Raw genomic sequence first — 142,854 nt, 5'->3', positions numbered from 1 at the left:
CCCTGAGCAAAGAAGCCTTACAGACTTGGCCCAGCACAAGGGCCTCAGGAACCCAATCCTTCACCCCAAATGAGATTGGAGAAGAGCCCAGCCTGGCCATGTCACCAGCCCCCGGCAGCCCTTCCTCACACTCAGGGCCTGCAGGCTCCTCAGAGGCCCGAGCGGGCGGCTGTGCAGGAGGGTCTGGGAGGACCAGCTGGGCACGGGCCTTGGCTGCTGGGAGAGGATGTCAGACCTGGAGCAGAGGACCAGCCCGTGCACCTCCCCCACAGGACAGCCCCTTGCAGTCCCCAGCATGTCTGCCCAGCCCCTGAGGAAGAACGGGCTTCTTCAACCCTGGCACTCCTGGAGACCTCGGGGGGACTGGTCCTCCTGACCCTGGGCCCTGACCAGTGCCAGGACCCTTGCACTCTTCCACCAGCTTCTCTGCACCCAGCCCTGCTCTCTTGCTGCTTCTGCACACAAGTCCTCCTCCCGTCCCACCCCTGCCCTTCCTGACCCAGGGCCCCGGATGCCAGAGGAGACCCCCCCACAGCCTTGTGCTGTGCTGTGATGCCACCATGTGCCTCCTGAAGGGGACATCTCTCCCAGCTGCTGCCTGCAGCCGGGACCTTTGGCCCAGTCCCCTCCCCATTCCTAGGTCACAGGGCTAGTTCACTCTGCTCCAAGAAGGGGCCAGGAGGACACACCGTGCCTGACCGGGGGCAGGGCAGGAGAGTTAGCTGGGAGCATCCTGGACAGGAAGCTTGGCAGGTCCCCTGGCGTCAGGTGGTGCAGAAGGGCTCGGGCTGGTCACTCTCAGAGCGTGGGACGATGGGAACTTTGTCTTCTGGGTGCCAGCCATGGACGTGAGCTCTAACCACAGGATTTTACAGGAGCTGAAGAGAGTGACTAAGAAGAGACCCTGTTCGCTCCATGCCGTAAGAAGGACCCCAGCTGTGTCCACACTCCTATGCACACCCCCGAGGACACATACATAGACAGTCACCCCTGGGCAGCCTCACCTATATGTGCCCCTCGTACACTCCACGCTCTGCTCACACACATGCACACAATCTCTGGATCCTAGGAGGCAGCGGGGTTTGTTTTGCGAGTGAGTAGGATTATGTGGAATTCATCTTTGGTGCCCACTGGTCCCAGCTCCCCTCTCACATGGAACCTCCTCCTTCCCTCTGGCTCCAGAGCTCCCACAGACATGTGTCCTCAGAGAGAAAGGCAATTCTACCCATGGAGGCTTAGTCAAAAGAGGTCAGAGTCAGAAGGCCTCCCCTCAAGCTCCTCCCTGATGAGCATCTCCGCCGGTTCCTTCCCTTAGTATTTAAGCGGGATAACAGCCGCCTCAGTCCTGCCTCACTGGCCTCCTGAGGATCCAGAGATCAGGGAAGTAGACACATCTTAGACTTGAGTGCCACCCGTGGGCCAGGCATGGTTGGGACACTGGGCTCTGCTCCCTGATGATGCCTATTGAAACCGTTTCTTCAACTGTGCAGAGAAAGGTCTGTCCAGGGCCAGGACAGAGGGGAAAGTGGGTGGCATGGGGGACACTCTGGCTGAGGCCTCGGCATTCCAGCCTCTGGGAGCAAGGAGGTCTGAGTCTTGACAGGGCTTTGCAGGAGTGAACATGTGGCCCATGGCCCAACTTCCAAGGCTGTGAGCTTCTTCCCAGAGGGGAAGCATCAATAGCAGGAAGGATGTGTCTCCAGATGGTCAATCCCCAGGGTAACATAACGACAACCCCAAGTCCCAGGGCCAGAAGTTCTCTCTCTTGCCCCTCCCCCCAGTGTCCAGTGCCCTCCCTTCCACACCTGTCTAGTTCCTGGATTGGAGCGCACTAATGGCCTTAGACTTGAACTCTAGAGGTGTATATGACCCCAGCCATCAGGCAGCTACCGCAGGGACTACTGGGGAAGGAGTGCTAATTCCCCATGCGGTCCCAGCCTGAGTCCCTCTCCAAAAGTCCTCCTTTGCACCTTCATACCTCACCCTGCCTCAGGGCCTGATTCAGGCACCATCTCTTCCCAGAAGCTGCCCTCTGAGGCCACTCTGCCACCTTCCCCAGCAAAAATCCACATGCCCAGTGCACCAGATGACTGTGACACAGACACTGATGATAGCAGGAGTGCCACACAGACCAGTCTCAGGAGGGGCAGAAGATACACCCATGAAACCATAGTCCATACACCTTGACCTCACCAGTGGTTACCAGGGATAAAAAATTCATTGTCTTGGGACTTCCCTGGTGGCGCGGTGGTTAAGAATCCACCTGCCAATGCAGGGGACATGGTTTGAGCCTTGGTCTGGGAGGATCCCACATGCCACGGAGCAACTAAGCCCATGCACCACAACTACTGAGCCTGTGCTCTAGAGCCCACGAGCCACAGCTACTGAGCCTGCGTGCCACAACTACAGAAGCCTGCGTGCCTAGAGCCTATGCTCTGCAACAAGAAAAGCCACTGCAATGAGAAGCCCTCACACCATGACGAAGTGTAGCCCCCGCTCCTCGCAACTAGGGAAAGCCCGCGCACAGCAGCAGACTCAATGCAGCCAAAAATAAATAAATTTTTTAAAAAAATTCATTGTCTTGTGTATTTTTGGTTTAAGCAATTTTTCCTTATGTGTGTTATATTCCAAAAACATACACACAAAGTTAAACAAAGAAACAGATCTCAGTGAAGGGGCAGGCCCAAAAGCCATCCATCTATCAGGTGGAATGGGTGAGTGCCTGGTCATAACCACCAATCCCAAGGCACAGCTTCCGCTGTGAACGCTGTGTAAACTTTAGAAAGATGGACAATTACGGGAGATGAATGCAGAGTCTAGAAGCAAGTAGGTGTTCACTACATGTTTGCCGAATGAATGCGTGAGCTCTGGAACACATGCATAGTAAGCATTTATAGACACACATGTTTACATGGCACTGCCCTCGAGGTGACTGTCTACGCAGGTGCCTATTCCCCTCTAATCCACAAGCCTGCGGAAGACAAGGGAACACAGCTACTCTACAAACCAGCTTGGAGACGGCAGCACCCAGGGAGAGGCCACAGCCTGGGCTGGCTGGGGCCCTACTCTCAGAGCCGGGGCCCAGCGGCTTCAGGTGGAGGTGGATGCCATTCTTGGAGCACAGGGTATCTGGATGGGTGGCCTTGAGGGGTCCAGGGCAAACTCAAAACAGAGCAAGCAGAGGGCTGTGACCACATTCATCTTGTTCATGGCAAACTGCTGTGCGAGGCAGTTCCTGCAATGAGCAGCACAAAATGACATCAGGCGACGGGGTGTCCAGAGTGATGGAAACCAGTGCTCTAAGTGACCAGCAGAAATCAGTAACTCTTTTTGGATGATTGATTGACCTGGGCTTAAGAAACAGATCCTGGGAGTATGGTGAGGGTCCCAGACCCGGTAGGTTCACATTGTGGGTTGTGGCTTAGGGGATCTCTCTTGGAATGACTCACCCACCCCACCTGCCAAGGACAAGACTATGCTAATGGTAGGAGGAAGGTCCCTGGAACTTCCCCTGCATCAGGGTCACCACACACCCAGTATGGTCCCCCTCATCCCAGAGTTCCCCCAAAGGATGCCTCCCCAACGACATCCTCCATCCTCACCTCCCTGGTCCAGAGGACCAGGGATGTTAGGCTCTCCTTACCTGGGCCCAGCAGAGAAGAGAATGAAGGCAAGAATCCAACCACATTCTCAGGGGAAAAGGGCAGGGTGTCGAAGACCTGAGGGGACAGGCCTTGCTTAAATACCTGCCAGGTCCTAGGGCAGGCTGACCCCATAGCCACCCAGCCCATCTGACCTCTGGGCCCTGGGATGGCGTACCTCAGGGTCGAACCACACTGCACTATTCTTATGGTGGGCATAGATGTGCAGAGAAATCAGGCTACCTGTGGACAGAGCAGAGGCCTGGTGACCAGATGGTCCTGAGGCAGCCAGGCCCACCTCCTCACAGGGCCAGAATCCCCTAGCGTCCCCCTAACTGGGTACCAGCCCCTCCCTGAGCACTGCCAGTGACAGAGAGTCCGTGACCACCCTCAACACATCAAAGTGCTTCTGATCATCGTCACACCTACTTCCTGTCGCCCCCTCACTGAGCACAACACTTGACACAGACATTTGTGGAAAGGAAAAGGAAAAAAGGACTGATGCACCCCGCCACGAGGTAGGACAGGCAAGGACTATCACACACTTTCTGCTTTCCATTAACTGACTCTCAAGGGAAGTACTTGTCCATGATATTATGCTATCAGCAGTAACAGCTACCATTCACTGGTGCTTACTATGTGTCAGATCCAGCATTAAACACTCCTTACAAAGCTACCACACACGGTTATACAGGTTGTACATTGCACAGCATCATACCCTAAGTGAATGATGCCTCCTGAAGTTGTTCAGGGCCCAACCTGCATGGTGGTACATGACAGCCCTGACGAATATTGTCTCTTTACTCCTGACAACAACCCAGTAAGGCAGGGACCCTTCTCATCCCCAGTTACAGAAGAGAGAGCAGAGGCTTAGAGGTACAGGGATTTACCCCTACCTTATGGAGCTAGGACTTGGACGCAAGCCAAACACAAAGCCTGGGTGCTTCCCCACTGGTGCGAGGGTACAGAGAGCACCCGCAAGGACTCCGGTTCCACCCCGAATCCACCCCATCCCACCTGCAGGTAGAGAGCGACCATCCACAAAGTGACGGGCTTGCTGAGCTGGCGGTACACCTGGGGCACGGCGGGGTAGAGGCGGAAGCTCTCCTTGAGGCACGTGGTCGGGTAGGTCATCTTCCTCAGATCATCGCTGCCAGCAACACAGCCAGGCCTTTCCGGGCTGTGAGCAACACGGTCCTGCGGGAAGGTGGGCCCAGCCCCAGCTCCTCCCTTCACCACCATCACACACCCGAGAGTCAGAGGGACACGAGTGCTGCAAGTGTCCAGGCCAGGCTGGACATAGGCTGGCCACTCGGACCCAGGGGTCTAGCTTCACTTTTCTCCATCCCTCCCTCACCTGCACTGCTAGGAAGGGAAAGCACAGGACCCTAGGGGTGTATGTGCTCCTGGCCATCAAAGACAAGGTCACTCCTGTGTCTCTCAGGACCCCACAGAAACCCCACAAGGGACAGTTCTTTAGGTTCTGCTTGGTTTCCCTGGGGAGCTGGAATGGAGAGAAACAGGAGCTGATATACACTGGTCAAATGAAGCAAGAAATGTATAAACAGTGACAAGCTCAGAGGGGGGTGAGTAATTTTCTATATATAGGAATAGATTGCCACTGGGAAGCTCAGACCCAAATGTGGTCCAAGTATAACTACTGTGCAACACCTTGTTACAGAGCCCCAACTCTAGGGTTTACCCCCTGGTCCTCATTGTTCATGTGTGTTCTACATCTCATTGAATAGGTGGCCTTTAAGTTGCTTCAAGTTTGAAATGGAATGAAATGAAAATTAAATAAATGTTTCAACTCCCTGCCCCCAGGCTGTGTTCACATTGTTCCCCGACCTGGAGGGCCCAGCTCTCCCCCTTTGCCTATCTGAGTTGCACGCCTCCTTAGGAAGCCAACTCAGGCCCACCCCTTTTGATTCCTCTGCTCTCAACACGGGGCCACTCAGTCTTACCCCATTCTGTGGTTTTCTCTAGCTTTTTGGTTCTGTGAGTCTGTCTTTCTGAAAACTCTCCGAGGGCAGTATCTTGGCTCCTCCCCCCCTCACCCACACCCCGGGGAGCGCCTGGCACACGGCCGGACACCCTGGGAGGTTTCCAGCGTCCGACCAATAAAACCACACATCCTTCACCCGGATCCTGGAGTTCTCAGTCAGTCTCCCTCAGTGAATCTAAAGTGTCTCCCCTCCACTGAGCATTTTCGGAGCCCCTGCTGTATGCCTAGCCCTGTGAGAAAGAGAGAAAGGTGACAGGACTCAAAGCCCTGAGGGGAGGAAGGGAGGGGGGCAGAGGGCACAGATGGGAGAGGGGCCCGTGGGAGATCGCCAAAGCTCATTCTGCACGAGAGGTCAGCGTCAACCAGTGTCGTGTCAGTGAGCTCAAGCTTGAACCAAGAAACGGAAAACAGTTGCAAGTTTTAAGTGATGGAGTTTGGAAAAAGCCTTTTCTCCTTCATCAGAGGAGTCTAGAGGCTGCACACGGCCCTCCAAAGGCAGGTGGGAGGGAATCCGCTCCCCCGGCTACCCCAGCTGTGTGCATCCTCCGTTTCCAAACCTTTCTCTCCCCGTGCTCCCTGCTCTGTCCAGGAACCCAGAAGGGTACTCAGCTTCTGCCAGCAGAGGGAGCCGGAACACAGGTCAGCCTCCTGTTGACCACCTTCTCTCCACGACTCCCATCTGAAAAGGGTCCGCTGTGAGAGAAAGGGCTCAGGGCTGTGTCCACGCATAGCTCCCCCCAAAAGCCACAGCACTGAAGGGGAAAAGGACAAGGGCTACCTGCCGTCACCTGGTTTCCAGGGTGGCCCTTTAAGCACAGCTCTTCCCTGGGACCGGGAAGCAGGACAGACGAGGCTCACCCACAGCCTCACTCACCCCTGGATGGAGTCCCGGTCCCCAAGAATCTCTCGCACCTCCTCCCGGCAATGATGCTGGCGCTCGGGGTACAGGGCCATGCAGTAGAGAAACCAGGACATGCCACTGGTGGTGGTGTCATGGCCTTTAGACATGAACGTGTCCACCTCGGCCCAGAGGTCTGCATCTGACAGCTCGATCCCATCTTCATCCTGGGTCAGAAATGCACAATGGGACCGCCCAAGGCATCTGAGGTAGGTTCCAACAAGACCTCATAACAGTAGCTGTCAAATGAAGGTCTGGGGGAGGGAGGGAAAGCTCCTTTTCAGACTGGGAGTGAGGACCTTCCCCTAGATTCCTATCTGTTCTCCCAAGCACAGCTTGGATGCTTCCTACTCCAGGAAGCCTTCTTTGACTTGACCCCTCTGGCCAAGTGACCTGTGACTTCACCAGTCCTGTCATCTTGGCTCACTTGACACACAGAATACCACCCGGAGGAGGAAGAGGTCTGTCAATGTCCACCTCCTGTCTCCTGCACTAGACTGTCAGCATCTGGAGGCCAAAGCCAGGGCTTTCTCAGCATCTCCATCCCTAGCACGGACACTAAGCCAGGGTAGGGCTCAGTGAGTTTGTGTAGTGAGTGAATAAAGGACCAACTGAATGAGTGAATGAATGAATAAGTAATGTATAAAGCCTAAGCTTGTAAGATTCGCGGGTGCTAAGATTCTTCAGAGTCTTAGAAGTCTGGAATGGAACTTCAGGCATGTGACCCAGCGTCCCTGCCACTACATCTCTCCCCAGTGCCACAGCCAGCCCCTTCCCACCTCTGAGCCTTTGCTGATATGTATCATGGGACAAGAAGCAGGTCGTATGTGCTGGGGAAAGAGGAAGAAAATGCTTAGCCCCTGCTGCTGTCCAGTGAACCCTGTCCCAGGAGGACAGTTTGAAGACCCGTGTGGGACAAGTTCTCAGGTCGGGGCGGGCGACTGTGCACTCACCCGGGCCCCCAGGAGAACGTCCAGGAAGTCCAGGTGCCTCCAGCTCTGGATCTTCTCCCACTCTTTCTTGTCCTGCAAGGCTGCCTTCCGTTCCCTGATGACCTGGTCTGGGCCGGGAGCACAGGGTGTCACTGCCTGGGGACCCGCCCTCTACCTGAAGGGGGACGGATGTCCTGCACTGGGACGGGTCTCCCAGGGGCCGGGAGGAGCTAGACTAGACCCTGGGCTTCCCGTGGGTGGGCCGTGCAGGAAGGTCCCACTGTGTGGTCGTGGGCCACCTGGCAGGCCTGCAGGAAGTGGCGGCCCTGCGGGGCCAGTAGATGGAGTCCTTGTGGTACTGGAAGGACTCGAAGCGCTGCTGCATCAGCAGCGAGAGATCGCTGACCGCCAGGCGGTAGCTCCTGTCCCTGCACAGCGGAGGGAGGGAGGGATGCTCAGACACTGACCCCCAGCGGAGCCCCCGAGCGGCTCCATTCCACAATCCAGCCCCAGCCGCTGCGCTCTCTGCCCGTCCTCTCCCTGCCATTAGCCTCCCACCAGAGCCATGGGAAAGGCCTGGCTCCACCTGAGCTCAGCTCCGTAGGGCAGGACCCTATCTCCTCTCAGACCAGAGCCCAGGAGTCCTGCCACGTCGCCCCGCCAAGCCAGCCTGGGTGGAGACTGGGCTGAGCCCCGAGGGCGCCCTGACCTGTGGCCCAGGCTGCTCTTTCCTCTGCCAAAGGTGCACTTCATGAGCGAGTCCAGCACCATGTGGCCCACATTGCAGAAGATGTCAAAGCTCTTATGCTCACGAGAGTTTTCCTCCCACTTGTCCTAGAACCCAGAGCTGGAAGGTGATGAGGGAGAGAGGCCAGCCAGGCTGCGTGCCCGACACCTGCCCTCCAGGACCCTCTGCTGTCCTCCCCCCACACACTCCTGGTCCCTGGCCTGGCCTCCATCCTGCTGTTATGGGGGTGGTGGAGGGGAGAGGCTTCAGGCTCAGAGGGCAGAACCAGGAGGCAGCCTCGCCCAGCGCACACAGACACTTCCTCCCAGCCAGGCAGCTGTGTGTAAGGGGAGAGCAGGGCCGAGGGGGGGAGAGCAGGGCCGAGGGGTGGAGAGCTCGCCAGCACAGCCTGTGTGTAAGTCAGGCCTGCAGTGATACCGGGGAGGAGCCTCCTGCAAAGGGAAAGACCAGCCTGGGTAACGTCTGGGGTTATCCAGCCCTGAGACTCTGAGCTGGACCCCTGACACCCGGCATCCATTTTGTTTTATTTTATTTTATTTATTTTATTTTATTTTATTTTATTTTATTTATTTATTTTTTAAATTTTATTTATGTTTTAGGCCACGCCATGCGGCATGTGGGATCTTAGTTCCCCGACCAGGGATCAAACCCGTGCCCCCTGCATTGGGAGCACGGAGTCATAACCACTGGACCGCCAGGGACGTCCCCTGGCATCCATTTTAGAGGTGAGTTTCTCTTGACGTTATTTCAGGCAGTTGTGCTAGGCCGAGAATGAGGACACACTTTTTAGATATGGAAGGTCTTCCTAATATTCTCAAGTACAGGCAGCCCTCAAATCTGCTACAGTAGGAGCTTTACTGGGGTCTCACAGAGGCCCTTTGATCTGGGAAGAGGGAGGACTGGGTCTCCTGGTGGAGACAAGGGCCGGGGCTGCCTGGCCACTTGGAGCCTCAGCACCTGGTCAGCACCCGGCCCGCAGCAGGTGTCAGGCAGGGCAAGGCTCGCACAGCTACTGCACACAGAAACGGGACTCAGGGCCTCAGCAATTCTCCTCGCTGCCCTCCCCCAGGGAAAACTGGCCCTGCAGCACAGCCTCCAGGAGCCTGTCACGGGGAGATCACAGCATGGCATGTGTGAACTCTGTGAACACGGCCAGGTAGGGCTTCAGCAGGTCATAAGGGAAGCCAGGTGTGAGCAGCTTGTGATGCTGAAACCACTTGGGCCCCTGGAGGACCAGCAAGCCTCTCCCTGGGGAAGGGATGGGAGAGGGCGGGCCGGTCAGGTCACACAATCCTGCCACACCCCTGGCAGCCCCGGGGCCAAGCACAGCCAACTCACCCAACCCCACCCCCGTCCTCCCTGCCCAGCCTTGCATCCCAACCCAGCTCTGCCTTCCAGCCACCCAGCCTCGCAGCCTCTGGTGACACCAGCCTGGGTCCTGCCACCACTCCTTTCCTCAGGCCCTGGCCCCAGCCAGCGCCACCAATAAAATCTCCTGGATCACCTCTAGTGCCACCTCCTCCAGGAAGCTTTTCCTCACAGGAACGCATTGTCCAGAGCCTTTGCACTGCCTCTCTAGGAGAGAGACACTCTGGCGGGAGAAGGTGCCTGAGACCCACCTCCCTGGCAGCCTGGACCTCTCCTGCTTCTTCCTGCATTTCCTACTGAGCAGCTGAGCTTAGCATAGGCAGTTGGGGGCCGGGTGGTCCAGTGGATTGAATAACTACCAGAGTGGGCACTGGGCAGGGAGGTCCGGACAGGGAAGGCGCCTGCTCACCCAGCACCAAGGGCAGAAAAGGCAGGTGCCCACTCACCAATCCACTGGAGGAAGAAGTCAAACACATCTGGGGCCTTAGACTCTGCAGGACAAAGAGAAGCTTGGGTCAAGCAGGAACTGGGGATTTCCAGAGGATGCTTGGTGATAAATAGGGTGGGGACCTCAGCTGCCTAGACTTAGGGCACAGGCCCAGGACCCCTCCCCACATGGTTCCTTTGCTCTCAGGAAGCTCCACCTTCTCCCAGGAGCCCTCACCTCCTCGACTGTACACAGCTTTGGTGTAGTCAGGATCATAGATGTTCAGGAACTGAACAGTTCAAGGTACTGTCCCAACCAGACTGGGTGGGCGTAGGATCACCACCGTGTCCAGACTTCCCATCTGCCAGATCTGAAATGGCAACAGAAGGCCAGGCCACTCGGGAACCCAGCATCAGCAGCCAGGCCAGCGGGGAAGAGAGGAGGCTGCCCAGGAAGGCCCAGGGAGCGCCCACTCCCTCCTCCTGCACCCCCTCTCCCACCCAGTCACCCCATCCTACACATCTTTGGGCTCAGTCCCCTCTCCAGCCCCATAGCCACTGCTCTAAGTCCAAGCTACCCTCTTATTGCCCCTGGGTGAGCTCGACCAACCTACTTCCATCTGGTGCCTGCCACCAACCCCCTATCTCCACTGCAGCCAAAAGGAGATTTCTTTTCAGCATCAAAGTTTTTCATTAGAAAGAGAATTCCAGCTTCTTGTTCAATACAGAAACCACCTCGATTCCACCCCTGTTAAGTTATGCAACACATTTTTTACTGAGGACCTGCTATGGGCAGAGCACTGTCTCAGGGAAATGAGTTAAACATGATCCTGCCCTTTCATTCTATGGGGGAAAGACTGATAATAAACAAGTAAACAACGAAGTAAAATGATTGCAGGAAGTAGCGAGTACTAAGAAGGAAATAAACACAGCGCTGGGAGAGAGACTAACAAGGAGGCCCTGCTTAGGTAGGGTGACCCAGGACGGGCTCTTGCTGGAGAGGACATTCAAGGTCAAACCGGAAGGATGATAAGGAGCTGACCGTGTGAAGAGTAAGGGAAGAGCATTCCAGGTAGAGGGAACAGCAAGCACAGAGTCTGGAGTAGGAAAAAGTATGGTGTCTCCCAGGAGCTGCCACTAGGGGGACAGTGGCCTGTAATGTGGTTGGAGAGATCGTCCAGATGGTGGTGTGTGCTCTTTGGAGGTTTTTCTAGCCACATCTACTCACCTAAAGGTGTTTTATGTAAATGGGGTATATGACAAATACTTTTCCAAAACCTGCCTTTTTAAATTTAACATATTTTGTCCTTCTTTCCAAACTAGTGCATTTAACTGTCCCTCAGTATTTCTAACACCTGCCTAGTATTCCACTGCTGGGATGTACCATTATATATTTATCCATTTTTCCCTGTGTGGAGGGAACCTTTTAGAGATATACTTAAAACCCTTCAGTGGGGCTTCCCTGGTGGCACAGTGGTTAAGAATCTGCCTGCCTATGGACATATATACACTACCAAATGTAAAATAGAAAGCTAGTGGGAAGCAGCCACATAGCACAGGGAGATCAGCTCCGTGCTTTGTGGCCACCCAGAGGGGTGGGATAGGGAGGGTGGGACGGAGGGAGACGCAACAGTGAAGAGATATGGGGGTATAGGTATATGTATAACTGATTCACTTTGTTATAAAGCAGAAACTAACACACCATTGTAAAGCAATTATACTCCAATAAAGATGTTAAAAAAAAAATAAAAAAAAAAAGAATCTGCCTGCCAATGCAGGGGACACGGATTCGAGCCCTGGCCCGGGAAGATCCCACATGCTGTGGAGCAACTAAGCCCATGCGCCACAACTACTGAGTCTGCGCTCTAGAGCCCGCGAGCCACAACTACTGAGCCCACATGCCACAACTACCTAAGCCCACGCACCTAGAGCTTGTGCTCCGCAACAAGAGAAGCCACCGCAATGAGAAGCCCGCGCACCGCAACAAAGAGTAGGCCCCGCTCGCCGCAACTAGAGAAAGCCCTCACACAGTAATGAGGACCCAACACAGCCAAAAATTAAAAAATTTAAAAAAACATTGGCCAGAGATAGTCCCATGAGGAACCAGCCCAAAGTCTCACTCAATCTGGGGAGTCAAATAAAGGCCACCACCAGCACTTCCTGTATGATAAACAGCATTGCAGATTTCTTTTTGTTTTTCCCAGATGGCCCTAGCCTGCCTGCTCTGGCTAATGTCCAGAATCACTGCTCCTTTCCACATTCTTTCTCTTGACATAGGGAATGGAAGGGGACAGATGTGTATTGAGTATCTCCTATATGTCAGGTGCTATGTGAAGGAATTCATAGATTGTTTCATGTACCTAATACAGAGCAGACAATTACTCTCATTTTACAGATGAGAAAACTGAGGCTCAGAGATGTGAACTGACTTGCCCATTGCTTGTAGGTTAGTAGTGCTCTAATTCAGGTTAGAGGGCCACATTCTCTTCCGCATATTGAAGCCTGCCAGGGTTGCTGTGTTCAGCTGTATAAACTGTGCACTGCACAATCCTAGGGTGTGCCTTTCATGATGAGGTCTGTGCAAGTGCTGGCCCAGCTTTTCCTCCCTGTAAAGTTCCCTTTCATAGCCTCACCCACTCGATTAATCCATATTCTATCTTCCAGGAAACAACCTTGAAGAAGGACACAGGACATCTGAAAATTTAGCCCTGGGAATCCTTGTCTAGCCCAAGCCACTTCTCCCAAGGTCCCTGGGCCTGGACTTGGCTACTTTGGTCTCCAGCCACCCATTTGTGGCTTCTCTGGGATTCCTCTCCTTCCAGGTGTTCTGTAGAGTCCAGTGGAATGTCCCCATAGAGCCCTTCCCTCTCTGCCTCTGAACTCATTATCCTGAGTTCAACCCAGCAGTGTTGTAAGAATTTCATTGCCCTTGTGCACACAATGTCCAAAAGGTTACAAGTGATAAACATAATCTCTGCCCATCAGTAAAAGGGAAACTTCCTCCTGGTGTCCCTAACCCCTTTCCTGTTTCCTTCTTGTTTGGTGTCCCTGGAAGTACCCCCTTCCCCTTGTGTCTCTCTTATTTTTCCATCTGCCCTCCTGGGTCTTCCTTGCCAACTTTCTGATCACCACGGCTGTGCCCCTTCTCTCCATCCCTCTCAGGTCCAGGGAGCCCAACTGACAGGGGACAAGGAGAGGCTTAAGTCACAAAGCAGCCTGACTCACAGGATCTCAGGGTTGGAAGGAACCCTTGGCTGATCAGTTTCATCGAGCCTCATTCTCCTTCTCCTCAGCCATGAGTGTGTCCCCTGCCTGCAGCATCCCCACCCAGGACAGGAGACCCTGACCTCAGGCTGACACGTTCCCAGCCTGAGCTAGCCCTGCCTCCCCATGCCCAGCTTTCTCCTCCATGCCCTTGATCGCCCCAGGAACCTAGCAGGAGTGAGGATAGCTCTCGGCACCTGGCCCCACTAGTGGAGCTGCAGCTCCGTCAAAAGGACTGGGGCATCCTCTCTCTAGGGGCATATGGCTGCCTGGGTAGCTTCTCTGGGTTACACAACTGGATGTCTCAGACCCATCCTCAGATGCCCCAAGCTGGGACATCTACAGGGCTCTGAGGTCTAGGCCAGCTTGTCTTTCTCCAGAAGGAAGGAAGCAGGAAAAGAGCAAGTCATGGAGATAATTCACTGGCCCTGGCTCCACAGCCGCATGGCCCTCATCCTCACATTTGCACTCCTTGTAGACCTCGCCAAGAATAAACAACGGAAGGGAATGGGAAGAGCAAGCATAGACCCCACTCTCCTCTGGTCCCCAGAACCGGAGGAAGTTTTGCTCGGAGGAGTAGGTCTGAAAGAGACCTCAACATTGCCAAACCTCACCCAATCTTTATAGGTGGGAACAGGACATCCCAAAGACAAAGAGAACTGTTCCACATGAGTCAGGCCAACTGGGATCCTGACTGAGGCCCTTTCTGCTGCCCCTCCTGTTAGTAAGCCTGCCCAAGCCGTCAGCTGGTTGAGCTGAAGCTCAGTGGGCAAGTGTTCAAGAAACAAGATACCTGCTAAGCCAATCTGCTGCAGCCACAGCTCTCCCTCCCTCAGGGAGCAAATAAATCTGCCCACACAATGGGGATAGCAGTTCAGAAAAACAAACTGATAGGGAGGGAAGGGGGTAAGCTATCTTCTTCCTCAGCATGTCGGGGCTTCCTTGAGGCAGGTCATGCTGATCTCCAATTCCCAGGACACGGAGTTGCCTGACCCAACTCCTTCACCCTGTGGGAATCCCCGCCCTAAGAGCTCGAACATCTCTAGTGACAAGAAACTTACTACTTTTCAAAATGGCCTAATCATCTTTGGACTGTCTTAATACAGCCACTATGGAGAACAGTATGGAGGTTCCTTAAAAAACTAAAAATAGAACTACCATATGACCCAGCAATCCCACTACTGGGCATATATCCTGAGAAAACCATAATTCAAAAAGATACATGCACCACAGTGTTCACTGCAGCACTATTTACAATAGCCAGGATATGGAAACAACCTAAATGTCCAACGACAGATGAATGGATAAAGAAGATGTGGTACATATATACAATGGAATAGTACTCAGCCATAAAAAGGAATGAAACTGGGTCATTTGTAGAGATGTGGATGGACCTAGAGTCAGTCATACAGAGTGAAGTAAGCCAGAAAGAGAAAAACAAATATTATGTGTTAACACATATATGTGGAATCTAGAAAAATGGTACAGATGAACTTATTTGCAGGGCAGGAATAGAGACGTAGACGTAGAGAACAGACATGTGGACATGGGGGGGAAGAGGAGGGTGGGACGAATTGGGAGATTAGGTTTGACATAAATACACTGCCATGTGTAAAATAGATAGCTAGTGGGAACCTGCTGTATAGCACAGGGAGCTCAGCTCAGTGCTCTGTGACAACCTAGATGGGTGGGATTGGGGGCGTGGGGATAGGAAGGGGGTCCAAGAGGGAGGAGATATAAATACATATAGCTGATTCACTTCATTGTACAGCAGAAACTAACACAACATTGTAAAGCAGTTATACTCCAATTTTTAAAAAAAGACAGTCACCAAACTGAAAGCTGCCTGCCTGTGACCTTCCCCATGGGTCTCCGGTCTGCTCTCTGGGGCCACATAGGCTCTCACTGCCCATTGGGAGTTGGGGGTCAGATCCTCCCGGGTCCGATTTCCTCCAGGATGGACATCTCTAGGTGCCCTTGGGTGCTCTCCTCTCAGTCTCCCCCACCCCGTGGGCACTGCCTCCACACACACCAGATTGGTTGGCATTCGGTGTGTGCATGAGCCCCAGACAGTGTCAAGGACAGCAAATCAGTGTAATCAAAGCTAAAGGGTTAGGAGTGCCTGCCAAGAAGAACCAACAAAAACTGAGATGAGGCAGCATCTCTGAAATAACCATAAAAATTAGTGGGAAAAAAATGGACTCAGTTTACACAAGCTCTTTGGAGATTCAACTATGAGGTTGAGCAGAGAACCATGGGGAGCCTGGAGGAAGGCGATCCATGAATAATGTCCCAAGAAGCAGAGAAATGATTTCCCCCCAACTCTAGTGACAAATAGGTGACTTCATCCTCCATCTTCCCTTTCAGAGACAAGTGTACCAATACACACGTGTATGAGAACATAAGTTAATGCACAACACACAGAAGCAACCCCTGGCTCAACAGAAGGAGCCCTAGAAACTTTGGGTGAGATTGACATGGGCCACCACGACTCTTCTAGCCACCATATATTGGCTGGGAAATATGGTGGGCCTTGCCCAATGTCATACAACTTTCAAGTCCAAGTTTTTCAGTTCCAAAGCCTGTGTATACTCTGCCCCCAACACCTCCCTGTCTTCAGCACCGAAGATGAACTTCAGCACCAGGAATAACCAGATTGGAGGGGAGTACAGGGAAGTATCCAAACACCCAGGAAGACAGAAGGGCAGGGGCCCAAGAAGCGCCCAAGAGTCCAGGGGGATGCAGAGATCAGTCCTCACTCTGTGTGAGTGGCTTTACTGCCCTGAGTTGGGTCCCCCAGGGATTCATTCACACATTCAACAAATGGGCATGGAGCACCCACTCTCAATGCCAGGCATGGTGCTTGTTCCTGGGGACACAGTGTGAACAGGACAAAGCCGTGCCCTCCCCAAACTTACATTCCAAGTGGGGAGAAAGGAAATAAACGAGAATCAAATACATCAGTCATACAATTTCAGGTAGTGATAACTCGAGGAAGAAAAATAAAGCAGAATAAGGGTCAGGGCTGCTACTACAGACAGGAGGTTGGGAGATGAGGGAAGCCCTCTCTCTCTCTTTTTTTTTTTTTTTTTGCTGTTTATACAATGAATTTTATTTTTTATTTTATTTTTTTAACATCTTTATTGGAGTATAATTGCTTTACAATGGTGTGTTAGTTTCTGCTTTATAACAAAGTGAATCAGCTATACATATACATATATCCCTATATCTCCTCCCTCTTGCGTCTCCCTCCCACCCTCCCTATCCCACCCCTCTAGGTGGCCACAAAGCACCGAGCTGATCTCCCTGTGCTATGCAGCTGCTTCCCACTAGCTATTTATTTTACATTTGGTAGTATATATAGGGAAGCCCTCTCTTAGGTGACATTTGAGCAGAGATTGGCAGAAACACCTTCTAGAAAACCCCATACCGTTGGCCACTATCTGCTCCTCAAAAAATTCTGTTTCCTCAACTGTCCCCTCCACCCCTCTGCTCCTTGCACCCGGCAAATCAGTCTTGCTCTACTTCACAGAGAAAATAGAAGCTATCAGACAAGAGATCCCTTAAAGTCAGCCACCAGACCTGAAGAACCACCTGCCTCCTCCCAGCCTCCCCACCTTCCCTCCTGTTCCAGTAGAGGAGGCGTCCAGGGCTTGTCCAAGGCCAATCCCTTTAGATTCCAACCCTCCCATCAGGCACCTCACCCATCAATTAGCACCTCTCTCTCCTAACACAGACCCCAGCCTCTCTACCAGCTCCTTCTGATCTGCACTTAAAACATGCCCAAGTCTCTCACACTTCAAAAACCAAACAAAACCTCCTTTGGTTCTGCTTCCTCCTCTAGCTAACACCCCATTGCCCTCCTCCCTCCACAACCTAACTTTTCAAAAGAGCTGCCTCCCTATTACCACTTGCTCCTGCCTCGGCCCCCACCTCTCCAACTCTGCTGGGACACAGTCAACTCCTCCCTCTTTCTGGAACTGTCTCCTGGATGTCTTCCCACCTCTCCTGATGCCCCCTCTCAGCAGCTCCTCACCTGTCATTTGTTAATCAAAGACTGAGGCTCCCCCAAATCCAGCCCCTGGCCTCCTCCCACGCTGCACCTTCTTCCTGCAGGCTCTCACCTACTCCCGGGGCTTCCTTTGCCATCTACCTGACACTGGTTCCTAAATGGACTGCTCGTCCCAGCTTACCTTTCTCTGAGCTCCAGAAACATGACCAACCACCCCCTGGACATCTCTGCATGACTTCCTCCAGGCCCCTCAAACCCAGCATTTCCGAACCTGAATACAGCATGTTTGCCCCCCAAATCTGCCCCTCCTCCCCTACCTGGGGATGGAAACACCATCCATACTGATACCAGCCAGAAACACGAAATGACGGTTTCCCCAAGATTTATACTAATACTAATGGGGATGCTCTGTGGAAGCTGCCCCTCTCCCCTGCAGATCCACCAAGTGACTTTTACATTGGAATCAGCAAATGGGAACTAAAGAGAGCCGAATGTAGCAGTTCCCAGGGGCGTGGGTCCTGCCATGAAACACTCCAAATCCAGAATCCAAGGCTCCCGTGCCCAGACACTGACAGGTGCTGCCAGCCCCAGAGCCTCCTCTTCCTGGCTCTCAGATCCCCACATTTTTACCCCTAGACATAAAAATTGATTCCTACAGGTTACAACCCAGTCTTGACACTCAAGGGGTACTTTTCTCTCTTTAAGTGACTTTGCCAAATTCTGCTCTGATCCAGCTATGTTGATGTCACAGTCTAACAAAGCTCCCAGAGCAATCCTATGCCCCCCTTTTCCTAGTGCATGAAGCGGGGCCTCACTGATACCCTCACATGTGGCTACGATGGAGGCCTTAATACCTCCACTCCCACACACACCCACGACACCAAGACAACCTGCTCTGCCTCTCACTTCCCTCCGTCTCACTGGCTCACTCCATCAGCATCTGCCTAGATCGTTGCCTCAGCCTCCACCCTGCTCTCCCTGCCTCCGATTTAGTCTCTGCCAATCTAGTCTTCACCCCAAAGTCAAAGTGATCTTTCTACCACACAAATCTGAGCTTGTCACTCCCTTGCGTGAATCCCATCCCTGGTTCCCTGTTGTGCTCAGGATAAAGTAAAGCCTTTGACCTTGCCTACGAGGTCCCATGTGATCTGCCCCTCCTACTTCTGCTTTACCCTCTCCACTCTGCCCTCCCTCTCACCCCTCCAGAAGCGCAGAGCTACTAACACAGGCACATACTAGACCTTGAGAAACAAATATCTGTTGAACAAATTAATTTCTTAAACACCCAACACTCTTTCCAGTCTCTCCCTTTGCACAGGTATCATCTTCCTCCCTTCCTTCTGCACTTCCGCAGGCTGCTACATCCAGATCTTCTAGAACTCACCTCAGCAACGCTTCCCTGGGCCCAAGGATCTGGAACACTGTGCTATCTGTCTCTACCAGACAGGGTTCCTCTAGGGCCCGCTCTAGTCTTATTTCTTCCTCCTCTGGCCTCAACATAGGGCCAGACCCAGAGTAATTGATCAGACAACTGTGCACTGTACAATCCTAGGGTGTGCCCCTCCACTTGTCTTCTCCATCACTGTCTCCTCTATCGGTACCCCGCCCTACTCTCTGGCTTTCACTGTCTGTTCATCCAGTGATGCCTACTCTGGGCAGGCTCTCTGCTGGACCCTGAGGGGACAGGGAAGAATCAGACTGGATCTCCATCCTCCAGGGGTCATGGTCAAGTGGGGAAAATGAACAAGTAAACAGAAGAGGACAACCCTATGGGACAAGTGCTGAGATACCAAGCCTGGGGCTGATGCAAAATGCTGGTGAGGCAGCCCATCAGCCTGGGGGCAAGGAAGGCTCTGGTGTCTGTTTTCCCCCCTAGACAGTAAGCTCCTTGAGAGCAGAGCCTGGGTCTGATTCATCTCCCAGACCCATCCTGTCCTTTTCAGGGTGTCTCCAGGATGCAGGTAGATTACTAGGCCATCCTGAGAGGGCAGTTATTTGTATGGGCAAAAATAAGCCTGGGTAGTCCTCACCCAGCGGTAAAGCTCACCACTAGTGTCAATCATGGAGGAAAGGCAATTCTCTAGACTGCTTGTGGGAAAAGTGTACTCAGGAGGTAGTAGAAGTCATTATTCCTCTCTCTGAGCCTTCATCTCTAGCAGCTATACCTGAGTTCCCAACCCTGGCTGCAGATCAAAACACTTGGGGGTGTTTTTTAATTCAGACTCCTACTTCCAATATGTTAATTAGGGTCTTCAGAGCTTGGGGGCCAAGGAATCTGCTTCTCACAGTTGATTCCAATGCAGCTGTCCCTTGCCCTGTGTTCAGAAAACTCTGGTCTACATCCCCATGAAGGTAGGAAACTAAGAGCTGTTCCTGACAATGTGTGCTAAAGTGGTCCCCACTGCCCTGAGATAACTGGGAAGTACGAGTCAGAATCTGATCCCAGGAAGATGCCTGGCTCCCGACCCAGTCCATAGGCATGGCAGGGGGGACACCACCTCTGGGGTCACCAACTGTTTAAATGGTCCGGAGGTCTCTCAGGTGAGACCACTCGTCCCTGCCTTCACTTCCATTTTCTGCCCTAAAAAAAGGAATCTTTATACTGCACAGAACAAAGAGAACACTGATTAAGCTCTAAACAAGATTGCCTAGTTGTATCAGACTACCCAGGGGTATTTTTCCCATGTTATCCCCGAGTCCTTAGCAGAGCTCTGTCTGAACCTTGAGCCTCAGAATGATGGGACAGAATAATGGCCCGCTTGGGTCCCAGCTTTTAAGTGTCCCCATCCTCCACCCCTGCCTGATGCCAGCTTGGAATACAAGAGCGAGGGGGAGACCCAGTGGGAAAGATGAATGGGAACCATGGCTCCAAGGACCCCATTCCTCTGCCCAAGCATAGGGCCTCCCTCCATAGCCCCCAGGGGGTTAGGCCAGATTCCCTGAAGGTAAGGAGGCTGTTTTCTTCCTCCTTCCTCCTCCTGGTCGCTTACGTCGAGGGCATGCCCGAAGAGCCAGTGGGTGGGAGGCCCTGGGAAGCTGTCCATAGCCCTGGCCAGCATCTGCCTCCCCAGCAGCAGACGAATGAGCTTGAGGAAGCCTAAGACCAAGATGAGTCCAAAAGCCCACAGGCTCAGCTGGGAGAGGCTCGGGGAGAGCAAAACAGGCACCGTGGCTTGAGTCACAGCCACCCAGGTTCCCACCTGCCTCCTGATGCCCTCAAGTTCCCTTATACCGTGAACCCAGGCACCCTGCCAGCTCCCACTCCAACCACGCCCTGCTGTCGGCAGCAGCCCAGGCTAGTCTGAGCTCCACAGGGCAGAGACAACAGCCCTCAAATTCACAGACAACAGAGGAGACAGCCTGGCTGATTTCTACCAAAACTCAACAGAAGAAAAACTAGATGGTGGGCTTCAAAGAAATGAGGCAATGAGTTTCCCTATTTGGTTCCTTAGAGGAGCAACCGGAAGGCAATTCTTGGTGTAATCATCAGCATAATAATGACTACCTTTTCATATAAGCTACCTTGGATGTTTCAGGCACTCTCTACACACTATCTCATTTAACCCCAACAAGGAGGTCATAGGTACTCACTCTTTAAACTCATTTTCCAGATAATGAAACTGAGGCTCAACTTGCCTGTGCTTTCTTGCAAGAGAGCTTCCACTGTCCCCTTCAACATGGACCGCTGGGAGAGCTTGCATTTATGCCAGGCTCATGATGCTTAAGTCTTTTTTTGTGAGGCACCTTCAGGGGCAAGATTCTAGCCCCAGAAGGGAGAGCTTGTGTCAGAAAAATGCCAACCCCACTCCCAAGATCATAGTACAAACTTGAACTTGGGAACATTATTTTCAGGGTGATGAGGAGAGATCATCAAGCTCAATGACCCCTGGACTGATGGAGTGAGGCACTTGGTCCCAGAGAGGGGCAGGGAATTGTCCAAAGGCTCATAGCAAGGCAGCAGCAGCTTTTACTTCCCCAAGCCAGGGCTCATGAAGGAATTACAAGTGAGGTGAGCTTGGGCAGAGCTCCATAAGAGGGAACAAGAAACAATCTGATTATGGTGAAGGGCGTGGCTTGGAGGAGAAGAAAACATCAGGGGTATTGTGAAGCCGAAACCACAAAGAGGAGCATGTTGGGAAACCGGAATGTCAAGTGTTAACATGGAGCCTTGGACAGAGGAGAAAGTGGACTGAACTTTGTGTTCTGTGCTCCAAGCCACAGAGTGGGTGAGGAGAAAGGGTGGTTGGAGGTGTGTTCCAGGAAGATCTCCCCCTCCGTGTGTGTGCAGTGGCTCTGAGCCGGCCTGGCATGGAAGGGGCCTGCAGCCCGGGTGGGCAATCAGGAGGAGGAAATCAGAGGGAGGACCAGCAGGGTGGATGTTGATTATGGCCTTAGAGGTGCTGCATACCTTCTCCTGCTAGAAGCACGACCCAGCACTCATGGTCTATTTGTCACACACCCTGCTGTCCACTCGCTGGCTGAAATCTGGCGGCCACCCACACTTCTAGAGCCAAAGAGAGGTCACCATGTTGCCAGAATCAGAGACTGGACAGCAGTCAATTCCCAAGCCCTGCTCCTACCAGCTACCCCTCAGGCTACCTTGGCAGTGTGATTCTTGGAAGACAAAATGTGCCTCCGTGGAGCTCCCACTGGCTCTGTCCTCAAGGGCCCAGTAGAAAATGTCAACTGTAAAGAAAAGCTTGGAGATCACCCCCTATCCAATAGTATGTGTGTTAAGGGGATGGAGACATTGAGCCTCTGCCTTTATCCAAATGTTTTACAATAGCTCTTCTCCTCCAGAAAGCATTCCTCCACACCCTTCCTCCACTTCAGAAACACAAATGAGAGCCAGTCTTCTTACTGAGTCTGCAGCTCTTCTTGGATTTGTTCACTTTTTCCCTTGCAGCAGTTGTCTTGTTTTATCAAGAATGCTTGCCTTAGCCTCAGATCTACGCATTCTGCTGCAAGCCAGAGACTGAGCTGGTCTTTTCCCTTGTTTGCATGGCTGAGCAGAGGCAGACAAGACCCAAGCACTCAGTGAACCCATGCTCAGGTGGATGAGTGAAAGGATGGATACCCTGCAGGGTTCTGCAGGCACCGAGTTTTGCTGGAGTTAGGAGAATATTGGCAACGTGCACCCACCTCACTGCCCCACTCTTACACATAGCTCTGTAAATCTTCAAGGGAGGCTCTGTATCAGGCTCTTCCCCAGCACCCAGCATACGGTAGGCACTTAATAAATAATTGTTTGTTGAATGGACTTTGAAGGGATTGGCTATTATTGTAGGGGATGTGGGGAAGAGAAAGGGGGAAAAGGTTGATTGACCAAAGGCAAAATATATTGGAAATGCCATACAGGTGCCCCTCTGGACGGTGAATTTGGCCCCTCTTGTGGCTGGGTCCCAGTGGCCTCTGCCTAGTGGGGAGCCCAGAGCTCACCCCATCCTCAGCCTGACACTTACCTCAGTTTCCCGGGGATGTCAGGCAAATAGAGTGAGTGGTAAGTGTGAATTCGTGACAGGGGAGAGGAGGGATCAGATTACGTTCATGGGAAGAAAAGTTGTCCCTAGAATCATAGTTCTCCATCTTGGCTGCACGCTGGAATCACCAAGTAAGTTTCAGAAACATCTGATGTCCTCGACGCATCCCTTCCTCTGAGCTCACCCACCTCTGTCTCCTGTTCACATGGCCCTCTTCATGGGGTGGTGATAGGGTTCCTGAGAGCATGGCAATGCTCTGTGCACGTTGCCGGTTTTCACTGCTACTCACTTTGGACTACAGTCAGTGCCCAAAGTGAGTTGGGGGAGGCAGGGGAGATGGTTCCTCACCCTGGCATCCGGGGCTTCCTGATCTTTGTCAGCCCCGCTCCTTCCACCTGGGCTGTATTTGCTCACAGTCCTTTGGCTGAGTATCTTGGTACTGAAAGTGTGAGAAGTAGGGGAGGGAAGTATGGAGTGTGTAGATGGGGAGGGCAGGAGGAATGCGAAGGCGCTAGGCTGGACTGAAGTTGGTTATTCTGCAGGCTCTGACCAGAGAGAGGAGGGGTCTTCTTCCAAGGTGTTCTGATCCACCCTAAGGATGGCTTTGCCACAGGGACAGCTAAGGATGCAGCATAATGGAGGAGGACTTGTCTTAGAATCCCTGATCTTCCAAGGACGCCAGACCCCAGCCCTTCCACCTGGGATGGTGTGGTACTTTAGGTTCTGGGTAAAACAGCGAGCTGTGTAACACTCTGAAAGAAATGAGTAAGAGACGCATCCCTCGGAAATATGAGTATAGTCTTGGCAAATTGGAGGAGAAAAAGAGGTGAGGGAGCAGAACAGATAAAACCCAGCAGACCTAAGTTACATACAGCAAGTGAACAAAGATCTGTCAGTGCCTGAGAAGATAAACATCAAAGAGGAGATCTGTGTACATGAGAAGAGGAGCCAGCACTGGTGCCAATTTTCTCCTATCAGTCATCAAACTGATTCATTCATTCACCAACATGTATGTATTGAGCACCTACTATGTGCCGGATATTTCACTGGGTACTTGAAATAAAATGATAAACAAGACAGACAAGGAGCTCACATTCTAACATTGTTCTGCCCCCGCCCCAAAAAAAGACTTCTCCCAGTATTCCCAGGAGTCTGGGTCCAGAACTCAGGCACTCCCCTGCCTGCCAGGTGACCCTGTTCCTGGGAAGATCATTTCTGTGTAAGCCCAGTAGACTGAAGACCCTTGGGTGAGAGTCAGGAAATGTGGGTTCTGGTTTCAATTCTGTGGTTCACTGGGTGACCTCAGATGAAACCCTGCTGCCCTTGGTGCCTCCGTTTGTCCCCTGTCAGTGAATCAGATGGTGTCACGGGGCTTTGGTGAGGATCCTGAGATCATGGCAATGCTCTGTGCTCTCCAGGGAGCACATGATGGTACCTCGGCTCCAGCAGCATTTATGCCCCATCTCACTGCCTCTCTGCCCGCCTTTGTGCTCTGACCATTTCTATAGCAGCCAGTTGCACACAGGTGTAGCCTGTTGGCACCTCACCTCTCTCATATCTCTCAGTTTTCTGCCCTAGGACGTCCCTGCAGCTGCCATGTGGGACACCCGGAGGGGTGTGCACAGCCACGCCAGCACAGGTGCACACACCTGGTTGGACCAGACAGCTGACACCTCTGAGGCAACATTGACTGTCGGAGGGGAATTTCCCCGCCTACCCATCTTGAGTTCTTGTGGCTAGACTAATAATAAAATTGATGCAAGACTGATTAACAAGAGAAAAAGAAACAAATATGATTCGTGCGTGCATACAGAGGTCTCATAGAAATAGGGCCTGAGAAGTGGCCAAAGCAAGCCAAAGCTTTTATGCTTTTTAGACAAAGAGACAGTGAACTTGAGAGGAATTGACAGGACAAAGAAACTTAGGTTTGGGTGCTTTATTAGCAAAGGATTTAAGCCAAGTTTGGGCTTGGGTAGCAAATCAGTAAAGAGGTGAACGCTCAGCCCTGAATTCCCTATCTCTGGGGAAAAGGGCATCCTTCTACCTCCTCGTACAGGGAGGGCAAGTTTCACATGGGAGATTTATTTCCCGCTCTCAGGGAAACAGAGAGGAGAGTCAAAGTGGTCCCCTTACATACGGACTGTTTCTTAAATAACTTCAATTCAAAATAATCAATATGCCACTGAGGCATGTTCTGGGGTGGGCTGCCCTGGACCCCAACATGACCAATGAAGAACAGGAGCTAGTGGATAAACAAATACCCTCCCCTCCCATGCCCCAGGCAAGCAATACGGAGGTGTAAACAGTCCCTCAGAGGGTCCCCGGCAGGGCTGAGCCCTTTGCCCCAGGGGTAACCAGCTCAATAATATACCTCCGATTGGCTTTGCCTCCTCCCCTGGTCACTCTTCCCAGCCACCCACCACTCCTATTTTCTGGGGGGAGTCATCTGCTCTGCATTCTGGGGGGACCCAAGCTAAGACCTAGGGCTCTGTGCCTCCTGGTTATGTAACTGAGTGCGTGGGCAGGGCTGAGATGACAGGGGTCAGAAGGCAGGGGGTGGGGCCTACATGTTAATTCTACATCCCTGGTGGCGCAGTGGTTAAGAATCCGCCTGCCGGAGAGTGGTGGGGGCGTTCGTAGCCCTCCCTCCTCCACCTCCGCCACCCCCGCCCCACAGAGAGAGTCGGGCTCACGCCATCTTGTCCCCCCGTCCGCGCCCAGCCACCCTTTCCATTTAGAGACGCTCAGCCCCGCCACCCCCCGCCCTTTTGCAAGCGTGTCCCCGGCCGCTGCCGCCGAAACCGAACCATCTCTAACCCCACATTCTCCACGTGCGACGCGCAGCCGGGTCTACAAGCGTTCCTAGAACAGAGATGAGCTATCTGGAATAAGGCCAGCAAGTGACCTGTCCATTTAAGCGACAGATGAATAACTGCAGCCAGCCCAATATCTACTGCCCCTTCAAGTAGTGGAAGAAGAACAGGGAAGTCTATAAGCTTTGCAGCAGAATTGCAGAGTATGATGCGAGACAGAGGCTCTCCAGTGCCACTGCATTTAGATGAATCTAGCTGTGGTTGGAGAAAGTGCATCTTGCCAAAATATATGGGTTTTCTTTAGGTGATTCTAGGAGGCCTCTTCATGAAACAGCAGTTTTGGTAGAAGGTGTAGTACACACTCAGTTAATTAACCTGTTACAGCAAGCTGCTGAGGTTTCTCAGCTTCGGGGAGCAAGGGTAATCTCTGCTGAAGATCTTCTGTTTTTGATGCACAAAGATAAGACAAAACTTAGAAGACTGCTAAAGTACATGTTTTTCCGAGACTACAAATCAAAGATTGTCAAAGGCATCGACAAGGATGATCTTCTGGAAGACAAATTGAGTGGCAGTAATAATGTGAACAAAAGACGAAAAATCGCTCAAGACTTTCTCAACTCTATTGACCAAACAGGAGAACTCTTGGCAATGTTTGAAGATGATGAAATTGATGAAGTTAAACAAGAAAGAATGGAGAGAGCAGAAAGACAAACTCGAATTATGGATTCAGCTCAATATGCAGAATTCTGTGAAAGTCGACAATTAAGTTCCTCCAGAAAAGCCTCCAAATTTTGAGACTGGTTGGACCGCAGCAGTATGGAGATAAAGCCCAATGTTGTCGCTATGGAAATTTCAGCGTACGAAACTGTGGCACAGTTAGTGGATCTGGCTCTTCTCATGAGGCAGGACGTGGTAACCAAGGCAGGAGACCCCTTCAGCCATGCCATTTCTGCCACCTTCATTCAGTATCACAGCTCTGCTGAGGGATCTTGCCTGAGGTCCTACCCAGACTCTCCTGAGAACACACCTCCTCCTACACCAAACGTTCCATCATCTGGCTCACAGCTCTCAGGGAGAACCACATCAGGATCCCTAGGGAATGGGAGTGCTAGACAAGACCCAGCTAAAACCAAACAAAGGAAAAGAAAAAAGAGCACCGCGGCCTGTGGTGTTGAGGCTCACAGCAATGCCATCCAGCCCTGTCACATCAGAGAGGCCGTTCGATGCTACGGCCACAAGATTGGCCCCCTTTCCCCATTCACAAGTGCCTACCACAGGAATGGGATGGCTTTTCTGGCCTGCTGATGTGACTGTGACTGCAACAGGAAAGGCAATGTTATATTAAGGTGATTTCTGTTCCCCTCCTTGGGCAAAATAAAATACAAGTTTACCTTCTCTGCAAAAAAAAAAAAAAGAATCCGCCTGCCAATGCAGGGGACATGGGTTCGAGCCCTGGTCAGGGAAGATCCCACATGCCGTGGAGCAATTAAGCCCGTGTGCCACAAGTACTGAGCCTGTGCTCTAGGGCCTGTGAGCCACAACTACTGAAGCCCGCGTGCCACAGCTACTGAGGCCTACGTGCCTAGAGCCTGTGCTCCACAGCAAGAGAAGCCACCACAGGGAGAAACCTGTGCATAGCAAGGAAGAGTAGCCCCTGCTCACTGCAACTAGAGAAAGCCCACATGCAGCAACGAAGACCCAACACAGCCAATAAATAAATAAATAATAAATGTATGTGCTACTCCCATTTTATTGCCCTGATTAGTTCAGTGGACCCCGAGTCAATGGTCAGCTCTACCAGCTTGGTCCTGGGGAGTCAGGAAAATTGGGAACCCTGCGTAAATACCCAGTTTCCCAGGTACCAAGAAAAGAGATATGAGTAGTTCTCAATTGCTTTAGAACACATAGGGGGGAGGGGTGTGTTTTGCACATCAGAGAAAACTCCATCTGACATTCCAAAAAGACCAATTTCCTTGTCTCTCACCCTCTCTCCTTCCTTCTCATCTTTCCTACTTTTCCCTTCCCTTCTTTCCTACTTTTCCCTTCCCTCTCCTACTAGGGATGATGACTCAGCGCCTTCCCTCAGCTAGACCCATTGGCAGTATGACCTCAGGCAAACAGGGTTTCTGTTCCCCTCTGGAGGAACCCAGGTAGGAGGGCATGTTTGCGCACGAGGGTGGACCCTTATAGCCCTCCCCTCAGGCCCTGTCCAGCTCCACCCCTCTTGGCATTTTCCAGATGTTAGTTCCCAATACCTTCTGCTCTCAGGGGTCTGGCTGAGGCAGCCACGAGAAGGGCAAGCCCTCACCTGGTGTTCAAGCCACACACTGACCAAGCCTTGCCTGGCCCCCACTACCTCCTCATCAGACACACTAGCTGCCTGGGGCAGCCAAGAGCTCCAGTTAAGAGCGCCATCTTGGGTTTCTGACTGGCCTGAGGTGCACGTCCAACCCTGGGCAAGTTCCTTAACCTCTCTAAATCTCAGGTTGCTAATCTGTAACACAGTGGTTATTATAGTCTCCTCCTCATCAGGTTGTTTGAAAGATTAAATGAGAGGATATGTGTACAGCACCCACCTCTCACGCTGAGTGCTCAGTACATTTAAGCTTAATATTCTTGTAGTTGTTTGGGGGTGGGTGGTGATCAATAAAAGGAGAATGGTGAGACAACCTTTAGCTTGGATTCCGGGGTTTCTCTGTCTTCCAGACAGCTTGTCTCACTGCGATAGAGTTGCCTCAGAGTAATCCCAGCCGCCCCTGGCTGGAGCCCAGGCCTAGGTATGTGCAAGGCGGAGGGAGATGGCTCGGGCTATGGGCTGTGGGCAGGGCAGAGCAGGGTCAGGAGGCCTGCAAGCTGGCCATGTTCCATTCAGGCACAACCTAAAAGGCAAGCCAGGATTCTGCCTCGAAGGCCTTTGGCTAAGGGGCCAGGATCGGGTTTCCGGAATAAACAGTTTGGGGTGTGCCAGGCAGCCTTTTGTGCTGGGAGCTGAATTCTGGGCCAACCTCCACCATGGACTCACTATGTGATCCTGGGTAAGTGGGTTCCTTCTCAGGTCCTCAATCTGCCCGTTTGTTCAATGGGAGGGTTGGACAAGGTCCCATCTCGCTCTAAGACATCATATTTGAAAGAGTTTGATGCCTGGAAAGAGAGCAGAGTTAGCCTAAAATTGTGGCTGAGAGTCTGGAGGCAGCTGGGAGAAAAACAAGGCTGTTTCTTTCTCTCCTCTAACCCGCAACCTTTGCCTACCTAGTTCCAGGCACTCTGTACACAGTGTGCTTCCTCCGGGAAGCCCTCCCTGAGCCCACCCCCACCCCCACACTACTGTGTTTGGCTGTGAGTGATCCCTTCCTGCACTTAGAGTGTTGTATCTAATTGTGTTTATTTACAAGTCTCCCTCCTCTCACCCTCCAACCCTCCCCCCTCCTCAAAGGCAGGGGTACATCCAATTCACCTCTCTGGGTGCCCATGGCTCAGCACAGAACCCAGTGACCAACCATCCCCAGGTGCCCAGGACTGAGAGGTTTCCCAGCAAACAGAACTTTCAGTGATAAAATCAAGAAAGTCCTGGGCATACTGCAGTGCTTGATCACCAGTTGCTCCACAGTTGGGTAGATAAGTGCTTACTGGATTCAATTAAGAGAGAAAAACTAAAAGCACAGGAAATTTGTCAGCAAAAGGGGTGGCCCATTTCTATGATTTTTTATTTTAATTTTAGATTATGTCTGGATCTGCGATAGCCAACACAGGCTATCGACCATCATAAACCCCCCACATTTTCCCATACTTTTTAAACCTTTTATTGTTAAAATCCCAAATACCCTTATGGTGGGCCAGAATATTTCCAAAATAAGGCAGAGGTGTTGGCCCAGGAATCCTCAGCTTCTTAAAAGACCCATGTGAATAAGTCCCAAGTAGATAGAGAAGCACCAAGCTGAAGAGAACCCAGGAGAACCCAGGTTTCCGTGGAAAAGCTTGGGATCTGGTGCATGGCCAATTTCCTCTGTGATTCCCTCCTCTGAGTTTCCTTTCAGCAGTGTGTGCTACTCTTCGCAGGCCTGTGAATGTGGAGCTTCCCTTCCTGTCCCCCATTTTTATGAATTTTCATCTCAGGGAGATAGGGGCCAGAAATTGTTTGGTCTTAACAACATGCCAAGGCTGCAATAAATATATTCAGAATTGCAGACTTTGGAAAGATTTTCCTGAGCATAATCTCCACTGATTCTCACAAAACTCTGTGAGCTCATTAAAGAAGGAAACCTAATATTTTTCTCACTAGTCACTGAGGTACAGAGGTAATACATGGAGAAATATACCAAATTCATGGATGGGAAGGCTTAATATTACAAAATGGCAGTTCTTCCTAAAGCAATGCCATTCCAAACAGTCCCAACAGGAATTTCCATAGCACTTAATGAGCTGATCCTAAAATTCTTACGGAAGAATAAAGGGCTAAGTATAGGCAGAGGAATTTGAAAAAGAATAAGAGTAGATTTACCCCCATAAGATATCAAGACATTTTAAAGCTCTAGTAATGTTTTTTTAATGTACTCATGTAATGGAACAGAAAAACTAAGAATATCAAAACATCATATATGACAAAAGTAGCATTACAAATCAGTAAGGGTAAATGAAACACTCAATAGATGGTGCTGTGACTATTGACTGTCCCCATGGAAATGGGAAAATTAGATCTGTATCTTATATCATACACAAAAATCCAAATGGATCAAAGACCTGAACATTAAGTCTTTAAAAAAAAACTTTAAAACTTTTAGAAGAATATCAAACCATAAAGCTTTGATAAATGATAAATTTGACCACATTAAAAACTGATAAATTTGACCACATTAAAATTTGAAGTTTGTGCATACAAAAGATATAATAAGCAAATTAAAAGGCAGGTCATAGACTGAATCAGATATTTACAAAACATGTAACTAGCAACAAATTAGCTTCCCAAATATTTAAAGATCTACAAATAATAAGTGAAAGACAAACATCCTAAGGATAACTGACAAAAGATATGAAAAGGCAATTCATAGAAAAAACCTCAATGGCCAGAAGCATGGGAAAATGTTCAACCTCCCTAGAAATCAGGGAAATGAAAATTTAATCTTACAATGAGATTCCATTTCACATCCAACAAATTAGCAAAAATTTTCAAGTTTGAGAATACCAGGTATCGGTGAGGTTGTAGAGAAACAGAAACCCTCATATATTTCTAGTAAGAGTGTAAGTTTGAGAGCAATGTGATAATGCTTGGCAAAGTTGCAGAAGTGCACACCTCATCACCCAGCAATTCTTTAGACATGTACCCAATTTCCACACTTGTACCTGGAGACCATGCAAGTATGTTCCTTGTAGCTCTGCTTACAATGGTAAAAAAGTAGAAACATTCCAACTTTCCCTTGGTAAAAAAATGGATATGCAAACTGAATAATCCATACAATGGAAAACCGTATAGCAGTTAAAATGAATAACCCAGGTCTACATATATGAGTATGGATAAATCTCAAAAACAAAGCCAGGGGGAGATCAGGAAGTTGAAAAAGCAAGTAAGCATTTATGTAAAATCTTAGCACACAAAAAGCAATACTATGTATTACACACATAACATTTTTTAAAGTATAAAATATGTATGAAAACATGCTTATTTCAGGTTAGACTTTGTGGAGAGAGGGAGGGAAGAGGGGTGATCAGGGTAGGATTTTAGCTGTTTCTAACATTTAATTGTTTTTAAAGGAAAAAGAGGCATCTGAAACAAAAATGGCAAAATATTCACATCAGTTAGACCTGGGAGTTAGGTTCATAGGTTTCTGTTATATCATTTTTTATATTTTCAGTGTGTTTGAAATCTTGTCTCATAATTTAAAAGTTAAATTTGAAACATTACCTTGGTACGGGTACAGCATGCACTAGCTTCGGGGCAGGGATTAGAGTTGTGTGGGGAGCAGCTGCAGACGGGAAGTGATGCCATGACGGGTGTCAGCAACAGCGTGGCAGTGCAGTGAGGAGGTGGTCTCTTGCGTTCCGGTGGTAGTTATGATGTCCTCCTGGATCCAGGGGGACCCGTCTGAGCTAAACACAGCCAGAAGTAGTCTTCCGACTCCAGCAAGCTCCTCGGGATTTCCTGAGATAGTCACAGTAGCAAGAATGCCAGGGAGGAGCAAAGGGCATTCTCTGATTCTGGGGAGATGGAAAATCCAGCCACTTCACTGGAATATTAAAAGGGAATATAAAGAAAGTAGTGCCACTTCCATTTTGCTTTCTGAATGGAAAGTGCTAGAGGATCCCATTCTCGGCTTTGGGGCCCCAGGCTAAGAAGCACTTTCTCTTACTGAGATGACCCAGAGGGTCCTGGGAGTAGAGCTCAGAGTCCTGGCTTCCAGCTAACCCAGTACTGCCAGCTCAGCAAATGCCCAGCATCCCACAGTCCCCAGCATCATGGAAGGTTCCAATTTGGCAGTGAGGTGGGATTGTTGCCTAGAGTTACCAGGTACAGCATTGAGGAATGAAGACAGTACTCTCCGCCATGAAGCCCCTAAAGTTCCTTGAGAATCTCAGATACCTCCCTCAAATTTGCTCTGTCTCCAGAAAAACACAAGAAAACATCCCCATCCTTACCCCCAGCTCTCTGGCTATTGGTCAGTTTATCGGTTTCCTGTCATCAGAACTACAGAGTTCAGAGCTGGGAACCTTAACGATAAGTCCTTCAGTTTCTGGATAAGTCCTAGAGAAGAGACTGACTTGGCCAGCAAGTCACTGAAAGACCTGGGAGGAGAACTTTCATCTCTAGATTTGTGCAATCTCTGAGACTGAAAGTCTCTGGCAGAGCTGGACAGCCCTGAGGGTAAATTCCCAGAAAAGGGAGGAGAGCTTGTCAGGGATGGAGTCCAGTCAGGAGACAGAGTTCATTGGGTAGAGTCCTTGGCAACCGGGAGTAGCCAGAGGGTCCTGAGCTCCGTGGCCCAGAGGACAGGGATCCTAGGGACAAACTCCAGGACTTTCTCTAATTCTCTAGTCTCCCCAGAGGGTGCAACCTCTGAGGCTAAAGGGGAAAAGACAAGCCTCTAGCTTCTACAAAGCAATGGGGAGGCAAGGACAGTGGGGAGGTGAGGACAGGGCCTGAGCCAGCAAGAGTTCACATGGCTGACTCCACAAGCTGATAGGAGGCCGAGTCACAGCAGAGATGGTCACGGCGGCTGGCCACTCTCTTGGTTTTTTGTTTTTTGTTTTTTTTTTTATGGCCGCACCACGCCACACGCGGGATCTTAGTTCCCTGACCGGGGATCGAACCCACGCCCCCTGCAGCAGACGCATGGAGTCTTAACCACTGGACCACCAGGGAAGTCCCACCCTTGGTTTTATCTTTTTCTCCAACACTATCTAGTTGCCCTGATGTGACGGCAGAGGTACAGCCTGTATTAGGCAGGGTTCTCCAGAGAGAACTCTTCTACAGCTTCCCATTGCCCTTAAGCTAAAGGATAAAGTCTGGAACGCAACCCTCATGGAACTGCCAATCCAGCTCCTGTTCCCACAACCTAGCTTCTTCCTCTGTCCACGTCCCCTTCCCATTAGCGCCCACCTACCTGCCTCTAGGTCTGCCAGGGCACTCTGCTCCCTCTTGCCTTCAGACGTTCACACATGCTCTTCCCTTAGCCAGGAATCCTCTTTCCCCTCTCTTTGCTAAGTCTTAATCATCTTTCAGCTTAAACATCACTTCCGCCAGGAATCGTTCTATGAATTTCTGCACAAAACTGGGTGTAGCTATTCTATATACGTCCATGGGGCCTTGCACTTGTGTCTCCTGACTCTCAGCATATCTTCACTTGCCTGTTCAATGTCTGTCTCCTGAGTGCAATTTAAGCTCCACAAAGGGAGAAACCATGACTGTCTTCTCACACTGTTATCTCCCCTCACTTAGTAAATACTAGTTGGTTGGAAGAGGAAATGATGAAGAGAACTGAGTCCAAAGCCACCAAGAAATCCACAAGGATGACAAGCAGCCTTGGGATTTGGAATTTAGAAAGTCACTGGTGACCTTGGCAAGCACCATGTCAGTGGAATAATGGGGCTGGAAGCATGATTACAGGACGCTGGTATGGAAGAGGAGTCAGGGAGTGCAGACAACTCTTTCAAGGCGTATGGAAGGGAAGGAAAGAGCAGAGATTTGGATGGTTTCTTGAAGCAATGTAGTGTCAGGTAAGGGTGTTTTAGGGACTTGGGCAAGCTTATAGGCTAGAAACAAGAGAGAAAATAGAGGAGAGAGGGGATGACCAATGAAACGAGTCTGGGAGAGGTAGGAAGGATGGAGTCTACGGCACGTGTAACGAGTGACCTTAAACAGGAGGAGGGACCCCTCACTCTCTAAAACTGGGGGAGAGGAGCTAAGGATGGGTGTGATGTTCACAGGTTTATAGTTGAGGGTAGAGAGAGGATTTTGAGAGAGCTCATACTACATATTAAGAAAGAAGAAACCATTGGTTTTAATGACTGATTAGAGGCTGAAGGTGATGAAGAGAAAGAATTAGGGATGTTTCCCAGATCATTAACCTGAGCATCTGGGTAGATGGAAATGCTGAGAGAGGAGTAAGTTTGGGGAAGAGGGGCAAGGAAGCAGCAAAGGGATGAGAGATGATATGATCAGAACTGGCCAATGAGTATGAGGTACCTCTGGGCTCCCCATGGAGATGTACGTTCCTCAAGGTTTTAACACAGGGTGGGGAGCCTGGAGTAGCAATAAAGTTTTGGAAGCTGTATCAGTTCAGAAATGAGAAGACTCAAGGGAGCTCTGGGGATTCAGATAGCAAGAACTAGCGGTCAGTCTCATCAGGATACTGTTGCCCAGATGAAACATCTCAAAATTCAGATTTGTCCAACTGGAGTCATGCGCTCACCCCTTCACCAGGGAAGGGTAGGCATCTTGGCAAATGGTTCCACCAAGATTATATCCAACCAGAGAAGGAGTGATGCATATAGAAAACCAGAAGAAGGGGGAAGGGAAGCTGGTCAGAAACAGCCAGGATGTCTCATTCAGGGGCCATCATGTGGCAATTGAAGCTGTAGAGATGAGAAAGATCCCATGCATTGTGTAGGCAGAGTGAGAAGACAGAGACAGAGGAAGAGGAGCACAAAGGGTCTACTTCCTGATATTTCCTGTGCTCACCAGAGGTCACTTGCCTTCAAGCTCACTCAGATTCTGGGACTTGGAGCCTCGGAACCTGTTTCTCCCTAGAAGCTGAAGCGGACACTGAGAATCACAGCCACAGTTGCTTCCTCAGAAGAGTCTAGTTTTCATCAATCATTTTGCATCGCCTGGTATTCTTCTACGAAGCTGCCCACCAACCTGGGGACCTGATTTTGTCCTATATCTTAATGGGTCTGATGCCTTTCCCTTTCAGGCAACTGCTGAGCACCCAGGAGATGTCAAGGCCCCCTTTAGTCACCCCCAAACATCTCCAGTCACTCACACATACATATCTCATCAGCAGAGCATTTATACCCACACTGCTTTGCCCCACATTGCACTGATAGGGGAAGACACACCTAATCAAGGGAAGCACAGCCCTTATAGGCAGAAGCTTCATGAGAGGGCAAACCAGTCCCTCCAGGTCTCAAGCAAGTTAGGGAAGAGATGAAGGGGACAAAATAGCTTGATTTACCAGGCAGCTAAGTGCTGTGCATGCAACCTGACGGGAATGACCGGGTGGTAGGGAAGGTGGAAGACAGAAGTGAGAAGCTCACAGGATTGTCAAGCCTGACAGCGACCACAGTGCTGGGCTGAGAACTTTCTTTAAATGCTGCCCCTGGCTGAATTATGCCTTGGCTTATGTTGAGCTAAACCTGCCTCAATATTGTTCATGTGTGTTGTTGATGAACTATGTCTCTCTCACGCTCCTGTCCCTGGTAAATATCATCTTAATAAGTTTAGTCCTTCTCTCTGGCTTCTCATAACTTCTTTGAGGGTACATTTGATCAACCATCACATTAATTCTCCTTCCCAGCTTTGCATTATTGACAATGTATAGAGCTGGTCTTCCACGTGCTCATTTAAGGCAGAGAACAGAGACCTGGGACAACCTCCTGGCTCATCCAAATTCTGGACTAGTCTCTCTGCGAAGTCAATTCTATCCATTCCAAATTAAGACCTTTCTTCTGGACAGAGAAGATGGAAGTCAAGGAGGATCTTTTACCTTCATCCCTCTGCTTTATGAAGCCATTGCTCTTACCATCCTCTGCTCAGGACATATCTTACCCAATCCTTCCTGATGCAAACATAGCCTCAAAGCCTCTCACCCTTCTCAGGCTTTATTAGCTTTCTTGAGCCCAATCTGCTCCATCCCATTATCATCTCTTTAAATGGACCTTGCTCACTCAATCAGGACTGTGCACCGGGGCCCACTCTTCCTTGGCCTGCTCCCCTCCTGCTCATCTTTCCTGATTCCTCCATCCCTCTCATTTTGGCTTCTGTGCCTCTTTGATGGACCACTATTTGGGTTCAGCATCCCTACCTGACCTTTCAGGACACAAGTTGAAGAATCTGACTTCCAACTCCTCTTGCAACAGCTCAGGTGAAAGGCCACCTGCCCCACCTCAGGCCACCTGCCTCTACCATAGTCCTTGGCTGTACGCCTCACTTCCCCATTGGTGGCAAGAACCACTCCCAGTCTTTCCCACTCCTTCTCAACATCACGGGTGACCAGGGAGCAAGGAGCATAGCCACCGATGCCTGTCAGAACACTGGAGCAGCAGGGACTTGTCCAAGGTCAGGCCACGGAACATGGTGCTCCCCAGAATAATGCCTCTACCAAAATCTTCTCAAGCGAAACAAAACCAAACCTCCCCATCACCACCTCACCCAGTGTGGCCTCCTCTACCTGACAGTCCAACCCCATCTCCCTTCCAAACAAGTTTCCCAGGATGTGATTTAGGCCATCTGCTCTCAGGGCTACCTTCTTTCTTTGCCCCCATCTCACCAGCCTCTGAGCCTCTACTCATGGTGTCATCCTTCCCTTTTTGCTCCCCTTTACATCTTACTCCCCCTCCAGGACCTACCTCCAGGGATGCTTCCTCCTCAGGACTGCCCAGGTCCTCCCTTCTTGGACCATTAAGTCAGAACTATGTAATCCTATATGAAATTTCTCAGTGGTCATGAAATGGAAAAATGAAATTTTGAATAAATGCCTTGTCTATGATAAATTTATAATTTTTATTTATGGAACATTCCAATACATACTTCAGATGAAAGCCCAAGTATTTAGGAGTGAAGTATCATGCTGAATGTAATTTCCCTTCAAATGGTTCAGAAAAAAATATATATGTATATGTAATATATATGTATGTGTATATAATACATAATAATGCATATACCACACATATAATTCATATGATATATGTATGTAGAGTGTGTGTGTGTGTGTGTGTGTGTGTGTGAGAGAGAGAGAGAGAGAGAGAGAAAGAGACAGTCTGAGAGAAAGTTAATCTAGGTCCTCCAAAAAGTAGATACCAAGACAGGTTTAAACATGTAAGGATTTTATTTGGAGAAGTGCCTATATGGGAAAATGGGGAGGAAGCCTGAAAAGGCTGGGAGAGCCATCAGAATGATGCAAGTCTGACACCAAGTGAAGGAGAGAGGGAAGCAGGGTTGGGGAGGAGTGTCCTGGGCTGCCATATAGTCTAAGGAAAGTTTGGCAAAGAGCCCTTGAGCCAAAATCTGCCATCAGAGGAGTTCCATGTCTCCTAGGAACAGGCCTGCCTTAGTAGCCCTGATGCATGTTAACATTTCTAGTAGCCATGTAAGAGTATAATATGGAAAATGGAATGAGAGAAAAATGTTCAGTCAACCCAAAAGAAAGCAAGAAAGGGGAGAAAAAGAAATATAGAAAAGGAGGGGAAAGCCACCTTTTATGGAAATAGAAAAGAGAAAGCACAAAATAAAATAGAAGAAAGATGCTATGACTCCAAGGGGGAGGGAAGGGGGGAGGGGCAATGTTGCACCCTGCTGAGAGAGGGGAGAGTGAGGGAAGTGCTACAGATGCACACTGAGCCCGCTTCCCGTGCCCGGTGTCCTGTGACCATGCCCAAGAAGCAATCTGGTTGTCTCAGCCAACCCCCAATCTCCAATAATTTCCAAGAATCTCCCGCCAATGTGTCCCTCAGAAAAACAATTTAAGTAAAAGCAAAGCATTTGTTATGAAAATGCAGAAAAAAGTGCTCTAGATGTTTCCCACTCCACCCCCAAAACATACCACCCATTCCAACCAGGGTTCTTGTGAAGGTTAGATAATAAGATTTAATTTGCACATGCGTAGAAAGAAGGGGTTCCATGCAGTTTAGCGGGCCTTTCATTGGGTTTCCCCTGAACCAAAGGGCAGGGCTGAGCCAACTGTAGAGACTCATCAAAAAGATAACAGGCTTGGTATCAGACCCAATGGGGCAAAAACTCTTCAACCTGTAGCACTGCCTGGAGACAGGAAAAGGACAAGAGAACAGGAACTCACAGAAAACTCTTACCATGCCAGACCCATTACAAAACCAGCCTGCCAGGCAGGTACCTCTGAGCCATGAGTGGTGAGCTCCCCATCACTGGAAGTGGGCAAGCAGGGCTGAGGTTTAGTGGGTGGGGGAGAGGAAGAGGGGTTGAGTCAGTGCCCTCAGAAACTCCTTTCTCTCTAATTCAAAAAACAGGGCTCCACTTCAGCAAAACAGGCCGGATGGTGGCCCAATCTCCAACAAGGACAACCAAGGATCGCTGGGGCAGGTGCAGGTCAGGCAAGGGACCAAGTTACCAAGTTACCTGCCTCAGGTAACTTGGTAACCCCATCCTGTGGGTCTTGCCCCTGCCCTGCAGCAGCTCAGGCAATTAAACAATACTTAGGCTTAGGACGGCTTCTAAAACCTCCGAGAGAATGTGCTAAGTACCTTTGTCTCCAGCCCTGCCCTGGGAACAGCTCCCCTTTCTGTGGTCAGCAAACACTGGCTGGCCCTCAGCCCTGCTGATACGAGCTGAGCAGGTTTAGCGAAGGGAGGGGTGGGGAGCGCCGATGACCCGGGACAGAGCTATGTCGGGGAACAACCCTGGACCAGAAATCAGAATGAGTGGATGGAGGAGTGAGTGGGAAGGGAAGACTGTAGACAGCAAGGGTCAGTAATAAACCCTTCTGAGCAGGGCTGTGAAGAGGGGCAGCTGAGGAGCACCAAAGGGTGCTTAACTTTTAAGATGGAGAAACCTGAGTGTTTTTTACTGCTGAAGGGAAGGTGCTGGTAGAGAACACAGTTGAGAATGCAGGACAGAGGGGGGAATAAGAGACGGATCCAGGTCCCAAGCAGGCAGGAAACATAAGAACTGTGGGGCAGGATTGATGACACCCAGGGGGCAAAGGAGCATGAGAATGGGGTGGGGGTGAAGGTGAGCTTCTGAGGGGACCTAGAGGGACGTAGAATCCTTCTCAGAGCTGGAGAAGACAGGTTTCGGGCAGAGGGGAGGCTGCCCTGAGTAGGAGGGTCGAGTGGGAGGTGGTGGCCAGCCCGAGAAACTCGGGGACAGTCGCAGAGAAAGGACACAGGCAGATCGTGAGCTGGGGCCCAGCGAGCTGAGGGAGGGCAGGCCCTGCCTGGAGCAGGGTGGGCAGAGCCTATGAGGAACGTGCTGTGAGGGTGGGCGCTGAGGACCTGCGCAGCTGGCTCCTCCCCAGGGGCTCCTCTTCATCCTTCAGGGCCCAGCCTGGCGACCTTCCCCAGTCCACCTCCACCCCAAGCTGAGAGAACCCTCCCTCCTGAGAGCCCCCCACAGGCCCCTCTTAATAATCATAATCTCTGAAATAATGCCTGGAGCATTATTGATTTTTCTTTTCATTTAACCCTCATCACCCACCCTCTATATGCAGGAATTATCATCCTCATTTTACTGAAGGGGCACTGAGGCTCAGAGAGGTAAAGACATTTGCCCAAGATGACTCAGCCAGGATTTGCCCAGGTCAGTCTGACCACAAAACCCGTCCTTTCCACTTTGCCACAGCATTAGAACCAGCTGAGCATGGATCTGTCCCCCCCGCCCCCAACTATATGCCCCTTTAGGGCAGGAATAGGGTCTGCTTCATCCCCGCATCACCAGCACACCCCGCCTGGTACTCAAGAACATTTCTTTTTTTTTTTTTAATTTATTTATTTATTTATTTATTTTTGGCTGTGTTGGGTCTTCGTTTCTGTGCAAGGGCTTTCTCTAGTTGCGGCGAGCGGGGGCCACTCTTCATCGCGGTGCGCAGGCCTCTCACTATCGCGGCCTCTATTGTTGCAGAGCACAGGCTCCAGACACGCAGGCTCAGTAGTTGTGGCTCACGGGCCCAGTCGCTCCGCGGCATGTGGGATCTTCCCAGACCAGGGCTTGAACCCATGTCCCCTGCCTTGGCAGGCAGATTCTCAACCACTGCACCACCAGGGAAGCCCTGGAATTTTTTTTTAAGGAAAAATGTGTAGTTAGAAAATAACTGAAGATTGCAGCCATCAAAATGCCTCACCTCCTTCGAAACAAGCACATGAGGGGTAACAAAGTTTTGGGGAATCAGATTTTCTTACCTTTTCTCCATTCTTTAGGGTTATTGGAAAATAAATACATATTATTTAATTTTAATTATTTTAAAAATCTTTCTATCTAAATAACTTGATATAAATAACCTGAATAAACATATTAGCACATATAGTGAACTAAAGTATGTACTCACAAAAAGACAAATACTGTGTGATACCACTTACATGTGGAATCTAAAAAATACAACAAACTAGTGAATATAACAAAAAAGAAGCAGATTCACAGATACAGAGAACAAACTAGTGGTTACCAGTGGAAAAAGAGAAGGGGAGAGGGGCAATATAGGTGTAGGGGATTAAGAGGTACAAACCATTATGTATAAAATAAGCTACAAGGATATATTGTACATCACAGGGAATATAGCCAATATTTTATAATAACTATAAATGGAGCATAACCTTTAAAAATTGTGAATCGCTATATTGTACACCTGTAACATAATATTGTACATCAACTATTCTTTAATTTAAAATTTTTTTTTTAAAAACCACCGTGTAAGACGTTTACTTCCCAGGACTCTTCTGTCTCTATGCACTGCTCTCCCCATCCCCTTCCCAGTACCCACCCAGGCAGCTAGGCCTGCAATTCTTTGCAATCAGAGTGAAATTCTTGATTTGGGGATTCAAAAGCCAAGGCCTGGAGTTGCAAAAACCCAGGCTTTCTAATTTCAAAAGCCTAAGCCCTGAAGCATTTGGAGCATAAGCTCTGTAACATACATAGTAGATTTAAAGGAATACATGAACAATCGGTGCCACCCTCCCGCAGCTGAGACTGGAACCGAACTGAAGGGGGCAGCAGGGACAGAGAAAGAGCCAGGGGTGAGGAAGAGATGAGACTCTGATGAGTCCCTGAGAAAGTCCTCATGTTACCTATGTGGGAACTCAGAGAGAGAAAAGGGACACACGCCCTCCCGAGGTCAAGCCCAGGAAAGCAGCACGGCCCAGGTGGCTCTGGAAATGTGGTGAGGAAGGGGCTGCATGGTGCTTCTAGGCTGATGGGTCTTAACAGTCTCGCAGCATGGAAGCAAATGAGTATTCTGTGCACCCAGGTGGGATTCAGGGGCTGCTGAGAGGGAGATGGACCTGGAGAGACCTTGCGGCTGGACACAAAGGAAGACACAGTGGCCACCTTTGCTAATTGACAATAACAGTGAGGCAGAGCCTTGTACACTCAGGGCACACCCCCCAAGAACAGACACCACACCCCAGCTGCACTAGTCTTGCAGTGACTCCCAGAATGTGACACACACCTGGCAGAGGAGTGAGGATACCCAGAGGTGACTGAGATATGTTTCTGCCACCTATAGGAAGGGTGCTGGGAAAAGGAAATAAGTTTACATGGAGAGAAATCATCTTTCATTTCTTGCAGCCTTATGTTTATGGACTAAGACTGTAACAGTTGGATGGCTCTGCCTGTGAAAACAAGAATTAATGCAGCTACAGAGGGAGAGGAGGATTGAGGGTGGAGGGAGAAAGAGAGGCCCAAGATGATGGCAGAAAGCCTTGACCCAAGGGTAGACAGGACCAGCAAAAATCCCCCGTGGAAGGTAATGCCTGTGAATTTTCCCTAAAGGGAGTTTAATATACTCAAATTCAAGTTCTCATTTGTCCTGGTCTTTGCTGCAGCTCCCCTCTGTGGCCCCAAACCTTCAGTATCATCCACTGCACATACTAGCTTTGCATGAGTAATGCTTTGCAAGGATGAAGGAGGAGGAGCAATGGTGTGTGTGGACCCAAGCAGCAAAGAAAGAGGATAGCACTGCCAGGATATAGCGTGGTGGCAGTCAGACAGTGGCTGGAGCTGGAGTCCTCTCAAAGGCTTCCTCACTCACCACTCACATGTCACCTGGGACCTCAGTTAAGGCTATTGGCCAGAACACCTGCACATGGCCTCTCCGTGTGGCCTGGGCTTCCTCACAGCATGGCGGCTGGGTTCCAAAAGCAAGCATCCAGAAAGAGAGCCTGACAGAAGCTCTATCATCTTGTATAATCTAGCCTCAGGAATCAAGCAGCATCACCTTCGCCTCTTTCCGGTTGTTTTGTTTCCTTTTGTTTGGCCATGCCATGTGGCATGTGGGATCTTAGTTCCCCAACCAGGGATCAAACCCATGCCCCCTACAGTGGCAGCACGGAGTCCTAACCTTTAGACCGCTAGGGAATTCCCTTGCCTCTTTCTGTTTATGAGAAGCAGATCACTGAGGACAGCCCATAGGCAAGGGGAAGGGAATTAGACGTCACTTCTTTTTTTTTTTTTTTTTAACTTATTTATTTATTTATTTATTTATTTATTTATTTATTTATTTATTTTATGGCTGTGTTGGGTCTTCGTTTCTGTGCGAGGGCTTTCTCTAGTTGTGGTGAGTGGGGGCCACTCTTCATCGCGGTGCGCAGGCCTCTCACTATCGCGGCCTCTCTTGTTGCGGAGCACAGGCTCCAGACGCGCAGGCTCAGTAATTGTGGCTCACAGGCCTAGTTGCTCCGCGGCATGTGGGATCCTCCCAGACCAGGGCTCGAACCCGTGTCCCCTGCGTTGGCAGGCAGATTCTCAACCAGTGCGCCACCAGGGAAGCCCTAGACGTCACTTCTTGATAGAAAGAATTTGTAGACAAGTTTAAGATCACCACAAAGACCAAGAAATCACCAGGAGAAACACAAGGCCCTGAGAATCCCTGAAAATATTGATTGTGAGGGCCAGGCTAATCTTCCACCATGTGTGGCAATGCATCCCAGATGATTCTATTTGAGTGGCAAAAGGCAGTGTGACCCCAGAGGCTAGAGGACTTTGGGGAACCCAGGGAATTGCTGCCAGTTTGCCTGTCTGACACCCCCCCAAAAGGCAGTAAACTCACTACCCTCTGCCTTGGACGTTGGACTGCACTGGTGAATGAGTAACCCAGAGCAAGTGAAACTGTTCAGGGCTTGTTTCCATAATATGCACATGGTTGCTTAAAATTTGACAAATGTGTAAAATTTGTGGCGCTCACTACAAGCATTGCTACAAGAGAGGGTACAGCAATTTGCAGACTTGGGAATGAGTATCTGGAATTGACTTTGGGACTGACCAGGACTCTGCTGGACACACCCAGAGGTGGGTGATGGTTCCTCCAGCGATCAAAACTCACAGACTAAACTAGACAGTTAAAATCAGCATAGATGGATTGAAAAGTGAATCCCTCCACAACATGGTTAGTGTCTAATAGTAAAGCAAATCAGAACTTATGTATTGCAAACATGTCTGTGAGTGGGAGAGGACAAGACAAGGGCAGAAAATGTGAATCAGGTTCTGCTAAAAGGCAGGCACCTTCTGGCTCCAGGCGCCTCTGAGGACCTTCCCTCAGGGAAGATGTCGGGGTTCCTGATATTAAATCATTCATCCCCTTCCCTGCAAAAAGTGCCAAAGAGGAGGAGTTACTTCTCCTTGCCCCTTCACCAAGAAGATGGAAGCCCTAGAACATCAAGGTATGACTCACCCTCCCCACCTCCACTCTCTCCTATCTCCAACCCCACCCGCTCCCTCTCCCTCTCTCCTGACAGTTGACAACAGAGGGTGAGTAAAGCCAGGAGGCAACAGGGGATGCCAGGAGCTGCACATTTTATAGACTCTTGGCAGACTTTTGGAGAGGGAAGTGGTTGGGAGAGAAGGAAGGAGGGAATGTGCCTCAAGGCTTATGCCAAGGCAGAACTCCAAGGCAGGATCTCCCTCTGGCCATGGCGGGCTATGGTGGGGGACGCTTACTCATTGTGGAAGGGTGTCCAGAGGAAGGGGGAGCCTGACCAGCAGGGACATTGAAGCCAGCTCTTTCTTCATACAACTTTGCTCAGTTTTCCCGTAACTTCAGAGGAGATTGGAGCAGCAGGAGCCTGAAGCCACAGGCCTGAGCAGTAAAGCCATCATGCTTTCAGCAGACACCCACTAAGCTACTACTATGTGCTGGGCCCCATACTGAGGGCTGGGGACACAGAACTATCTCAGACATGGAGGAACTCACAGAGGAGTGGGAGAGAAAAGCACAGAATGAATTAAGGCAGTGAAGTGCTTCCCATTACTGAAACCACAGGGAAGGGAGTGGAGGAGGAATTTGTTCCAGCTGGGGTGGAAAGAGAGGTCATGGAAGCATGCCCAGAAGAGAGTCACTAGAAATGAGTCTGGAAAGATAAGCAAGCCTTCCCTAGCAGAGAAAATAATGTGGATGGCCAAGACCACAGAGGCAGGGGACAGCCAGCCAGTTGTTGAGTAATACCGGGGCACTGGGCATGAGGATGGGGCAGACTGAGGGAAGAGGCTGCAGAGGCAGGCCAGACCCAGATCACACCAAGCCTTGCAGGCCAGACTGAGGAGCTGGAGCTTTACCCTAGAGGCCATGGGGAGGGCTGAAAGATTTGAAGGGAACTGAGGCATTAGCCACTCTGGCTAATGTGGGGATTAATGTGGAGAGGTAGAAAGGCCTAGAGGGTAGGAGAGCAGTGAGGAGGGCTGACAAGAGAGGGTGGAGGCTTATACTAGGGCAGTGGCCACTGAGGATCACCTGGGTGTAAGACTAGCAGCAGCAAGACCAGAGGTCAGAGGTCAGCAGTCCAGTCCAGTCCAGTGTCCCAGACTCTAGCGCCAAGCTCCTGTTTCCTGTCCCAGCTTTGGATGGAAAAGAAGCATTGGAGGCAGCTTCAGAAAGAAGAAAAAGACATTATGGGAGACTTTGGGCAGTGACAGAATCAGGAGGTAGAAGGCAGGGAGCAGGATGATTTCCTCCTCAAGCTGGAGATCTGCACTCAGCTCTGTGTGGTGTCAACCCCAAGAAGTAGGATGGCTTGAAGGAATAGGGTGTCTGGGAGGGAGGAGGACCCTGCCTTGACTTCATTCAACAAGTTTGTTCAACAGACATTTGTCCTGAACTTGCTAAGGGAGACACACCAATCCTTTGGAACCAGCAGACCTGGTTCACATCCCAGGTATACCATTTACCAGTTCCACGGCCACAGGAAAGTGACTTAATTTCTGAGTCAGTTTCCCCATCTGGAAAATGAAGACTGTCCTCACTTCCACGTGCAGTTGTTTTAAAGATTAAAAATAATATATATGATAATAATTGTGGCACATAGTAGGCGTTCAGTAAACGGTAGTCATTATTAGTTGCCTAGAACTCTGCCGAGGCTCTGACCATGGAAAGAGAGGGTGAACCCAAAGCTGTCCTGGGCTTTAGAAAGTTCTGTGTTTCAGTGCTTCCCTCTGCTGGCCAAAAGGAGCAGACACCACCAGGGAAAGAATCACAGGAGGCTGAAATCAGACAGAGCTCCCTATCTCCCCACCCACAGCAAGAATCTCCCTACACTGAGCATTCCCCAGTGGGAGGACACCAGCCTCCCTCCAGATGTGGATCCCTCCAGAGGCAGCAGATGTGAAGCAGCATATAGACTGCCAGCCACTTACCAGCGGTGTGAAATTGGATGTATCGCTCACCTCTCTGCACCTCTGTTTCCTTGGCTATAAAATGGGTGATGATCCCTACCATGTTTCACAGAATTGTCGTGACTTTTGGGAAAAGAGATTAGGCCTGGATAATGCCTGTGGACAGACATGATCTGAGCTACCCCACAAATGTTAATGATCAAGCATTTTCTGATGTCCCTTCCCCAATGTGCTGGGTGCTAGGGACCACAGGAAGATATAAGAAGTTGGCCCTGCCCTTGAGGAGCTCCAATCTGGTGGGAGAGGCAGCCGTGCTTCAGGCAGGTATTGATGGGGTGGGATGAGGACTGTGCATGACTGGAGGAGTCAAGGAAAGACCTGCCGTTGTGCCAGCCTGTCCCAAGGACCCAGTTATTCAGCCCTAAAACAACAGAGGATAGAGCCAAGCCCAGGATGACCTACAGGTCTCCAATCAGAGCATCTCTTGGCATAATCCTTCTTTCTGCTCCTCAATCCCCTCTCCCCCAAAGCAGTGAACAGGGAAGTGTGGTAGGAGGTCAACAGAGTCAACCAGCCAAAGCCACAGCTGTCTCTGAGTATAAGCCCACCCTGTATTCAGGTAAGGCTCTCAAGACCTTGCCACACATTGTAATACCTTCTCACTGGAATTCCTGGACCAACTCCTGAAGGAGTTGCCCTCACCTTCAAAGCTTTGTTTTAACTTCACCCCACTAATCTTGTTAGACTCCACAGGTGGGTTTCCACCAGAGAAATTTATCCTGGTTCCCACAACCTATAGAAATTTCTTAGGACATGGATATTGACAAAGACTCACAGGGACAGAAAGAAGTTAAGACAACAGACAGGGGCCAACTGGCAGGGAAACACACATATTTGGTCCTTCCTTAGAATTTAGGTTCAGAAGAGAAAAATTTTTGTATGACAGGGAAGCACTGGGGCTGAGAGAGCACAAAGGAGAAACTTCAACCCTAATAAGTGAAAAAGACATTCAGGCATAAATGACTGGAAAGGGAGAAATAAAGCTGTCATTAAACACAGATAATATGATTGTCCACATAAAATGAAACAAAACCAAAAAATCCACAAATTATTAGAATTATTAGGAGAGCAAGGCAATTGGACATAAAGGCAATATACAAAGGTCATTGCATTTCTATACACCAGCAACCAACAATTGCCATAGAAAACAATATTTAGAAGAGTCCAACTATAATAGCAACAAAATTATAAAGTACTTAGGCATAATAGTAACTAAAAGTTGTGTAAGATCTACATGTAAATAATTATAATAAATTACTGAGAGATACTTCCTCAACCAAATGATCAAATCTAACTTCACCAATAATTACACAGATGACACTGTACCCTCAAATGTGATACACTGAGATGGACATCTCAGTGTTATAGTATTCCTGCAAAAAGTGTTTAACCTGAATCTAACCTTGAGGAAACAATCATACAACACTTCTTGGTGGGAGTGTATATTTGACAACCATTGTGAATCTAAATTGAAGGACATTTTTGCAAAACAACTGGCCTATACTTTCAAAAATATCACAAAAGACAAAAATTCACACAGGTCAGTGACAGGTGGGAAACTGCTCTAGATTAAAGGAAAAAAAAGACAAAGCAATTGAATATGGTGTGAGATCTTTGATTTGATCCTGATGTTTTTAAATCAGCTATGAAGGGCATTAAAGGCACAATTGAAGAATTTTTATTAAGGACTTTATATTAGAAAATAATAATGCATCAGTGTCAAATTTCCTGAATATGATCATTACACTGCACTCATGCAGAAGAACGTCTATGTACTTGGGAGTTATATGCAGAAATATTTGGGAGTACAATTTCATAATTTGAGAGTAAGTTACCCTCAAATTGTTCAGAACAAAAGAACACATTAATACTTATATAAATATAGAGAGCTAAAGCAAATATTGCAAGGGTGCGCAGGTATTGATTTACTACTCTTGTGGATATATATAGTCCTGATTATTGTTCCCAAATTAAAAGCTGGGGGGAAAACTTTACTGAAAGATATGAAAGATCTAAATAAATAGAGACATATCTATCCCATGTCTCCAAATAGAAATATTTAATACGGTTAATTTTAGATTCAATTCAACCTCAATCAAAATCTCCATAGAGCTTTTTTAAAATTCAACCTAACAAACTGATTGTAAATTAATATGGAAGAGGAAAGGGCCAAGAATATCCTACATATTTCTGAAGAAGAAAAGGGAGGAAAGACTTGCCCCACCAGTTATCAGAATATATTATAAAATCACGGTAATTAAGACAGTGTGATGATAGAAACTGGCCAATATGAATTAGAATAGACAATCCCCAAACAGACCTATCATGTAATATGACAGAAATGAAAAATGTGAAATTGGATCCATATTTTGCCCTATACACAAAAAATCCGTTCAAGATGAACTAAGGACCAAAACGGAAAATATAAAACTTTGAAGCATTTAGTACAAAATACAGGTTAATATCTTTATAACTTTGACCTGGGAAATAATTTCTTAAACAATTTACAATAAAAGAGCTAATCATAAAAGAAAAAGAATAGCGAACTATATTAAAATAATTACTTCTGTCCATTAAAAGACATTTTAAAGAAAGATAAGCAATAATTTACAAACTGGAAAAAATACAATTGTAACAGAAAACCAACAAAGGACTTATATCAAGAATGTATAAAATGCCTCAAGTCATTCATAGAAGGAAAAACAATAGAAAAATGAACTAAAGTCACAATTAGGCATTTCACAGAAAAGGAAACCATATCTTTAATAAACATTTGCTGAACCTCATTAGTAATCAGGTAAAGGAAAACAAAGACTACAATGAAATCCCAAAAACCCCATTCAATTTACAAAGATTAAGAAGTCTGACAGCATAGCACAGGGAACTATATTCAATATCTTGTAATAACCTAGAATGGAAAAGAATCTGAAAAGGAATACATTTATGTATATATAGAGAGAGATATAGACATATAGATATAACTGAATCACTTTGCTGTACACCTGAAACTAACACAACATTGTAAATTAACTATACTTCAATTAAAAATGGTTAAAAATAAAAAATAAACAAAGAAGTCTGACAATAGCAAATGTTAGAAAGAATGTTGGTCAACTATTCTACTATACACTGTTCGTGGGAGTGTAAATTTACACAACCATTTTGATTAAAAATTTAGTATTATCTTATAAGTTTAAATTTTCAGATATTCTACAACCCAGAAATTCCACTTCAAGATATGTATGTGTGTGTATGTAAGTGTGGGTGTGTATGAGGAGAGATGCACCAGGATACATGTACAATAATATTTTTAGCAGTACTGTTTGTAATAACAAAATAATAGAGGCAACTCCATTACTATCCATTGACAGGAAAATCGATAAATTGTGATATATTTTCAGAAAAGGATATTTTATATGCAGCAGCAAAATTGAATGAACTATAGCTCATATTACAATTTTGGTTGAATATTGGTAATATTTATTGAAAGAAAAAAGCAAGTCTCAGAAGATTGTATACAGCATGATATTCTTTTTTTTTTTTTTCCTAAAGTTAGCAGTAACGCTTTTACACTTTATTTATTTATTTATTTTTGGCTGTGTTGGGTCTTCGTTTCTGTGCGTGGGCTTTCTCTAGTTGCGGCAAGTGGGGGCCACTCTTCATCGCGGTGCGCGGGCCTCTCACTGTCGCGGCCTCTCTTGTTGCGGAGCGCAGGCTCAGTAGTTGTGACTCACGGGCCCAGTTGCTCCGCGGCATGTGGGATCTTCCCAGACCAGGGCTCGAACCCGTGTCCCCTGCATTGGCAGGCAGATTCTCAACCACTGCGCCACCAGGGAAGCCCTACAGCATGATATTCTTTTCGTAAATTTCAAAAAAAAAAAAAGCTAGAACTACAAAAAGTGTGTATGTGTGTTTGTTTTGAAAATCAAAGAAATGACAAACAGAAATTTCAGGATGGTGTTTACATGGGATGGGGAAAGGGGATGGACACTTAAATGTAATTATTGTTTTCGTTTTTGTTTTTTGCTATTCTTTTGTGAATTTTATTTTATTATTTTTTTATATAGCATGTTCTTATAAGTTATCCATTTTATACATATTAGTGTATACATGTCAATCCCAATTGCCCAATTCATCCCACCACCCCCACTCCCACCCCCGCTTTCCCTGCTTGGTGTCCATACGTTTGTTATCTACATCTGTGTCTCTATTTCTGCCTTGCAAACTGGTTCATCTGTACCATTTTCTAGATTCCACATATATGTGTTAAAATACGATATTTGTTTTTCTCTTTCTGACTTACTTCATTCTGTATGACAGTCTCTAGGTCCATCCACGTCTCTACAAATGACCCAATTTCATTCTTTTTTATGAATGAGTAATTGTCCATTGTATATATGTACCACATCTTCTTTATCCATTGGTCTATCAGTGGGCATTTAGGTTGCTTCCATGACCTGGCTATTGTAAACAGTGCTGCAATGAACATTGGGGTGCATGTGTCTTTTTGAATTATGGTTTTCTCTGAGTATATGCCCAGTAGCGGGATTGCTGGGTCATATGGTAATTCCATTCTTAGTTTTTTAAGGAACCTCCATACTGTTGTCCATAGTGGCTGTATCAATTTACATTCCCACCAACACTGCAAGAGGGTTCCCTTTTCTCCACACCCTCTCCAGCATTTGTTGTTTGTCGATTTTCTGATGATGCCCATTCTAACCGGTGTGAGTTGTAGTTTTGATTTGCATTTCTCTAATAATTAGTGATGTCGAGCAGCTTTTCTTGTGCTTCTTGGCCATCTGTATGTCTTCTTTGGAGAAATGTCTATTTAGGTCTTCTGCCCATTTTTGGATTGGGTTGTTTGTTTTTTTAATATTGAGCTACATGGGCTGTTTATATATTTTGGAGATTAATCCTTTGTCCGTTGATTCATTTGCAAATATTTTCTCCCATTCTGAGGGTTCTCTTTTCATCTTGTTTATAGTTTGCTTTGCTGTGCAAAAGCTTTTAAGTTTCATTAGGTCCCATTTGTTTATTTTTGTTTTTATTTCCGTTACTCTAGGAGGTGAGTCAAAAAAGATCTTGCTGTGATTTATGTCAAAGAGTGTTCTGCCTATGTTTTCCTCTAAGAGTTTTACAGTGTCCAGTCTTATATTTAAGTCCTTAATCCATTTTGAGTTTATGTTCATGTATGGTGTTAGGGAGTGATCTAATTTCATTCTTTTACATGGAGCTGTCCGGTTTTCCCAACACAACTTATTGAAGATGCTGTCTTTTCTCCATTTTATATCCTTGCCTCCTTTGTCATAGATTAGGTGACCATAGGTACATGGGTTTGTCTCTGGGCTTTTTATCCTGTTCCATTAATCTATATTTCTGTTTTTGTGTCAGTACCATATTATCTTGATTACTGTAGCTTTGTAGTATAGTCTGAAGTCAGGGAGTCTGATTCCTCCAGCTCTGTTTTTTTCCCTCAGGATTGCTTTTGCTATTTGGGGTCTTTTGTGTCTCCATACAAATTTTAAGTTTTGTTCTAGTTCTGTAAAAAATGCCATTGGTAATTTGATAGGGATTGCATTGAATCTGTAGATTGCTTTGGGTAGTGTAGTCATTTTCACAATATTCATTCTTCTAATCCAAGAACATGGTATATCTCTCCATCTGTTCGTGTCATCTTTGATTTCTTTCTTCAGTGTCTTATGGTTTTCTTAGTACAGGTCTTTTGCCTCCTTAGGTAGGTTTGTTCCTAGGTATTTTATTCTTTTTGTTGCAATGGTGAATGGGATTATTTCCTTAATTTCTCCTTCTGATATTTCACTGTTAGTGTATAGGAATGCAAGAGATTTCTGTTCATTAATTTTGTATCCTGCCACTTTACCAAATTCACTGATTAGCTCTAGTAGTTTTCTGCTGGCATCGTTAGAATTATCTATGTATAGTGTCATGTCATCTGCAAACAGTGACAATTTTACTTCTTCTTTTCCAATTTGTATTCATTTTATTTCTTTTTCTTCTCTGATGGCCGTGGTTGGGACTTCCAGAACTATGTTGAAAAATAGTGGCAAGAGTGGACATCCTTGTCTTGTTTCTGATCTTAGAGGAAATGCTTTCAGTTTTTCACCACTGAGAATGATGTTTGCTGTGGGTTTGTCGTATATGGCCTTTATTATGTTGAGGTAGGTTTCCTCTATGCCCACTTTCTGGAGAATTTTTATCATAAATGGGTGTTGCGTTTTGTCAAAAGCTTTTTCTGCATCTATTAAGAGGCTCATATGGTTTTTACTCTTCAATTTGTTAATATGGTGTATCACATTGATTGATTTGTGTATACTGAAGAATCCTTGCATCCCTGATAAATCCCACTTGATCATGGTGTATGATCCTTTTAATGTGTTGTTGGATTCTATTTGCTAGTATTTTGTTGAGGATTTTTGCATCTATATTCATCAGTGATATTGGTCTGTAATTTTCTTTTTTTGTAGTATCTTTGTCTGGTTTGGGTATCAGGGTGATGGTGGCCTCATAGAATGAGTTTGGGAGTGTTCCTTCCTCTGCAATTTTTTGGGAGAGTTTGAGGAGGATGGGTGTTAGCTCTTCTCTAAATGTTTGATAGAATTCACCTGTGAAGCCATCTGGTCCTGGACTTTTGTTTGTTGGAAGATTTTTAATCACAGGTTCAATTTCATTACTTGTGATTGGTCTGTTCATATTTTCTGTTTCTTCCTGGTTCAGTCTTGGAAGGTTATACCTTTCTAAGAATTTGTCCATTTCTTCCAGGTTGTCCATTTTATTGGCATAGAGTTGCTTGTAGTAGTCTCTTAGGATGCTTTGTATTTCTACAGTGTCCATTGTAACTTCTCCTTTTTCATTTCTAATTTTATTGATTTGAGTCCTCACCCTCTTTTTCTTGATGAGTCTGGCTAAAGGTTTTTCAATTTTGTTTATCCTCTCAAAGAATCAGCTTTTAGTTTTATTGATCTTTGCTATTGTTTTCTTTGTTTCTATTTCATTTATTTCTGCTCTGATCTTTATGATTTCTTTCCCTCTACTAACTTTGGGTTTTGTTTGTTCTTCTTTCTCTAGTTCCTTTAGGTGTAAGGTTAGATTGTTTATTTGAGATTTTTCTTGTTTCTTGAGGTAGGATTGTGCTGCTATAAACTTCCTTCTTAGAACTGCTTTTGCTGCATCCCACAGGTTTTGGATTGTTGTGTTTTCGTTGTCATTTGTCTCTAGGTATTTTTTGATTTCCTCTTTGATTTCTTCAGTGATATCTTGGTTATTTAGTAATGTATTGTTTAGCCTCCATGTGTTTGTGTTTTTTATGTTTTTTTCCCTGTAATTTATTTCTAATCTCATAGCGTTGTGGTCAGAAAAGATACCTGATATGATTTCAATTTTCTTAAATTTACCGAGGCTTGATTTGTGACCCAAGATGTGATCTATCCTGGAGATTGTTCCATGTGCACTTGAGAAGAAAGTGTAATCTGCTGTTTACAGATGGAATGTCCTATAAATATCAATTAAGTCTGTCTGCTCTATTGTGTCATTTAAAGCTTGTGTTTCCTTATTAATGTTCTGTCTGGATGATCTGTCCATTGGTGTAAGTGAGGTGTTAAAGTCCCCCATTATTATTGTGTTACTGTCGATTTCCTCTTTTAGAGCTGTTAGCATTTGCCTTACATATTGAGGTGCTCCTATGTTGTGTGTGAATATATTTATAATTGTTATATCTTCTTCTTAGATTGATCCCTTGATCATTATGTAGTGTCCTTCCTTGTTTCTTGTAACATTCCTTATTTCCTTATTTTAAAGTCTATTTTATCTGATATGAGTATTGCCACTCCAGCTTTCTTTTGATTTCCATTTGCATGGAATATCTTTTTCCATACCTGCAGTTTCAGTCTGTATGTGTCCCTAGGTCTGAAGTGGGTCTCTTGTAGACAGCATATATGTGGGTCTTGTTTTTGTATCCATTCAGCGAGCCTGTGTCTTTTGGTTGGAGCATTTAATCCATTCACATTTAAGGTAATTATCGATATGTATGTTCCTATTACCATTTTCTTAATTGTTTTGGGTTTGTTTTTGTAGGTCTTTTTCTCTTGTGTTTCCCACTTAGAGAAGTTTCTTTAGCATTTGTTGTAGAGCTGGTTTGGTGGTGCTGAATTTTCTTAGCTTTTGCTTGTCTGTAAATCTTTTGATTTCTCTGCCGAATCTAAATGAGATCCTTGCCGGCTAGGGTAATCTTGGTTGTAGGTTCTTCCCTTTCATCACTTTAAATATATCGTGCCACTCCCTTCTGGCTTGTAGAGTTTCTGCTGAGAAATCACCTGTTAACTTTATGGGAGTTTGCTTGTATGTTATTTGTCGTTTTTCCCTCGTTGCTTTTAATAATTTTTCTTTGTCTTAAATTTTTGTCAGTTTGACTACTCTGTGTCTCGGTGTGTTTCTCCTTGGGTTTATCTTGCCTGGGACTCGCTGCACTTCCTGGACTTGGGTGGCTATTTCCTTTCCCATGTTAGGGAAGTTTTCGACTATTATCTCTTCAAATATTTTCTCAGGTCCTTTCTCTCTCTCTACTCCTTCTGGGACCCCTATAATGCGAATGTTGTTGTGTTTAATGTTCTCCCAGAGGTCTCTTAGGCTGTCTTCATTTCTTTTCATTCTTTTTTCTTTTTTCTGTTCCACAGCCTTGAATTCCACCATTCTGTCTTCCAGGTCACTTATCCGTTCTTCTGCCTCAGTTATTCTGCTATTGATTCCTTCTAGTGTGTTTTTCATTTCAGTTATTGTATTGTTCATCTCTGTTTGTTTGCTCTTTAATTCTTCTAGGTGTTTGTTCTTTAATTCTTCTAGGTCTCTGTTAAACATTTCTTGCATCTTCTTGATCTTTGCCTCCATTCTTTTTCTGAGGTCCTGGAACATCTTCGCTATCATCATTCTGAATTCTTTTTCTGGAAAGTTGCCCATCTCCACTTCATTTAGTTGTTTCTCTGGGGTTTTATCTTGTTCCTTCATCTGGTACATAGTCCTCTGCCTTTTCATTTTGCCTGTCTTTCTGTGAATGTGGTTTTCGTTCCAGAAGCTGCAAGACTGTAGTTCTTCTCACTTCTGCTGTCTGCCCTTTGGTTGATGAGGCTATCTAAGAGACTTGTGCAAGCTTCCTGATGGGAGGGACTGGGGGTAGGTAGAGCTGGGCGTTGCTCTGGTGGGCAGGGCTCAGTAAAACTTTAATCCGCTTGTCTGCTGATGGGTGGGGCTTAGTTCCCTCCCTGTTGGTTGTTTGGCCTGAGGTGACCCAGCACTGGAGCCTAGAGGCTCTTTGGTGGAGCTAATGGTAGACTTCAGGAGGGCTCACACCAAAGAGTACTTCCCAGAACTCCTGCTGCCAGTGTCCTTGTCCCCTTGGTGAGCCACAGCCGCTCCTCTGCTTCTTCAGGACACCTTCCAACACTAGCAGGTAGGTATGGTTCAGTCTCCTATGGGGTCACTGCTCCTTCCCCCTGGGTCCTAATGCACACACTACTTTGTATGTGCCCTCCAAGTGTGGAGTCTCTGTTTCCCCCAGTCCTGTCAGAGTCCTGCAATCAAATCCCGCTAGCCTTAAAAATCTGATTCTCTGGGAATTCCTCCTCCCATTGCCAGACCCCCAGGTTGGGAAGCCTGACGTTGGGCTCAGAACCTTCACTCCAATGGGTGGACTTCTGTGGTATAATTGTTCTCCAATTTGTGAGTCACCCACCCTTCTACTCTGCCATCTTGAACCAATCTCTGTAATTATTGTTGATGTTACTTGCTGGGTTGGGTTGTGAGCTTCTGTATGTCTCTGTGTGTGTGTATGTTTGTGTGTGTGTGAGAGAGAGAGAGAGCGGGAGGAATGGAAGGAGGAGGGAGAGGGAGAAAGAAAGGAAAAAGGGAGAAAGGGAGAAAGGAAGGAAGGAGGGAAGAGGACGGAAGGAGGAAGGAAAAGAGGTCTATGCAAAGACTAATGATGACAATGTCATGAGCCAAGATTATAGATAAGCCAATTTTGTGCAACTGGTGTCAATTAAGAAGAAGAGGAGGAGTAGGAAAAGAAAGAGACACCTAAGCACCCTGGATATCAGAGAAAGCTTTCTGGAATAAGGTATCCCTAATCTGAGCATTGAAGAGCACCTAGGATTGATTCAGATGAAGGAGGCATAAAAAGGCTTTTCAGGAAAAGTCAACATGCAAATATAAAAGGCCAGAAAGTTTGGGCTTGCATTGTTAAGGATAATTGCTGAGCAGAATGGGAAATAGGCTAAGGAACTGTCCCTATAAGAAAAAAGTCTAAGGAACTATGCAGGTCCAACAACCTCAAACACATGGGTGGGGTGGTGCCTAGAAAAGTAACTGGGTCAGGGCCCTCCATTGCCTAGGTATGAAGGCTTTCTCAATCTGTCTGGCCAGCAAGACTCTATCAAAGCTACAATGCCCTGGGAGATCTGAAAAGAGGTGGAGCCAGACACACAACCCAAAAACATCTTTTATCACACCCCAAGGCTCTGAGCCTCTGGCTATATGCAGAGTGATGCTGGGCTGGTTGATTCTGTGCCAGTCCCGAAAGCTGAGATAGGAACACAGAAGTGCCTTCAAGAGGTGGAGAGAGGACCTTACAAATCAGCACCATGGACAGAGGCCTCGACTATTCATTTCTTCTCAGGGTTCAGGTCAAGCCAGGAACACCCAGCTGGAATCTTTGGCAGACAAATCCCTGGGCTCCAGGAGCTCAAGGACAGGGAAATCCCAGATCAGGAGATCATCAGTCCTGATTTGGCTTGATTGGATGACCTTATGATTGCTTTTGCCTCTTCCCTGGTCTTCCTGTCTACAGCCTCACACCTTCCTAACCTCCATTCCAGCCCCACAGTGCTACCAGAACAATCTTTCTATGTCTTGAATCGGATCATGACTCTGTCTTTTTAGAAACCCTTCAGTGATATCCCTATCCTGGCATTCAAGGCCCTTCATGACTTCCACTGCCCATATGTCTATTATCAGTCTCTTCTCTTCCTAACACCTTTGCTCCTAGCAAAGCTTTCCCTCCTACTTCTCTGATGAACCCCTCTATCCCCCCAAGTGCTAAATATTGGAGGATCCACAAGGCTCAGTCTTTGGAACTTTTCTTCTATTTCCACTCATCCCATTAGTCATCTTATCCAATCCCATGGCTTTAAATACATCTCTAACCTAGACTTCTACCTTAGACTTCAGATTCATATATCTATCTACTTGATAGCCCCACTTGGGTAACCAATAGATATCTCAGATTTACGTCTCTAACAAAATTGTTGGGAGGAGGGATATGGAATAATATCCTCTGAATTGAGAAGGAACTTTAAGATTGAAAAACACAGCAGGCAACTCCAAAAAGTGCAATAATGAAGTTTACTGTGGGTAACTTACATACAGGCAGGACTGGGCAGACTATGATCCAGAGGCATTTGTAGCGGTGCTGCACACCGGACTGCGGAAGGGGTACAGGAGGATTTAAAGGGGCCAAAGCTAAAAGTAGAACCCGACTACCAAGTGAGAAGCACGTCAGCACCAGATAGAACTGGGCGTTTTTCCTCTTCCCCCAGGTTCTCATGACCATTAACCATCTGTGTCAGCAAAAAGCATTCTTCCAGTTCTCATATGAAATGAGGCAAGGGTAAAAGTTGATAGAGAACTTATCTGGCTTGGGCGCATTCCTTGTGAGTAGATTAAAGCTCAGTCATGCAGAAAGGGGAGGGGGTAGGACTTCAGGTGTAAGATGAAGCTGACAAGTTGGAGTCAGTGTGGTTCAGCCACACAAAACCCATGGTCTCATCCTCCTACCAGCTTCCCCATCTCAGTAATCAGCTGTTCTGTTGTCCAGTTGCCCAGGCCTTAACTTCTCTCTTTCTTTCTTTCATATCCTATATCCACTTCATCAGGAAATTCAGTCAGCTCTGCCTTCAAAAATGTGTCCATAAACCAACCACTTCTTACCACTTGGTCTAAATCACCATCACCTCTGTATTATTGCAGTAGCCTCTAAACTGATTTTCTGCTTCTGCTCTTTCACCTTTCATTCTGCTCTGAACATGGCAGCCAAAGTGATCCTATTAAAACATTAAGTGGGATCATATAATCCCTCTTACCAAATCCTCTAATAGCTCCCTAACTCACTTAGAATGAAATCCATTATCTCTTTGCATCAATCATTCTGCTACAGCCATACCGGTATCCTCACTGTTCCTCAAACGTGCAAACATGCTCCCACCTTGGGGCTAGTCTTAGAATCAAATATTGTAAATCTTCCAACTTTGTTCTTCTTTCTCAAAATTTTTTTTACTATTATAAGTTTTTGGCATTTTTATGTATATTTAGTATCAGCGTGTCAATTTTTATCCAAAAAAAAAAAAAAAAGCCTGCTGGTTTTTTGCTTAAGGCTGCATTGAATCTATAGATCAATTTAGGAATAACTGACATCATAACAATGTTGTCTTCCAATCCATGAACATGGTACATGTCTTCATTTATTTAGGTCTTACTTTAGTCTCTCAGCAATATTTTGTAGTTTTAGTGTACCGATTTTACACATAATTTGCTAAACTTATCCATAAATATTTCATGTTTTTAAGTCATTGTAAATGGTACTTTAAATTTTTTATTTTCCTGTTGTTCATTTCTAGTATATAAACATACAAGTAACTTTTGTACATTGACCTTTTATCTTGTGACTTTGCTAAACTAATATATTAGTTTAATAGCTCTTTTGTAGATTCCTTAGGATTTTTTATTTACAGTATATGATCATATCATCTGATCTGTAAATACAGTTTACTTCTTCATATCTAACTATGTGCCTTTTTTTTTTTTTTTTTTTTTTTTTTTTGGCTATGGCAATGAATAGGACCTCAGTACAATGTTGAACAGAAATAGTGAGAGCAGACGTCCTTGTTTTGTTCCTAATCTAAGAGTAAAAGTATTCTCTTTCAGCATTACATATGATATTAGCTGTAGGATTTTCATAGTTGCTTTTTATCACATTCTACTCTTAATTTTCTTAGATCTTTTCTTGTAAGTAGTTGGTGAATGTTATCAATGCTCTTTTTTTTGCATGTATTGTGATAAATTTTGTTTTTCTCCTTCATTTTATAACATGGTGATTTTCAAATGTTAAACTAATCCTGCATTTCTAAGATGAACCCCACTTAGTCATGATATATGCTTTTTATTTGTAGTTGGTTACAGTTTGGTAACAATTGTTAAATGTTTTTGTACCTATTTTCATAAGAGAAAATTAGTAATTTTCTTTGTAATATCTTTGTTTGGTTTTAATATCAGGATAATATTCATCTCAAAAAATAAATTGGAGAAATTTCCCTCTTCCCATGTTTTTTAATGAGTTTGTGTTAAATTAGTATTATTTCTTCCTCAAGTGTTTAATAAAACTTACCAGAGAAGCTATTTAGTCCTGGATTTTCTTCTCCTTTATTATTTTTGGGGGGAAGTGGGGAGAGATTTTAATTACAAATTTAATTTCTTTAATAGATATAGGGCTATTCAATACAGAGTTTTTTTTCTCTAGTAAGTTTTGGCAGTTTGTACTTTTCAAGGGATTTGTCCATTTCATCTAAGTTGTCAGATTTATTGGCATAAAGTTTTTCAAAATATTACCTTATTATCCTTTTCACATCTGAAGGATATGTAGTGATGTTCCCTCTTCTATTTCTGTTATTGATAATTCACATCTTCTCTCTTTTCTCTTAATCAGTCTGACTAGAGATATACCAGTTTTATTGATATTTTCAAAGAATCAAGCTTGGTTTAATTTTTTTCTATTTTTTTCTATTGTTTGTTTTCTACTTAATTGATTTCCACTCATATCTTTATTATTTCCTTCCTTCTGCAGTTGGCCCTTGAACAACGTTAGTTTGAACTGCATGGACCCACTTACAAGCGGATATTTTTCAATAGTAAATACCACAGATCTACGTGGTTGGTTGAATCTGTGGATGCAGAGAAACCACGGGTTCAGAGGGTCACTCTAAGTTATACACAGATTAACCCTCACATTGTTCAAGGGTCAACCGTATTTGTTTTTAACTTAATTTGCTCCTTTTTTTTCCTATTATGTTTTTTTTTTTTTTTTTTTGAAATTCTATCTTCTGAAAAACCTTTTAACCTTTTGCGCACGTGGTTTGTTTTTTTTTTTTTTTTAATTAATTAATTTATTTATTTATGGCTGTGTTGGGTCTTTGTTTCTGTGCGAGGGCTTTCTCCAGCTGTGGCAAGCGGGGGCCACTCTTCATCGCGGTGCGCGGGCCTCTCACTGTCGCGGCCTCTCCTGTTACGCGGAGCACAGGCTCCAGACGCGCAGGCTCAGCAATTGTGGCTCACGGGCTCAGTTGCTCCGCGGCATGCGGGATCTCCCCAGACCAGGGCCCGAACCCGTGTTCCTTGCATTGGCAGGCAGGTTCTCAACCACTGCGCCACCAGGGAAGCCCCTCCTATTATGTTTTTTAAAATTATTTCTTATGCTTTTTTTTTTTAAGGAAAGCCTTTTATTTATTTATTTATTTTTAGCTGCGTTGGGTCTTCGTTGCTATGCTCAAGCTTTCTCTAGTTGCGGAGAGCAGGGACTGCTCTTTGTTGCGGTGCATGGGCTTCTCATTGTGGTGGCTTCTCTTGTTGCGGAGCACAGGCTCTAGGCACAGGGGCTTCAGTAGTTGTGGCACATGGGCTCAGTAGTTGTAGCTAGCGGGCTCCAGAGCGCAGGCTCAGTAGTTGTGGCGCAGGGGCTTAGTTGCTCCACAGCATGTGGGATCTTCCTGTACCAGGGCTCAAACCCGTGTCCCCTGCATTGGCAGGCAGATTCTTAGCCACTGCGCCATCAGGGAAGTCCCTCTTATTATGTTAAGGTAAACTTTTATATAATTACTTTCCAACCTTTGTTTCTTTCTAATGCAAGAATTTAAAATTACAGATTTCATCTTAAGTAATTTTAGTCACTACCCTCAAATTTTGATGTCTTTTTTTTTTCCTGCCTTCTTTTGGATAGAGGAGTTTTTGTTTGTTTATTTGTTTGTTTTACTATTTTGTTTCCACCATTGGCTTATCAGTCATGCATCTTTTATTTTCTCTAAGGTTTAAAATATGCATCCATCCATAACTTATCACACTCTACCTTCAAACAATATTATATCACTTCACACATATTGAAGGAAATAATAATATGCTTCCATTTCTCCTTCCTATCCTTTTTTGCCATACATTTTACGTCTACATATGTGATAAACACCACAGTACCTTGTTATTATTTTGCATTAAATAGTTAATTTAAATTTTTTTAAACTGAGACAAAAGGACTCTGTATTTAACATTGCCTGTGTTTGTCATTTCTTTGTATAGATCCAAATTTTCATCTGGTATCACCTTACTTCAGCTTGCAGAATTTCCTTTAGCATTTCTTTTAGTGCAAAGTAGTTTGTGTAAATTCTCTCAGCTTTTGTTTTTCTAAAAATGTCTTTATTTTCCTTTGATTTTGAAGAGCATTTTAACTGGTGTATAATTCTAGTTTGATCTCTCTGTCTCTCTTCTCTCTTTCTCTCTCTCCTACCTCTTTAAAGAGGTTATTCCATTGTGTTTTGCCTTGCATTGTTCCTAGTGAGAAATCAGTGATGCTTCTTTTTTTATTCCCCTGTATATAATACAGATCTTCTTTTCAGTCTGCCTCTAATATTTCCTATTTATCACTAGTTTTTTAGTAAATTGGTTATGGTGTGCTTTGGTATGGTTTTTTTTTTTATGTGCTTATCCTTTTAGGGTTTGTTGAGTTTCTTGGGTCTGTTGTTTATAGTCTTCAAGTTTGGAAAAATGGAGCTATTATTTCTTCGAATGTTTTTCACCCCTACCTTTCCTGGGACCCCAGTTACAAATATGTTAGATTACTTGTAGTGCTCATAGGTACTGAGGCTCTATTCATTTTTTTAAGTCTTTTTTTCTTTCTATGCTACAATTTGAATATTTTCTATGGCTGTGTTTTCAAATTCACTGATATTTTCTTCTTCAGTATCTAATCTGCTATAAAGATATACAATGTATTCTTTAGTTCAGATATTATACTTTTAAACTCTTGAGGTTCCATTTGGTAACTTCAACTTCTTTCATCATTATGTTCATGTTTCCATTCAAATCTCTTAATGTATATTTAGAATTGTTGCTTCAAAGTCTATGTCTGCTAATTCCATCATCTCTGTCATTTCTGGATCTGTTTCTATGAATTAAGATTTCTTCTGTTTATGGATGATATTTTCCTGCTTCTTTTCATGTCTAATCATTTTATTGGTTGTTGGACATTGTAAATGTTTCATTGTTGAGAGTCTGAATTTTGTTTCCTTTCTTTAAAGAATGTTGAAGTGTGTTTTGTTTGGGCAGGCAATTAAGTTACTTGTGGATCAGTTCCATCCTTTTTCAAGCTTTATTAAGGTAGCTCTAGAGTAGTCTTTAAGGTTACTTTAGCCCTACTATTATGATTCTTTTGAGGTCTCTACTGAATGTCCCTGGTTCAACAAGTTCTCTCCACTCTATACAGATGGAACGTGAATGTCTCCCAGCCCAGTCTGAATTCTGGAAAGTATAACTCCCCAGTAGTTATTTACCCACACTCATGGAGTTTCATCCTGTGCATGCACAACTTAGCATTTAGACAAAGACTCAAGTGAGACCCCCTATACATATTTCTTGAGCTCATTTCTGAGTAGCTGCTTCCTCTCTGGTACTCTTACCCTGCAAATTCTAATGTGTCAGCCTTTCCAAACTCCAATATCCCTCTCATCAACACAAAAATACCCCTGTGGTCTGCTTGGGTTTTCTCTCCCTGCTCTGCCAGAAAGTGCCTCAGGCATAAAGCTAGGGTGATCATCAGAATCATCTTATTTGTTTTCCTTCTCTCAAGGATCATAGTTCTGTGCTAACAGTTGTCCAATGACTGAAAAGTTGTTTCATATATTTGTCCAGTTTTCTAGTTATTTACGCAGGACAGAAAGCCCAGTACAACTTAATCATGTTCAGAAGCTAAAATCCCTCTCCCTAGGGTCTTTTTATTCAAATTTCACTTCAAAAGTTGTAATCACTCCAACAATACTCTCTGTCCTCCTTTCTTGCTTCATTTTTCTCCTTAGTACTCATCATCCAACACTGTATATATTTACCATCTTATTTATGAATTGTTTCCTTTCATTAGAATGTAGGTTCCATGCAGGCAAGGATATCTGTATATTTTGTTCCCTGTTATAACTCTAGCACAAAGATTAGGGCTTAGAATACATTAAGTGCTCAATAAAGATATGATGGATAGATGAATGGATGGATTAAAGCTTACCTCCTTTCAAAATCTTTCCCTAATGCCATCCCTACCCATTCTGCATCTTGTATCATGGTGCTGATCACATCTTTATTGTTCATGTGTCTGTTTCTCTCTGTTTCTGTCTCTGTCTCTCTCTCTCTCTCTCTCACACACACACACTCACACACACATGCACACACACACCCCAGAAGTTCTTACACAACAGGAGTATGATCATGTCTATCTGTGTGTCCCCATCTCCCTACACAGGGCTGGACACAGGAGAGTTATCATTTGTGTTGAATGGAAATTGTCCCCATCCAAGAGGTGCAGTTGTGCAGGAAACCAGCAGAGGGCAGCACGAGGTCATGCATGTCTATTGTCTTCTAGTGCCAGTCTTCTCAGGTAAGTAGGGACTGGTCTCAGATGGAGCTGGACTGTAGTCTCAGGCTGACTTAGACACACAGAGCTAGTGCTATTCCCTCAGTAAAGGCAGCCTCTCCTGGTTACCCCAACCCCTTGCTGATTCAGCATCTCCTGCCATTTACGCCTTCATTCACACCCGGCATTGATGGATGGAGCACACACACACACACACACACACACACACACACACACACACAGCCCCTCCTCAATTAGAAGAGCCTTCCCTTCACGATCCCATCACCTTCTCTTCCAGCCTGTGCTGTTTAAGTTCCCTGCTCCAAATAGGATTTCTCAGAGGTCTGTTTCCTGGCCTCCCTGTCCACTCAATGCACTTAGCAATTCCCTTGAAGTCCTTTAATGTCCACCATTTAAATTTAATCCTACCACAGGCACTGCCAGGAGGTGCGCATTGTTAGTTCCAATTTACAGATGAGAAAACAGACTCAGAGAGGAAAAGGAACTCACCTAAGATCACACAGTTTAGTGGGTGAAGAGGCTGAGACTCAACAGCAGACTGTACTGGTCCAGGGCTCCTTCTGGTCCAGCTGCAATCCCCTCTCCAGCTCAAGCCCCCAGGGAAGAGGGCAGGAGCAGGTGGTCTGGAGACCATGGTGCACATACTTTCCTTCCGGGATTATTGTTCTCATCCTAAAATAAACCCAGTCACTCCAGACTTTCTTTCCACCCCCCTCCAATATAAACCCTGGGGACCACTGCCTGCTTCCTGGGAACTCTTACAGAACAGAGCCTGGATATTACTGGTGTATTCCAGGGCCACACACAAGGCTTCGCACATGGTAGGGGCTTCCTTAAGGCAGGATTGTCAGATGGATGGATGGATGGAGTCACCAAGATGAAGGACAATGCCTGGAAGCTCTTTAGAGTCTCCTCTGTTCTTCCAATAATTTAATTCAGCAAACAGTCCCTGAGGTCCCTCCAACACTGGACCCTGTTCTGGGAGCTAAGACACAGTCAGTAGATGGGGAAACTGAGGCTACTACGTAGCCAAGGGACAAAAGCTTGCAGCCACTCAGAGGAGACTGTGCCTGGAATAGAAGAAGAAACCCGGCGGGGGCAGCCCTCACCCCTGCCCACAATAATGCTGGGAACCAGTGCTGCTTCCTGCTGCCTGGGACCCACCGGGAGAAAAACCATTGTTTAGCTTGGAGCTTGGCCCCTTTCCTACCACCCAATCCTTCCCCTTCCCATTGTCTTTAGCCCTCTCATCAGGGTACAGGAAGCAGCTGCCGACACAGCAGCAAAAAGAATGGGGAAGGGGCTGGGGGGAGCAGATGAGGCCATCCCAGGAGAGGTAAGACGCTTCAGCTGGTTGTCCCTTCCTAGATGAGCTGCAGACAAAGGCCCAGGCAGCAGACTCCGCCAGTATGGAGCTGGGCACCAGGTGCAGAACTCAGGCTTCAGAGGCTCAGATCCAGATTCAAGCCCCAGTATCTGCCACTGATGTGCTGTGTGTCCCTGGGCAAGCCTCTTACAATCTCTGAGCATCAATTTTCTTCTCAGTTAGAGCAAGGATAAGATGCTTGCCTAGTGAGGATTAGATTATTGCAGTCACAATTAACACAAAAATGCCTAATACCTGAGTATTTTTAAAAGTTCATTTCTGTTCCTTCCCCCCACTTTAACCACAGAAAAACACCAAGAAAGATGATGGCAAAGGGGGTTCTTATAGCAGATGGAAGCAGCGTTTTCTATTGGGTAAATGAAGATGTATTGCCACAACTGGGTCATCATCAAAATCACACTTAATAAATCTGTAATAAATCACATTTAATAATTAATAATCACATTAATGGAACAGGTACATTTATTGAGCATTTACTATGAGTCAGGCACATTACTTCTTCGCAGCTATTCTGTGAGTTAGGTACTGTCAGGGCCAGCTTCGTGGGTATGTGACCAGTGCAGTTGCACAGAACCCGTAACTCAGAAGTTTGCCCCACAATTGGGGTTTAATGCTCTGTGGTCGCCATCTTGAAATTCTTAATCATTTTATTTTTGAATTTCTGTTTTGAAAGTGAAGTCTGATGGAACATGGAGCATACACTGGGGACTTGGAAGCTCCACTCATACATAGTCCTGCCTCTCCTAACCTCCCTCTCCGCATCCCCAGGATGGGTTCTCAGCTGCCTGTCCCCCTGCCCCGCGTCATCCTAGACAGGGGCCTGGGTGCAGGCACAAAGAGGGCTGGGTTGGCGGTGCATGCCAACTCATGAGGAAGGGCCCCCCCTGCCCCGTGAGGGTCCCCATGCCCAAGGGAGCACGACATTAACTAGTGAGCAATAAACAGCATGATGTGCTGAACAAGAAATCACGAGAGAACGGAAAAAAGCTTTTTTCCTGATTTTTAAACAAGGGGCCTTGCATTTTCTTTTGCACTGGGCCCCACAAATTATATGGCTGGTCCTGGGTACTCTTATTACCACCATTTCACAAAAGTGGAGGCTCAGAGAGGCTCAGCCATTTGCCCAAGGTCACACAGCTGCCAAGTGGCAGAGTTCAGATGTGGACTTCGACCCCAGAGAAGAGAGGATTCTGAGATCTTAAAGAGCTTCAGCCCAGGAATCAGAAGTCCTGGATCCCATTTCTGATCATGGCCCTAGGCAAGTTTGCCCCCACTCCCTGCCTCAGTTTTCCCAAGTGAAAGTGCTCTGTAGAGTCTTCTAAGATAGCACAGCATCTCAAGAGGCTTTGCCACTCACACAGGATGGAATTTTGAGCACAGGGAAGTCATCCTTGCTCACTCTCCCCACAGAGCTGCTAGGAGGATTCAGCAGGCATCGCCCACCCTACATGACTCTTCACAGCATAAAAACACTTTCATGCTGCTCCCTCCCCCAAAAAGCACAGAGCAGAAGGCTGGGCAGGGAATATTCTTATTCTCATTTTACAGACAGGAAAGTTGGAGTACCAGAGCTGCAAAGTGACTTGCCCAAGATCGCATTGCGTTTCAGGCAAGTTTTGAATGGGTAACAGGCCTCCCTAGACACAAGATCATAATATGAACATCCCCAAATGAAAAGATGGGTTACAACCTTGAGGAGTCCTGGTGTAGGAGGGCACCATGGGCTCCTCAGTGCAGGAGCCCTCGCTCTGAGACGGTTGGGTTAATCGCAGGCCTTGAGGGTCCCAGGTATGAGGGAGGAGGCTAGAGAGGTACCAAGAGCTCCTGAGAGAAAAAACCTTCTGGCCATCAGTTTTCAAAGGATGACTCAGCATCTCATGGGATGTTTACCCAACACAGAAGGGTGTGTTATCTATAGACCAATAGACAAACAGTCAGACAGAGGGACTGAATGATAGGTCCAGCAGAAGCATCCCATTAGCTCTCAACTCCCCTCCTCCAGCCTCCCCACCCATGACCAGTCCATTGCATGAAAGGGCAGGGCCTGGCTGACCAGATGTCATTGTAACTAGGTGATACATCCTTGGCTCCACCTTACTCCCTTGGGTTCCTCAGCCCCTGGTTCCCTTGGTGAACATGTAACATCTACAGCACAGGAGGGCCATGGGAAGGGCCATCCTGGGCCAGTCACCCCTTTTGCCTGTGTCTTCTTATGACCATAGGGTTTGTTTGTGAAATGGTTCTTGAAGTCAAGACCTTTTCTTGTCCATCCCCAGACCTTCAGGGAGGTGCTACTGCAGAATTGTCCAATAAAACTTTCTATAATGATGGAAATGTACTGTTCTGTGCTGCGCAATAGCCACTAGCCACGTATGGTTGTGGAGCACAGTGGCCAGTGAGACTGGGGAACTAATTTAAACTTTTAATTTAATTTTAATTAAGCTAAATGTAAATTTAAATTGCCATATGTGACTAATGACTACTTACTATATTGGGCAGTGCAGCTCTAGAAACAAAAGGAGACAAAAAAAAAAAAAAATAACTGCCCATGTTTGGGGGCTTCAAAAGCACTTTCACAAGCATCTTCTCATTTGTCTGTCCTGTGAAATAGATATTAATCCTCATTTTGCAGAGAGGAAAACTGAAGCTCAGAATTTATATGGCTTCCATGTTGACAGAGTTAGCAAATATTCAAAGCATGATTTCATTGCAGATCTCTTGATTCCAAAACTCCACTTATACCTCTGTATAACTCTGCCCACTCATGTAGGCATCACATATATATCGGATCATCTACCTCTGGTCTAGACACATAAAGATAAAAAAGAGACAGACCCAGACTTTGGGTGGGTATCCCTAGACAAAGACAGTGTGATTGCCACAATAAGAATGTGGGTATAAAAATTACTTTAAGTGACCCTTTTCCAAGTAGTTCAAAGCACTTTGCTTTAAATACCGTCTACATCTGATGACTTTCAGATTTACATTTCAGGCCCCAACCTCTGCCCAGAACTCCAAATAGGTATACCAAACAGTCCATCTGAATACTGAATTGACTTCTCAAGTTTGCCCCAAATCTGTTCTTGCCCATCTCAGTAAACAGCAATTCCTTTCTTCCAGCTGTTGCACCCTAAGACCCTGGAGTCATCTATTACTCCTCTTTTTTTGCTCACCTTCTCTGTAAACCATCAGCAAATATTGTTAGCTCTGTGGTCAAGAAGCATCCAGAATGCTCACCATCTCCACAACTGCCATCACCTTTATTTGTCCCTCACTGTTCCCTGATTCTCTTTTCCACACATTGGCTAGAGTGATCTTTTAAAAATCTAAGCCAGAGCTTAAAGCACCAAGGGTTTTCCAAAGTCCTCACAGTGGTCTATAAGGCCCTACAAGATCTTCCCCTGATGCTTGTCTGACCTCATTTTCTACCGCTCTCCTCTTGCTCTTCAAGTCCAGCCACAGCAGTTCTTTCAGGTCACTCCTTCCTCTTGGCCACTGCACAACTCACTCCCTCACTGCCTCCCGATCTCTAACCAAAGGTCCCCTTATCACAGAGGCACTCCCCGTCCCCTTATCATGTTTCAGTTTTCCTCATAATATTTATCATCTCCTGACATTTTATATGTTATTGCTGTCCTCCCACTCGAGTATAAGCTGCAGGAATAGAGTTGGCAGATAAAACACAGGACACCCAGTTAAAAGTAATTTCAGGTAAAATAGAATTAACTTTAAAAAGTATGAAGATGTCCCAGACGTTGCATGGGATATACTTATACTAAAAAAATATTCGTTGTTTACCTGAAATTCAAACGTTACTGAGTATCCTGTATTTTTATTTGCTAAATTGGGCAACCCTATGCAGGAAGGCAAGGATAGTGGTTATCTTGTTTATTGCTGTATCCTCAGCGGTAGAACTGCTCCTGACATATGGTAATCTCTCAATAAATATTTACGGAATGAATGAATGAACGTGTTCAACCAGGTCATTAATCTGTAACACGCCTAAACCTTTAATAAACAGCATGAGAGTCAGAGGGTTGGAGCCTCTAGGCTGGGTTAGTCACAACTGGGGGGGCCCGGGCGGCTGATGAATTTCCCAAGCAGGCCAAGCAGCTGGATGCTTTGCCTGGCCCATCCCTGCTCCTCAAGAAACAAAACTCGCCCTTGTCAGGTGAGCTAGAGGGCCCCGAACCTCCTGGGGGCGGGGCCTCCTCGACCGGCAGGTGGGACCTGCCCTCGCTTGAGCCTGCGTCCTTTAACACCCCGCCTCCCCACCGGCCCCCTCGCGTGACGTCACCAGACGGGCGGCCAATGGGAGCGCGCCTTACTGGCAGGCGGCGCCGGCGGTCGCTGCCAAAGGGGAAGTGAATTGGGGCTGGAGCGATGGCCCGGGTCTGGAGCCCGCGGCCGCCGCCGCCGCCGCCGCCACCAGCGAGTCGGGAACAGGTGCGGCCGCAGCCGGAGCGGGGGCCGGAGTCGCGGCTGGAGTGGAGGCGGCGCGTGTGAGTTGCCGAGAGTCGCCCGTGCCGGAACACCTCAAACTCTGGGTGGGAGCGCTTCAGGTGGGCTGAGCCGCCGTCGCCCCTCCTCACCGCGCCCCCAGGCCCAGACAGCAGAGCTGGGGTCTCCCCAGGCGCGGGACTGGCTCCTCTCAGGCCGAGCCCTCCAGGCCGGGCTCTGGGTCTTCCTCGGCCTCTGGTTTCCTTCAAACTCAGGACGGAGGCCGGAGGACGGTGATCATCTCAGACTCGGGCATTTTCTCTGTCGGGGTTGTAGCGGCTGGGAGCCCCCTCCTGCTGCCAGCTAGGGAGGGAACAGCGCCTTCCCACCGTCTCGCTCTGCATCTCCCCCTCTCCTCCCATTGAAGAACAAGTTTCTTTTTTTCTCTCCATTGGAAATTCTACCCCGGAAGTCCAAAACACCCATCTGTGTCCTTCCCCAGCTCCTGGAGCACCCTTAGAAATACTATCTACTGACCAGGGCTGAGAATCTCTTGACTTGACTTTTTATCCTCTTTGGGAGACAAAGGTTCCCACCTCCTCCACGTCCAACACCCCCTTCGGTAACTGACAGTGCATGCCTAGGGCTTTATCCATTTGGATCACCAGCTCCCTGGCCATCTTTATGTGACTTCCCCCACCTATCTGAGTTACAGTTTCCTCTGGGCTCCGATCTCCAGCCCCCAGCGGATCTGGTCAGTCCCACTCCTGGGTGGGACTGACCAGAGGGGCTCTGGCCCAGGATTCCTCACCCTGGAAGGCGGCTCCAAGGCCTCGAGAGAACTGGGCGTCGGGTACGAACCTGGCAGCTCAGGAGTGGGTGCTCCACTTACCCCACACAAGAAGATGAAAAAGCGCAAAGAGCTCAATGCACTGATCGGCTTGGCTGGGGACAGCCGGAGAAAGAAGCCCAAGAAAGGCTCAGGCCACCGCCTGCTTCGCACCGAGCCTCCTGACTCAGACTCTGAGTCCAGCTCAGAGGAGGAAGAGGAATTTGGTGTAGCTGGAAACCGCTCTCGCTTTGTCAAGTGAGTAATGCAGTACTCAGGGGTGGGATGGGGAAAAGGCATCTCCTTGCACTACCAAGGAGGCAAATTAAAGGGAAGGAGAAGGGAGTTCTTAGGAAGAAAAAAGTGTGTAGACTTTGGAAGGCACAGAGGGAGGAAGAATGTTAGGGAGAAGATGAGTGCAGTTTCTGAATGAAGGATAAGTTAGAGGTCTATCTCTGAGTATACAAAGAAGAGCTCTGAATCTAGGGTGGAAGGGTGGACTTGGGGAATGTGCTAAGAGCCCAGAGAGACCACGGGGGGAGTAGCAAAGAAGCCAAGAATAGGAAACTGAGAGCAGAGAAATTTGGGGGACTAGACCTTTTGTTAAGTATAGGAGAGACAGGGACCTTAAGACTGCAGTTTTTTTTGTTAGGTTAGTTGGATTTTTTTGGTTGTTTGGGGGAGGGGTTGTTGTTGAGGTTTTTTTTGTTTGTTTTGTTTCTGGTTTTTTTTGCACTCTTGATGGGTCTGAATCTTGGTGATGGGGAAATATGGTGAGGGACATTCTGTAAAAAGCATGAGCCTCGAGAGAAATGACGGGTGGGAAACAAAAAGAAGAAGCAGGTTTTCTCAAACCACTTTTAGATGGTGCAGCCACTAGACAAATCCAGTAGGGAGCACAAAGACATTGCGAATTGGGGGTTATGGTAGAAAAGGGCCGAAGGGAACCTTGAAGGTGCCCTTGGACTCTCTTAAGGAGCACGTTTAAAGAAGAGTATGCTGCTGAGGTTGTGGAAGCAAGAGCTAGGCAGAAGGTTGGGATGCTAGAAAGAAAAGAAAAGAGATTGAATCCTTTGAGGTTTGTTTGTTTAGAATGTCTGTGTCCTTTTATGTTAAAGGAAGAGATTGGTTTCTTTGCCAGTTCAGGGTAATCCTGGGTTTGGGCTGTGAAGATCTGATGAAGTGGAATAGTTAACTGGAATAGTTATCCTGTTGGGTTAGTTTAGACCTTGAGTGCTGGTTGAAGTTTGGTGTGAAATCTAACCCCTTTCTATGTTTCCCTTCCTTCTGAGCCAATGAGCTGGAGTGTACCAGGTGTCCACTTTTTTTCATTCCATTTGGAGTAAAACTCACTCAAAAGTTTATAAAGTTTCAGTAAACTGAAACGAGGTCCTCTGGAGTGAGTATATATTTAAGAGAGAGAAATAGATAAGTGAATTACAGTACAGTGATGGAATGGCAGAGAAGCTCTGGTCTTTACACTTCCCTAACCTGAGCCAGTTTCCAAAGAAACTGATGGTGAATTGATGATGGCAGTGAGCTGCAGTGCCCACAGGTGCTTCCTGTAGCTTACAGGAACTCCCTCTGTTTCATGTGAAGTTTGAAACCTTTGTCCCCTATAGATGAACTCTTTATAGGTCATATTAACAATTTAGACATATTCAACCTGCTGTTCAGATTTAAGTGTGTTACCCCTGCGTTCCCTGGTGAATTAACTGGTATTCATTAGAGATTATAATTGCATGGCGAAGCGTGCTATTTTGAATAAAGCTGTATTCATAATCTCTTTTGTACTCCTGGTTGAATTTGTCCTTATGATCAGGGGAGACTATTTACGATGCTGCAAGATCTGTTATCCCCTCTGTGCTTTTGTCATCCTTGCCGCCTGTGTCGTGGCCTGCGTTGGCTTGGTGTGGATGCAAGTTGCTCTGAAGGAGGATCTGGATGCCCTCAAGGAAAAATTTAGAACAAGTAAGTGGTCACCCTTTTCAGAGTATAATTTTGGACTCTTTTTTCCAGATTCTAGGACAAAGTGAACCACACTGAATCAAGATTTTTGCTCACTCTGATGAAGCAATTATGTTCCTGTCAGCATTTTTAAACTCCTTCTTAGCTGTCAGCTTGAATGCAGTAACAGTTACTCATTTTTAAATCCACAAACAAAAAACTGTGCTTATGCACCACTAGGACAAATAGCATCTGAAATAATGATATTGCAGTCAACACTTACAGTGCAGAAGGGAAGGGCTAAGATCCAGAAGTCTAGAATCTTGGTTAATCTCCACCTGTTGCCACTTCATATTCCCCAACTATAAAGTGGCAATAGCAACACTAGGCTGTTTCCTTCCTCCTCACAGGGACATTTGAGAAAGCATGTGGGAGTGTCTGTCAGACAGTTTCCTCCTCAAGAAAAACCTATAGAAACATAGGACTGAGCAGTAATAATGATAGCCAGCATTTATGGAGGGCTTACTGTATGCCAAGTCAGAAATAAATATTTGTCTCATGAGTTTTTTAAAGTTTAAGAAACTTTAAGTTGAAGAGTTTTATATATTCAAAACTGTCAAGTTGTATTTTGCACATCCAAAGTACTTTTTCTGAAAGGTGTGTTTGCATGGTAGCTTCAACCTGTTTTAACCTAAAGATCTTCCTTTAGTAACACTGAGATCTTTAGTTCTAGGTTTCAAGGGTTAATTTTCTAAAGCTAGTAAAACTTTTTAAAAAACAACAACAAAAACAAAGTACAAAAAAAAAGAAAGTAAAGTTATACCCAAAAGATGCTTTACTCAGTCTTTGTTTTAACTAACAATTAGTGTGTAGCTACAATTACAACCTGAATTTTATTATAAATAATAAAATTAATTTTTTAAAACAATTTCTAAGCTAAGGAAGCAGTTTCAGGTTAATCAAAAATACCCTAACTTTAACAGCTTTAACACGCCAGGAAACTGACCACCAGGCTTTCTCAAGGTCATAAAGAAATCTGACCCCAGAACTAGAATTAGAGTTGTTTCCTTACTTCCTCTCTTAAGCCATAGGAGATCACAACATCCTAGCTTTCCTTCACCCCAGCTTCTCTTTGCTGCCTGCAGTTAGTTAAGTTCCAAACCTGACCTAGGGACAGCTAATCCTTAGTGAGTATGTTAATGACGTTCCTGGTGATGTTGCTTGAAAAAAATATATTGAAATACTAACTTTGGTTTTCTTCTGAGCTTCTGATTCAGGGAATGGGATTGGGTAGGCCACAGTTCTCTGCCAGGATCATCCTGACCTATATGTTTTATCAATTGGTGGGATCAGAGTACAGTGTAAGAATGAGATTTGTATTCTAGTTATTTTCCCTCCTGAATGTTGTCCTTAGCAGTATTACAAGGTGTTTTTAAGGCCAGTGTTTTCTTGGTAAGTAGTAATCATAACTTGGAAATGAGGTTCTGAGAAGCAGTGTTTAACTATAAATAACCACTGACGACACCTGTCTGTGCCATCATCTCTCCGTAACTAGTTGGGCTTCCTACGTTTGTACTACAGCTTGTTTTGGTTACATATAGCAATTATTTATTTATACATTTCAAAACATTGCTCAGTTCTGCCTTCCAGGGATTCATTTCTCTGATTGCTCTGTGCCTGTGTTTTCAGGACACCAGTGTAATTTGTACCTTAGCTGAGCTTTTCATTTTCAGGAAATTTCTTTGTTTAGAAATGCATATTTGAAGTGTATACATGTAATAGACCTGACAATCGATCAGGCAACAAATATTTACTGAGCACATGTTAATACAAATATTTACTGAGCACATGTTAATACCTGGAAATACTCTATTCAGGAGATGCCGGGAGTTGTACCCTGGACTGTGAGACCTGCTTTCTATCACTGAGCAGCCTTCCCCTGGGACCCTGACTGCATTTGTCAGCCAGTTGAATGAAGCAGATTTGGAATTGTCAGTCCAGCTGCTCTGTGGGCTTTGGTTTGCTGCAATAGATATGCCAGCACCTATTCTGTCTAAAGCAGGACTTCCTGAGGGAGGATGGGGTAGGGCCTGGGGCATAAATCAGTCTGCAGGCTGAACCATTGTGGACTACTTGGCAAGAGTTTTTTTGTGAAAACCATTTTCTTGGCTAAATGAGGTTAATCTTGTTAAACTTAAATAATTTTCCTTTGAATTATGCTTCTACTTTCAATATATTTCAATAAGTTTATTTTTATTTCTTGTTTTTCAAGAGGACAGTGGAAATAAGACCACCTGCTGACCTGGTTTAAATACCTTTTTGAAAAATTCAGAGCCCCTTGTCCTTTATCTCATTATCTTCCGAGACACTTGTGAGGAAAGGAGGCAGGATTGCTGAAATATCTGGAACAGAAAGCAAAGCAGATAGGCTTGGTATTTTCCCCTTGAGGCCAAGGAGTAACTTGATCCTTAAGCTTGAAGTGCTGGCTGGCCTGAAACTCTCAGCTCAGTATTCTTCTAGAACCAGGTACTCCAGAAGGACGCCACAGTTATTATAAAGGAGATTCTGTTCCCAAGCAGTCTTCCCTATCGCTCATGGCTAAAGTGAGGGGAAGGAATTTGGAAGAAAAGGACAGTATTGATAAATCAGACATCTTCATTTCTGGTCATACAGGGAGAGTAGCACTTTGGTCATTCAGTGCAGAGCCTAAAAATGGTCTTGTTAAGATATAAGCATCTGTGACAGCTGAAGTACACTAGAAAGAGTATTGGTCTTAGAAGCACAAGGTTTGACTGTTGAATCCTGACTTGCTCATTACTAGCTATGAAACATAGGCAAGTCACTTATTCTTTCTGAGCCTCATTTTCCCATCCATAATATGTAAAGATGTATTTGTGCTACGAAAGCACTTTGGGCATTCCTCTGTCATGACATCTGTCACACTGTATAGTAATTCTGGGGCGATGCCTTGCTCCCCACTAGACTGAGAGCTTCAGGGTCTTTTGTATGCACTAGTGCCAAGTACAGGGCCGGCACATAGTAGGGGCTCGATCACAAGATGAGTAATTACATAAAAGTTTATTGCAAATTATAAAGATGTATAATTATAAAATATTGTTATTAGCATTGTATGTTGTATCTAAAGGGTGTAGGCAAAAGTCTCCATTTCCTGATCTTAAAGATCAGGAAAAGAGCTAAGTAAGTTCTTTTGAGTATTACTATACTAAATTTTAAATAAGTTGCTTTCCATGTTGAAAGAACATGAATTAGTAATCATAAGTTGTTTGTTTACTACACTTCATTCCATTTATGTAATCAGAGTGCCTTTACTTGTCTTATCTCTCCCAAAAAACCCCAAATCAGATCATGAATATAATCCCCTCTTAGCTCATACAATCCTCAGGATCCAGAGTGTTTTCAGGGCTTGTCAGACTCACATGTTTATTAGTTAATAATTTTAATCCAAGTTATTTATGTGTTTGTCTTACTTCCTCTTCTACTTAATTCATATAGATTGCAGGAAAAAAAGAGACTCTCCCCCAGCCTTAGGATGTTTTACCACCAGAGAATGGCAGACGTGTGTGGGATAAGTTTTTCTTTATAACCTAACTGAATATGTGTACGAAATTCAGTTGGGTGCTATAAGTGCTACATTAATTTCGACTGACTGGGAAAATATTCCTACCACATGAGATGAATGTATTCCTGCAAACTGTGTGTAAATCAAATGTTACATTAAAAGCACTTAGCCAAGTCTACTATTTTTAAAGAAATCCTTCCGCACATATTTTTGAAAAGTGAATAAAAATATCTAATTTCCTTTAATAATTCTGAATTTTCAGGTAGTGGGTTTGCTTACAGTGAGGGTACCACCGCCACCCCCTGATTTTTGTGGTGATTTTTTTGTTGTTGAATTTATTTATTTGTTGAGTTTTCTTTGTTTAACTTAATAGGGTAACATTAACTCCATTTCATACCATACAGTCATTTCACTGGACAGGCATTCGCATGCTTCTGTGTACCTGGGACTGTGCTGGGCCCTGGGAATACAGGACCCAATAAGACCTGTCCTCAGGCAGCTCTCTGTCAGTCTGATGGAGGGGACAGACAAGTAAATAAGTATAGCACAGTGTGTTCAGTGCTCAGTAGAGTTTGGAGTGGTAAAGAGGTAGCGGTGGTCCAAGGTGGGGGCCAGCTCTTTGTGCTGAATCTTGAAAGGAATTAACTAGGCTAAGGTGGCAGAAATGAAGAAGGGGCAAGCCAAGGGCATCTAGGCAGAGAGAATAGTGTGTGCAGTCACTGAGGCTTAAAGAGGTTGGTGTGTCAGGAAAATCAGCTTGGCTAGAAAGTAGATTGAAGTGGTAGCTAAAGTGATGAGAAATATGGTTGGGAGGTAAGCAAAGGCCAGATTTATCCAGTCTCTAATACTTACTGAGTGCCTGAAGTGTGCCAGGTATATTCTAAATGCCAACTATACAGAAATGAACAAAAAAAGTCTGGGAACTTACATTTTAGTAAATTATTTTTTATCTGTCTATTGTGCCAGTTTTTGGTTTTAAAGAAAGCATATGATAACTAATCAGGCAGTCTGTGGCTTTAAAAGAAAGACATAGGTTTTATTCTGGAGGACCAACCACTATCAGTATTTTATTTTCCATGAAAAGGAAAGAATACTCTGTAAAGAAAGAAGAGAAAGCACTCTTTCAGGCCTCTCCCTTCAGGCTGGCAAATCTCTAAACCATCCATGAGATGTTGTTTCCCAAAAGAAAGGTCAAATAATACCCTATACTTCACCTAACATTTTCCTTTATCTTCCGTTTCACTTTGAGCTTTTGGGTTGATTTAAGAAAACACTTATTTGCTGTTTATGAAAAAGATTTAAAATCTTCGCTCTCATAACAGTACTTGAAAGGTGGTAAGAATCTATCTTGCGTTTGACCAATTTGAGATAGAAAAAAAATAGATCTAAACATTTAGAGATATAACTCAGGATGTCACCTTGAGCATTAATGGAGTAAGGTTTATAAATCTTCATTGACCAGTCAGAAAGCTTCTTAATTGAGCAGGTCGGTATTTAACATTTATTTATCGTGTATTGTATGCCTGGCCAGCTGTGTGTAGTGCTTTACAGCCATTCTTTCACTTAAAGTGTACTTCACAGGATGGTTAGAATTATCACTGTATTACAGATGAAGAAACTAAGCTTAAAAAAATTTGAGTAGTTTGCTCAAAATCACAGTTAGTAAGTTACAGAGTTGAAATTCAAATCTAACTCTTTCTGCTGATGTTGTTTGTTATCATTTTTAGCCACCTGACTTTAAAAAGTTGTATTGCCAGTAGTGAAATAGCCCCAGTCAAATGGAGCTTTAGTGTTAAAGATATACATTTACGTCAATAAAAGAACAGTGGAGTTGATAGATATGAATTGTCATTATCCTCCCAGAATTAACTTTCATTAATCCATCTTCTTTCCTGCTGTATGATCATTTTTTCATCTTGGAGCCATGAGGGAACTTTATGGCTATTTATTATTGTTCTTATTTTTGCTTTTAGTGGAATCTAATCAGAAAAGCTCATTCCAAGAAATACCCAAACTTAACGAAGAACTACTCAGCAAACAAAAACAACTTGAGAAGATTGAATCTGGAGAGCTGGGATTGAACAAAGTCTGGATAAACATCACAGAAATGAATAAGCAGGTAGCAAAAGTGTGATTTTATTTCTGTGTAAGCTATGAATATTTCATTTTGTCTGTATAGTATGTATCTGTAAGTATAGGGAACTTCAGATTGTCTTACTTTTTGAAATGGTGCTTTGCATACTGTGATCCCAACACATTAAAGTCAGGTAAAATAGGTAATAGTTATGCATTTACCCAGTATTTAAAATGTTAACCCTTTCTGCAAAGGAACAGAGTTTTAACAGAGGAAGTTAGAAATTCTTGAATCAACTTTTCCTAAGGAACAGTGCAGGTATTCAGTTTAAGAACAGTGTCGTCTAATGCCCAAGAAAATTGGATGACTTGTTTTTATTAGATAATGAGAGCTTATTTTGTTTAATATAGTTTACAGACTTACAGCCTTGGGGTGTAGTGCTATATGCTGTACTAAAAACTTATCAGCAGCTAATGATAAGTATTATTCTAGAATAGCATTGGAGGAAATGACAGGGTTGGTTAAATACCTTGACCAGGCAAGCAGGACTAGAGCCAAAACTTTTCCAGTCCCTAAATTGGCCAGATCTCACATTCATTCCGAAAGAGGGACTCTGCCAGAGGAAAACAGCATATTCAGAAGATGTTGATGCAGCATTGTCAGGATTCAACAGTCAAACCTTGTGCTTATATGAATAAGGTGCTGCAGTTGCCACTTGGTAACTATAGCCCCTGTTCTCAGTTTCTGTGGCTTAGTTAAGAAAGACATGTGCATCGAGAAGAAAACTCAAGTGCCAAGTGAATGGTACACCCACAAAGTGCTTATAAATTGTTTTGTCATCCCTGTCGTGGCTAAGAGGATATTCTGTTCTTCAGAGTAGAGTCACAGAGTTCAGAATCAGCCAGGGCAGAGAGCACCGTGCTAGAATAAAGTGCTTGCCAGTGTTTTTGAAGCTACCCCCTCCTTTCAGCAGTAGTTTGGGAGTGGGGCGGTTCAGCACTTGTGACCAGAGATCAGTGGCCTGGGGCAGAAGCTTTCAAACTTTTGCCTGGAACCCACTGTAAGAAATATTTTCCATCATTACCCAGTAAACACATGAATACATGTATGTAACTGAAATAAAATTTCTGAAAACAGTCACTTATCCTTAATATTATGCTGCCTTATGATATTTTATTATTTTTTATTCAGTTTTCTTTCATTTTTAAAAAGTATTCGTGAAATAATTGATGGGTTGCAGCACCTAGTATTTACTAATTATCATTTAGCCTTGGACTCTGAGTTATGAGGGAAAAGCAGGTATTCACTCCGTTTTTACAAGAAAAATAGGATAAACCGTGGTCTTGCTTGTATTCACAGAGCAAATGAGCAGTTTGTCCAGACAGTACATCAGGTGAAAGTAAACCACCATGAAGCACTGAGAAACGATTAGCATCTCTCTCTGGGGCAAACTGTGGGTTCTTTATAGTAGCCAGTCATGGAGTTTACCATTCTGAGGCATCTAATTACACCAGAAGGTTGTATATTGTGTTCTGAGCTTTGAGCATAGTACTGATGATGATGGCACTTAAGATGGTAACTGCCACTCATTAAATGCCTTCTTTATGCAGGCCCCAATTAGATGTACTACATATGAGATCTCCTTTCTCTTTTTTCGCTTCTATAACTCTATGAAGTAGGAGGTGCTATCTCCATTTTATAGGTAAGAAAACTAAGGCTCAATGAGATTAAGTAGTTTGCCCAAGGTCAACAGCTGTGTAGCAACGCTGACAAAATATTCAAGTTGTAGGAGCCTGTTTTCTTTCCAATTTTCTATTCTGCCTTCCATCTTTATAACCTCTAAAGGACACAGTAGGTGCTTAGTAGATAAAGCTGAAAGGATGTGAAGTCAAGTCCCTATCAGGGCTCATAATCATTCATCATTGATGATTGTCTGTTTTAGTAACTTTTTTACTTACTATTTAAAGAGCACTTAATTTTAACCCCAAAGCAGAAAAGCAGCATTTCAGGCTTTATAGTATAAAATGGTCTACAGTAGCTATTTTTAATTTCACTAATGAAAAGTCATGTAATATGCATGAAAGTCATGACTCATCTTTTGGCTGGAATGTGGGAGATTTTTCCTTAATGGTTTGTACCTAATTCAACTTTTTAGACTCTTTGAATTGCAATGTGTGACTTTAGAGATAAGTTCTATAACACTTGAATCCAATCTGACGTGCTAGAATGTGTCTGTCAGAGACCAAAGCAGTCCCAGATATCAGTAGTGGGAGAGTGCCCCTTGTCTCTCTATTCTAGTTAAACATGTAGCTTTACTGTAGTTTTCTACAGATTTGGGCATTATTCCACCCAAGAGAGGAATGCTGAAAAATGGAATCCAGCTTTGCAGTTTCTGGGACTGTAGCTGGGTTCTAGTGACAGTATGTGGTCCAGGTCTTATAAGTGAGTAAGAAGTCCTAAGTGTTGCCTGGTAATTGGAGAATTAGTGGTCAGTTCTCCAGAGCATATTCTTTCTGTGAGGCAGCTGATACCCTAGGCCTAGAGCGTTTGGGGCATGGGGAGAATTGGAACAGCACCTCACCTTACATTGCCTCGGCTTTCAGGCTGCTCCTCTGGTTTTGGGTGAAATGATAGCTGTCAGCCAGCCACACTGGCCATTTGTGAGGCCATTACCATTCTTGAGATACCTGTGACTAGCATCAGGCTCTGCCACGGCCTCAGGATAGAGCCGTACCTGGGAGAGTAGTTTCTACCCAGATTGTTCCACCTAGAACACAGCTTGTTGTCCCTTTAAGATCTGGCCAGTTGTCAGTGGAAGGAGTTGTTCCCTCAGGTGAAAAAAAAGGAACTACACAATTGATAGGTCATTTGGAATAATCATATCCTTGCCCATCAAGTTGGTGTAGCACCAATTGTGTACATGATTTGGGGCACTGAGTAAAACACACATGGGGTAGACCCCTTCCAAGTACTTTATGATTGAGTATGTTAAGATAGTCTTGGAAGGCCCAGTGGAGGGCATGGGGAAAGGGCCAGCCAAGGAAATCTGTCACACCCCTTCCAAAGCTTTGTGATGTGTTTTCTTATGTGTATATTTCTTTCCCATCTTTTGTCTTTAAAATTTCATGAGTAATATGTGAATGTATTCTTATATAAGATTTAATAGTAAAATACACATAGAACTCTTACGAAAACTCCCCTTCAACCCCATCTCTGTATGTGCCCCCATCACACACAGATACAGACACATAACACACATTCCCTGTCCCATAGTTCTTCGCTGTCAATAGTCTGGGCTACATTCTTACAGTCCCTTTTATATGCATTTACAGAATTGTAATAGCTTTTAATATGAATTAGCTTTTAGGTTAGCGTGTGCACATGCACACGTGTGTGTGTGACTAAATGGAATCATTAGGTATATATTCTACAGCTTTCTCTGTTTACTCAATATATCTGCATCCTTAGTGTTAGACATTTAGATGTTTCTAGAGTTGTGCTATTACAAATAAGAAAACAGTGAATAGTCTTGAGCGTACATCTTTATGCTGGTGAGCATAAAGTAACCTTTTTTTAATTTGTTTTTTTCCAGTTTCATTGAGACATAATTGATATACTAGTTATCATTTAGCCTTTATACTAGTTATCATTTAGCACTGTGTAAGTTTAAGGTGTACCGCATAATGGTTTGACTTACATACATCATGAAATGATTATCACAGTACATTTACTGAACATCCATCATCTCATATAGATAAAAAATTAAAGAAGTAGAAAAAATATATATATTTGTCCTTGTGATGAGAACTCTTAGGATTTACTCTCTTAACTTTCATATATAACGTACAGCAGTGTTAATTATGTTTATCATGTTGTACATCACGTCCCTAGTACTTATTTATCTTATAACAAGAAGTTTGTACCTTTTGACTACCTTCCTCCCACTCCCCCTCCCCTCACAATTCCCCCCCACCCTGCCTCTGGTAACCAACCACAAATTTGGTCTCTTTTTATGAGTCTGTTTGTTTTTGAACTATAATTGACCTATAATACTGTTTCTGTTATACAACATAGTGATTTGATATTTATATACATTTCAAAATGATCACTACAATAAGTCTAGTTACTTATGCCACCATATAAAGATAATACATAGTTATTAACTGCATTCCCAACACTGTGCATTTCATGCCTGTGATTCATTTATTTTTCACCTGGAAGTTTGTACCTCATAATCTCCCTCACTTAGTTCTTTCCTTCCCCCACGCCTCCTCCCCTCTGGCAAACACCTGTTTGTTCTCTGTATCTGTAACTGTTTCTGTTTTGTTATGTTTGTTCATTTGTTTCTTAGATTCCACATATAAGTGATATCATACAGTATTTGTCTTTCTCTGTCTGACTTATTTCACATAGCGTAACATCCTTTGGGTCCATCCATGTTGTCACAGATGGCAAGATTTTATTCTTTTTTCTGGCTGAGTAATATTCCATTTTGTATATATATGTGTGTGTGTGTGTGTGTGTGTGTGTGTGTGTGTGTGTGTGTATCATACACACCACAACTTCTTTATCCATTTATCTATTGATGGGCACTCAGGTTGCTTCCATATCTTTTCTATAGTAAATAATGCTACAATGAACCTAGAGGTGTATATATCTTTTCTAATTAACGTTTTCATTTCTTTGGGTAAATACCCAGGAATGGAACTGCTGGATCATATGGTAGTTCTGTTTTTTATTTTTTTGAGAAATCTCCCTACTGTTTTCCCTAGCAGCTGCACCAATTTACATTCCCAGTGCAAGAGGGTTCCCTTTTCTCCACATCCTCGCCAATACTTGTTATTTGTTGTCTTTTTGATAGTAGCCATTCTGACAGGTATGAGGCAATATCTCATTGCGGTTTTCATTTGCATTTCCCTGATGATTAGTGATGTTGAACATCTTTTCATGTGCCTGTCTTCTTTGGAAAAAAGTCTGTTTGGATCCTCTGCCCATTTTTTAATTGGGTTGTTTGTTTTTTAGATGTTGAGTTGTATGAGCTCTTTGTATATTTTTGAGTATTAACCCCTCGTCAGCTATATCATTTGCAAATATCTTCTCCCATTCAGTGGGATCCCTTTTTGTTTGGTTGACAGTTTCCTTCACTGTGTAAAAGCACTTTAGTTTGATGAAACCCCATTTGTTTATTTTTGCTTTTGTTTCTTTTGCCTAAGGAGACATATTTTAAAAAGTATTAATAAGACCAGTGTCAAAGAGCTTATTACCTGTGTTTTCTTGTAGAAGTCGTAGGGTTTCAGGTCTTTACGTTTGAGTCTTTAATCCATTTTGAATTTATTTTTGTTCATGGTGTGAGAGAGTAGTCCAGTTCAATTCTTTTTCATGTAGCTGTCCAGTTTTCCCAACACCATTTATCGAAGAGGCTGTCTTTTCCCCATTGTATAGTCTTGCCTTATTTGTTGTAGATTAATTGCCCAGATAAGTGTGCATTCATTTCTGGGCTCTCTATTCTGTTCCATTGATCTATGTGTCTGCTTTTGTGCCAGTCTCATACTGTTTTGATTACTGTAGCTTTATAGTATAGTTTGAAATCAGGGAGCATGATACCTGTAGTTTTGTTCTTTCTCATGATTGTTTTGGCCATTTAGAGTCTTCTGTGTTTCCATACAAATTTTAGAATTATTTGTTCTAGTTCTGTGAAAAATGCCATTGGTATTTTGATATGGATTGCATTGAATCTGTAGATTACCTTGGGCAGTATGGTCATTTTAACAATAATTTTTCCAATCCATGAACACGATCTGTCTTTCCATCTGTTTGTGTCGTCTTCAGTTTCTTTCATCAGGGTCTTACAGTTTTCCAAGTACAGGTCTTTTACCTCCTTAGTTAGATTTATTCCTAGGTATTTTATTCTTCTTGATTAAACAAGTAACCTTTAGGATAGATTTCTAGAAATGAAATTGCTGAATTAAAGGGTGTAAACGTTTCAAATTGTGACAGATAATCCTAGATAACCATCTAACAGGTCTTCTCCAATTTACATTTCCATTAACAGTGCATGAGAATACCTATTTCTGTATGTGCTTTTCAAACCTAAGTGTTATTCATATCTTTTTAAGGGCATGTGTTAAAACCTCCTTGATGTAACTGCTGCTCTTAAGAGGTTTATAGTTTGCTGAGAGTATCTCTCTGGAGCTGAAGTTTCTCACCCATTTTATTTTTAAATGGATAGAGTTGGAATGTTGAAGATTAGTCTGAGTATTTTGGAGCACTTATGGAGAATTGCATGTTTAAGTGCTTATTAAATTTCATTATTAAAGAGCTAACACTTACTTGGTATTTTGTTTGTATCAGGTACTGTGCTGAGAGCTCTAGATATGTATCTCATTTAAGCCTCATAGCCTGTATTAGTCATCTGTTGCTGTGTTACATTTGTCCCAAAGCTTAATGACTTAAAACAACAAACATTTATTATCTCGCAGGTTTTCTGGGTCAGAAATTTGGAAGCAGCTTAGTTGAGTTGTTTTGGCTAGGATCTCTCTAAGGTTGCAGCTAAGATATACGGCCAGGGCTGCATATCTGAAGGCTTGACTGGGACTGAAGCATCCTCACTCACATGGCTGTTGGCAGGAGGTCTCAGTTTGTCCCACCATGGCTTCTCCATGGGGCTGCTTGAGTGTTCTCACAACATGGCAGCCAGCTTATCCAGAGTGAGTGATCCAAAAGAGAGCAAAAAGGAAGACAGTGCTTTTTTATGACCTAGTTTTCAAAGTTGCACATTGTCACTTGCACTTTATTCTGTGGGCCAAAAGTGAGACACTCAGTGCAGGCCACACTTAGGGGAAAGGGAATTAGTGTCCACCTCTTGAAGGGAGGACTATCAAAGAATTTGTGGACATATTTTAAAACCATCACATGTCCCTGTGAGATGGTTGTTGTTATACCATACTACCAGTGAGGAAAATGAGTTCACACTTATGTAGCCTTATCTCCTACTTCCTAGACTCTACCCTCTACTCTGCTTGGACTAGCCTTCTCAGCGTCCATCCCAGACACAGAGTGTTCATTCTTAGCCATTCATTCATTTGGTAGATACTTATTGAATGCCTGTCTTTGTGTCAGGCGTATTATGGAAAATAAAACAGACATGGTCCTTGATGACATGGAGCTTACAATCTAGTGGAGGAGAGAAATCTTAATTTAAAATCACACACATAAATAAATCATTGTCACGCTGAGAAATGCTATGAAGGAAAAGTATTCCTGGGCCTATTCTTTTTTTTTTTTTTTTTAATTTTTTATTTATTTATTTATTTATTTATTTATGGCTGTGTTGGGTCTTCGTTTCTGTGCGAGGTCTTTCTCTAGTTGCGGCGAGTGGGGGCCACTCTTCATCACAGTGCGCGGGCCTCTCACTATCGCGGCCTCTCTTGTTGCGGAGCACAGGCTCCAGACGCGCAGGCTCAGTAATTGTGGCTCACGGGCCCAGCTGCTCTGCGGCATGTGGGATCTTCCCAGACCAGGGCTCGAACCCATGTCCGCTGCATTGGCAGGCAGATTCTCAACCACTGTGCCACCAGGGAAGCCCGGGCCTATTCTTTTTATTGCTCCCTACCTATTCCCTGATGCCACAGTCACCCTTCTAACCTAGAAAGGATAGCTAATTTATTTCTATATATAAAACTCTTACTTCTCTATCAGAGTCTGATTTGAGTCCTGATTCAATGAAGCCTGTCCCTTTCAACCTGTGCTAATATTTTCTCAGACTGTATTCAGTATCACATTTAGTACTTGTTTCTTTAATGTTACCTATCTACTTCTACCTCTCCCTCTCCCTCACTCCCTCTCCCCTCCCTCTGCTTCTCCCCCTCCTCTCTCTTCCCCTCCCCCTCTCCCTCTCCTTTTCTCACTCATATTTTGCTCCTGTCCCCCAGGCCTTCTTTCTATTCTTCAAATATACCAAGCTCTTCCCCACACTGGGACCTTTGCCCTAGCGATTCCCTCTGCCCTGAAATGTACTTCTTTTTATTTCTCTCTCTGGTTAATTCCTTATTATTTAGATCTCAGTTTAAATTTCATCTTCTAATAGAGGCCCTCTCTGGCAGTCCAATCTAAAGTAGCTACCCAGTCACACTCATCAAGTCACCTTATTTTATTTTTTTCACATCTTTATTGGAGTATAAATGCTTTACAACGTTGTGTTAGTTTCTACTGTACAACAAAGTGAATCAGCTGTATGTATACATATATCCCCATATCCCCTCCTTGAGCCTCCCTCCCACCCTCCCTATCCCATCCCTCTGGGTTGCCACAAAGCATCGAGCTGATCTCCCTGTGCTATGCAGCAGCTTCCCACTAGCCATCCATTTTATATTTGGTAGGGTATGTATGTCAATGCTACTCTCTCACTTCATCCCAGCTTCCCCTTCCTCCCCATGCCCTTAAGTCCGTTCTCTACGTCTGCGTCTTTATTCCTGCCCTGCCACTAGGTTCATCAGTACCGCTTTTTAAAATTCCATATATGTGCGTTAGCATACAGTATTTGTTTTTTTCTTTCTGACTTACTTCACTCTGTATGACAGACTCTAGGTCCATCCACCTCACTACAAATAACTCAATTTCGTTTCTTTTTATGGCTGAGTAATATTCCACTGTATATATGCACCACATCTTCTTTATCCATTCATCTGTTGATGGACATTTAGGTTGCTTCCATGTCCTGGCTGTTGTAAACAGAAGTCACCTTATTTTCATTTTCCTCTAATGTATCCTGCTATCTCATATTTTTCTTATATCAAATTGTCTGTCTCTTTGCACTAAAATGTAAACACCAAAGACCACTGACATCTGTGTTGTTCACCACTGGAATAAAATAGGGTTTAATAGATATTTGTTGCAGGAATGAATGAATGAGTGGATGAATGAAAGGAAAATGGTCTGACGCCCCTGAACACATCCCTCCTAAAAGGAAAGAGGGAGAAGAGTTCCAAGGCTCCTCACTGCACTCCCTTGTTCAGAACACGCTGCTGCTCACTCCAGGAGCTCTCTTTAAATACTGTACACAGTACTTATTACTATCTAATACTTTGCTTCTTTGTTCTTCTGTCACCTCCTACCAGGATGTAAGCTCCATGAAAGCAAAACCTCACAGTCTTATTTGCCACTTTCTCCACAGTTCTGGGCACAGAGAAGGTGCTAGACTTTTGTTGAATAAAAGAATAAGGGGTCAGGTTTACTGTGTCTTGTATCCATCTGATGCCTACCACAGGGTTTAGGCATGTCACAAGTGCCCAGAAACTTTCATGGTTACTCTGTGAGGCCATTCTGAATATAATTGCTATTGGTAGATCTGTGTCCTCATCCTAGAATTTGGGACAGGAAAGCAGTGTGGAACCAAGTTTTGAGCCACATTGCAAGGTTTTTAGAATATGATCTCTGCACCCTGAAACTGAGTATTACACAGGTTCCACCAGTCCTCATTCTAGAGAGAAGTCCAGCTATTTAGAATTTTACCCATAAATAGCAGAAGGGAAGATACTTTTTGTTTTGATTCAGTTCCTATTTTAATACATTCAGTATATCAGTCAGCCAGCAGGTCAGTGGGTATTTATTGAGCCCCTTCAGGGTACAAAGTAGTGCTTTGGTTGAGCTATTGAGTTTGAAATATTAATCACATTGTTAAACCAAAACTAAATCCCCAAGTAGTTGAAAGTGCTATTCAAGTTGTCAGGGTTCAGTTGCTGTCAACTGTATATTGTGATGTTGGGCTTTTACTTTATATGTTCCCACTTGGGCAGAAACAAAAGTTCAGCAAATAACTGAGGTGGTATTTTTTACCAAAATAAAATCTTTTAGAGATCCTTGATCATTAGCTTTCTTCCTGTCCAGTTGTTGAAGGACTGTGTTGTAATTACTGCATCTTGGGTAATTTAAGATTTTTGGATCTTGTAGCTGCCAGGAGTGGGGTAAAGAATAATGCCTGCCTTTCCCTCCTTGGCACTGGTATTTAAACTGGGCAGGGAGAGAAGGGGTGTTATTGCTTCCTCCCACATCTCAAGTCTATCCAAGGTACTCTGCAGAGTTCTTCTACTCCTGTGACGTGACCGGGCAGAACGTCTGCATCACAGAATCGCATGATGTCCAAAGGTGCTTGACATCACCATCAGCTGTAGAGTGTATGAAGGGAGCATTGTTCTACAAGTTCTGTTTTCATTGGTTATTACTCATTTCCTTTCAGATTTCTCTGCTGACTTCTGCAGTAAGCCACCTCAAAGCCAATGTCAAGTCAGCTGCAGACTTAATTAGCCTGCCTGCCACTGTAGAGGGACTTCAGAAGGTAAGTGCTGTGTATGGGCACTGGAATTAACCTACTGTAATTCTGTCTTCTTACAAATTCTCTTTGAAAGGCTGGCATTTGAAATCAGCTACTCCAAGAGGACAGTAATAGAGTTCAAGACATCTCTGCTTTGGTCTGGTTAGTTGGACCTTTAATTTGCAGCAGGTGGTTTTAGCTATGGTTTCTATGGATTCACACCTTTTTATCTGGCTTTCCAAGTCCCAGGATTGCTTTGCTGGGACTCTTGTGTTAACATGTGTGGGTTTGCTTTTCATTACTTGCCTTTTCAGTTCATCATCCACAGCGTCTTTATGAAAGCAGAGCAATTGTACATGAGAGTTGCTCTAAGTTGCTATTATTTTCCATGATTGAGAAAGAGAGGGGATTTTTTGTTTGTTTTCGTTGGTTTTGTTTTTTAAAAAAAGATAATTTGGGGAAGTGCAAAATAAAAATTCAGGATGTGATAAGTACTGGCAAGGATGTGGATAGAGGGAAACTTTCAAACACTCCTGCCGGGAGTATAAATTGGTAAAAAGCATTTTGGAAAACAATATATATTATTTTATAAAGGTAGAGAGACACACCCTCTAAGCAAATCACTCTTAGGTATATGCCCTAGACTCTAGGGCCTAGGCAAACATTACTTTAGAATTTCTGTTTACTTGATCCCTATGATTCAACCTAGAGCAGGAGGCAGTAACCAACCAGATGAAGAGTATGTTGGAATCTTTAGAGCTGGGTGGGGAGAGTGGGTAGGGAATGGAAGGAAAAGAGGGTGCTTAATGGGCACACAAGCAACATGAGGCCCTGTAGCAGGAAGTGGAAGAGGGATTCTGGAGCAGGGAACCTCAAACAATGGGTATCAAATATAGAATCTTTGGCTTTTAAAAGTCAGTGTGGGGGCTTCCCTGATGGCGCAGTGGTTGAGAATCTGCCTGCCAATGCAGGGGACACGGGTTCAATCCCTGGTCTGGGAAGATCCCACATGCCACGGAGTAACTAAGCCCGTGAGCCACAATTACTGAGCCTGTGCGTCTGGAGCCTGTGCTCCGCAACAAGAGAGGCCACGATAGTGAGAGGCCCGCGCACCGCGATGAAGAGTGGCCCCCGCTTGCCGCAACTAGAGAAAGCCCTCGCACAGAAACGAAGACCCAACACAGCCAAAAATAAATAAATAAATAAATAAAACTTAAAAGAAAGTCAGTGTGTGCTGAGTTTGATTTGATTATATACCAGGCTCTATAAACATATAAATTGTTTCCTCAAAGGAGTGAGAAATTCCTAAGCCAGAAACGGAACTTGTTATTTTACAGCCACACCACCTGTGTGTGCTCAGTCTCTATAGTCTGCTGTTTGTCCAATATGGTCATCTGCCTACAACTTAAAAAAAAAAGTAGGGACAACTTTGATGAGGCCAGACTGTTTTTGCCATTATTCCCAAGGGTCAAGTAGGGGGAAAGGTAGGCCTCTGTAGCCTTTAATACAGAAGCAACTCTGGCAGTCTTGCATTCAAAAAGGAAATTGGTTTATTCTTGCATTCGTTAATTCAACAAACATTTGTGGGTCTTCCTCCAGTATGTGCCAGGCACTTTGCAGTTGGTGAGAATACTAGTTTCAGGGTTTTGCTCTAGAGTTCACATGGCTCTGTCAGCTGCTTCCTTAAAAAAAAAATCTTAAACAAGAGCTTACTATCTTCTTGCGTCCTGATGGGCTCATGCATCCAGCCAGTGAGGATTCTCTAACAGTGGATGTCTTTGAATGCTTGTAGCTTCTATAACAACAGAGCTTACATAGACAAAATCCCAGCTTAGAGACTTCTACCCAGTATGTTGTCTCTTTGCAAATCTGTGCATTTATAATGTCAGGCACTACTTTTATTACAGGTGGCTCAGTTTTGAAGTGGTAGGTCGTCTCAAAAAACCTAACTTCAATGTATCTCATGTAATTATTTTTTTTTTAATGTTGAAAATGTCATTTATTTTTCTCTTGGATTCTTGGCTATCAGTATAATAAAAACACCCTTGGTTAAAAATACTAATGGAACACTATAAAATTGTCAGTATATCTTAATGAAAGACCAAAACCTATCAAATTAGTAACACTCTTGGATGTTCCTTTAGGACAAGCCTTTTTTAAAAGATCGTTTCTGAATTATATTCCTAAGTTTGCAATCCACTTGGGCTCCTTAGACCTAATGAAAGCAAGTAAGCAACTAGCCATATCTAACTCTACTCAGTAGTTACTGATGGGATTCTAAAGCAGAAGAACACATGCTGCCAAATGGAATTTTCCCTTCATCTCTGCAATGCTGGGTTTTCCAAGGCCAGAAATGGTTCCACCCATTTTTACTCAAAAGTCATCATTTGCTCCTGAGAGTGGCAGTCTACAATGATAGCTCTGGCCATCTGCCTGCAGGGCTTGATAGAGGCAGTTTGTGGGAGAACTTTATCTACGGATCCCAGATTTATAAACTAGTTTTTTGGGGGTTTTTTTGTTTTGTTTGTTTTGTTTTTAAGGAAAGATCTGGCTTTCCTCTATGAAAATTATGTGTGTGTGTGTGTGTGTGTGTGTATGTGTAGTTTCTGGTTAATTGTGTCAGTATAAACTACATGGAGTTCATAGTTCGAAGATATTTGAAATAATCCTCCATTAGGTCAGTGTTTAAGTAAAATCACAATGATATACCACTACACTCCCACTAGAATGGCTAACATGGAACAGATTGAGGGTACCAGTATTGATGAGGAGATGGAGTAAAAAAGTTAAGCCTGCATCTAGCATATGATCAGCCATTCACCTCCTAGGAATTGTGATAGCGAGAAAGCTTATGATGAAGGGAAATGAAAGCATATGCCCACATGAAGGCTTGTACGTTAATGTTCATAGCAGCTTTATTTGTAATAGTCAAATGTTGAAAACAACCTAAAACCTAAAACACCATCAACAGGTCAAGGTGATGTATCTGTAGAATGGAATGCTACTCCACAACATGCTGAGTAGCTACAACATGCATAAATCTCAGAATAATTATGCTGCATGAAAGAAGCCATACCAAAAAAAAAAAAAAATGTACATGCTCACTCACTGTTCTATTTATGTAAAATTCTAGGAAATGCAAACTGATATATATAAGTGTATGGATAGATAGATAGTGACACATATATACATATATATATATATATATATATATATATATATATATATATATAGTGATAGAAAGTGGATCATTGGTTGCCTGGGAACAGGGAGGGAAGAATTACAAGGAGGCATGAGGAAACTTGGGTGGGATGGATGTTTATTATCTTGATTGTGGTAATGGTTTCACAGGTATATATATATATATGTAAAAACTTATCAAGTCATACATTTTAAATACGTGCAGTTTATTGTTTCTGAGTTATATCTTAATAAAGTTATTAAAAGTTTTTAAAAAGGAAAAAACACTGACCCTACTACGTGTTTCTGTTCAGAGTGTAGCTTCCATTGGCAATACTTTAAACAGCGTCCATCTTGCTGTGGAGGCAATACAGAAGACTGTGGACGAACACAAGAAAACCATGGAGTTACTGCAGAGTGATATGGTATGGAAATCTACGAATGCTACAGAAAGTCAGCATACTCCTGCCTACCCTTTTCTGTGTAATCTTGTGATACCAATTTTCCATTTACCTAAACAGGCCCCACAGGCACCTTTTTAGAAGATAAAATAAGCAGTGTTGATTGATTTTACTACAATCTGTAAATTGAGGTAGATAGGATTAAAAGCTGAGTCTTTTGCCAACGTGGTAGAGGAGATACAGCACTAAGACACTGTCCTTAAAGTTGAATGGGTAGGAAGGAAAATGGAAAAGAAGGAAAGGGGAGTGGGGAGGTGTCTTATTTATTGCTACATAACAAATCACCCTAAGACTTAGTGGCTTAAAACAACAGTTTATTATTTCTCACTGTTCTGTGGATCAGGAGTTTGGGCAGGGCTGTTAGACTGTGGAATGATTAGAAGCAAAGCAAAGAGGAGCTCCAGAGGATGAAGGGCCATCTTGGGTGTTCCAGCTTCAGCCAGTCTCGCAGTCGAATACAGCCACGTGTGTGACCTCATCCTGTACCGTGGGGAACAGGAAGCCACCCCACCCCCACTGAGCCCAGTCAACCCACAGAATCATGAGAAATAATAAACTTGTTTTAAGCCACAAAGTTTGGGGATGATTTTTTTTTTTTAAGATTTTTTTTTTTTTTTATGTGGACCGTTTTAAAAGTCTTTATTGAATTTGTAACAATATTGCTTCTGTTTTATGCCTTGGTTTTTGGGTGACGAGGCATGTGGGATCTTAGCTCCCCAACCAGGGATCAAACCCTCACCCCCTGTACTGGAAGGCGAAGTCTTAACCACTGGACCGCCAGGGAAGTCCCTGGGGATGATTTATTATACAGCAACAGATAACTGAGACAGAAGCAAACCCTGCAGTGCTCAGGAATTGTTTTCAAACATTGCTTAATGCTGCGCAGGTGTAAGCTGTCTGCAGTCATTCAGAGGCCTTAATTAATCTCCTAATGGATACTCAGCTCCACGAAAGATTTATGAAGGGTGAAAAAGGATGGCACAGCCCTCGCTGTCCTGCTGGAGAGATGAGTTATACATACGTGAAATCAGGACAGTTCAAGGCACACAAAAGTTCCCTAGCTTTTCCACCAATTTCTAGATCTGCCCTACATGCTCTTTTCAAGCTTTGGAGTTTCAAGTTTAAACTGGGCAGTTTGTGCCAAGGAGACCTGGGCTATTTTAGAGCTCTAGAAAGGAGGGTTTTCCATTTTCTTCAGAACAAATACTCCTCACTTTTATTTAGTGGGGCTGACCCAGAGGAAAAAGCCTTGATCTAGGTATCCAGACACCCTGGATTCTAATTCCAACTTTGCCACTGAGTAACTGTGTGATACATAATAATAAAGACTTCTCTAACTCAACAGTTCTTTTATTATTATTATTATTATTTTAATAGCTTGAGCATTTTCTCAAAGTAATTATTTTCTAAAATACTTTTTACTAACTCAAAAATTCATACTTTATAGAACCATGGGTTTTTTTTCTTTTTTTTCTCATCCTCTCCTCCTTTTCTCTTTATTGTTACCATTTGTTTCCTATAAAAGCAGAGTTGACAAATGTCTAGGATTTCAGATTTCAAGGAAAACAATTTATTTTGACCAGTTGCATCCTGTTATCATTAAATGTGCATCTTTTAAACTTCCATGATTGTCAGTGGTAATCCTCCTACTGAATAAGCCATACAAAGTTTTTCCATTAGAGGGAAAAGTGTATATAAGCATGTTATACTTCAGTCGCCACCAGGAGAGACTTGAGCAGTGGGAAGGGGATGAGAAAGGAAGGGTAACCCTCATAACTCTTGGCATGTGCTGTACAAACTGAAAAGCTAATAATGTGCATAGTTGGTTACGTGCTCAGTGCCCAAAGCCAGTGGTTCCTTCACTGGCTGTTCTTGGAATGTATAAATCTCTTTAGTTCTGGGGAAACAATGACACTAACCAGGTTCAGACTGAGTTGGTCCTGGGAGATATAGTGGTTGTACAGTTTCTCTGGGAGTACAGGTGACAGGGAGAGGAGGCCTGGTTTCTAGGGAGTTCATTCCATTCAGAGACTGAGAAAGTTCCCTGACGCAGTCTGGGTGCTACTGATCCAGTCCAGGCTTTAGGCTGGGGATCCCCAGAAGTACCTGGTGCCCTCAGGCCTAGCACAGGATTGGTCGTACCAAGGCTCCTGGGAAATAATTGTTGATTAATCTGTGGATGCCACCTGTGAGAAGCTGGAATGTTCCAGGACCATCCCTGATGGATAAGTAGACTTAGTTATTACTTATTGCCTATACCAACCTTCATTCCTGTTCACAGAATCAGCATGCCTTAAAGGAAACCAGTGGAAGCAACCAGACCATTCCATCACCTTCAGCTACATCTGAACTTGACAGTAAAACCCACAGTGAGAATTTGAAACAGGTACTTTTGTCTCTGGCTTAACTCCCTGTGACCAGTGAACTCTGGAGCGGCCTGAGTAGTGTAGGCTCCACGTTGCAATCCCTGAGCAGGCATCTGGTGCACACGTTTGTCTGCCTGAGAGCTGAGCAGAGGGGGGTGCGGCTCTGTCAGGGAGCCAGCATGCTGCCTGTGTCTTCCTTGGCAGTCTGCTTTTTCTCGCTGCATGTCGATCAGTGGAGTAAATTCCTTTTCACATCTTGAAAGTCATAAAGTGACCAGATTATCCTGAAACTGTTTTTGAACAGTTTTTGAATAGCAATCTGGGCAAGTTAAAGATGGATGGATAGCAGATTAATTCAAAGTGGTGGCTGTTTTGGGTCACAGTAAATACTAAGAACATTAGAAAGCATATCCTTGAAAAATCAAGATTTTCTAAAGACCAGAGGAGGGAAAAGGGTGAGTTCAGAATCACATTAAAAAGAATAAAAGAAATCTTCACTGAGAAGAATTCCTGTCCTGAGTTTAATGCCCTTTAAAGCCTATAATCATCATTCCTTTCTAAATAACAATCAGTACTGGAGAATGTCAAAAATAATTGAATCTTGTACTAAATAATGCACTACCTGTTATGGTTTTGCTACATGAGCCAATTCAGTAATTGGTATTGTTTCTACGGTAGTTTTGTTCTGACAAATTAGGTTAATGAGCGTTTCAGTTAATAACCCAGCAGGCTTTCTCGCCAGCAGGTGAGGTAAACATTGGGAAATCAATTCCCAAGCTCTCAGCTTTCTGGGACCAGAGAGTGAATCATGTTGGTAGTCTCTTCCCTCTTTCCCCCTCCTGTCTAACTGAGGTCAGACAGTTCCAGAGGGAGTAAACTGGGAGCAGTTCAGAGTGGAGGGACAAAACGGAGACTGACGATCAATGGTCAAGAGCAGGAAAAGGAGTTTACTTCAATAAGTTGACATAGTAATGGTTGTTCAGTGCTGCTGGCCTGCTTGTCTAGTACATGTCTTTAGCTGGATTCCACAACTTGATTTATTTCCACTCCAGGATATCCTGTACCTCCACAACTTTTTAGAGGAAGTAAACAGTGCCCTAGTGGGATACCAGAGAGAGAATGATCTTAAACTCGAGGGGATGAATGAGACAGTCAGTAATCTTACCCAGAGAGTCAACTTGATAGAAAGAGATCTGGTTGCTATGAGCAAGGTAGAAAAGCGAGCGAACCTGTCCTTCAGCATGGTAAGCCTCTTCATGTCTTTTGTGACATGTTCTGTGTTGCAGTGTGTTTTGTCTGTACATGGATGACATTCCACAACCTTTTCAGACCACGACTTCTAGGGTACTTGAGAGGGTCCACGTTTGTGTTATGCTTAATCCTTGTCTCCTGTAATCCTTACACTAGCTCTGTGATGTGAATGGCACAGACGATGTCAGTCCTGATTTGGAAGGGAGATGTAGAGAGGTTCAGTTGCTTGCCAAGGCCTCACCACAAGTAGTTGGCAGAGACGACAAGCTTCCTTTTATGTTACCAGTGACTCATCTGGTAGGGAAGCTCTGGCACATATTTCCAAGGGAGGTCTTCTTGATCTTTACTTTTTTAATTTATTAAGGGTGGGAACAATGACAGTGACAATAACTAGAGAATCTTTTGTCATTTCTTTAAGCCCAGACTCGGCTTTCAGACTTGTCCTGTTTCATGGGCATATGAGGGGGATCCCCTTGCAGATAATGTCAGGAAAGCTATTTAAGACAAATCAGTCAGACCAGCTCCTCCCCTTAAGAGATCATTGAGTCTATCTCATTTTACATAAGAGGAACCTGAATGACGTACTAAGTCACTGATGCTGACAGACCGTATGGTTTACTGGTTTTCATGTTATTGCAAATAAGATGTGGTGGTTGTTTTTTTTAATCACCTTTCACATATACATTGTTCTGGAATCCACGTGGGTTATTTTTTAATAGCTGCAAGCCCCACTCTTAAAGGTTTCATACAGCAAAGACATAGGCATATAGAAATGGAAACCAAATACAGGAAATTGTATAAATTGTATAAGTCCAGTAACTGTATAAATTGTATAAATTTATAAATTGTGTAAATCAAGTAACTACCAAAGCTGGAAGCAAGTCTACAAGTAAAGTCAAGCTCTGGCACATCGGAAGCAGCCTTTGAACTGGCTCTGCTACAGTGGAGCCCTGGCAAGTTGCCCGGCCTTGGCTTTGAGGGTAGAGTAAGAGGACCTGCTCCTCTTCCTCCTTTACAGGGGTGTGTAATTTACTACAAAGCTGTGAAGATTAAAGGAGCCTTATTTTTAAAAGCCTTTTTGAACTTAGCTAAACTGAGTACGGTAGAGGCTAGGAATTTTGGATGATTTGATGAGTATTAGGTCTTGAAGGTTGGTTTTCAAGGCTTATAGTGAAAACTCACCAGCCTCAAAACTCTCCATACTGTCCCTCCCCTCCTCACCCTATTTTTTTCCAGAAGAGGAAATTGCTAATAGTGCCATCTGTCCTACTGTTTCTTCCAGCAGCATCATACCCAGCATGGTTTTGGGTAGAAGTCCTCTCGCCTTTTATACTTCAAAGTTTTAAAGTTTGTGATGGAAACTAGAAGCACCAGTTTCAGCTTTGTCTCTCTGAGGCCTTTCTCCCTCTCTCCTCTCATTCTCCTGCTGCTTTTCTGTTGAAAGTGTTCTGAGACCCTTTATATATTTACTTTTTTTAATTTTTATTGGAGTACAGTTGATTTACAACGTTGTGTTAGTTTCAGGTGTACAGCATAGTGAATCAGTTGTATATCGAGACCCTTTAAATAAGTTTGGCCAGTTTGTTTTTAAAATGCTGGATGTTGTTTAAGTTTTAATGTTTTCCTTTAATCTTCTCTTGTTTTGTTCCTTTTACCCTTTAAGATGAATGATAGAGCTGCCACTCTGAAGAGAGAGTCTTTGCATCAAGTGACCAACAGAACAGAGTCAGTAAAATCCCAGAGCATAAAGGTAAATAATAGGAGGCTTTCTCTGAAGTAAGAATAAATGCATGAGCACCTGCTTCTTTCTCAAAGGGAGCACTTTGGTCTTTTTTTGAAACTTCAAGACAGAGTAATTAGTAAATTAGTATATTAGTAAATAAGCAAATACTTTATCAGGAACCTGCCCCTTGCCCAGCTTTTTGCTAGGAGCTGGTGTGACCACAGTGAGCAGGGTAGACACGTGACACCTATTCTGGTGGAGCTCAAAGTCCATCAGCCAGAAGATCATTAACACATAATTCAGCAGATAATCACGAGTATGATAAGTGCTACAAAGGAAAGGTATAGGGTATAACAGTGCTAACAGAGAACAGGAAGGCTTCCCTAAGGAAGTGACTTTTAAGCTAAGACAGTAAGTTATCTGTACTAATGATGAGAGGCATAGATAATCTAAAAATGGTGTCTAAACTAAAAATTATTTCTTATTTTTAAAATTACAGACTCTTGGGGGGTGGAAGGGGGAAAAGAAAGATTGCAGTCTCAGTACATACATAGTCCCTTTAAGCTTCAGCCAGTTCCCTTCACCTTGTACCTTCCCTTTTTTTGATCTTCCCAGACATATTGTCAAGATAAGACAAGTAGTCTGTGATGTGCTTTGTTATCCCAGGAAAGAAAGTTTGTTTTCAGCATTCTCTGTGATTAGAGTACTGTTTAATATTATAAGATCTGGGCTAAAATAAAGGAAAAGCCAGAAAGATTGTGACTGAGTGACTAAAATATCATTTCAGATGCACATTGCATTCGATGAGCTCAAGGATGGGGTTCACAGGAAATGAACTTGGAAATGAACCATATGTCAGGCAGTTTTCAATGTAATGCTTTGCAGCTAGACTTGTTCTTCCTTAACAGTTTTGTATTGTCTGGATAAAAATCACATATATTAAGATTTTAGTGCTTTATAAGCTAGGCTTTTGTTGAGTTTTCTAACTGCTGCTACCCAAAAAAAAATTTATCTTCACCTAGAGAATGACAAGAAAAATTTAAGATCCAGATAAAAATGTTCAAGCACGAAAAAAGTAACGGGTGGTTATTATTGGAAAATAGTAGTGATTTCAGCAACAGTTCAGATTTTGACAGTAAATATCAGAATAAAATAGAGCTAGTACACATTTTTGCCTGAATTTTTTGGCTTTACTTTCTGACACTTTGTGTTTTTAACTGTTACCCCATTGTATTAGTCCCTTTGTCCTACCTCATCTAAGTGTCCAAAAGAAATGTAATTTCTCCTTGCCATAAATTATTCAAGCATTTAGTACCTAGTTTTAGCTATATACATCCATATTTTGGCTCCCTAAATAAACTAAGAGTGATCTACTGTACAGTAACTATTAGGGTAAACTAAGGATAAGAGAGAACTAAGTAAATATATATTGAATAAAAGAAATGTGTAATGGTCGATATTCTAACTAAACATGGGCTCAGGACCTTTCACGCTAGCCTACGCAGTTAGAAACTGACCTCACAGAAACCAGACTTCTCTCTTTTTATAATTAATTGTATTTTTTATATGCCATTATATCATCTGGGAATGAGGCAGGGTAGGGGAAAAAAATTTTTTTAAAGATACAAGTAAGGCCTCGAATTAGAAATATTATAGCTCCCTGATCAGCTTGGTGCTTTGTGACCACCTAGAAGGGTGGGATAGGGAGGGTGGGAGCGAGGGAGATGCAAGAGGGAAGAGATATGGGGATATATGTATATGTATAGCGGATTCACTTTGTTATAAAGCAGAAACTAACCATTGTAAAGCAATTATATTCCAATAAAGATGTTAAAAAATAAATAAATGAATGAAGAACAGTAAAAAAAAAAAAGAAATATTATAGCTCCCTTATGTTCCTAACAGTTCCTGCCACCAGTTGAATCATTACCATGGTGGCAGAGAAAGAAGATCAGGGGGAATATTTGTGGTTTGGTTGCTTTTTTTTTTTTTTAAGGTGATAAGAGCATAAAACTCTGCCTAAAGTGATCTAGTCACAAGGTGAAGTAAGCTATTCAGGAAAATTATTTAGTTAGTGTGAAATAGTACCTAGAAAACAATATCCTACCCATTTAGGAAATGGGTATCACAACAGCACCTGAGCAAGTGTATGTTTCCTTTACTGCTGACACATGCTTGCCTTCCCCGTCCGCCAAATGCACACAGTGAATCAGATCATCTGTAGCATAATGTTCCCTTGATGGTCTAGGCTCAAATCCAGCCAGGCCCTGATCAACGCTGAGTACTGAAGATATCTCTAGTAATTGTTGATTCATTCCTCATTGCCTTCAGAGGAAGCCTACTTGGGGTCAAGCAATACAGGCTAAATAGGCTTTGGGTATATCATGAAGAATCAGATGAGGTCTTCCTTCCGCCTTAAACCTTCTGTGATCTTTGTTTTGGACAGAAAGAAGATAGTTCAGATTCTCAGGTATACAAGCTCAGAGAGAAACTGCAGCTGATCAGTGCTCTCACAAGCAAACCTGAGAGCAGCAGGCCTCCAGAGACTGCCGATGAAGGTGAGATATTCAGGGTTGGCTTCTGAATATTTCACGCAGGCTTGGGCAGCTCGCCTCCCACACAGAGAGTGGGGAAAGGTGTTCCAGCAGGACTGATGGCACTGAGTGAATGATGCCTGAGCGCACCGAGGTGAAGCTGCTATACTTTGGTTTCATTTAGAAAAAGCCCATTTTGCACATGATTTGTACTCCAGTCTATTAAGGGAAAAATGGGTAATGTTTAGCTGGAAATAGACTTCTCCATGCTGTCTGCATCCAATTATAGGTAAAAACATTACTGTCGTAGCATGTATTAAACCAGCCCTAAATGTTGTTTACGGGAGTCTTCATTTCTGTAAATGCATAAAAATTTACTTAAATATTAGTCCTTCTGAAAAACCATTAACAAATAACAATGGGATCATTGGGTTGGAAGGGCCTTTGGCTTTAGTCAGGGACATAACCTAATCGATATTAGCAGGTGCATCAACCTCTGCTGGTGCTGCTCTATGAGGATGTAACCACGGCATTAGATTATGTTGGTTTTGACCCCTACCCTCCCACAAGTATTTTTCATTTGGGGGAAAGCAATACAACTTCTCTTATTCTCTTTTAAGTGAGAGACAAAGTACAGTGGGAGGCCTTGCCCTAACACTGTGCTACATAATCGTATGTTAGCACTCTTTCAGCACCAGCTGGTCTGGTGGCACATACCCCCAGATCGGGCTCATAGCACAGCTCCTAGGATGTCAAATACGCAATGCTTTTCTCACTTGCAGCTTGAACTCTCAACCTCTAAACATGTGGAATGCTAACTTGTACTGTAAGAGCATCCAGTGGGACCACGGCTTCAAACCTTAATGTTACATAATATTGATTGATGTTCACTTATCCACAAAACATCTCAATTCGTATCTTTAACTTCATGTAGTCACTATGCTACTTAATTCTCAGCTGTTTCTCTTAAATTAAGTACATATGAATTTGTCCTAAAAGGTTAGGACCTTCAATACTGGTTTAACTTGGTGTCACATTAGTAATACTAAAACTGTATTGTTTGTTACAGAGCAAGTTCAGAGTTTCACATCAAAGCCATCAGCATTGCCAAAATTCCCACGGTCTCTTGGAGGCCAGATTGAGAAAGCTGCCCAGCTAAGGCCTGTCTCCCTACCAGGAATTTCTAGCATCGAAGGTAAATTTTTATATTATGGAGTGATAGAGGAAATGCTCAAAGTTATAACTTTCTGACTTTTTTAACTTGTAAGATAAAGAATGATATCTAACATTGATTGAGCACTTCCTATAGGCCAGATACTTGATATGCATTATATCATATAATCCTGATAACAAACCTGGGACTGTCAACATTCATGTATTATACCCATTTTACTGATAGGGAAACTACCTAAGTCCACATAGCAAATAATTGGTTGAGGCAAAATTCACACCAAGGCAGTCTGACGCTGAAGTTTGCACTCTTAACCACACTGCACTATATTATCTCTCTATGAATGTATTTTAGAGTCTTCTTCATTCATTCAATGAGTGCCTAGTTGGACCCAGTGTAAGCAGTAAGAATACAGTATAAGAATCATTCTCACTTTCTTCATGGATATAACAGTCTAGTGGAGAAGACAAGCAAGCAAACACAATACTGTGAGATTAGCAAAATAAAGTAAAAGTTGACCCTATTTGTCAGAGCTCTCCGAAAATCAGGGGTCCTTTGGCTGAAAATCAGCAAGAAAAACTTTAGTAGGAAGGATATGATTCACAGAGAAATGTGCTTGCCTTGCTTCCAACAGTGTGTGTTCCATCCCTCTTCGTGGTGTTTGGTCTCCTGTTTTTGCTCTTGCTAACTGCCTGAAAAATCACCCATTCCTGTCACCCTATCTCTGCCTGGCTCTTCACCTCAGTTTAGATACCTTTCCACCAGGAAACATTTTCTTACCTCCCAGGACTGGATTAGGCTCCTCCTGTGTATGCACTCATAATATCTTACATTTGCACGTGTCACTCCGTTGTAATTTCCTGGGGACCTATAACATTTAACTTCACTCCCAGCCCCTAGTCTAGTGCCTGGTACATGTGAATATTTGTTAAGTGAATGAGTTGTCTACAGGCTACAATTAATGCTTTTAAAGCATAGAAGGCTTAAATTTATATTGTCATTTAAATGCAATTACTTTTTTCCCTGTCCCCAATTTTTTTTTTCTGTTTTCTGGAGAGACAAGAGAGTGTTCAGTTGTGTTTATTGGCAACACAAGTTGCCTCCTCCTACTCTTCATTATTACATCAAGAATTGATGAGAATAAAAGGAGGAAAGACTGTTAGAGCAGATTAAGAAATAGCCAATTTAACATTTATACTTTAATCCCTAACGTAGACCTTACACACTTTTGAATGACTACATTTTATAAATGACCTGAGGCACCAATCAGATTTTTATTTGAATACTGCTGTAGAGTACATAGCATGCTCTATAAACTCATGCCCCATGTACACACACACAAACATTTTCCAGCTAGCCACTTGGTGGCAGGCATTGGGAACAAGTGTCTCACTGCTTTTCTGGCTTTTTGGAGAGCTTTTGAGACTTTATTTAGCTGCTTTGTTGGGGCTCTCTTAGGACTAAAAGTAGGGACTTACCCAAAAGCTTGTCTACAAAATTGCTTGATAGTACTGTCCTCTGGTATTAGAGACTGAATCCACTAAGTCATTCAGTGGGGACACATTCAAGCCCTTTTTAGACGTTGTGTAAACAATCGGCCCTCCTAGGTATTTATTATAGGGCCCTCTCTTGGGTCGGGGAGGAGGTCAGTCTCCAAGAGAGAACAGTTACACCCTGTTATCCCCCTGCCCCCACCCCTGGAAACCACTAATCTCTCAACCACTGTCTCTTTGGATTTGCCTATTCTGGGTGTTTCATATAAGTGGAATCATAATACGTGGTCTTATGTATGCTTCTTTCTTTCAATATGCTCCTTTCACTTAGCATAATGTTTTCAAGGTTGGCATGCATGTTGTGGCGTGCAGCAATATTTCATTCCTTTTTATGACTGAATAATAGTCCATCCTACGGATATACTGCATTTTGTTTATCCTTTCATTAGTTGATGGACATTTGGGTTGTTTCCACTTTTTGACTATTAGGAACAATGAAGCTATGAACATATGTATACAACTTTTTGTGTAGACAACATGTTTTCATTTCTCTTGAGTACATACCCTAGGAATGGAATTGCTGGGTTATATAGTAACTGTTGAACTGACAATATGCCATACGTACTCTGTTTTATAGGCTATCAGAGCTCCTATCAGTTAGCTCTTTAGGCTTCTACAGTCCTTTCTACCCCTTCAACATAAGAATAAAATCTGGAAAATCTAAAAGAACGGCCCTGAACAGAGAGAAAGCCAGTCCATTCACTTCTCCTGTGATTATCTGTCACTGATTCTATTTTGGGACGATAGTGCCCTACAGTGTTCCTCTCATTCTTAAAGGATCAAGAATTAGTCTTTCAGATTTAGTGAGATCTTAAACTTTACCTTTTGGGAACAAAGTCTGCAAAGTAGCTTTTCTTTCAGTGCTTTAAATTCTGTTGAGACTACTTCTTAAACTGTTAACTAAATTTAGTTATATGTATAGACATATACATTTTTTTGTAATTCCTTTTTAACAGATCTTCAGGATTTATTCCATAAGACTGGGCAGGATGTGGATGGGAAGCTGACCTACCAGGAAATCTGGGACTCCTTACATTCTGCTGTGCCAGAACCAGAGCGTTTGAGGGAGTTTGATTCTGATGGAGATGGAAGATACTCATTCCTGGAGCTAAGAGTAGCTTTAGGTGTCTAGCCTCATCAGGCTTATTTTAGAAATGGATGTATGCCCTGGACTACCTAATATCTACTCAGCTAACAAAAACAACCCTTCTACCTACCCATCAATCCTCCAGTCCTCCAAACTACAGTAGCAGACACATTGCCACCTTTTAACTTGTTTGAAAAAGCTATGTAAAAGTTATTTTTTTAAAAAAGACCATTTTACTTATAATAGGATACTCAGAAATCTATGATTTCCTTAAACCAGTAGGATCTTAATTTTAAAATTGCCAGAAAAAAAGTCAAGCCCTCTTTTTTTCTCTTTCCTTTTTTTTTGAGGGGAGGAGACCTTATCTTTTAAAACTGGAAAATGTGTATATAGAGAGAATAAGCCACCTTTTATATTTCGCATAAATTTGCCTTAAATTAGCTGCACTTTATACAGACTCAGAAAATGTCTTTCCTCTAACAGATAGACCTTTTCTGTTTGTAAATATTTAAAATGAAAGAAAGAGTTGTGCATATTTTGTGGGAAGTAGGAAGAATGGTTTGAAACAGGACGTGAACAAATGACTTGCTGTTAAAAATTGCTAATCTGATCTGGTAGCAGCTTGAAGCTGTGTCCCCATCTCCTTAAGACATCCTCTTTGGGTGCTGCCATGGGGTTTGGCCTGGTGCTGGGGGAGTAGATTTAGGGAGTGGACACTGTGGGTACGGTGCTGCCTCCAGGCTCAGGATTCTGGCTCTTTGGTCTATCCTCTCAGCTCCTCCCAACCTGTGAACCAGAGAAGTCTTGTTGGGGATTTTCTCTCTTTTAATCCTGTTTCAGGGTTTATGAGCATAAAAAGTTATCCAGTGGGAGCTACATTTCCTCCCTGAGTGAACTAGATTATCTTCCCCCACGCATCCACTCAAGTCTACCTTTAAGCCGTAACTGACTTTCACCTCTGATACTGTCTCCATTCTGAATGGCAGGGCTGCAGTCCCTCGGCCACTGTCTCAGCCTGGCTACTCAGGAACTATAGAGGAAAGCTCTGCCTCTAATTTTGATCCAGGAAACTTCTTGAGATTTTACCTGGGGCCTAACCAAGAACCTAATATGTTCTTCTGTGGGCTGACTAAGGCCAAAAAGGTTGTGAAATGAAACACCTGAAATCATATTAGGTTTCCTTACAATTACAGCTCAGAAATAGCTAGAGGCTTTCTGTCCGGAGGTTGCCAAACATGGCAGGCAGGCCTAGGGCGGGGGGCTTCACGTGATGGCAGCAAATCTAATACAAGCAAGTGCAGTACTTCTCCCATTAAATACTTCTGTAGCCCTGCTACTAAAGGTCCCTGGACTGGAAGGAATTATTCCTCCATGTCACCTCTGTGTGTGCTGTGTTGATCTTAGAAGCAATCTTCAGGCAACACAAAAGGAAAACTCTGCAAAACTTAACTGTGCTGTAGGCCAAGTCAGGGAGAAACTAGAGAAGCTTTCAGACTTCTTTAGTAAACCTTGTTTCCATTTTAACTTTGTCCAAGTTGCCCTGTTAGCCATGGATGCAGTGGAGCACCCTTAAATATTTAAGGGATGTTTTTTTTCTTTATATGATGTTCAGCTCGGTGTTGGCTAACCTTGGTTTTTTTTCCTAGAGATATTAAAATTTAGTTAAAGTGGGATGAAGTCTTTTCCCATGAATGTGTCTGCTTACCTCATTATGGCTGATGCTTCTCGCTCTATTTCTCTATCTCAAACAATTCCTTTGCCTACCTATGCTTTTTACTTTCTTGGAAAGGTTTAAATATAGTATAAAATTAGCCTGGCACTTTAGGTAACTTGAAGATAACCTACTCTTCTGGCTGCCTTTCATGCCCCCCCCCCTTTTTAATATATATACCCTTGCAGATTTTGTAACAACCAAATAAAATTCTAGCAATAAATTGAATTATACTGCTATATTTATATGTACTGTACCATAAATAGTATGTCTGTACCTGGAAGGTATTTTTTTGAGAACTGATTTATATGAAGTATACTTGAGGGTAATGTAACTTGTCCTTTTTAGTTTCAAATTCTTCTTCATAGGCAAATACTTTGAGGACACCTTAACTCTTCGTATATACTTTTCTTTTGCATCAGCTGTGCTTTTTAGTTTAGCCTCCATTCTTCCCACCTGAAGCTTGTCCGCCACCTACCATCATCCCTGAGCCAACTGGATGGTTCCATCCTCTCCCCACCAGATTTGGCAGAGGTGTTCCTGCTGCACCCTCAGACCTGTGAGTACCCTTGCCACATCGCCTGGGAAAGTGCCATATCTCCCAGGCAGAACTAGGACATCTTGAACTCCTTTGTTCTAAGTTGAGCATGTTCATTGGCTTAAAAAAAGAATTCTTATAAGCGTATATCATTCAGTATTAATTTGGGATTTTTATTTGAAAGTTGTCTTAACTTATCCAACCTATGACTTGTGTCGATCTGTAATCAAGCCTCACCTACCACACCTCAGCCCTGAGAGGAAGGCTAGGTAGTAGTAGTGAGTTTGGTTTTAGTTTTCGTTTCAAATGCTTTTACCTTTTCACTCCGGCAGCTCCTCCTGCTGCTTTCCTGAGTTACCCAAAGCATGTCTTCTTGGTCCTGTTTTTCTTTCGCCTTCTATCTGGTATAATGTTTACCTAGAGAGCCTCCCCCATAAATCAGAGAGGCAATGTATTATAGGAAGAGAAGAACCAAAAGAAGAGAGAACCTGGCTTAGGGATGACTGTAGTGTCGTCTTAAAGGCCGAGAAGGGCCTGGCTCTTAGGATTGTGTCTGATACAGCACAGCTGAAGAGTGGACACCCTTCACCTGCTGCTGGTTGCTCTCCCTTCCTTTGGCGTTCCCCCTCACGTTATATCGCTGGACATAACCACATCTGTGCGCCCCCGTGCCCCCCATGTTGCTCTTGCCGGTCACAGTTGAAGATTTTGACTGTGATGGGCTCATACTCATATGGCCTGCTGTTGAGTTGTTTTTAGTAACAGCTTTTGTTTGCTACACCTCATTGGCTTGCTTACCAATGCCAGTTTGATATGGTCCCCTCTTTCATATCCAAACCAGAACACATTTGGGTATTCCTAGGACTTTATAGAGTGTGTACTGTTTGTTATACGAACCTAACCTACCTTGTTTTTTTCTCATATTAAGAAATGTAAATCTACTTTGCTTAAGTGGAGCTATTTTGGTAATGTTTAAGCAATTTTGGTTCTGTTTAGGGAGGGAATTCAAGATTTCCATCACTTGATTTGGGCTTTGCTAATTTAATATCAGTAATAAAACAATTTTAATTTAAATAAAACATTTCTTTTTTCTCTCACTGTGTCTGTGATTAAAGCCTCGCCCCCCCATCCCCCCAATTACTAAGAAAAAAATCTGCTTTGATCCCTATTTTTATGGACTCCTTCCTCCTTTTGAATGCAAAGCCTAACAGATGGTGGACAGAAAGTAACGTTGAAGAATCTGCCTGAAGATCCGCCCAATTTGGCCTGAAGAAATGAAGCCTGTTTTGGCATGTGCAGGGTGGGAAGGGAGCAGGATGAGGGAAGAGTGAGCCCCTGCCTCTGTATCAACCAGAGAAGTTCCACTTACGCCTGTTTTTTATTTTGAGATTCAATGTAAGAGCATGTTTACAAGAAATATTCCAATGTCTTTGGAAAAAAAGAAGGAAAAAGGCTTGAAATCCATTTCAAGATAAGGGGTCATATAGGGAGGGGCTGGGCTTTTTTCACACACAGGAAAAAAAATTTTTAATAGCTCTACATGACCGCTAGATTCTGAGATTGCACACATACTCACACACACACACCATCTGGGTGGCCTTTCCTCTCAGGAGGAAAAAAGCTTAGCTCATTTACAAATATGGTAAGATGATTTTCTTATTTCCAAAGTGAAAGGGAAAATTTTATATCCTGGAGCAGAGCTGGGTTTTCTTATCTTTGAACTGGGACCAAATAGCCAGTATTATCTTTGTCTCTCCTTTTAGAATAGTTTCCAGAAGGTACAAAAATTAATATTTGCACACAGTGGATCTTAACTTTGGGAGAGGCCATGAATCCCTTTGAGAAAGATTAAAGAAAAAAAAATACATTTTTTAGGCGGTTCATTGACCAGCCCTTCCCCCAAGCCAATCCTTGAACCAAGTTAATTACACCCCACACACACAATAAATCATTTTCCAAGTGTCTTCAAACAAGACATCATTAGGGAATGGACACCATGGTATATGGTGGGAAGATCAGGAAATTTGATGCTAGACAGACATAAATTTGAGACCTTGCTCTGCAACATAAAAATGAAACGGCAAATGCCCTTGGAAACTTCATCTGTAAGAAAAGGATTGTGATATCTGTTTGGCAGTGTTCTTGTATTAGAAATAATGTAGACAACCACACAAGAACGCAATACATCTTAGATGTTAACAAAGAATGCAGTTCCAGCAGCAGTGCAGTGTGGCTCATGGGTTTCATACTGACTTGTTTTGGCCACTACCAATCACCATCGCTCATGCATCCTCAGTGGCTGTCACTCTTGTCGCAACTGTGCTTAATGTCCCACAGAATGGCAGTGCCTTTGGGTATGTAGCCCAGGGGCTGGCATACGGTTTTGTTCTTAAATACTGGATAGAGGGATGTTGAGCCCATCACAAGTACTGGTTCAGCGTGTCTCCCCACAGCCAACCCTCAGTTCCCATTGGTATTGGTGAGACTCTGACCTTCAGCTTGGTTTGCAAAGTGCCCCCCTCAGACATTTTCCCTCCTAACAGCAAATGAGACACAAGGGAGCCTTGTACTTTTTTAAATCTTTAATTATGTGGCATCTAGATGGGCCCTGGCCTCTGTGTCAGTACCACCTGCCTGAGGTCAGCTCCATTTCCTGCACTGCCCCGCTACCTCCAGCTCCCATCCTCAGTGAGAGGAGGCTACAATTCTGAAGCAGACAGCTTGGCATTTAAGCAGTGGTCCCTCTGGGCCAGTGTGGGGAGGGAATGGAAGTGGACGTTCCTTTCAGGACAGGTGGCCAAAGGGTAGGAGGCTGAGTGGTTCAGCATCGGGGGTAGGTTACACAGTGAGAGGGCAAAGGGCACCTCCTGAAAAATGGGAATCGGGAATGGGGGGCTGGCCTGGGGCTGCAGCACTGGGGAAGGTAGGGGCTGCTGTGGGATCAGCTGCACTGCACGTTGCAGGGGGCTGGGGGCCTCCACCTTGGGGCTGCTGTCTTGAGTAGCATAGCTCCTGCTCTCAGGGACATCCAACTCCCACGGGTGATCTGAATTCTGGGTGTCAGTCTCGGTCTTGGTGGCATCAGGGGGAGGGCCCGTGTTGATGGCTGCGTTCATGCCATAGTGCCGTCGCTTGTTAATCCAGTACAACAGCGGGCTGTAGGTAAATGTGGCCGCTCGCATCGCCTCCATCCACTCCTGGGCACGCTCTTCCCGCCGCAGGTTCTTCCTCCAGTGCAGAAAGAGAATGCAGCCGCCAGTTATCACAGAACACAGCCCCAGGAATCCAAAGTACAGTGACACCCACACTAAGGAAGGCAATAAGAAAAAAAGCAAGCTGACTGATAGTTGTAGCTTGGGGTCTCAGCTGTTTCTCATTCCTCTCCTCAGCCCTTTCACCAATCGTTCCCTCCACTTAACCACTCTCTGCATTCCTGCCTTTTCTCCTCATTGACTGGCCTCATCATTCTTTTATTCAGTCAAAGCAGGATTTCCAGGGAGGTTAAGAGGCCACCTTTCGCTCTTCACAGATAAGGGAAGCTAGGTCTAGAGGGGCACGACCTGCCCAGGCTTACTCAAGCCTCTGGTTCCCAACCCTGGCCTCATCCAATCAATCAGAACGAGAAGCCTCACTAAAGGCAAAACCCATCAAGAAAGTAAAAGTTTACCAGTCGACGGGACACCAATGTCCCATCCCATTCCACCACACCCCTAACCATTCAGCTGTGATGTCCTGGGGTATTTGTAGTACCCTCGCTGGGCCGGCAGAGAGACATGGTCTATGCCCTCAAGAAATCCATAGTTTTCTAGAGGAAACCCTGTCCTAAGCATGCTTCCACGCAGGCAGCCATCACCCCCATCCATGCAAAAGGTCTTCCCTGAGTGCCCCCAAGCCTAGGTCATAAAGCAAGGGGCAGGGATTTGGGGAGGGAGCACATTTACCTCCAGGGAGGCTGAGGTCCTCCCTTTGGGAATCCATAAGGTCAAACCTTGGTACCTAGCTGGCCGATGGGTCTGGGGAGAGGGAGCTCACCTACCCATCTGTCTAGCCAATAGGAGTCCCCAGAATGCCCAGACCCCACTGTTCCTAAAGGTGGGTCACCGAGTTCTGAACACTGAGCATCCAAGGGCAACGCTTGTGAAGTCTAATGGAAGGAACAGACTCTACCAGTGGTGTTTCCTAGGCATAGTGCATCTCTACTGCTTCTACCAGGGACTGACCCACCCTCTGAATTGTCGGCCCCCTACCTCTGACCCACAGAGCAGCCCCCAGGGAAGGGCCCTAGATTCCTCGGGGGCTTATTTTGTCCCTAGGCTTTAAGGAACAGTTGATGGATCCCTGGGCAGGGAGCACCCAGAGCAGTGGGCAGCCCTGCCGTCAAGTCAGCTATGACTGACTTGTCAGGAGACAACCCGCTCAAGGGAGCTATGTGGTCAACACCTCCTTCCTTGGCTCTTACAATTTCTCTTTTGTTTCTGTTTCATTACCTTCCTTCAACAAGTATTGGCAAGTGCTTCCGGGGCATCAGGCCCTATGGGAGCTCCCCACCATCTGGCCCTACATGTCTTTTCAGCTTCACCTTCCTCCCCATCCTTCACACACCTTTCCCTTCTGACCAGACCCTGCTTAACAGACCCTGCTTATTCACATCTCTGGAGCTTTGCTCACACTGCTTCTCCACCTAGGAGTGCCCCTCCCCACTCTCCCCCCACTGAACACCTACTTATCCTTCAAGGCTCGGCTCAACACCCCCTACTCTGTGACAAAGTTCTTTCAGTTGGCTTCCTAGAATCACACCGTCTCCAGTTTGAAGGCACTTTGAGAGTTGTCTAGTCCAACTCCCAGCACATGATTGAGCCCTAGAGGCAGATCTCCCCTACCCAGCACTAATCCCTGGGGAATTGCTTGGGTCAGGGACTTGCCCACACCTCCTGAAGCAGCTTGATCCATTTATGGGCAGCTCAGTTAGAAAGCCCTCCACTAACTAAACCCACGTCAGCCTCCCTGAAGGTTGCACCACTAGGCTTAGCTCAGCTTCTGGGCACCATCTAAGTACTTCCCTCTTTAAGCCCCCAGCATGGGACTTGGGGCACTAATGAGCACAGATTTCTTTCCAGGTTCCACTTACTCTGGGCTCTACCTCACTGGCTTCTGCTTTTCAGTCTCCTTTGCTAGTTTCTCCTCTTTTCCCTGATCTCTAAATGTCAGGTGCCCTAGGGCTCAGTCCTCAGCCCTCTGTCCACATTCATTCCCTCAGTGATCTCACCCAGACTCATGGCTTTAAATAGCTTATCTATCATATCTATACTGTCAACTCTCAACGTTGTACCTCCAGCCCAGACCATTCCTCAGGACTTTAGACTCATACTCCCAAAAGCCTGGCTGACATCCCTCCTTGCCAGTCTGTTAAGTTATCTCAAACTACCATGTCCAAAACCAAACTCCTGATGGTCCATCTCCAAAACCTACTCCAGCCTCCTCCTCTCTGTAAATGGCAACTCTCTCCCTCCAGTTGTTCAGGCCAAAAACCTGACAGTCACCCTTGACGCCCTTCATTCTCTCACACCCACATTCACTCCAGTAGCAAAATCTTTAGGCTTTGCTTTCAAAACATACCCAGAATCTGACCATTTTTCCATCACCATCACTTTAATACAAGTACCACCCTCTCTCACCTGGTCTCCCTTTAGAGTGATCAACCATCCCTGTTTGCCTGGGACTGAGGGAGTTTCCAGGACATAGGACTTTTTTTTTTTTTTTTCATTTTTATAAAAATGTGTTTTATTTTAAAACAAGTCTATAAAAGTAGAAATCCCATACAAAAATACAGATTACTCTGACATGTTAGCAAAGTAGCTTACGGCTGGACTTGAGTTTGGAAGTACTGTATGTTTGAGGGCATCCGGAAGTCAGAGGCCAACCGGATCCTACCTCCAGCCCTTGTCACTAATCTGTAAACAATAATTTCAAGTAGTATTTAGCACTTTTTAACTACTATGGAATTGAAACCTAATCATTTCCTGTATAACACTACTTTAAAATGTTCTTCCTTAGGTCTGAGCAGATAAGGGCACTTCATACCATTGTTTCTAACATTTGAAAAATCTGATTTAGAAAAAGCACTGACTTCAGGACATAGGACTTTTGATGCTACAATCAGGAAAATCCCAGGTAAACTAGGACAAATTAATCACCCTTGGGAGAGCTTGCACCCTTATCCCCCATGCCCTGTATTCCACCAGCAGTCAGAATGAGCCTTTTTTATATTTTTTATTTTATTATAAATTTATTTTTTTAAATTTATTTATTTTTGGCTGTGTTGGGTCTTCGTTGCTATGTGCAGGCTTTCTCTAGTTGCTGCAAGCGGGGGCTACTCTTTGTTGCTGTGCCCGGGCTTCTCATTGAAGTGGCTTCTGTTGTTGCGGAGCACAGGCTCTAGGCGCGGGCTTCAGTAGCTGTGGCTCACGGGCTCTAGACACAGGCTCAGTAGTTGTGGTGCACAGGCTTAGTCGCTCCACGACATGTGGGATCTTCCTGGACCAGGGATCGAACCCGTGTCCCCTGCATTGGCAGGCAGATTCTTAACCACTGCGCCACCAAGGAGGACCCTCACTCAGATTTAAAACCAAAGTCCTTAACCAAAGCCTACAAAGCCCTGAGCGATCAAACTACCCCTCCCCATGCCTCCTTCGCACAATAACCTTCTTGCTGTTCCACAAGCAGGGCAAGCATGCTCCTGCATCAAGGCCTTTGCACTTGCTATTCCATCTGGAAGGCTCTTCCCCCAGATATCTACACAGACCATGCCTTATTTCCTTCAGGTCTCTGCTCAACTGGCCCCTTATCTCTGTCTCTCTTAGCCTGCTTTGTTTTTTTCATAACATGTATTATCACCTAACATTATTTATGTATGTATGTAGGTATGTATACATATTGTGTCTCACCCCACTAGAATGTAAGCTCCATGAATTAATGTAAACAAGGAAATAAATACGTAAGAATTTTAGGTAGCCTTAAGTGCTCTGAAGAAAATAAAATAAGGTAGTGGGATAAAGAATATAAAGTGATGGAGGTGCATCAAGAAAAGTCCCTTTGAGGTGCTGACTTGTGAACTGAGCCCTAGATAATGAGGAGATAGCTACATGCAAACGGAGCAGCCAGTGCAAGGATGCTAAGGCAGGTACAGGCTGGCACACTTAAAGGACTTGCTAATCTCAGGGTTCACCACACTACTCCCGGCACAGGCCAGGGCCCAAGGCCCATCTCCGAAAGTGCAGGCTGGACTGAGCAGAGTTGAAGGCACTGTCCCTGCCCCTGAGAGGTCCATCATTCAAGAGGGGTTTCTATCAGGTAAGACCCAGACAGGAGGACTTTTATGAGGGCAGACTGATCAGTGCCATCACAGGGGGCCTGCTCCAGGCCTGGCCCTGTGCTGGGCGCAGGTGAGACCAGGTGTTGATGTCACTGTCCTTGACCCCAGGAGTTCACTCACACCTGGTTCAGGGGGTGAAGAAGATGGTGGCATTGGGTGGAGAGACAGCATTCCAGGTATAAAGACTTGTCAAGGACAAATCCAGGTGTCTCTTTGGGGAGAAGCGTAGTTCAGTTTGGCTGGAGTTCAAGGTGGGTGTCAGGAAGCAGAGGAAGAAAAGGCTTCGGAGGCAGCTGGCATCTTTAAAAGAATTCAGCCCTTGGACAAGTCTGGGACAAGTCTCTTAATGATTCTCAGCTTCAGTTTCCTCGTCTGTAAAATGGGGATAAAACCTGCCTCTCACAGTATGAAGCAGATAGTGTCCTGCACATAGAAACGCTCAATAAAGAGAAGCTGCTACTGTGATTACAGCTGATGAAAGGGCCTTCGATGCTGAAGGATGACTACTCCAGCATGTGCCTAAAGAATTTAAAAGGGAGCAAGCTCGGTGAGGACCAGTAGGTCCGAGCAGCTTTCAAGAGGAGACTTGGCCCGCAAGGGCTGCTGGTCGCAGGCTCGGCGAGAAGGTTGGGCGGGGGCGCTAGAGCTGCAGAGCTCGCGGGGCGCGGGCGGGGGCCGGGGCAGGAGCGGCGAACCCCCTGCCTCCCACCACGCCTTTCACCGGCTCCCGGAACCTTCAGCGCGCGGAACCTCGCTGCTGGAGCGCGGGCGCGGAGGACCCGGAGGGCGATGGAGTGGGCGCGCGGGCCGCGGGCCGAGGCCGACGCGCCTGGGGAGGAGGAGGAGGAGGCGGGGGCGGTCATGGCTGCTGTGGTGGCGGCAGCGGGTGGCGCGGGCCCGGCCGTCCTGCAGGTGGCCGGCATCTACCGCGGCCTGTGCGCGGTGCGCAGCCGCGCCCTGGGCCTGGGGCTCGTGTCACCCGCGCAGCTGCGCGTGTTCCCGGTGCGCCCCGGCTCGGGCCGGCCCGCGGGGGGCGCCGAAGGCAGTGGTGTCGGGAATGAGATCGAGGCCAACCCCTTCTACGACCGCTACCGCGACAAGATCCAGCAGCTGCGCAGGTGCGGGCCCGGCCGGCAGCGGGCGGGGAGGAGGGGCGGAGCTCGACCCGCGCTCTTGGTGTATCTGTATCTGGCGCTCTCAGCCCTTCCAGCAGCCCTGCCAGAGGACCACTGGCACTGTCCCCACTCTACAGATGGTTATTTAGGCTCAGAGAGGCTTGGTCACTTGCCTAAGATCACACAGCTAGTGTGAGAGCCGGGAGTCTCTGCGAAGCCCCAGTTGTCTTTCTGTCTGCTTTAGTTCTCAAAACGCTGAGGTCGACTCTTACGACAGCCCTTAAGAGGCAGGCAACTCCGAGAGACCTGTCCTCATTATCGAAATGGGAAAATGGAGCCTTCCAGAGAAGGGACATGACTTGCTCAGGGTCACCTATTGAGTCAGCTGAGCCCTGTCCTAGGACTCGGGTTCCCAGGCTTCTAGCTGAGGACCCTGACTGTAAGGAAAGGAGATTGGGTGGGAGCAGGGCATCAAAGATTAATAGTGTTACAGTTGGCTCTCAGTTGAACTCTCTCATTAAGATGAGAAAACTGAGGATCAGAGAGAGTAAGAGGCCTGCCAAAGGTCACACAGCTGGTTGGGATTTGTCTGACTTGGTATCTGGTGTTCCTAACACTACCCTTCACCTTCCAGAGAGAAGGACCTGGAGATTAGAGGAGGTTGAGGTGGGTATAAGGGGGCCGTGGAGGGTCCAAAGAGTTGAACTGGGAAGAGCTGAAAGAGATCAAAAGTGAAAATTGAAGGGACTTGGGAGAGAATCTGGCAGGGTGGGCAGACAGTTGTCTTAGGCAAGGAAACCTAAGACTGATACTGTAACTTCTTTGAGTTCTAGCTCATCTCTACTTCCACAGCCTTAATTTACTCTATTATCTTCACCCCGAATATTGCAGTCATCCTCTAACTCAGCGGTCCCCAACCATTTTGGCACCAGGGGACAGTTTTGTGGAAGACAATTTTTCCACAGACTGCAGGGGCGGGGGGGTGGGGGCGGGATAGGGTTTCGGGATGATTCAAGTACATTACATCTAATGTGCACTTTATTTCTATTATTATTACATTGTAATATATAGTGAAATAATTATACAACTCACCGTAATGCAGAACCAGTGGGAGCCCTGAGCTTGTTTTCACTTGCCACTCACTGATAGGGTTTTGACATAAGTCTGCAAGCAGTTGATTTATTATGGTCTCTGTGCAGTCAAACCTCTCTGCTAATGATACTCTGTATTTGCAGCCACTCCCCAGCGCTAGCATCAGCGCCTCAGCTCCACTTCAGATCATCAGGCATTAGATTCTCGTAAGGAGCGCACAACCTAGATCCCTCGCATGCGCAGTTCACAGTAGGGTTCGCGCTCCTATGAGACTAATGCTGCCGCTGATCTGACAGGAGGCGGAACTCAGGCGGTAATGCGAGGGATGGAGAGTGGCTGTAAATACAGATGAAACTTCGCTCGCTTGCCCGCTGCTTACCTCCTGCTGTGTGACCCAGTTCCTAACAGGCCACGGACTGGTACCGGTCCGTGGCCCGGGGGTTGGGGACCCCTGCTCTAACTAGTCTTACTCACTTCTGGTCTTAGACCCATCTACCCCCAGTCCATGTCACTGCTACTATAATGATCTTTCTTTGAAAGAATGACAGAATAACTGAATGAGTATTTTTGCTCTCCTTCAGCAGAATTCAGATATACTCAAGTATTTGTCATCTTAAAAACCTTTTCTTGACCTACATTCCCCTTCAGCCTTTTCTCACTGATCCCTTTCACAGACAAGCATCTCAGAAGAGTGGTCTACTAATATTCTGAATACTTCACAGCTCCTGTTCATTCTTATTCATGAACAAATGAATGACTGGTTTTACTTTCCTTCCCCGCTAGATCATTCCTGTGTCAGTATTTACACATATTACTGCTGTCTCCTAAAGAGTGGCTTTCCAAGGCCACTCCATATCCTTAGTGTTCCATGCAAGGCCATTGTGCTCTAGTACCTGCCAGTCTCCCTAGCTTTATCTAATACCAAAACTTCCTTTTAGCTCTATGGACCAGTGCAAAGGAATAAAGGACTGATGTTGGGGGCAGGTGTTCCAGGTAAGGGGAGCAACAGAGCCTGAAACCACCTCAACCATTTGGGAATATCTGAGCAAATTTTCATCATAATACCTGTAGCACTCTAATGTACTTATTTACATGTCTTTCTGTCCTACTAGATAGTAAGCTCCTTGAGGTAGGGACTCTTTCTTATTTATTTCTGTATCTCTGAAGCCCAGCAAGTTAACCAACAGGCGAGAGACAACAAGTCAAGTTTGTTGAATGAGTGAAAGGGAGAGAGGAAGGAATAAGTCCTAGAAGAAGTTGAGTGAGATGGGAGGGAAAACTGGGGCTACAAAAAGGAAAAGAACATGAGGTAGAGGAAAAGGGAGGTATGAAGTGAAAGCAGGGCCAAAAAAGGATCAGTAGAACCTGGGCCAAGTCAAGGAAAGAGGCAAGACAGAGCTTCGCCGTGAGGCCCAAGACCAACAGGTAGGCTATCGTGAGATATTTTAAAAGGAATTATAGTCCTCGATTGGTTAGTGCTGGAGCATACTCACTAAAACCTGGGCTCTTGGAGCACTTATAACCCCAGTTCAGTGTGAGCCAACGACAAGACAAGGCTGTGTGCCCTGCTGACCCCACTCCAGTCCAGTACCTGGGTTTTTGCATCACACTCTACACTGGTGAGAGCTTTAGGCCCACTGTATCTAGAGTGTGCATAAACGAACATGCCCAGAGAGCAGGTCCACAGTAAGGAATGATTTACAAATCACATATATGAAGAGGGGCTGAAAAAACTGAAGAAATTCAACCTAGAGAAGAGAAACTTAGGAGGTGACATAAGAGCAATTTTCAGGTACTCATAAAAAGAATTAGACATTTTCTCTTGTTCCTGGGGGAGTGAAAGATACAGAGTGGTAGACTTAGACTCAGAATGTTTTAATAAAAAAAGATGTCCAGGGTGAGAGTACACAGGGCTCCACTGCCTGGGCCACCCCTCACCGTCTCCATCTGCTCACTGGCAACACTGACCTAGGCCCTGGTACTTGCAGCCCTGGCCAGGCAGGTGCCACACCCTACCAGGTGAGGCCCTTGGTGCAGCTCTTCATCGAGGAGGAGCTGGCCTTCTCCGGAAGGGAGGAAGATCTATCCAAGTACATGGCAGTGAAGGGAGTGGTGTTCAACATCACCTCCAGAAAGGAGTTACATGGAGGAGGAGCGCCCTACGTTGCCTTGACCAAGAAGGACCAGAGGGGTGACCAGGATGCCTTTGGAGCCTGCAGGCGTCACCCATGACACTACAGCCTGGGAGCTGGAGCCCCTGGATGACATCTTCACCGAAGTGTACACAGCCAAATATTGTCAGCTACACAGCCTGAAGCATTCTTAACAGATGGCAGCCCCAACCTGGACTTCACGCCTGAAGACCAACCCCATTTTGACATAAAGGACAAATTCTGATGTTCCGTCAACTGGAGCAGGTTCTTTGGAGAGAGGGTCAGGGAGAACTCAGGTGCTAAATCTGCAAAATAGGATGCCTGAAGCCTCTGAATTGCTGGGATCTGAATAAATAGAGATTTGCCTAGTCGGGGAGGGAAGGGAGATGTCTAAGAATCAGATGTGTTCCAGTAAAAGCTTGACACCTGGGATTCCTGCCTGAGGATTCTTTCATCTAACCCAACAAGATGACCACAAAGTACCTTTCCCATCTTAAGGATTTAAATTCCAAATACCCAGAGTGTAAGTACCTGAGGGAGCAAGCCCTGTGTCACCCTAGGGAATATCCTGCAGGAGAAAAATGTTACACAGGCCCCTTGAGGATTAATAACAGTTGAATAAGTGGATTTCTTTTTCCACTTTTTTGATTTGTAGGCCTGTGCTCAGGCCTAACTAAATTAAGACAAATCCTTCAGCCTCTGACTGTCTGTGTCCTCTCTCTGTGAAAGTGGAACATGGTGCTTTGTTATTTCAAAATCCAGAAAGGCGGGCTTCCCTGGTGGCACAGTGGTTAAGAATCCTGCCAGTGCAGGGGACACGGGTTCAAGCCCTGGTCCGGGAAGATCCCACATGCTGCGAAGCAAGTAAGCCCGTGCGCCACAACTACTGAGCCTGTGCTCTATAGCCTGTGAGCCGCAACTACTGAGCCCACGTGCCAAAACTACTGAAGCCCGCGCGCCTAGAGCCCATGCTCTGCAGCAAGAGAAGCCACCACAATGAGAAGCCCGCGCACCACAATGAAGAGTAGCCCCTGCTCTCCACAACTAGAGAAAAGCCTGCGCGCAGCAACGAAGACCCAACGCAGCCAAAAATAAATAAATAAAATAAATAAATTTATTTTAAAAAAAAAATGTCCAGGAAGGCCCAGGTGGTTTATCTTTTGGTTTACCTTTGATCAGGTCTGACCCAACTGCTTTTGAGTCCCGACTGGAGAAGTGCAGTGAGTTTCGGAAGCAGCCAGTGGGGCACTCCAAGCAAGGTGACTTTATCAAATGTGTGGAACAGAAGGTAAGACCTGCCCCTTTGGGTGTTGTTGGCTCACCAGTGCTCTACATCCCCACCACTGACCCTTATCCTGGGAGTGGGTTCATTGAGGGGATCAGCTCCATCCATAAATGGTATTCTGCTCTTTCTGGCAAGGTACTGTAGTCATGGTGGAGATATAAGGGGATGAAAAGGGTAATCTCTGCTCCCAGGGGGTATAGTCGAGTGGTCAAGGCAAGGCAGACATGTAGGGATCAGGGAGGAAAAAGTGCTTAATACATGTTAGCTCTTATTACCCTTAAACAAGAATCAGAGCTGGGGAAAAGCATGTTGAAAGCTGTGTATAGTCAGCCCTCCCTATCTGCAGGTTCTGCACCCACAGATTTTGCATCTGTGGATTCAGCCAACAGCTGATAGAAAATATTCAGGGGGGAAAAAACTGTAGAAAGTTCCAAAAAGCAACACTTGAGTTTGCCACTTACAGGTAGCTATTTACATAGCATTTATTGTATTTACAACTATTTACATAGAATTTACATTGTATTAGGTATTATAAGTAGTCTAGAGATGATTTAAAGTGTATGGGAAGATGTGTGTAGGTTATATGCAAACACTACACCATTTTATACAAGAGACTTGAGCACCTACAGATTCTGGTGTCTTCAGGGGTCCTGGAACCAGTCCCTGACTGATACCAGGGGACAATTGTATAGGAAGATTAATCTAATGCAGTGCTTCTCAAACTTTTTGACCATGACCCCCGGTAAGAAATATATTTTACATTGCAATTCATTACACATATATGTATATAATTATAACTGAAGCAAATGCTTACTTTTACTATTGATACATGCAATACACTCTTATTATTATTTTCATCTGTTAAAAAACTTTGGCCACAGTCCACTAAATTGATTTCACAACCTATGATTTGAAAAATACTAATCTAAGGTGGTGCACAAAACAAATTGGAGTGGGAGAGGCCAAAGCCAGGGAGAATATATCCAGGTGTGGGCTGCATGGGCCTGAAATAAGGTAGTTACAGTGGAAAATTGGGGTTCTACATTGTAAAAGGAGAGATGTTTATTTTACTTGGAAAATAACTTTTTTTGCCTTGGGTATCCTAAATTTTAAGAGAACCCACTCAGTCTTTTAATAACTGGTTGAGTTAATTAGAATAAGAATAGTTAATGGGTTAATCATTACAAGGTTGGGGAGCAAATTCAACCTGTGATAAACATAGTTTACAATTTTATATGAACAAATAACTTTCTACTACAAATATTTTATCAAATGTAATTTCCTTTAGCAAACATTTATAGTGTCAATGTTACAAATCAATAGCTATGGGAAATATTACTGTATTATAAACTTTCAATATTATCTGGGAAAGCTTTTTGCCCCATTTTGAAACAAGACTTAGAAATTCAGCTTTGTGATGACAAGAGCAGAATAAGTAAAGATTTAATTTAAATTATGGCAACTTTAGGTAAATATTCACTTACTGTCTTTCTTATCTAGCTAGAGGAAGGCTAATGGCTAATGGCTCCATGTCTAAAGCCTTTTCTTTACTTTGAGTCATTGGTTCCCTACCATGTGATACCCAACATCCCCTTTTTATAATAAATTGTATTTAATTCTCTCTAATTCTACCCTGAAATGAAATGTAGACAATATAACCCACCTACACACATAATTTCAGGGGGAAAAAATAAATATAATGCCTTAACTGTAATAAAGGGAAGTATTTTTTAAATAAAATACAGATTTCAGCATGTAAGTTCTTGGGCACAACTATGCTGTGAGACCTAGTACAGTCATCAGGTTCTTTCACCTCTGTATGAAATCACCATGAATACGTAAGCAACAAATGCAGACTGGTACGGGATGTTATGTTGGTAATTATAAAAACTCCCAAACCATAAGCAGTGTTGTTATCAGTGACCCTCATGAGATTCCACAATGTACAGTCTTCTCTTAAGTTACATAGTAGTTGCATTTCTGAAAAATTCAGTATTGAATAAAACTGTTTTACAAAGGAGAAAGAAAGAGAAAGGAAAGGAAGGAGGGAGGGAGGAAGGAGGGAAGGTCTGGCTAGAATTGGAAAGTTGTGTGGGGTGAGGGAAAATTCATTATGTAGAACTCATCTGCAAAATTGCAGCTCATTTAGCACCGCTGCCTCTCCCATAAATGCAGGTGAAAACATCCAGTCAATTATTGTGATAACAAAAAAACAGGTCCCCATAGGTTTCCAAAGCATCTGCAGTAGACATGCTTTAAATGTTTCATTAATTGCTCTTGAGACTTTGGGCACATAGGGTGTATCCAGTAGGTTCTTCTACAGCACGCTTTTGTCTAATTTGTGGGTACTGGTTCTACGGACATCATTTATGAAAGGTTTGGATTCATTAAAGCACAGAGTAATGAAAAACAGGGTTTAATGCAGAAAGTATGTTTCAGCTTCAGAATCCCAGGTGTGGATTGCACTCCTCTCTGAAAGGCACAGAAATTGAATGGAAAACTCAGAACAACACATCCCTACTGTCAGAAACAGCTCAAAATTGGATTTCCTGGCCATGGCCTTTATCTGAGAGTGGGCTAGGAGAGAAAATAATCACTTTCAGTTGTTCTTGGCCTTTTTTTGAGGGGGAGTCTAATTTGAGGGAGGGAATACTAAGATGGAGTACTGGAAAAGACTCAGTAGTCTGCTGAGGTTGCCTGACTTCAGAAGTGCTGTCACAGATAAGAAGCAGCTTGGAAAATACGTCATTCCATTCTTACCTCCTCTGTGGCTCACTGGGAAGGAGAGCACAGGAAACCCAAGTAGGCTTGTTCTGGGAAGGATTCCCTCATCCATGGTGGCAGGGATAGAATGGACTCTCAGTACCAGTAGATGGTGTTTACTAACAAAGAACTCCCTTCTCATCTCTGTATCTCAGAATCAGTCAAAGAAAAGTTGTCTCACAAACAATAACTCTTAGAACAGTGTGTACAGTTACTGTATAGAGTGGAGAGAAGTGAGTTCTGAGGTGCAGCATTACTAAATGAGGTATTGGGCACCTCACCTAGGGAGGGTGGTCTTCTTCTTAAGAGTAAAGTATAGATTAATATCCTGTCCCATTGTATATTTCAGACAGACACATTGGGGAAACAGCGTACGAGCAGAGGATTCACCAAGGACAAGGTAGGTTTCTAATTAAATATCCAAGCGTGAATTCATATGGAACATCTATAACAAGTGGCTGCAAGTTTGAACATATTTACTGTGGTTCAGTGATTTTGTGATTTTCTAACTGTGGAGATGAGAGATATTTCTACGAATTTTTGTTATGACCTTGATACGACTCCTAGTATAGTGTGGGTCCTGGGGGTGCTAGAGGAAATGTGAAGGAAATGTAGTGTACTACTTCCTACTTTGTATAGGAAGTAGATTTTTTTTTTGGCCACGCCGCGCAGCATGCAGGATCTTAGTTCTCCAACCCGGATTGAACCTGTGCCCCCTGCAGTGGAAATGCGGAGTCATAACTACTGGACCACCAGGGAAGTCCCAGGAAGTAGTCTTAAAAAATCAAATAAAAACATGTTTACTCTGTCATTTAACTTGCAAATAAGGAGCCACTTCTGGCAGAATAGCAGTTAAAGGTAACAACCAAACTTTCTCCTCTTAGGAGCTGCAAAGTGCTGCAACGCTTATTAGTGAGCGTGAAACATTTGGGAAGTACCAGTAGATATTCCCTGAAAATAGAACTGTGAAACCTGCCCTGGGGGCTCCCTTTTCTGAGCATGTGGGTTTTCTTATACTCATTCTCCACTTATTGAAGATCTGCTTTACTGTCCTCCCATGTTGCTTCCCACAAGGCTTACAGATAGAGTTAAACTGTTTTATTTTTTTAATTGTGGGTGTTAATTGCCTTTTATTTTCTCTTTCAGACTCTCAGTTCAATCTTTAACATTGAGATGGTGAAAGACAAAACTGCAGAAGAAATAAAACAGGTAATGAATGAAAATGAATTGGCATACTTTATGAAAATGTGTGCTCTGTGAACCAAATCTGAAAGTAGAAAGGAGCATACATTTCCTGACACCTCTTTCTAGCCAAAATGAAAGGCAATCATTGAAAGCAGAAGTGATGAATTACATGAAAAATAGTGCATACAAAAACTTGGTCTCACTCCTATATATCTAATCAACTCACATTTCCCCTTTCTTTTTCATTCCTGTTGTCCACATCTTATTTAAAATCATCACTACTCTATGCCTGGATGACTACCTTTCTAAATAGGTTTCCCTGCTCTTACTTCTCCCACCCCCTCTCCCCCTATCATATCCTCACCAGTTCAATCCTCCTAAAGTTCTACTTCATATAGTGTATTGGTTAAGAACACAGACTCTAGGACCAAGCTGCCAGTTTTAAGTCCTAGCTCTGCCACTTACTAGCGGAATGACTTTGATAAGTTAGTTCACTTTTGGGGGCCTCAGATTCCCTATCTGTAAAGTGGACATAGTAATAGTACTTACCTCATGGAGTTATTTGGGGAATTAAACGAGTTAATATTTATAAAGTACTTGGAACAGTGCCTGGCACAGAATAAGTGCTATATTTGTGTTTTTAAATAAATAAGTAAAAATAAATATTATGTTAGTAACCTGCTCTCAAATATTCAGTGACTTCCCATATTCCTTTGCTTGACATTCAGAGTCCTCCATTATTTTAGGACCTTCTGCAGGAAGCTTCCTGGACACCTTCCTTCAAAGCACGTGTGATCTATTCCGCTTGTTTGGTCATTCCATATACCAAGAATTCCATATTGCTTGAATTAGCATTTGTAAATGCTATTTACATTTTCACATCTGATTCTTTTCTCTCTAATTAGAATATAATAAGCTATTTATTGGCATTCCTTATAGTTCCATGAATTATATTTTAGGTATGTTGAGAGAATCAAAATAATAATAAAAGCAGTATACTATGTGTCAGGTACTGTACTTAGTGCTTTATATACACTATTTCATTGTATTCTCGTAACCCCCTTATAAAGTAGGTGCTATTATTCCCAATTTACAGCTGAGGAAACTGTAACTTAAAGACATGAAGCAACTTAGTGGCAGAGCTAAGACTCAAACCCTTGTCTGACTCTACATCATATTCCCTTATGGGAAGCTGTGCCAGTTACTGTGGGTGTCCTTGAGCACTGTGTCATTCATTTCAGCAGACAGTTATTAAATGTCAGCCTCTGTGCCAGGCATAGAAATAAATGAGAGAATCCCCAACTCTCAAGGGGTTTCAGCCTAGTGGAAAGACAGACACAAAAACAAAAAGAGAACAGCACAGAGTTCTAACTTCTGTTAATAGAGGCTTAATGCAAAGTCTCCAGGAGACCTCAAACTGCCTTTGGGAAGAAGTGCCAATAGAAAGTGGACACCAGGCATGTCCTTTGGGGAGAGAGAAGCCAGGCCCAGGAGGCCTGATCATCATATGACAAATATCATTTAGACCTATATTTTTAGATAGGAATTTGTGTTCATTAATATAATTTTGAGTAACCAAGGTCAACTATGTTAGGGAACATCTGTCAGTCTCATAAATTCAGTGTTGATTCATAAACTATCTACTAATATAAATTAAATAAAAATAAGCGGGATATGCTGTCCTTAAAATGAGGAGACAGTGTTTTGACATGCAAAAAAAAAAAAAAGAATAGCAACCTTACTGCATTGATAGAGTGATTTGCCCAGGTCCTAGGAGGTAATAGTCCTTCTGTGCTTTGTGTTGGTGAGATCACACTTTGATTAGTATCTTCAGTTGCCCCCCTCCACCCGCATTTTCATGGGAATGTTGACAAAGCAGAACAGCTCTAAAGGAAGGTGACCCAGTCTTCAACACCAGCTCCCTCAGGTGTCACCTTGGCTATGATGCCTTCCCCAACTTCTATGCCTTTGCTACTGCTTGTCATTCTCTGCTTAGAATGTGTCTCTTATCTTCTCTCCTACCTGTTTATCTTCCCAGACTCCCTGTTCACCTGGCTAACTCCTGATCATTCTTCAGGATACAGCTCAGGTGTCCCTTCCTCTGGCACTTGTTCCCTAACTTGGATTAAGTGCATCTTTTTTGCCCTCGGAGCACCTTGGCTTTGGTTTGCATTGTAATTCTGTTGTGCTAAGCACAAACATTATTTCAGTAGTCTTCACAGTAATCCTCTAAGGTTAATATTACTGCTATTTTATTGATGAGTATATTGATATAATTTAGTGATTTCCAGTAGTTTTCCCAAAGTAGCATAGCCAGCAAATGATAGGAGCTGGGATTTGCATCCAGATCTGCCTGACTTCAGACCCTGGGTTCCGAATGACTGATCCTGGCTCTCTGAGAGGGCCCACAGTTGGCCGGACAGTGCGTGTTTTGGGAGAGAAGAGAGAAGATATGATTAAAAAAAAAAAGCTTGTCTATTACACACAAGGCACACCTTGGGAGAAGTGATTAACAAGGTCTCAGAATCCGTTTCTCTGATAGGAATTTGTTATTAAGAGTTACAGTTTAGGGCTTCCCTGGTGGCGCAGTGGTTGAGAATCTGCCTGCCAATGCAGGGGATACAGGTTCGAGCCCTGGTCTGGGAAGATCCCACATGCCGCGGAGCAAATGGGCCCGTGAGCCACAATTACTGAGCCTGCACGTCTGGAGCCTGTGCTCCGCAACAAGAGAGGCCACGATAGTGAGAGGCCCGCGCACCGCGATGAAGAGTGGCCCCCGCTTGCCACAACTAGAGAAAGCCCTCGCACAGAAAGGAAGATCCAACACAGCCATAAATAAATAAATAAATAAATAAATAAAATTAAAAAATAAAATAAAATGCGCTTTATTTTCTATACAATTTTTAAAGGATACACTCCATTTACAGTTATTACAAAATATTGGCTATATTCTCCAGGTAGTGATGTGAGATTCTTTAAAAAAAAAAAAAAAAGAGTTACAGTTTAATCATCTAGAAGAGTCGGTGGTATTAAATCTTTTTTGTAATCATGTACTAGTAATAAAAGTATTAACGTTGGGATTTCCTCCCTGTTATCAAATAGCATATTACTCTGAGCAATGAAAGCTGTCACCACTTCTTGGTACAGGTTGAAAAGATGACTGATGTGTCACAGACACTCTCTTTTTTGTACAGATTTGGCAGCAGTATTTTGCAGCAAAAGATACAGTCTACGCAGTTATTCCTGTAAGTAGTTTGGCGGGGAAAATGAAAGTGTTATAACATGAAGGTCAGGGCTCTAACCTTAGCAGGCAGTCGCTTTTACTTTTCCTATGTTTATTGCCTCTTGAGAACTTACATTTATAGCTCTGAGGGTTTTTATTATGCCCTAAGCACCAAAGATTGGGAGCTCCATATGGTATTTTTATGGCTTTTGTTTTTCATCTTTCTGGTTTAGAAATGTCTCTTTGAGTCAAGTCTCTGACAAGGGAGCATGGTGTAAGTTTATGTTGCTGAGCAATTTCCAAGTGTCTTTTATTTCTTTTTGGTGTTTTCCAGCCAAGCTGTTGGAATTTAGGACAGGGCCTCTGGCCTAGCTTTCTTCCCTTCCTGTCTATGAGTGACCTGTACCTGAGCTGACTTGGAGCTTCCTCCTAGTCTTTTTTCTGGCATTTCCCCTTAGCAAGTGGCTTTTTTTTTTTCCTTTCTCAAAATTGCTTTCTTGGAGATAGTAACGGGCCACTGCTTGACCATTAAGATCTGTGACTGGGAAGGAATGCTGCTGACTTCTTCTGGTTTATGTCCTGCTGCCTTCTACCAGAAGAAAGCATTTAATGTACTGGGTTATCAGCTAGTTCTTTAATTGTTCTTCTCTGAAGAGGAAGTAGCTTTAGGTTAAGTTTATATCAAGCACCCAAATATATACTGAACTTACAAGTGTAAGTTTAAGGAGGAAAACTTACAGATGGAAAAATAAAGCCAGACCTTTTGGTTATTGTGAGAGTATTGCTATCTTTTATTTTCTTCCTCTTTTACATATATACCCTTTCCTTTCATGAGTCCAACATTCAGAAGGGTCGGCACTTTTCATGATATTTTAGGTCTCCAATGCTGACTCATTGTTTGAACAGGCCTTCTTATCTCTCCCTGGACAAACTTAGTGACCTGTTGTCTCTGACACTGGGCAGAGTCCCCTGAAGAGTTAGAGCATTTGCAGTATCCACTCTTCACACATAATTCTGATATTGAACAGGAAAGCATACCTCTGCTTTTTCCTCTTTGTTGTAAGAGGGATTTGTAAATGATGGAACTTGGGATTGTTTTAGTTGTATTTTAGTTCTAGAGTTCAGTCTTGGTGAATTTAAATGTGATTGTGGCCTTTTATGTTTTCTTGTTTTTGAATTTTATTCTTTTCTAACCTACAGAAAGAGAAGTTTGATTTGATCTGGAACCGGGCTCAGTCCTGTCCAACAGTAAGTGTCCAGTGACCATATGAGGATTGCTTATCAGTGCTGCCAGACAAGGATGTTTCCTAACCAATCTCTTCATGCTCCATACCATCTCACATGTTATAGTTATTTAACAAAGACGCTCACATGTTGATTGGACTGATAAGTAAGATTTTTAGCCTTATGAAATCATGTGGATTTGGCCCAATAAGCCTGTGGCTGTTTAGCTCTCTGAAACATCTCAGCCCTTTCTGATGTGGATCTTAATTTATTAATATAAGTGAATGTTGGAAGCAACACCTGAGACCTTAATCTTTTCAGCCTCCTTTAAGTTTCTCTTTTATTGACAGTTTCTTTTCAGTTTTGGCCATGCTATTTTGATTATATATACCTAAAAGGAATTATGAAATTGTTACTGGGGTACTGAGCCGCCAGAAGACCTAAGAGAAAGGGAATAGGTGAGATGGATCAGCCGACTTGGTGTCTATACTAATTTCTAAGATTCTCAAAAAATGTTTCTAAACATTGCTGAGAGAAAATAAAAAACATCTAAGTAAATGGAGAGATATACTGTGTTGGACGACTCAATATTGTTGTCATTTCTCTCCAAATTGATCTCTAGATAAAATATAATCCCAATCAAAATCCTAATAGGCTTTTTTTTTCTTTTTTTTTTTTTTTTAAATTGACAAGCCAATTTTAAAAACTTATTTGGATATCCAAAGGACCTAGAATAACAAAACAATTTTGAAAAAGAAGAACAAAGTTAGAGAACTTACATTACCTGATTTCAAGACTATGTTTTCATAAAGCTACAGTAGTGAAGACAGTGTGGTAACAGCATAAAGATAGACAAATAGATCAATGGAACAGAATAGAGAATTCAGAAGTAAACCAATGTATGCATGGTCAGTTGTTTTTCAGCAACGGTGCCAAGGTAATTAAATAGAGAAAGGATAATCTTTTCAACACATGTCCAACAAATTGTGCAAAACAATTTAAGTATCCATATGCAAAAAAAATGAACCTCTACTCTTACCTCACACAGTATCCAAAAATTAACTCAAGATCTAGAAAAAAAAAATCTTAGATTGAATCTTAGTGACCTGGGCTTGGCAGAGATTTAAGTATCGATACATCACAAAAAGCACAAAACCATAAAAGAAAAAATCAATAAATGAGATTTCATCAAAATTAAAATTTTGTCTTTGTATACCCATGTTCATAACAGCATTAGTCACAGTAGCCAAAGGGTAGAGGCAACACAGGTGTCCACTGATAGATGAATGGATAAATAAAATGTGATATATACATGCAGTAGAACATTATTCAGCCTTATAAAGGAAGGAAATTCTGACACATGCTACAACATTCATGAACTGTAAAGACATTATGCTAAGTGAAATAAGCCAGTCACAAAAGGACAAATACTGTATGATTCCACTTATATGAGGTACCTAGAATAGATTCATATACAGAAAGAAGGACAGTGGTTGCCAGGGGATGAGCGGAAGGCAGGGTGGGGAGTTATTGTTTAATGGGTATGGAGTTTCAGTTTGGAAAGATGAAATAAGTTCTGGAGATGGATGGTGGTGATGGTTTCACAACAATGTGAATATACTTAATGCCAGTGAATTGTGCACTTTAAATGGTTAAAATGGTAACTGTTATGTCTATTTTACCACAATAAAAAAATTAAAAATTTCTACTTTTCGAAAGACATTGTTGTGAAAATGAAAAGGTAAGCCACGGACTGGGAGAAAATACTTGCAAACATATATTGACAAGTTACTTGTATATAGAATATACTAAAAACTCTTACAACTTTATAAGAGGACAAGCAACCCAATTTAAAAATGAGCAAAAGAGTCAGACAATTCACCAATGAAGTGCAATGGGAGTTATAAGATGTTCGGCATCATTTGTCATAATGGGAATGCAAATTAAAACCACAGTGAGATACCACTAAGATGACTAAAATTAAAAAGATTGACCATACCAAGTGTTGGTGAGGATATGGGACAGCTGGAACTCTAATATATTGCTGGTAGTAATGTAAAATGGTACAACCACCTTAGAAAACAGTTTGGCAGTTTCTTTAAAAGTTAAGCATATACCTGCCATAAGACCCAGCCATTCTACTCCTAGATATTTTCCCAAGGGACTGAAAGCATATGTCCATTCAATGACTTGTACACAAGTGTTCATAGCAGCTTTATTTTTAATAACCAGATACTGAAGATACCCAACTCTATCACAGGTGAAAGAATAAAGAAATTGTGTTTGTGTGTACATATACATCATATACAATACATATATAATGGAGTAAGATTCAGCAATAAGAAGGAATGAACTATTGATATATGCACCAACATGGATAGATCACAAAACAATTGTGCTGAGTGAAAGAAGCCAAACCAAAAAGAAGTATAGATTCTGTGGTTTCATTTATACGAAATTCTAGAAAATGAAGACTGACCAGTAGTGACAGAAACCAAGTCAGTGGCTGCTTAGGAACAGTTGGAGAGAGGGAGATATGAATTACAAAGGAATTTTTAGAGATGATAGATATGTTCATTGTGTTGATTGTGGTAATGGCTTCACTGTATACATATGTCACAACTATTCTAATTGTACACTTTAAATATATGCAACTTATACTTCAAGTATACCTCAATAAAGCTTTAAAAAAAGTGTTTACCCATTAGGTAGGCACTGATGTTATCTCATCTAATAATAATAAAACAGAGCCTTAGTGGTTAGCAGTAAGGAGACAATTCCATGACTAATGCATATTGGACTGATGATACTTTGTTTTGTTCTGGCACCATTCTCTTCACCACTCCTCCCCAATTCATCTTGAGCATAAAACTTATTATTTCTTGGTGTTTAGAGACATGCTTCAGTATCAGCCTCAGATAGTAGAATATGAAGTGATTACAATAATTGTGACAAAAATTAATGCAGCAACATTAGAAAGTTTAGAAATTGAAAAAGACCCAAAAGTTCATCAAAAGAAGGATAGATAAAATTGTGGTAAATTTCTGTAGTCACATTCCATATAGCAGTGAAAATAATGAATTAGGAGTTATATTTATCAACATGAGTAAATCTCAGACGTATGATGTGAAGTAAAAAAAAGCGAGTTGCAAAAGTATACATATAGTTTGATACGATTTAAGTTTTTAAACATGCAAACAGTACTATTTCTTGTTTATGGATGTATACCTATACATTAAAAGTATAAAAAACTGAAAGGGAATGACAGACACCAAATGCAGTTTAGCTGTTATACTGGAATGGAATTATAATGGGTTTACAGAGAGAGCTTCAATTGGATCTCTAATGCTTTCTTTCTTAGGTGGGTTGGGTAGTGTATGAGTGTTTGTTATATTATCACATATGAATTTCATAATTTAAAAAAAGTTTTTAAAACCAAACTTTGAAGAAGTGGAGTGAATGACACAGGTGGTTGGACATAGAGCAAATGATTTTATTTATTCATCTGTCTCCTCATGTATTTGTTTCCCACAGTTTCTGTGTGCACTACCAAGAAGGGAAGGTTATGAGTTTTTTGTCGGGCAGTGGACAGGTACTGAACTCCACTTCACTGCACTTATAAATATTCAGGTAGGTGGCCTGTGCTCAGCCCCTAGATGAAGGAGGCCTACCCCTGTGTGGTATTATGAGCCCTTGCTGAGGCTTGAGGACACAGAATATGTACTAACTACCAGCAGGATTTGCTGTAGCACTGATGAATTGTCATACTTTGTTGGGCTAGCTTTTTAGGCCCCACTCACTACCTAGAAATTGAAACGATCCCAAAACACGTTCTCTGACTATTTCTGGCTCTCTCCTCTCTTCCCCATACATCTATAACATTTACTGCATGTACCTCACTTAACAAACATGGGTGAGTCATTATGGTTATCTTCATAACCTTAAGGTAGGCTCTGTGTCTTACATGTGTTTTATTAACCAAGTCAGCACTTTCTAAGGTGCTAGATGCATAGTTTTCATTTCACAGATGTCGTTTTGTTTGCTTCCCTCCTTCCTTTTTCTTTGTTTTACTCCCAAGTATTAGATTAAGAAGTTTGATCCAAAGCATTTGAAGCTTTTGAAATAAAAGTATTTTAAATGAGATCATCACTAGGATTGACATTCTATATTTGGAGGCTGAATCTGGCAAAAACAAGAATGTATTATAATGGCTTTGAAGTTGGGGTAAAGGGAGCACAAAACAGAATGAGAATTTGCTCATGACTGTAGCCCTTGTGATTGTATCCAAAACTTGTATTTGTTTTTAAAAAAAAAAAGTAGAAAGAAAAGAAAAAAAATAGTGGGCTCAGAGAAGTTAGTTCACAGTGCTAGTAAGTGGTAGAGCTGGGTTTGCTTGACTCCAGGTTATTGACTCCAAAGTCTATGAACTTAACCATTATGCTGTTGTGTTGGAAACTATGCCAGGACTGCCTTCGTGAAGCTCATATACAAGTATAGGAAAAAGATCCAGAAACATAATTATGACCAAAATGATAGTGTATTTGAAGTATGTTCAAGAGAACTGAGGCTGAACTATTATTAAGAGTACCCTAGCAATAATTAGGTATTGATAATTAAAAGGACTTTTGCTGAAATTTTAAAGATGAAACCCAGAGATCTTCTGAATGTATAGTTATTTCCTTCTATACTATATGATGGCTTAGGCTTTGAACCTAGCCTCTCTTCCTAGTCTGGAGTGGAGGTCTAGTCACCACTGCCCTGTCCATTCTTCATGAAATTATGATGTTCCCATTCTTCTTTCCCCCCTTCCTCCCACCCAGATTATATTTTAAAACTGCACATTACAAATCTGGCCCGTGTGCAAACTCTCCAGCTGTTCGCTACAGCTTAAAAGAGCTCAGTCCTCAGAGCCAGCCAAGGGGAGTAGATTTCAACTGTGAAATGCACTAGTCCATAAAAGCGGCAATTACACAGGCATATTGCTTTCTTTAGGACTTGACTTGGTAGCTGCTTGTGCCGTTTTGTTTTTAAATATATGGCCGTGATGAAGGATTCACTGCCTACTGTAAACATTTTCTGGGAGAAAAGCCAAACCTTTTTCAATTGAAGACACAAATAACACTGCAAGCTGTCAGTTTCGATGTGCCTTGGCAGACCTGGCCACCGCCACGTGCCAGTCCTCCGACTCACCAGCCACCCAAGCAGCTGTTAAGAGCCAGAATTCCCTCCAGACTCTCTATTGCTGTGAAGTCGCAGTTTTGTTGTGGTGGCACCTTATTGAGCCTTGATTAAGTGTTCCTCCTTACAGACCCGAGGGGAAGCTGCAGCCAGCCAGCTGATTTTATATCACTACCCTGAACTTAAGGAAGAAAAGGGCATAGTGCTGATGACAGCAGAAATGGATTCCACGTTTCTGGTAAGAATCAACTTTTACCTTTTTGGATTTACCTGGTGACCCTGAAGGTATTCAGATACAGTTATATGGTATCTGCACTTGTTACCTTTCTAAAATCCAGTAATTCTGACTCCAAGACACATCTGGCCCTAGGGGTTTCAGGCAAGAGACTATGGACAAGTAAATGGCTTCTTAAATGTAGGGAAGAGTTCAAAGTCTAGAATAGTTCTTAATCTTTTATCTTCCTCCACACTGTTCACATGTACAGCATTCATCATACATAGTGAATTTCCTTCCTCCTTTTCCCATTTCCTGGGATAGAGCATTGACCATATGCCCATTGGTAATGATGTCTGTTGTGTTTGTTCTTTACATATCCAGGGCCAGGAGCAGTTTTATGATTACTGTTCAGCCTGTTCGTGTAGTCCTTGCTTATTTCAGTCTCATTTATCTGGCAGAGTTTAAGTTCAGGATGTCCTCAAGATAGTGGGCACTTAGTGCCTCTTCCTCCTGAGGTTCTTTATTACAACACCCACTTATTTTTCCTCTGTCTCTTAATCAACTGCAAACAAGAAAGGGAAAAGTTATGGTACTCAGCTAGTATCTCATAGTAGTAGTAAGCCCCAAGTCTAGGACATAATTGAGACTCTACTTCCTTGTCTGTTATTCCTGTAACTGTTCAGTCCCATTTCTCCCATTCTTCCTTCTACCCATCACACTCAACTGGAAGTCACCCAAAATCCTACCCAGAAGAATGGAGTTGCCATTAACTGAGACAGACAAGATTGCAGGCGGAAGAGGTTTGGGAGGAAGATCAGGAGCTCAATTTTCAACACGTTAAATCTGAGATGCCTATTAGATATCCAAGTAGTAGGCAGTTAGATATATGAGCTTGGAGTTCAGGGGAGAGGTCCAAGCTAGAGAGATAAAAATGAGAGTAGTCAGCATACAGGTTTTTATTTAAAGCCATGAGACTGAATGAAATCACCAAGGAAGTTAATGAAGGTAGAAAAGAGAAGAGGTCTAAGAACTGAGCCTTGGAGTGATGAGGAAGCATCAGCAAAGAAGATTAAAAAGGAAGAGTCAGTGAGATAGGAGGGAAACTAAGATGGTAGAATCCCCTGGAAGCTAAGGTAAAATGTTTCAAGGAACAAGGGTGCTCAACTAGCCAAATCTCACTTGCTGGTAGGGCAAATGAGATGAGGACTGAGAATTTACTAGATTTCACAACATGGAAGTCATTGGGGACCTTTATAAGGGCAGTTTCAAAGGAGTGGTAGGACAAAAGCATGATTGGAGAACATTTAAGAAAGAATGGGAAGAGAAAGAGTAAGCATAAACACGTCTTTCAGGGGATGTTTTTGAGAAGGGAAGGAGAGAATGAGGTGTAAGAAGTGGGGATGAGAGTGTGTTTTTGGTTTTGTTTTAAATGAGAGAAATAACATTATATGTATATGCTGATGGAAAGATCCAGTAGAGAGGGAACTATTGATAATGCACGAGAAGGAGGCTGGAGAGTTGTTGAAGTGGTGTTCTTGAGTGGGGTGAGTCTTGGGAATGAGGGGTTGATCTTTGCCAGAAGTGTAACAACAGGAGAGAAACCAGGATATAATGACACAAATACAGTTAAACGAATAGAGGTGGTGGTAGCTTGTAAGAAGTTCTCTTCAGATTGCTTAGGGAAAAGAAAGATCGTCAGCTGAGAGTGAAGATGGAAGAATAGGTGTTGGACTTTTGAGTGGAAACGAGAAAGTGTGAAATTGTTGTCTAGGATAGGCCCATGAGTTGAGAACGTGTTCTACATCTTTAAATAGTTGAGGAAACAAACAAACAAACAAAAAACTAAAAAAGAATAATATTTCATGGCCTGTGAAAAGTGTATGAAACTCAAATTTCAGTGTCTGTAGATAAAATTTTATTGGAACACAGCCATGCTTATCATTTACATGTTATCTATGGCTGATTTACCTCTACAGCAGATAGTTGAGTAGCTGCAACAGAGACTATAGGGCCGTAGAGCCAAAAATATTAACAGTGTCTCCCTTTCCAGAAAGTGTTTGTTGATATGTGATCTAGGAAAATGGAAGAGAGAATGGCTGTGCAGGTACAAGCACAGAGAGGGAAGATCGAGAGTTGGATTTAACTAGGATTATGGTTTAGCCAAGTGATGTAATGAAGTAAGATAGGGACCAGGAAGTTAAAAGTGAATGCAAAGGAATGATTGTTATTATTGTCAATGGAGTGCAAGTTGGATAAAGAGGGAAGTGGAAACATGAGAAAGGTTAGAGACAGAACTGCGAGTCCTACTTGAGTTAAAGGATTTTTAAGTTTGGGAGTGAGTGTTAAATATAGGAAATAGTAGACACAGTACGGATGTTTCAAGTTGAGATTTGGAGGGGATATAGTTATCAATAATGATAAGGTTTAAAATTTGACCACAGGAGTGAGTGACATAGATATTGTACTGCATTTTCTGATCTTCAGCAAAGCATAATATCTAACTGTATTAGAAGTGGACTCTAGAGGTCAGAGGAGACCCATTCTGTTTTAGCATTTATACCACCTCACCCTAGTGGTCTCAAACCCATAATTATTAAAATTTGCTTCCTAGCCTTATAACATTTAACATCATACCAGACAACATACATTTGCCTTGTATAAGTCAACTTGACTATGAGTTTCTAATGTAGTACAGAATTAGACATGTTAGAATTTAGTGTAGAGATACATGATTCAGAGATGGGAAACCTAGAAATGTAATATAAATATATGATCCCCTGCACACTCATGCATGAGTTTGCACTTTAGGCATAGTGTTTCCAAATACAGTAAAGCAAATGGATAGAAACACCTGGAAACTAGAGGTTTCTTCTGAACTGATTTTAATGATGAAAATTTAGTGTAGTATTAGAAAGCCTTATTTGGGTCCACATGTGTGTCAACAGATGATTTCATTGGAAGGTAGTAAGTGTTAGGATAGAGACATGCACAGCGTTGGGGGAGGGGGCAGGGGGAGCGTTCCTGGCCCAGAAGGAGGAAGAAGCCTTCCTAGAGATGACACCTGAGCTGAAACTCAAAGATTAGCAGGAGTTTAGCAGGGTAAAGTGGGGAGGGGGAGGGGAATGTTCCAGGTGGTGGAAATAGAATACATAAATGCTAGGAGGCATAAAATGACTTGGGGTATTACAAACAGTTTGCTGTCACTGGTATGTTAAAAATGGAGGTTTGGTGGGTTGTGTTTAAAGGATCAGCTTTATCCTGTGGGCACAAAAAGATCATTAAAGGGTTTTGAATGGGAGTTGACCCATAAAGAGTTGGATTTTAAGACCATTAACCTTAAGTATTTGCTTCCTAAATATTTTTTAGTTCTAGCCTGGTCAGTGTGATCATTTAAAATGCAGTTGCAGGGGCTTCCCTGGTGGCGCAGTGGTTGAGAATCTGCCTGCCAATGCGGGGGACACGGGTTTGAGCCCTGGTCTGGGAGGATCCCACATGCCGCGGAGCAACTGGGCCCGTGAGCCACAACTACTGAGCCTGAGCGTCTGGAGCCTCTGCTCTGCAACAAGAGACGCCGCGATAGTGAGAGGCCCGCGCACCGCGATGAAGAGTGGCCCCCACTCGCCGCAACTGGAGAAAGCCCTCACGCAGAAACGAAGACCCAACACAGCCAAAAATAAACATAATAAATAAATAATAAATAAAAATTTTAAAAAAATAAAATAAAATAAAATGCAGTTGCAATAGTCTGGGCAAGAAGTAGTAAAGACCTAAACTAGAGCAGTGGTAGTAGGGATGGAGGAGAGAGAATGACTCCAGAAATATATAGGGAATAAAATGGGCAAGACTTGGTAGTTTGATTGTAGCTATTAAGATTGAAAGAGAGGGAGAAATCAGGTTTGTTAATAAACCTCCTTGTTGAGCAACATAGGGAATTAATATGTTTATCTTCTTGGGTCTTGGAACGGGAAGAGACTACTGTTTCATGTTGAGAGAATAAAAGGCAGGGAATGAATAAATGGGCAGGGGTTGGGGTGCAGGGGAGCTTTCCATAATACTCCATGAGAGACATTTGCACATATCTCCATATCTTAACTCTCTACCCACCATTCTAGTGGTCTTCAAACTAGTGGTCAGAGCCCTTTATCCACACAGAATCTTATTATGTAAAACCCCAGGATATAACAGCTGAAAGAGAGGTGAAGGGACCAGAGGCACCTCCACCTAGGACTCTGCAGTTTGAGCAGCACTGTTCTAGAATGTACACAACTGAAATTACCCTTACCTCCACCATCCTAAGCCTCAGAAAAAAGTTGACTCACAGGCCCTACAGTTCAGGGCCTCAGAGAGTGGTGGGATCTGCCTCAGATTATGCACTTGCTTTAGAGATGGTTTGTTCTTGAGGCATGTTCGAATATAAGAAAGGTAAAAATGATGAAGTAGAGTTATCAACCTTGATCAGTCTTAATTATTTGCCCCACCAGAAATACTATCAGGGTGAAGTGGAGGGAGTACCAGCCTGGGAGTCCAGAGGTCTGGTCCTTGCTCTGCCACTTGTTAGCCATATGACCTTGGGTCCATCCCTGACCCTCATCTGCTTTGGTTTCCTGGTCCATTAAATGAGGACTGGGTGATCTCTAAGGCCCCTTCCAGCTCTAAAATTCTATTAATTTGAAATAGCCAGCATTTTGGAAAATGGCTTTTGATTGAAGATCCAGTCTCAGAGATCAGTGCCTGCTTGTGAGAAATGACCTGCAAGGCCCATGGGAGGGAATGGAGGTGAAGCAGGTTGTGGTATTTATAAACCTATTTTCATCACTGTAGCTAGACATAGCACACTTTTGACAGTTTTAGTAGGAATTTTCCATTATCGTTTGGGGTTGGGTTTTGGCTGTGTGAACATTGTAATCGTGAATAAGTGCCTCTGATCAGCTAGCACTAGAGAATGTATAGGAAGCAAAAGTAAGAGTTTTTGAAGTAAATCTCTTGTAAGGTTTCAAGAGTGTAGCCTGTGTCCTGACCCCACTTCTGTTACATAGAGTGATCTGGTCACCATTTCCCTGCTACTGAGCTTTAGAGAAGGTGGCCCCTTCTTTTCCCTGGGGCTTTGCGGGTTGATTAGTTAGAAATGACTGCATAACAAATTACTACTCCAAAACTTAGTGGCTTAAAACAACAAATATTTATCGCCTTACAGTTTCTGTGTGTCAGGAGTTCAGGAGCTGCATAGCTGGGTGTTTCTGGCTCAGAGTCTCTCATGAAGTTGCTGTCAAGATGTTGGCAAGGACTACAGTCATTTGAAGGCTGATTGGGCTTGACGATCCACCTCTGACCCCACTTGCATGGCTGTTGGCAGGAGGCCTCATTTCCTTGCCACACTGGCTTCTCCCTAGGCTACTTGAATGTCCTCCTGATATGGCAACTGACTTTCCCCAAAGCAAGTGATTAAAGAGAGATAGCAAGACAGAAGCTACAATGTCTTCTGTGACTGAATAGCAGAAGTCATTTTTCATCATTCCACTTCAGTCCACTTGTTAGAAGCAAGTCACTACGTATAGCCAACACTCAAGGAAAGAGAAATGAGGCTCCATCATAGGGAAGAAAGAGTGTCATAGGGAATCCCCTGGCGGTCCAGTTGTTAGGACTCCTCACTTTCACTGCCAAGGGCCTGGGTTCAGTCCCTGGTCAGGGAACTAAGACCCCACAAGCCACGCAGCACGGCCAAAAAAAAAAGAAAAAAGAAAAAAACATTGTGTCATAGACTTTACGGACAAATTGTAAAACTACAGCTGGCTTTAGCACTACTTTTTTGACTGAGGTGGTATGAGGAACAGGTTTTATTCAAGAGTATGTCTGGTTAGTCAAGAACTTAGTAGTAACTCACAAACTGGTTCATGGAACTGGGTAACTATTGCTATTTTTTTCCCCCTTGAGATAAACTTAACAGTTACTAAAGAACTGAATGAAGAGGGAAATTTTTAACATATGCATTAATTTATTAGCAAACATTCACCAAATTTCACTGGGTGCAGGATGTAAAAGAAGCACATACTTTGAGAAATTCACACAAAGGAAGACAGACAAAAAAGAAAAAGAGGAAAAAAAAGGACAGATACAATACAGTATGATACATACTATGTTAGAGGGACGTGTAGGGTAATTTGAATACACAGAAAAGGGGCACCTCACCAAGACTTGGGATGTCAGGGAAGCTTTCTGCAAGCAGTGACTCCTGGGTGAGGGCCCCCAACTGCCATAGGACTTAGACACAGCGCTTCATGGCCCTGTGCTGGAAAGGACCTGACTGTTCTTTTTACCTTTCAGAATGTTGCTGAGGCACAGTGCATTGCCAACCAAGTTCAGCTCTTCTATGCCACTGATCGAAGAGAAACCTACGGATTAGTGGAGACCTTTAACTTCAGACCAAATGAGTTCAAATATATGTCTGTCATCGCTGAATTGGAACAAAGCGGACTTGGAGCAGAACTGAAATGTTCTCAGAACCAGGATAAGACTTAGAGCTGTAAGGTTGGTTTACAGAGTCTGCTCAGCCCTGGATAGTCCTGAGCCTACCCACCCCTTGACCTCTCGGGAGCTCAGCATCTATAATGAGCAGTCTCTAAGGAGCTGCCCTGTATGCCTATTGCAAGAAGTAACATGGAGGTGAGCCCCATTACTTGATTGTCAGGAACAGAGGTACCCAAGCATTCTGATCATTATCTCCCAGCATACTTGAGGTTTCCTTTTTAAGTGTTTGAGGTCATAACCAGAGACAGCCAAGGATCCACAAGATGGTTGACTTGATTTTACACACTGTAATAGTATATTTGTTTTCTGGACATTTTGACTGCACAGCTCCCAAATGATTAGTTCCTCATCTTTATAAACTGTGACAGGATAATAAGCTTGAAGACCTGCTGTAGTTAGATGTGGGCTTTACATACTCTTCCCACTTGGCTGGCCAAAGACATCACCCAGATATCCTGTTAGACTCTAGAACAACCAGATATTGCCATCAGGATTAAGACTCCGTCTAGATGCCCCCAGAGATGGCTTTAGTGTAGCTGGTTTGAAGTATCAGCAGATTTCAGTTACAGTTAAACGGGTACAGTGCCTGCTGCCTGCATATTTTTAAACTATGGCTTGTGGCACCTGCTTCTCTAACTCTGCCTGTTGGAAGCTGTGTATTTGGAGGGGCTGAATCAAGTGCAGTATAAATAAATCAACACTTTTGTAAAGAGAGGATGAATCCAGATTTGCTTTTTTTTTTCTTAACAACTCTAAACCACGCCAGTATTATAGAAAAGGTTGGCGGAGCAAATGTACCCATATTGGGTGTGGTAGCAATAAAATAAAGTCTGGCTTATAATCTTTGTTACACTAAATAGTGAAATCTAAGCTGTGTGCTATCCATAGCGTCAGTACTGTGGGCTGATTTCATCAAAACTCATCTTTGGACTCAGCAGTTGCTTGAAATGCCAGAAATAAGAAAGAAGCTCTCCAGCGCAGGAAACTCAGGTTTGGTTAGTAGTGCCACTGTTGTGGCTCCAAGCTCAGCGATAGAAGCGGGTGGCGGTTACACACCAGCCTTCTGAACTCGAGGCCCCAGAGCGTGTCCCCGCCCCCGGTATTGTTGTCAGCCGCCTCGATTATAATACCTTTCCTTTTCTTCATCTAACATGCTCCACTTTGCTGCTCCTGCCTGTGGTGTGGCGAATGACAAAATATGGTGAGTGGGAATGTAACCAGGATTTGCAGTTTGTGTGTGTGTTTTCTTTATTACAGGAGACTTTTTATAAGTTGGGCTTGTCCCCAAGTCCTTTAAATGGGGTTGGACTTCCCATTATTTTCTGAGCTGTGTTTATTTTGCTGTACTTCTGAGTCTGTGTGTAGAAAGGGACAGATAGTGTTTGTTTAACCTGGAAAAGTTGCTGGTCTTTCACAATTTCTCTTAAGGCTGAGCTGTTTCCTAATGCAAATTCAGGCCTCTGTTCCTGACAGTTAATTTTTTTTGAGAAACTTGAGTCTGGATGTTTGGAGTCCCAGGAATCTTTGATATCAGGTGGAGTTACTTTCATGGATATGTTTCCTTTTCCCTCCAGATGGACCCAGGCTTTAGCCATAGTACCTTTCATAACACCTCCACCAGAAGGTGAGAAAATGATGGGGAAAGAAGTCAGAACTGGCTGCTCATTTTATTGTTCCTCCCAGTTTGCCCTGAATCCCCCACTCGCCAAAGAAGGATGTATCCATGGCCAGTTACATCGGACATGATCAGAGTACCATCTGGCTGTTCTTTATATTTACCTAGCAAGATCTGGCAAAGGACTAAAAGAAAATTGTTACGTTAATCAGTCCCCTGGTACAACATGGTGTTATGGAAAGTGGACAGGCTTTACGGTTAAGTGAATCTAGATTCAGTGTTGGGATTCATTTGCTCCAAATGTTGAACAAATTATTTAAGCTCTCTAATTCTGTTTCTTTATCTGTAAAATGAGAGTAATAATATCTACCTCACAGGATTATTGTGAGAATTAAATTAACTTATATAGAGACTATATAGAGCTTAATAAATGTCAACTCCCTTCTTCCTCCCTTCTTGCCCTACCTCTCACCGAAGGCCAACACAAATTAGCATTTCAGATGTGCAGATCATTCTTCATTCCAGTTTCATAAGCAAACCTTATCTCACAGGTTCTCAAACTTTAAGTTGTAGTGGAATTACCTAGAGCACTTTAGAATGCAGACTCCCAGGTCCCAAAGCCCAACCTGCTGAAGTGCTGGGAATCTGCATTTTAATATGTGCTCCAGATGATTCTGATGTAGATAATTAGCCAGCCACACTCTGAGGACCACTACCTTATCTGTTCTTCACAAAAAATACCCATTAGCCAGGTCTCTCATTCCTGTGGACATGAACCGTAGAATCCGGTGCCTCTGCTCTTTGCCTCCTGTAGGGGTCCCCTCGGCATACGCTACATTATATTTACTCATGTATGTATCTTTCCCCCAGACTGTGAGCTCCTTGAGGGCCAGGGTTTATCTCCATTCTCAGCACCAAGGACATGGTCTGGAACAGAGAAGATATTCAGGTTTTTGTTGAATAAATAAATGACATGGATTTTAGCCAAAACATTATCTTGTTCTGTATATGCTTATATTTAAATAGTTTGAATTTAAGAGGCTCTCTTGACACACAAAGGTCGAAAACTTAACTGAGTAGGAAGATAGCAAGTTAAACACAAATTCTCTGTATCTCAGCTAACCTCCTGCACTTCTTTGGTGGGCTGTCTGCTCAGTGCAATTCAATAGTCGCTCACAGAGCACTTCCTCTACAGCCTCTGAGTTAGGTGCTGACACAGTGGAGTGAGTACGATGATCCCTGCACTCAAGCTGTGTTCCAGCCAGCCACCACCTGTGTCTCTTGCCTCTGATTCTGTGCCTCACATCTAGCGCCTCGTAAGAGTTTGCCTTGTCTTGTTCTGATGATGTTTATACTACTGTTTCTTTCTTCCCCAAGCAGTTGGGAAGCAGGAGCCACATGCTCTGTTTTTTGCAATCTCTGCAATACTGACCTGTTGTTCAGTCTTGGAGAAGAGGTACAAAGGCCCACTCCCCCAGCCATTTAATTTAGAATCAATTCAGCATTCACTAATATTTATGGAGCACCTATTATATGCCAAGCACAATTATAAGAAACTGGGGAATACAGCAATGAAGGGGACAACTAAGGCCCGTGTTCTCATGGAGCTTATATTCTTGTGGAGAAGACAAATGAATAAACCAACAAGATTATTTCAAATACTGAAAATTTTAAAATATGATAGAATGTGGAGTGAAGGCAATAACTTAATGTTCAGGAACACCATCTCTGCAGAGGTGACAGCTGATGCTTGAGCTGGGGAAAGTACCAGGTAAAGAGATCAGCAAGTGCTAAGGCCTTGAAGCAGGGCCAAGCTAAGCATGCTTGTTTCTGGGCACAGATTTAAAGGTTCAGTCCAGCGTTGATGAGCTCAGAGTTCAGTGAGGCAAGACACTGACATGAATACTAACTACAATACAAGGCAAACTGACCAGTGCCATCTCAGAAGAGGGGCAAGGAGGGTTAGAGAACACTACTGGGTGCTGTGGGGAATGCAAATCTTGCTAGACCATGGTAGCTGCCCTGAAGCACCCATGGCTTAACAGGGAATAAAAGGTAGATGATATTAAAATCTCAAAGAATATATATTCCATCCAAGAGACAGGAGGCACTCTGAGTTCAGAGTTGGTCTCAAAATATATACGCGTTAACAATACCACTAACATCTATTATTGGGGGCTTATCATGAGCCAGGCATGGTACTGAGCCCTTTACTTGGATTGTCTCAGTCCTTCCAACAACCCAATGAGATCAGCAGGAACCTGCTGGTTGGTGGGATCTGCTGCTGCCCTCCTTGCACCCCCTGCCTTCCCCTACCTCCAGCTCAGAAAAGAGGGCAGCTTCCCAATCACCCCAAACCCCAGCTCCAATAGCCAGCTCAGGCCTTAAG

At 44.1% G+C, this 142,854-nt stretch overlaps 4 protein-coding genes and 1 pseudogene across 5 annotated transcripts; 3 read left to right on the top strand and 2 right to left on the bottom strand.

The window, feature by feature from the left end:
• Positions 1-3,090: 3,090 nt before the first annotated feature.
• Positions 3,091-20,973, bottom strand: LOC132352858 (cytochrome P450 4B1). Its single transcript, XM_059903950.1, has 12 exons — positions 20,931-20,973; positions 20,285-20,391; positions 10,257-10,308; positions 10,039-10,083; positions 9,346-9,472; positions 9,182-9,236; positions 8,186-8,310; positions 7,807-7,904; positions 7,498-7,604; positions 6,521-6,711; positions 4,594-4,821; positions 3,091-3,235 (listed from the first exon to the last, which is right to left on the bottom strand). Exons 1-12 carry the CDS (start codon positions 20,971-20,973, stop codon positions 3,091-3,093), a joined length of 1,323 nt encoding a protein of 440 aa, XP_059759933.1.
• Positions 20,974-25,886: 4,913 nt separating this feature from the next.
• On the top strand, positions 25,887-26,892 carry LOC132349628 (transcription initiation protein SPT3 homolog; annotated as a pseudogene).
• A 42,210-nt stretch (positions 26,893-69,102) lies between these two features.
• On the top strand, positions 69,103-106,615 carry EFCAB14 (EF-hand calcium binding domain 14). 2 transcript variants are annotated; one of them, XM_059921986.1, is made up of 11 exons: positions 69,103-70,291; positions 71,856-72,004; positions 77,534-77,679; positions 87,869-87,967; positions 91,438-91,548; positions 93,866-93,970; positions 95,003-95,194; positions 96,865-96,951; positions 99,371-99,482; positions 100,528-100,653; positions 103,139-106,615. In XM_059921986.1, exons 1-11 carry the CDS (start codon positions 70,110-70,112, stop codon positions 103,312-103,314), a joined length of 1,485 nt encoding a protein of 494 aa, XP_059777969.1. In that variant the 5' UTR covers positions 69,103-70,109; the 3' UTR covers positions 103,315-106,615. The 2 variants fall into 2 exon arrangements, with proteins under 2 accessions (XP_059777969.1, XP_059777973.1); XM_059921990.1 differs by lacking the exon at positions 95,003-95,194.
• Positions 106,616-108,217: 1,602 nt separating this feature from the next.
• Positions 108,218-109,563, bottom strand: TEX38 (testis expressed 38). The gene is made up of 2 exons (XM_059898166.1): positions 109,460-109,563; positions 108,218-108,825 (listed from the first exon to the last, which is right to left on the bottom strand). Exons 1-2 carry the CDS (start codon positions 109,494-109,496, stop codon positions 108,218-108,220), a joined length of 645 nt encoding a protein of 214 aa, XP_059754149.1. The 5' UTR covers positions 109,497-109,563.
• Positions 109,564-113,621: 4,058 nt separating this feature from the next.
• On the top strand, positions 113,622-141,455 carry ATPAF1 (ATP synthase mitochondrial F1 complex assembly factor 1). Its single transcript, XM_059922001.1, has 10 exons — positions 113,622-114,008; positions 118,430-118,538; positions 121,648-121,698; positions 122,445-122,507; positions 125,678-125,728; positions 126,907-126,954; positions 130,465-130,560; positions 132,239-132,346; positions 138,647-138,850; positions 140,425-141,455. Exons 1-9 carry the CDS (start codon positions 113,680-113,682, stop codon positions 138,839-138,841), a joined length of 1,050 nt encoding a protein of 349 aa, XP_059777984.1. The 5' UTR covers positions 113,622-113,679; the 3' UTR covers positions 138,842-138,850; positions 140,425-141,455.
• The last annotated feature ends 1,399 nt before the right edge of the window (positions 141,456-142,854 follow it).

This window comes from Balaenoptera ricei, chromosome 1 (assembly GCF_028023285.1).
Source record: "Balaenoptera ricei isolate mBalRic1 chromosome 1, mBalRic1.hap2, whole genome shotgun sequence".
Taxonomy (NCBI): Eukaryota; Metazoa; Chordata; class Mammalia; order Artiodactyla; family Balaenopteridae; genus Balaenoptera; species Balaenoptera ricei.
Note: the sequence above shows the minus strand (reverse complement) of the source record. Positions and strands in the feature narration are given on the sequence as shown.

What these genes read in the sequence shown, in the direction of transcription:
- ATPAF1 (XM_059922001.1), top strand. Translation starts at nt 113,680, where the DNA reads ATGGAGTGGGCGCGCGGGCCGCGGGCCGAGGCCGACGCGCCTGGGGAG. An exon ending in AAGATCCAGCAGCTGCGCAG is followed by an intron (nt 114,009 to 118,429) that starts GTGCGGGCCCGG and finishes ACCTTTGATCAG; the next exon opens with GTCTGACCCAACTGCTTTTG. An exon ending in AAATGGATTCCACGTTTCTG is followed by an intron (nt 132,347 to 138,646) that starts GTAAGAATCAAC and finishes TTTACCTTTCAG; the next exon opens with AATGTTGCTGAGGCACAGTG.
- LOC132352858 (XM_059903950.1), bottom strand. Translation starts at nt 20,973, where the DNA reads ATGTTGAAGGGGACAGTGGAAGCTCTCTTGCAAGAAAGCACAG. An exon ending in GCGGGCCGGGTGCTGACCAG is followed by an intron (nt 8,311 to 9,181) that starts GTGCTGAGGCTC and finishes TCTGGGTTCTAG; the next exon opens with GACAAGTGGGAGGAAAACTC. An exon ending in CTCTCTGTACCCTCGCACCA is followed by an intron (nt 3,236 to 4,593) that starts GTGGGGAAGCAC and finishes TGCTCATTGCAG; the next exon opens with GAACTGCCTCGCACAGCAGT.
- EFCAB14 (XM_059921986.1), top strand. Translation starts at nt 70,110, where the DNA reads ATGAAAAAGCGCAAAGAGCTCAATGCACTGATCGGCTTGGCTGGGGAC. An exon ending in AGTTACTGCAGAGTGATATG is followed by an intron (nt 91,549 to 93,865) that starts GTATGGAAATCT and finishes TCCTGTTCACAG; the next exon opens with AATCAGCATGCCTTAAAGGA. An exon ending in TCCAGAGACTGCCGATGAAG is followed by an intron (nt 99,483 to 100,527) that starts GTGAGATATTCA and finishes TGTTTGTTACAG; the next exon opens with AGCAAGTTCAGAGTTTCACA.
- TEX38 (XM_059898166.1), bottom strand. Translation starts at nt 109,496, where the DNA reads ATGGATTCCCAAAGGGAGGACCTCAGCCTCCCTGGAG. An exon ending in GGACCTCAGCCTCCCTGGAG is followed by an intron (nt 108,826 to 109,459) that starts GTAAATGTGCTC and finishes TGCCTTCCTTAG; the next exon opens with TGTGGGTGTCACTGTACTTT.